The sequence below is a fragment of the Anabrus simplex genome, chromosome 4 (genome assembly GCF_040414725.1).
Source record: "Anabrus simplex isolate iqAnaSimp1 chromosome 4, ASM4041472v1, whole genome shotgun sequence".
Classification (NCBI taxonomy): domain Eukaryota; kingdom Metazoa; phylum Arthropoda; class Insecta; order Orthoptera; family Tettigoniidae; genus Anabrus; species Anabrus simplex.
Genome location: NC_090268.1, coordinates 273,762,665 through 273,906,843, shown reverse-complemented (window position 1 = coordinate 273,906,843; position 144,179 = coordinate 273,762,665). Strand labels below are relative to the sequence as shown.

Below are 144,179 nucleotides of genomic sequence, written 5' to 3'. Positions count from 1 at the left end.
TATTCTTCGTCTGCGTCCCCCACCCACAGGGGGTAGTGTGCTTGGTCCGCGAGTGGTATTTTATTTCCGCCAAGTCCGCCGACAAGCCGGTTAAGACCCCCCCCCCCCACCTATCCGCCACCTGGGACGCGCCACGTGGGAGTATCACCTCTCCTCCTGCTACGCCAGCGTAGCAGGTTCGTGGTACAATAGATAAAACGGACCACTATCTTTCAAAGAAATTCATGACGAAATCTTCCGACTACTCGTTATCTCCCAGAATGAGGTTTATACTGCCAGGTAGTTTAGACTACGGTGGAGACAGGCCAGATCTACGCACAATGAGAGAACATCCTTTACGGTCGTAATGTGACTATCAGCCTCAAATATTCGACGGTCGGTTAAATAAGAAGTTTCGCTCTCTTAACGATTTATTCCCGATATATAGCTCTAAAGGTTCTCACTTTATACTACAAATACAAGTACATCATCTACAGCACATGAATTAATAATAATAATAGTAATAATCTATGTCTTCCAGGGCCTTTCTCACACCCTGGTAGAGCCACAGAGCCACGGGTGCGAAGTGTGTCGCACAAATAGGCTTGGCCATGTTTCTACGTCGGTTACCCTCCTGACGCCTTCTGCAGAAGTCCTCAACTTGAGTCCGTTGATTGGTGACCACAGGGTCCCTAGCTAAGTCTGGCATATATTCCATTTACTTGTATCATGCTCTTCACTTTCGTATTTCCTATCTGATCTACCTTTGTATGATGATGATGATGATGATGATGATGATGCTTGTTGTTTTAAGGGGCCTAACATCAAAGGTCATCGGCCCCTAATGGTACGAAATGAAAGAACGAAAATTGCAAAGGCATCCACTGACCAAAATAAAAATAAAATATGGCATGAAGAATGAATGGATGGACAGGAACTCAACAAAACACAAAACAAACAAACAAAAACCAGTCGATCGGACTCAATACAGATCGAAAATTACATTACCGACCAAGGAACCACTTATAAAGCACAATGATGCTTGGTGTCTAAAGGGGGTGCAAAATCCACGTCTAAGGCCCCACAGAATGGTACATGTCGCGAGTAAAATAGAACCATGGTATGTGTCAAGTTTGGGTATTAATCAGAAGTAGCGAAGACTCACGGTGTTCCACAAAAGATGGTACTACTCACAAGTATTGCAATACGTACAAGTAACGCAGACCTATGGTGTGTCTCACACAATGGCCCAACTCAAAGTCAACGCAAACCGAGAAGGTTCCCCACCTAGGTGTACTAAACACGGGCGCCGGTATTCCCGTGGTGTTCCTCACATAGTGGGTACTAATCACAGGCAACGCAGACCCACGGTGCTGCTCATATAGTGGTACAACTCACAGGCTACGCCCAGACCCGCGGTGTTGCACACATGGGTACGACGCACGGATACTGGAATCCACCAGGCCAGGCTTTTACTGCTACTAATCACAAACCTATTTCGTACCGAATTTAGTGGTACTACTCGCAAGTACAGGCAGCCTATGGTGTTCCCCGCGTGATGGTTCGATTCAAAATTAGTTTCATGGTTCTAATTCAGTCAGCCCTTGGTCGCCCCTTTTAGTCGCCTCTGACGACAGGCAGGGGATACCGCGGGTGTATTCTACATGTGCGTCCCCCACCCGCAGGGGGTAGTGTGTTTGGTCCGCGAGAGGTATTTTATTTCCCTCAAGTCCGCCGGCAAGCCGGTTAGGAACCCCCTATCCGCCACCTGGGACGCGCCACGTGGGAGTATCACCTCTCCCCCTGTTACGCCTGCGTAGCAGGTTCGTGGACCTTTGTATGTTCAAGTTGTCTGCATATCCCGACGTTATTAGATTTGCAAGGCCCAAAATGTCTTTAATTTTCAGGCATTTCACGGTTCTTACCTCCCTTTTTCGGATACCTTATTACATCGAAGGATAGCACAAGTTTCATTTTACGCCTAAATAGAGGTGCTAGAGGATGGTTACCCAGTTGCACTTCTTCATAAAAAATAATAATCACCGCCACACGTACCAGCTTCCCGACGCTAACATTTTGTGGTTGAAAGTGCGTGTTGCTTTGGCAGATGGTAGAGTGCTGTGCTGTATCAATATAATTATAATATAAAATAGGATTTTTTTATGTATATTACTCAGAATTTAAACAATAATGGTATCTTTATATCAGTCGTGATCACATTAAAGAGGAATTTTTACTTTTTTAATTTCCGTCATGTCTGTCTGTCCGCCCATCATGAGAAAATAGCTCAACAGAATTGAATAAAAATCGGTATGTAAAGTCTGGAAATAAGGCACTACAATCTAGGCTATAAATAATTTCATTCACACTTAGTTATATGGTAGTTTAGGAGAAGACCTGAAATTTAATTCTCAAATATCTATGTTGATGATTCTTGTTGTTTAAAGGGGCATAACATTTAGGTCATCGGCCCCTAATGGTACGAAATGTAAAGACAATATAAAAGTCGAAAATTTGTCCACTGACTATAATTTAAAACGTAATGATGCAGATTGAAAGAAAAAAGTATCAATTTAATATAATCAGCGAAGACAACTAACAATACTGAAAGTTAAAAATAATTCAAATATTGATCAACTGGCTAGAATTCAAAAATATTAAGATGAACAATGATTATGAACTTAAAACAATAAGTGGAACCGACCCGCAATGCCCCACCTTCCCAGACACTGTATTGAAAATCCAGTATTACTCACCAAGGGACTGCTTACAAAGCACAATTCTGAATCGATGATTCATTTTGTCCAATAGGGTCCAAAATACAGCTCAATGGCCCCTCATGATGGTACTTATCGCTAGTAAAGTAGAACCATGGTTTTTTCCCAAGTTGCGGTACTAATCAAGAGTAGTGTAGACTCACGGTGTTCTAACAGTTTTGGTACTACTCACAAGTATTGTACGTCACACAGGTAACGCAGACCCACGGTTGTTCTCACATAATGGCGCCACTCGCAGGCAACGCAAACCCATGGTGTTCCTCACATGGGTGTACTAATCACGGGGACTCTTACTATCCCGTGGTGTTCCTCACATAGTGGGTACAAATCAGAGGCAACGCAGACCCACAGTGTCGCTCATATAGTGCTACTAATCACAGGCAACGCCCAGACCCATGGTCATTTTCACAATGGTACTGATCACAGGCAACGCAAGTCCTTGGTGTTCTGCATATTGTTGTATTAATCACGGATACTGTAAACCCATAGTGACCCACCCACTATTGCTTCCAAACACAAACTTATTGTGTACCTACCATAGTGCAACTACATGCAAGTAAAGGCAACCCCCGCGTGATGGTACTATTAACATGTAGTTTCATGGTTCTAATTTTATCATCCCTTGGTCGCCCCTTTTAGACGCATCTTACGGCAGGCTGGGGATACCGTGGGTGTATTCTTCGTGTGCGTCCCCCACCCACAGGGGGTTGTGTGTTTGGTCCGCGAGAGGTATTTCATTTCCCTCAAGTCCGCCGGCAAGTCGGTTAGAACCCCCTATCCGCCACCTGGGATGCGCCACTTGAGAGCATCACCTACACACACCCCCCCGCCTCTACGCCAGCGTAGTAGGTTCGTGGAATGAAATAAATTACTAAGGAATTTCCTGTAGTGTGGATTCAGCCGTGCGTCCACTATTTATAATAATAATAATAATATTCTTCCAACTTTCCCTTTTCCCTTATGCACATGGCAGACTACACCCGGCCATTAAATTGATCATTTAGATTCAGCCTGCTGTATGTGATAAATGTTACGTTGATAAAATTGCAACTCATTGTCAAAGTTCAGAATGAAACAATCACTAAAAATTGCTGTCACTTCTCTGTCATCACTTTGCTTTATTGTACTATTTACCGCTGGCAAGTAGATAGCACATTTCCCTCTGCATCCATAACATATTCGCTGACTTCATTAATCATTGTGTGTGGCCTGTGCTATCAGAAATGAACTCCACAGACCATTAGTAGTGAAACATTCGACTATCACGAAATGAGTAGCGATTCCTACAGATAATTGTGGTCGGTTACCGAATACAAATTGCAACACCATATTTCTAACTCGAAATTTTAATGGGCATCTGGTGATAAAACCAAAACAGAGACGGGTAACTGATGAGTTGATAGATCTACGTATTAAAACCTCATGTTCATTAGTAGCTGTCTTCCTCCTCATTAGTAACATTACGAATGATTACGTTCATATCACTACAGTGAGAGGGGAGACAGTTTTAAATAATAGTGAAGTGCTTTGGAATTTGTTACTGAAATACAGCATTCCCCCCCCCACAACCACAGTCGGAATAAATCATGAATAATGATCTATTCTCAGCGGTACTATCGTTTAACAGTTGAAAATATGTTCTCATGCAGGTGGGTTCCATCCCAGGTGTGGTACGTGGCATTAGAGGGTGTGAAACTGTGATAACTCGTGGCTTCATGTTATCCCGGGTGATAACATTTTTATACTGCAGTGTCCTTTAAAATGTTTAGTAATTGGCAGATTATTAATCAATGTCATTATCATGATTTGTAATTGTACCGGGCGGTACACCTCTACACCGTTTATTTAAAAGTTGCGCCAGTTGAAACTCCTCTTCTGGAGGAAGGTTGAACTTTATCTATTCTATTAATTCTCTACTTTCTCAGAAGATGTCACCACTTGGAAATTTTTGAGTTTGTGAACTGTGTCATTTTGATGTGTCTTTGTTTCGCTTGAAGTAAGAAGTGTGAACTTTCTCTTCTAGAGGACACTACTGAAGAATTACAATAGTGCAACCTAGTGCGAAATCAAAGAACTATGGTGTTGGAGAAATTTTTATTTCAAGAGTTTGTTCTTTGTTAAATTTCTTTCTGTCATGGTTTAAGTTGGCTGTATACCCCTCTTTTTCCCCTTCTTTTGGATCTAGCCAATCCCGAATTTCCTTAATTAATTTTCCACCAATAATGTGTTTCTTCTTCCTCTATGTAGGGGTTTCTTTTCCCTAGCCAATAAAAACTTTGAGGGAGGGTGTTTTATTTCCCCTAACGCCTAGAATCTTCCGCGAGAGGATATAAACTGCTGATTTTGGGGTCTCCGGGCCACTTCTGTTCCATCTTTCAGTGTATTAAGTACATAGCAGGAGGCGGGAAGCGCCTCTTTCTTCTTCAGCCGTTCAACACCAGGTAATGGCCTATTAATAACTTCTTTTCTTGCTAGGTCGGCAGTTTAACACTCGCGGCGGGTTCGAAGCATTTCCATCATGTAACCTTTTCCTAAAATGTAATTACTTTTTTCATCTTTTTCTTGTAAAGCTACATATTGGGATAGAGAGTGCTAACCCTCTCGAGCTCCCACTCACATTTGTTTTGAGGTGAACTTATTTTCTCAAACTATTCTTCGTTTATGTAATGTAAAGTGTTCTTCTCTAAGTCACCTCTGTAGTATGGGATTAGCCCTTGCGTTAGTGGCCCAGAGCCAGATTAGGTTTTAAAAAACAAAGTGTATTAGGAGTGCAAGATCGCCTCCCCTCAAATTGTTATTTTAGAGGTCATGTAATCAACCTTCTTTTCATGTAATAGACCTCTGTAGGTTGGGTATTGTACCCCTGTGAATACGTCCTTAGAGGACAGCTTGAAGGTAGAGTTTGGTGTGGCCTTTGAGAGGCTTAAATTTTAAGAGCGGATCGCTCTTTTGAAAATGGAGTGTCATATGCCTCGTGGAGGCTTTGCTGTGTAATTCGGAGCCAGGGGCTCCTAGGGATGAATGGGGTTTTCTGCCCCTCTGTTAAAACTTGTGTTTGTGGTAAAACTGAGCTGATCGCAGAAGTCAGGGCGTGAAGCCCAAAACCTGTAAATATTGTATCTCCCCTTGTTTTGCTACATTGTACCTGCCATGTCTGTTATTGCTTTGTTTTTGAAAAGAAAATATAACCTAGTTAAATTTTAAATTACTTTTACATTAACTTTGATTCCGTAGTTTGAAACCCATTCACGCCCGCACCTTCTTACGCCTCTACCTACCACGGATATCTCCGTAACAAGTGGTAGCAGAGCGTGGTTGAATGGGTCTCAATTTAGCCCCTTTTGACGGCTAAACATTGCTTTAATTCGAACTCTAACAATTTTCTCAGTTGCTGGAATTTTTTGAGTTTTTCAAAATTGTTCTGTCAACATGCCCGGCCCTCGCGATGTTCTCCTCCTTAACTACTTGCGCAAAGAGGAGTTGATATACGAGTTAACTATCAGAAACGTTCAATCTGGAGGCACGGTTGCAATAGACACTAACAAGCTTAGAGAGTCCCTTGATTTGCCCATTTCCATCCCCAATTTGGGAGAGAAAGAAATTGACGACTCTCTTTCCACGATCGTCGAGAATATTACTGGGCTAGCATCTGTAGTCAGCTTTTTTGATGAAAACGATCCGTCTCCTAATCAAATTAAGCGTGTGCAAGGCAGGCTGTATCACTTTGCAAATAGAGTTAATGATCTGTTGTCTCTAAAGGTGAATGACGTTCAGAGGAAGGACGCTAATACGCTCCTTGAAACTATTTCTGAATTGTCTAATAAGGTCACTCAATTGCTAACCGGCGAAGTTCCTCCCAAAACTGATCAACCCGCCACGGTGAATGTAGGTAACGAGGAAGAGCCTCCTCAGGGAGAAGTCAATAGGATAACCGTTGCTGCTCAAACTATCTCTGCCCCATCGAACAACGAATCTGAACGCCGTGCGTCATTGGGTAACATCCGCTCTGAATTAACTTCTTTGCCATTGAAACCTTTAACGACTATGTCACCTGGGTTCAGTAGCTTGCCTCATCCATTGGCAATGTTGCTCAGAGGTATATCCAAGTTTTCCGTCAACACCACCAGTGATGTAATTTCATTTTTAAGATTTCTAGTGGAATTTCAGGATCATGCTCTTGTTTTTTCTCTTTCGCCATGTCAAATTTTGCAAATTATCTATCCGTATGCTATTGGTATTCTCTCTGATAAAATCGTAAGAGCCATTGCCGAGCAATCATCTATTGAGGATTTCCATGCCCATTTGCTAGCTAACTTCATCCCGGCTAGGGCCAGGTCCTCCCTGATTCAGAAGTACTATTACCGTGTACAGCGCTTGGATGAAAACTTGGCTGATTTCATACAAGATATCAAATTCTACACTAGGGTGTTTGCTCTGCACTTTCCTGAAGATCAGATTGTGCAGGCTATTGTAGAAGGTATTTCGCCATCCTACAGGTCATATTTGTGTTTCGCGGCGTGTCCGCAAACCTTCTCTGAACTTGAAGCATTGGCCGTCTCAGCGGAAGGAGTTAGATACGCCGATTCTTTGCGTGTCGCGAAAGAACCCCCGCCTTCCTTTAGTAACACTCGGCCTCCACCTCGCCGACCAGTCAATCCCCGTAAATGCTATGCTTGCGGGTCGCCTGAACATCTGCGGAATAAGTGTCCTCTGATCAAGTCAAGTGGGACAAGGAATGGAGCAGGGTCATCACAAGGCTGTTTTAAGTGTGGGGCCTTCTCACATATCGCCAAGAACTGCCCAAACTCAAATAGCACCCCCTCCTGCTCAACTTCTGGTGCAAATTCCAGCTATTCCAATAATAAAAAGTGACTAGTGGCGTCGGCTGAGCCGACTAATCCATCTTCCCGAGACTTAGCCCCTAGTAAACAGGTTGTAAATGCAGAGAACGACCAGCCTTCAAATTTATCTTTTGAATGCCCTAAAGAGTGTCTTAGGATCGCGGCGGATACCCCCGCACCTGTTCCTTTTCTTAAGATTGAGTTAAATAATGAGCCTATAACAGCTCTCTTAGATTCAGGCAGTGTTTGTTCCATTATTTCGGCTGATTGGTATTCTAAATTGAAATCTGTTTGTAAACTCCCTGACTATGACTCATCTCCTGTTAAATATATTTCGGCTAATTCCTCTCCATTAGAAATTCTAGGTTCCTTACATGTCAAAATTCGTGTTTTTAAGTTTACATGGAAAATCAAATTGTTTGTGGCCAAGCATTTGTCTTGCCCCATCATACTGGGAGCGGACTTCATGTCTCATACTGGTCTGGTGCTCGATCTTCAGAGTAAGTCGTGCACATTCAAATTTGCCTCTAATTGTAAAATCCCTCTATTAAAGTGTAATTCTGCATCATGTTCATCTATTTCGCCTACCCAGGATGAGATGTTATTAGACCTTAGACATCTACCTGAGGAGCAGGCTGATAGTATTCGCAAATTGTGTCAGTCGTTTCCCGAGGTGTTCTCTGATACTCTTGGTGTTACTGACCTTATTGAATACAAAGTTGAGGTCACGGATTCAATTCCTGTCCGTTTTCCACCGTATAGGCTATCTCCACCTAAAATGAAGGCTCTGAAAGAAATCATCGATCAGATGTTGAAAGATGGTATTATTAGGCCCTCTAAGTCAGCGTATTCTTCGCCTATTTTTCTAGTCCCGAAACCCCAAGGAGGCTTCAGGCCTGTCATTGATTACAGGGCTCTCAATCGGAAGGTGGTGTTGCAATCTGTGCCCCTTCCCGACCTTCATTCTTGCTTTTCATGGTTTCGTAAGGCCAAGTTCTTCACCATCTTGGACTTGAATCAGGCCTATAATCAAATTCCCCTTGCCGAAGAGTCTAAACATCTTACAGCGTTTGCCACGGACTGGAATTTATATGAATACAACCGCGTGCCTTTCGGGCTCCCCACGGGGGCAGCTGTGCTCACTAGGCTACTAGATAGGGTCTTTTCCGACATCAAATTTGAGTACTTATATCACTACTTGGATGATGTCGTCGTATTTTCCGAAACCTTTGAAGAACATCTAGATCATTTGCGAGAAGTTCTCAATCGCCTTCGTAAGGCTGGGTTAACTGTTAAGTTGTCCAAGGTTGCCTTTGCTAAGCCCTCGATGTCATTCCTAGGGCATATTGTGTCACCTGATGGTGTAGCTGTCGATCATTCTAGAACACAGGCCATCCGTGATTTTAAACCTCCCAAGGACATTAAAGGTATCGCCAGGTTCATTGGCATGGTGAATTTCTTCAGGAAGTTCATTCCTAATTTTCCTAATAGAGCGGCGCCCTTAAACCTTCTTCGTAGGAAAGGCATCAAATTCGAGTGGGGACCTTCTCAACAAGCCGCTTTTGAAGATCTGAAATTAGCTCTCTGTAATGCCCCTGTACTTGCTATGCCTGATTTCTCGAAGAAATTCATCGTCCAAACCGACGCATCGTCGTCAGCAGTAGCTGCAGTTCTTCTTCAAGAGACTGAACTAGGGAGGCGACCCATCGCCTATGCGTCTAGGACATTGTCAGCTCAAGAAGCAAAGTACTCCATATATGAGCTTGAAGGTTTGGCAGTCTTATTCGCCTTAGAAAAGTTCCGTCTCTATCTGGAACACGTCAAATTCGACTTGGAGACAGATAATCAAGCCTTAAGCTGGGTCTTAGGTAGGCCGCGTCGTACAGGTCGTATAGCCCGTTGGGCCATCCGTATTTCTGCCTTCCAATTCGATGTACGGCATATCAGAGGTACTGAAAATTTTGTTGCCGATGGACTCAGCCGTATGTTTCATAACGACGTAGAGACCCACGAACCGGTCGACAGTTCATCACCTTCCGAGTCCATACTATCTGGTGTTAATGCCATCTTAACAGATGCTCCCATACTTTTTAGGGATATTGAGAAATACCAACGTGAAGATCCGACGCTGGCTCCGATAATGGAAACCCTTTCTTCTGGGGAACATGCTGTCCCTTATGTTCTGAGGAATGGTGTTCTATGTTGCCCTTCGAGGCATGATAAGTTGATGAAAGTTGTTGTTCCAGCGGTTCTTGTACCTATGATCTTCAAATACTATCATGAGACCCCATTGGGGGGGCATCTTGGAATCTTTAAAACTCGTGAAAAGATTCGTGAAATGTTCATATGGAAAGGTATGGACGGTGAAATTCGGGAACTTGTAAAAGCTTGTAAATCTTGTTTGATCAGTAAACCCACCATGTCCACTAAAGTAGGCCTTTTGTCTTCTCATCAAGCGTCGCGCCCCATGGAACGCCTGTATATCGATTATGTGGGACCCTTCCCCCAGTCAAAGGGTAATGCCAACAAGTTCATCTTTGTGTGTGTAGATGGTTTTACAAGATTTTCCTGGTTATTTCCGACTAAGCTGGCTACCGCTCAGTCCACCATTACTTGCCTAAATTCTATTTTTGCTTCTTTTGGTCCGTGCCAATACATTGTATCTGATAATGCTAAAGCTTTTACATCAAATCTGTTTCGTAAATTCTGTTTTGACTTGTCCATCTCTCATGTAACTACATCTGCTTATTACCCTCAACCATCTCTGGCTGAACGGGTTAACCGTAATCTCAGGTCCGCACTTATTGCCTATCATCATGAAGATCATTCTAGGTGGGACACGTCCCTGCATTGGTTAGCTTTTGCTTTGAATTCGGCGGTTCATGAATCACACAAATTTACTCCAGCTTCTTTGATGTTTAAGTTCGTTCCCAACACGCCGCTCTCTAACCTCTGGTCTCTGAATGACATTCTGCCCGAGACAATAGATCCGGACAACATTAAAGATCTTTGGAAGAAGGCTAAAGCTAATCTTAAAGTATCTCATGAAAAGGTTAGGGAAAGGTATGATCGTGGACGGAGACCCACCACCTTGAAGGTAGGTGACCAGGTTATGGTCAAAAATTTTGTTCCCGCGGGCAAGCTTGCCCCCAGATTTCATGGGCCTTGTATCATTCTCGATTTTCTTACGCCGGTTTCCTTATTGCTAAGTAATCCAGCCACCGAGAGGATATTTAGAGTTCACCTGTCCCAGGTGAAACCGGTGTAATTTCTGTGTTAACTTGCTTCATATTATTTTGAAAGGATATGAAGGTTATATTTTTTTTTTGAGTTTCACTTTAAGGCATTCTGCCCCTTCTGTAATATTTTGGTTTTAGATGTAAGCCTTGTGTAAAACCTGCCCCGACCCGTTAAACTGCCATCCTGTTCTTGCCACGGCCATTACCACGCTCCCGTCTCCTGCTCCACCTTACACTGTGGCTTCATAATAGTAAATGCCATGGATATCTACACGCCGCTGGCCCCTCAACCTCTCCACAAGCCTGTACCCTCAAAGAAAATGATTGTCCAACACAATTCTGCCGCCTAGCTTTAATGTTTCAGCGCCCCCGCAGCCGCGCAGCGCCGTGCAGCGACTGGGGAGGGGGATGGGCCCCCTCCTCTCCAGCGAGGACGACATGTGCACGGCGAGCCGGAGCTCACCTCCCGGCCAAGGCTGATGTGCGGCGCACGACCTGCTACATGCCCGCAGCCTGTATCTGTTCACCGCGGGCGCGGCGTACTTCAACACCTCTGCTCCCCTCATAGTGCGGGCGAGCGGTATCTCAGGGTACTTGAGGGGTCCGAGCGGCCTCCGTTGGACGCAAGCTGCAACGGCCGGTCCGGCCATTCGACTCAATCTACATCAACTACATGGACAGTCACCATAAGCAATAACTACATTTGGGAATTCAACAGCAATATTTGGTGGACCGTGCAAAAAATTTTTCTTCACCTTTAAGTATTAAAAGTTTATCTTCAGAAATTCAAATTCTACAAACATAAAGACTTTCATTCACCTGCAACAACAACATTTTGAAACTGAATTAAGAAATCTTGCAAATGCTTCTGCTATCTATCTTCGTATCAACATCATTACTTGGACTTTGTTTCAAACTGATTTCATGTGTCACCCCTGGAGGAACTTTTGGGGGGGGAGGTCTGTACCGGGCGGTACACCTCTACACCGTTTATTTAAAAGTTGCGCCAGTTGAAACTCCTCTTCTGGAGGAAGGTTGAACTTTATCTATTCTATTAATTCTCTACTTTCTCAGAAGATGTCACCACTTGGAAATTTTTGAGTTTGTGAACTGTGTCATTTTGATGTGTCTTTGTTTCGCTTGAAGTAAGAAGTGTGAACTTTCTCTTCTAGAGGACACTACTGAAGAATTACAATAGTGCAACCTAGTGCGAAATCAAAGAACTATGGTGTTGGAGAAATTTTTATTTCAAGAGTTTGTTCTTTGTTAAATTTCTTTCTGTCATGGTTTAAGTTGGCTGTATACCCCTCTTTTTCCCCTTCTTTTGGATCTAGCCAATCCCGAATTTCCTTAATTAATTTTCTACCAATAATGTGTTTCTTCTTCCTCTATGTAGGGGTTTCTTTTCCCTAGCCAATAAAAACTTTGAGGGAGGGTGTTTTATTTCCCCTAACGCCTAGAATCTTCCGCGAGAGGATATAAACTGCTGATTTTGGGGTCTCCGGGCCACTTCTGTTCCATCTTTCAGTGTATTAAGTACATAGCAGGAGGCGGGAAGCGCCTCTTTCTTCTTCAGCCGTTCAACACCAGGTAATGGCCTATTAATAACTTCTTTTCTTGCTAGGTCGGCAGTTTAACACTCGCGGGGGGTTCGAAGCATTTCCATCATGTAACCTTTTCCTAAAATGTAATTACTTTTTTCATCTTTTTCTTGTAAAGCTACATATTGGGATAGAGAGTGCTAACCCTCTCGAGCTCCCACTCACATTTGTTTTGAGGTGAACTTATTTTCTCAAACTATTCTTCGTTTATGTAATGTAAAGTGTTCTTCTCTAAGTCACCTCTGTAGTATGGGATTAGCCCTTGCGTTAGTGGCCCAGAGCCAGATTAGGTTTTAAAAAACAAAGTGTATTAGGAGTGCAAGATCGCCTCCCCTCAAATTGTTATTTTAGAGGTCATGTAATCAACCTTCTTTTCATGTAATAGACCTCTGTAGGTTGGGTATTGTACCCCTGTGAATACGTCCTTAGAGGACAGCTTGAAGGTAGAGTTTGGTGTGGCCTTTGAGAGGCTTAAATTTTAAGAGCGGATCGCTCTTTTGAAAATGGAGTGTCATATGCCTCGTGGAGGCTTTTCTGTGTAATTCGGAGCCAGGGGCTCCTAGGGATGAATGGGGTTTTCTGCCCCTCTGTTAAAACTTGTGTTTGTGGTAAAACTGAGCTGATCGCAGAAGTCAGGGCGTGAAGCCCAAAACCTGTAAATATTGTATCTCCCCTTGTTTTGCTACATTGTACCTGCCATGTCTGTTATTGCTTTGTTTTTGAAAAGAAAATATAACCTAGTTAAATTTTAAATTACTTTTACATTAACTTTGATTCCGTAGTTTGAAACCCATTCACGCCCGCACCTTCTTACGCCTCTACCTACCACGGATATCTCCGTAACAGTAATGAACAGTGATTTTCTTCAAGAGCAATAATAACAATGAGAACGGCAATGTTTTCAACTCATTTTGTTTTAATATTACAAAATCCGAAAACAAAATCCCATAGAACTACCGTCTTGACTTGCATTGGCCTACCAGACGACCGCTGCTAAGCCCGAAGACTCGTCCAGAATGATCTGGAAGCGGGAATTACTACAGTTATTTGCGGGACTATATAGAGAGCTGAAGTGGCTCACTCCATTCATTCTCGAGTTGGTCAGTCTTGATTTATCTCAATCAAAGTGATCGCGAGTCTGTGACGAACCGTACATCGGGAATGAGTCCGTTAGACGGCTACGCTGAGTTCAACGAGGCTTGCTAGTTGCTAACTGTTCTGGAACGACGTTATGCAATGAGAATTCGTGTGGAGAATCGTAGGATTTCGAATAGCCGGTGATCGCCCGGGCGAGAGAGAGAGTAATGAAAAACTGAAACATGAGTGAACTCTTAATTACGTGTAAAAATATCTTCAGTATATTAAAGTCAAATGGAAAACCTTTGGCAAGTTGTCCAAATCATAAATATGTGACATTTTGATGGCAGTAGGTCATTTAATTTTTAATTTCGTGTGGCTATTTCTAGCCGAGTGCAGCCCTTGTAAGGCAGACCCTCCAATGAGGGTGGGCGGCATCTGCCATTTGTAGGTAACTGTGTGTTATTGTGGTGGAGGATAGTGTTATGTGTGGTGTTTGAGTTGCAGGAATGTTGAGGACAGCACAAACACCCAGCCCCCGGGCCATTAGAATTAACCAATTAAGGCTAAAATCCCCGACCCGGCCGGGAATCGAACCCGGGACCCTATGAACCGAAGGCCAGTACGCTGACCATTCAGCCAACGAGTCGGACAGTAGGTCATGAAACTGGTATTATTACTAGCACTAAGAGAAAAAATATTCGTAGATGGGATAGGTAGAATTTACCGTTAATTTGCCCAACCTGCGCTGTCAGCCCGGATGAATTTAAGCCTATCTCACGAAGTCAGTCCACTTACCCTGATCCCCTGTCCGATTCTACCAACCGTGCACCTCGGCCTAAGGGATAAGAAAGGAATATAGCTACATCAGCAGCTGGAACATTCAGGTTAATAATAATCCAAAAATATTCTATTTCATCTCTCTTGTGGAAACATCACACTTAAGTTCAGACAAATGTCACAAGAAGTTCACTCCATTGTAGTACGAATTTTTAAGATGAAAATCAAGCATAGAGATAATTATGGACATACTGTAGATGGAAATAAGCAGAGATAAACAATATCTGACACGTGAGGTAGTGCCTCGACAGGAAACGCAAATAAAGAGAGTACTCACGTTCCTCTCCGTAGCCAAAATATTCAGCTCTAGTGCTAATGCGTCGCTGGGGCTACTTTAATACAACGGGACACTAGCAACCTGCTAATTCCTAAATATACTACTAAGGGCTGTCGAGGACTCATACAATTCGCGGAAGATTATTCACCCTACTCTATCTGATGACTGAACTATTCTTTAAACAATGGTACGAAGACTTACACACCCTATATTACATTTCCATTCAAGCATTTACTACTAAAATTTGTATCTATTCTTAGCACGAGAATTTTCAGTGGATTATATGTTTCCTTCAGGGATTTATGCGAAGTAACGTTGTTCTATTCACACGTTTAATGTGCCATGTTAAAATGATATTTTCTTACGAACGCGGGTGGCAGTAACGTGATATGATGAAGCGGAACATAGTCGAGAGAGAATGAGGACAATTTCCGAATTTGTTGTACGGTACAGTTTCTGGTTCGAATTTGTGTGAGATTCTCAGTGGATCTCTGTCGATAATACCTCCCTTAATCTGCCCTATAGAAAGGAGTAAAATACTCTTTAGTTTCCCCGCTACCCACCGTGAAGTGACATGCACGACATGTCCAAAGAGACTTGGACAAACAATCTAGTTTTGTAATTATCTGCGTCATTATCCGTTGTAGGACACATAAAGGAACGTAATAACATATTCATAAACGTTTGTTATATAGAGTCTTTTGATAGACCTAATGTTAACGAAAATATTTGAGAATAATCTCCCTATAAAAACCAATTCCATGTGATTACCATACACCACATGCACCGGATAAGACAATGCTGAGTGAGTAGATTCCAAATAAATAGTTTTGTTGAAATAAGTCAAGCAGTTTTGCACTTTTAGGAATATACAAACAGATAGATAACAAGATAGTTAGCAAAAGGAAAAGTTCTGTCTCATGGTTTCTTGATGTTCAGTTACATTAGGTGGAGTTAATTTTCAAGCATAGCGAAATAGTTTGCATCCTCCTATTTTCTCCTGTTATGCATCCTTCAAATAACTGTAAGTCTGCGAGGGTGTCCGTCACTGGCTGCAGAGCATGAAGCCCGTTGAAAATATAAACTTTCTCAACCATCTGAAGAGTAAGAGGAACCATGTACATAACAAAAATTTTAAAAGAAGGGGCGTTTCACATATAGCCCACAGATTTTACATATAATCGATTGTATAAGAGAAAATAGAGCAAGAAAAGAAACTCTTCTGGTCTTCCTACAAATCCCCACTCTGTTGAGCGATTTTTAAAAGATATGCGTATAGAAACCGCCCCTTAATGAGTAGACTCTAAATATGTTTGGTCAAGATATACTGAATAGTATAGAATACAATTTTTCCTATAAACCCCCACTCTGCTAGGTGATTTTTAAATGACATGATTATTAAAACCTGGTCCTAGACGATTAAGTTCTAAATAGGAAATTTGGTAGAGATATAATCAATAGTGTAAGAGAAAATTGAAAAAAGGCCTCTTCCTGTCTTTGTATAACCCCAGTCTTTTCAGTGATTCGTCAATGATATGCATATCAAAATCTTCTCCTGGATGAGTAGACTCTAAATAAGAAGTGTGGTTGAGATATAATCAATACTGCAACATAAAATTGAAAAAAAATCACTTCTGGTTTTCCTGTAATCACCCAGTCTTTTTAGTGATTTGCGAATAATATGTACATCGTAACCTGCTCCTGAATGAGTAATCTCTAAATATGACGTTTGGTCGAGATCTATTCAGCCGTTTCCCCGTGATGGTGGAGCGAACGAACGAACGAACAAAACAAACAAACAAACAAACAAACAAACAAACAAACAAACAAACAAACAAACAAACAAACAAACAAACAAACAAGAAAGCTAGAAGCAACCGATACGGTCTTGAGTTAACCCAAAACGGATTTAATCAAAATAAGGCAAAATAAATGAAATTAAAGACAGTGGAACCCCTATAATCTTATATATAAGACATATTCTATCCAAAAGTAATCCTACCGAAATGACATTACCTCTACAATATACGATCTCACGAAAAAACTTCGATTTACCACAAAAACGCGCATAAGATTATCCCAGCTTGCGATGGTAAATCACGAATTTAAATACAAATTCTCTGAATAATCCCACCATGGAATACATTTGAATCGATGATTGCAGAATGGACATGAGCCACTTTAATATAGTATTGAATTATTGACATAAAACTATTTAAAACTTATAATTATAATTTTTATTTAGTTAATTTCTCTGGAAAGAATACCCCCAACAAACACGTTTTAACTGTATTTCTAAAACAAACTCCTTAAATATAGAAATGTGAATGCACTTCATAATTGATGGATCCAGGTCCTTTGCAATCATCACGACCATAACTTGAAATGTAATAGCAAATATTCTCAAATCACAGCGAATATTAAAGGAAACAAATTCAAGTAACCCACAGACCACTGTTACGACAAATATATTAATGTTCGTATTATTCCACTACTAACAAATATACTTCCGCTTCGCTACGGTATTCTACCTTCTATACGGATTTCAACGTAAATTTCTGTACACGCAGCGAGTAAGGTTATATTAAATTGCATATCTTTTAGCGCTACCCGAGCAACAAAACGTGGATGACCCCATACGTTGTTTCCGATGTACGGTGCGCGTTGGGAAGTTTTGATGATAATGGCAGGCTGCATTTCCTACTGCCATTCACAATCGTGTTCGGGAGCTAATACTATAACGGCAGGCTCACTTGTCAACTACCATTCACAATAGAAATGGAGAGTTTTTATTACATAGACAAGCCCCTTTACCTAATTCCAGTCAAAATCGAGTTGGAGAGATTTGATTAAAATCGAGAAATGCAGCTCTATCTAACGTATACAGAATAGAGATACGGAAAAAAGTCATAGGACCAATGTTGTAGTTCTCTCCAAATTGAGCGGCGATTGTGCTATCCGTTTTGAGATATGACTTACCGTTTAGCCAGTAATTACCCAGAAACTAAGATATACACCGTCATTAAAATTGCCAGGAAGGTCTTCGGTTGGTGAATGCCTCTGACATGAATACCTACATGTCTCATAATGGTGCTAGCACAATAAATCTGGTGTTTATAAACTCCAAGTTTGTGCTGATCAAGCAGGAGGTTATTCTCGAGGCGCAACGGAAACACCTACCAGTTGCAACTTCCTTACAGCTGGAGAATAGGCCTAGTACGCTTGATTCAGTTAAAGAACGTACAAAAATAAGTAGAAAAAGTAATCCGTTTCTTATCTGTGGTGAAGATTATCAAACGATACTTAACCTATTACGAGAGGTTAATGAGGCTGCATTATATCTAGAAGTGCTGCTCCAGAATGCTACTCTACCATCAATACCTGTGGTCAGGAAATCTCAACCCTGGTTCACTAAGGAATGCTATAAATGTCGTAGAGATGTACTGGAAGCATTACATACAGCCAGAAGAGAGAAAGCAAAAGAATTTCTTGAAATATATGCCAGTAAAAGGAGAGCATACAAACTAATACTAAAAGAAGCCAAAAATCATTATAGAGAGGAAGAAGAAAAGAAACTTATAGAACGTGCCAGCCTAGATCCTTACCTCCCCCTGAAGCCTAGAGAACCGAAGTTCTCCAGGAACTTACCAATGGAAGTGTGGGAAAGCACTCGAGTGCAGTGCTTCATAAGAGAAACACACGACCTACTAATTATTTCGTGCCAGTTTTTCAAATAGTCCCTGAAATTGACGAATTTTCAATTAGTGAGATTTTATCACCTATTACAGCATCGAAAGATAATAAACCATGTGGCCCAGATCACGTTTTCAATGAACATCTTAAAACTGCTCTCCCAAAATTGGGTGAATCCATCGCTCACCTAATGAATGAATACTTGAGGCAAGGTAGGATACCGGACAACTGGAGAATATCTACTATTAAAATGCTATATAAAGACAACGGTGACACCGCAGATTCCAACTCATATAGAGGAATAGCGCTAGAATGTACTCTAATAAATACTTTAACTTCACTAGTAGGTAAACGTCTCATTAAACTGGTGGAAAATAACCTACCGGAGTCGCAATTTGGATTTAGAAAAGGAAAATCAACGACTTTAGCTATCCGCTGTCTCCAGACTCACATAGAAGCAGCCTTAAAGAAACCAGGGGGTAAATTGCATGCCATCTTCATAGATAATTCGAAAGCTTTTGACACCATAAGCAGAACCATACTGTTAGAAAAATTGGAGAATATCATTGGTAGTACGAACTACCTTATACCGCTGATTGGGAACCTACTGATCAACAATTCAATAGAAGTAGATGATGGCATTACCAAATCCATTATTTTGGAACAAACAACCGGGGTATTACAGGGAGACCCATTAAGTCCACTACTATTCATCATTGCGACAGCAGACATAGTGGATTTGGTGAACCAGGAAAGCGTCAAACTATTAATGTACGCTGATGATATGGTCTTAACATCAACGTCAGAGAAGGAACTCCAGGAATCATTCAACCAAATAGTAGGTTAGATAAATAAAAAGGAGCTCAAGCTGAATGTAGAAAAAACAGTGTCCATGACGTTTAGAAGAGGGGAGGGGCACATGGAATCTTCTTTTATGGAGACCAAGAACTTAAGTCCGTAAAGCATTTCAAATACTTGGGTGTAATTTTTCAAACCCAAGGTAATGTTTTCACCCTCCAAATTATGGACCGTCTAAATGCATCTATGAAAGCAATACCTGACATTAAGCATCTGAGAAACTTGTCTTTAGAAACTGCCATAAAACTCTTTCATTTAAAAATAAGCCCTATAGCAACATATGGCTTGGAAAACATTTGGGAATATTTGAGTATGAAACAGTTAAATAAAATTGAGAAGTTGAAGGCAAACTATTTGAAACGGGCTCTGTGCCTCTCCAAATATTCCCCTTCCCATCTCGTGTATGAGCTATGCAGAGAGGGATTTTATGTGGAAGAGCTAAAGCTACAGTTGTTACTTCCAGCAACAACACCCTATATACATCTGCTTCGAGACCTACGATCGAAGAAAGCTGCCGACTGGGAAGATTTCTACTCTACAGATGCCATGCTAAATCGCGAGTGGGTTCAAGGTGGATATGAACTGCGACACTTGCTGACAAGGTTCTCCGTTCATGGGTTTCATTATAAACTACGTAATATAAAGCATTATCATGAACCAGGTTTGAACTGTGTATGCTCAAGATGTGGTGCACACTGTACTAGGTACCATGTTTTAAGTTGTAAACAGCGATCGGAATCACTGGTAAAATTTTGTAACGAAGATTAATATTTTGTATATCAATTCTTTGCACATTGTGCGCATTAAATAAATTATTATTAAGACCTTTTGATGGTCCTGCCACCGAGGGCTTGCACTGTGTCCGAATTACTTCGACATCCCTATCATGGAAAATAAAACACTCGTTAAGTAATTATGATGTTGATGACTGTTGTTGCACAATATTTCAAAATGGCCTTGTCTTCAAGAAACGGTTTATTTTAATATAGAGTCTCGCGACTCGCTTTGTTTATATACTTTTACTAATCAACTATTCAGAACTCTTTGTTAACAAATCCCAGTAATTGCTCTCCGCTCGGAAATATTATGGCGAAACAATTCTTTCTTTAGCTTCTGCTGATTAAAAACTAAAAGTATTTTATCTTGATACGTGAATTATTATTGATGTGCGATATCATGCGATCGTTTCTTTAGCAATACGGTCACAATACACAAGGCAAATTAAGAGGCTGTTCTTTATTTAAAAACGCTCGTTATTCTTCCTGTCATAACCCGCCTGGTGGCCATCATCGTAAGGTGCCAAGCCTATGTGGCTTGATACATTGGCTAGCTGGTTTGAGTCCCGTTGGTGGAAAAGTTCATACATTCTTGAAAGATAATTCCTTTTCGCTTACTATTAAAATCATCATCATCATCATCATCATCGTATTACTACAGTAAAACTATGCATTACTATCATTCAGTGTTTTGCATGAACTATTCTCTATCATACTGTACACATAATTGAGAACCAAGAAGATATGCCTAAGGCACAAGGCACTAAGACTCCTGGACAATATGGAATTAAGCCAGCCTATTTTTTATTTATGATGCAAAGTCCATAGAGAGAGTGTCAAACAAAACTGTACTCTTTGTACTTACAATTTGATATTCACATACAGTGAGTGTCATTAATAATTCCCTTTAATGACCTCATTATGTAAGCGATGTGATCTGCTTGTGTACAGTATCATGTGTATGCATTATTCCTCATAAATTCGCCGATTTGTACATTCCTCTACAAAGTAGCATCAGTGGAATTACTCAATGATTTACGAACAAAAAGCGATTCGTCCAAACTTGGGTCTGGTGCTCTTTTTTGCAATACGATTATTTGGTGTGGGAAAGCACAAGGGACGTTCAATGCAATTTCATTAAATATAGGTGACAGCATTAAAATATTCGTGAACCTATCAGGTAAATGAGGAACCTTAAAGATTGACCTATGTGATGCAGTCGATTAGTCGGTGTCCTTTATTTCTCAAGGCACCGGACTCGATATCAACTGATATCTATGATATTTGAAGGTTCCTTACTATGTCATTAAGGTACTAATTCAGGACGGAATTCATAAACCATGACGTGTCTTAAAAGTGCCTGTACGCTGTAAAAATTATTTTCATTGCTAAATATTCACCAAAGGGGTCTTAATTGCCAGGGCAAAGAAATGAATCGTTCGACACAGTGAGTGAAATCGACCCTTTGGAGCAGGTATGACGTGAATGATATACAAGCTGAGCCATCAACAATATTCACGTCAAATAATTTTTGAACAGTTAAAGTGTTGAAAATATGTTCTTGACTTCATTAATGTTACCAAGGGGACTCATAATTGATCTTCCTTTTTTACAATTTGCTTTACGTCGCACCGGCACAGATAGGTCGTATGGCAAAGATGGGATAGGAAAGGGTAAGGAGTGGGAAGAAAGTGAACGCGGCCGTAATGAAAGTACAGCCCCAGCATTTGCCTGGTGTTAAAATGGGAAACCACGGAAAACGATCTTCAGGGCTGCCGACATTGGAGCTCGAACCCAATATCTTCCAAATGCAAGGTGTTCAAACCACGCGGTCACTTACTCGGTTAAAGTACTTCTTCACGGTGTCATGTGGATAGATAACTGTACTGACTTTATTGTATAAAAATGAATCTACACTCGTTCACAATATGGATATTGTGCCAGGAAATGCCCGTGCATTTTCGCTAGTTTTAAGAGCACAAGATATGGACTCTGGGCGTTACGGTGCATTAATTGGAAAGGCTGCAGAGAGAGAGAGGATTTCAGTTCGGTAACTTGTACTACTTTAAAAGTTTTGGTTTTTACTCTCAAGTTAAATTTCATATCACCTTTGCAAGGAATGATGTCCTGATGTGTTGTTATCCTCATAGAACTATGTCCTCGGGCCGCCCTCACCACTGATCTCGTATCTGCACCATTGAACCATGTCCTGGCAGCCTCGATGGAAACTCTAGACTTTCTAGGGATTCTAGTAGATCTCGACGCGGGGTTTACACACACTTGTGATTAACTGAACGAGTTTCGAAGAACAATTTCCCCAAATATCACCAGAACAGATGTATTATTTACTAGCGAATGTACCCGTGCTTCGCTACGGTATTCTACATTGTATTCGAATATCGAAGTAAATAGTGTACATGCAGTAAATAAGATAGTTTTAAAATTGCATGTCTCTTAGCGTTATCCGAGAAAGAGCATGGGGAGGTCCCCGTACGTTTCCAATGTAAAGTGTTTGTTACGGATTTGTGATATAACGGCAGGCTCACTTGCCTACTGGCATTCACAATCAGGTTGGGAAGTTTACATTATAATTGCAGGCCCCATTGCCTACTATGCGGACAGAATCGATTTGGGGAGTTTTCGTTAAAATGGCAGCCCCCCTTTCCTACCTCCAGACAGATTACAGTTTTTATTATAATGGCAGGCAATTACCCTACTATCACTCGAAATTGAGTTGTGCAGTTATCATTATAATGACAGGCCCCTTTTCCTACTGCCAGCCAGCGTACTGCCAGTCACACCAAGTTGGTGAGTTTCCATCAAAATAGCAGGCCACTATGCCTAATGCCAGTCACATTTTAGATGAGTACATTTCTTTATAATGGCGGGCACCCTTGCCTACTGCCAAACACAATCGGGTAGGGGAGTTTTAAACAAAACTGCATGCTCACTTACCTTCTGCAAGTCAAATCGAGAAGGGAACTATTCATTACAATTGTAGGCCTTCCTTACTAATGACAGTTACACAGGAGTTGGAGAAGGAACCCTTTCCTACTGCCAGTCAAAGTCGGTGTGGGGAGTACTGATTACAATAGCAGACCGACCCTTTCTCGATCGCTAAATCGACATCAGTGAATATATATAGATCGACATACGAAAGTATATGCGTGTTTACAATATTGAAGACCTTCATTTACAGATTAACTGCTACTAAACGTACGTCATATCGACAAAGGATTATACCATAAGACACGCCGGATTTAGTAGCCTAAATGGCTGGTCCAATGATATGTCATCTATTCTTGGGTCAGATTTAGAAACGTGGAACAGGGTAAAGGTTTTGTAAGATCATCTCACATTACATTACTTTTCGGATAATAATGTGACAGCTACATACGTAGCATTTGGCTCACATATGGCTACTGAGTGGGCCAATTTTCGTGAAGAGTTTGATGATTCTGTATTTCATATAAGTAATTGAAAGTATGAATAATGCATGTGAAAATTCCAAATTGACTTAACATCGATTAATAGAGAAAAATCAAACGTAAAAGGGATACAGATACGGCATAAAGTCATAAGACCAAGGTTGTAGATGATTCCAAATTGAACGGAGATTGTGCAATCCGTTACGTGATAGGAATTTCCGAAGGTCTGCACCATCATTAAAATTGCCTGCATATTTCGATATTCTTCGGGGATAAAAAATGAAAAATTTAATGATATAGGATTTTTCATTCGTTACAGGCTAAAACGTATAATTTTGTCAAATTTCAATTATCTTCTTATTCTTCTGGCAGATTATGCCACAATGTGGATTTTGGGCGAGGCGGGTAAAAATTAGGACTTTCAGGAAATCAAAAATTATGGAGATTGTTATTATTACCCCTTAAACGGAAAGCTGTACGAAAATTTCGCCAAAATAGTCAGTGTAGAGGTACACAGTCGTTACGATTTGATTTATATAGATAAGGAATCTGCTCCATGTAAAACACCTTTTGGGCTATGTCCGCTGGACTTAACCTGCAAAAGTGACCATTCATGATATCTCCCTTATTAATCCTCCTGACGAAAAAATGCACATGAAAAAAAAGGTTTAGAGGTGGAATTCCATCAGGTTTGGTCGATTTCCAGTCAGGTTGGTCTTGTTCTGTATATATTGTGGAAGAGTAAAATCACCATTTCGGTTCCTTATAAACCGCCAGTCCATTCCGGAACATGAAATGTTATTTACGTTTAAAACCTACCTTTGGACAGGTGGATGCTAAATATAAATTTTGTTTCGAATGTCTTCAGTAGTTTTCAAGTTGTAAGGAATACGCTTTACACGCACCCGCTCGTGAGTTAAGTCCGATGGGACTTGTACAGAAAAACGGTCCTTTAATGATATCTCCCTTATTGATCCTCGTATCGAAATGATGCACATGAGAAAAAAAGGTTTAGACATTAATTTCTACCAAGGTAGGTAGACTTCCATAAACTTTTGTTGTGTATATTTTTTGGAAGTGCAAAATCACTGTTTCGGTTTCGTATAAACCCCCAGTTAGTTCAGGGATTTAGAAACAATATTTGCCCTGAAACCTATCAAGGACAGGTGTATTCTAAATACGAATCTTGGTGGAAATGCATCCAGTAGTTTCTAGCATTCACGTACATACGGCGTAATTAAGATGATGATGATGATGATGCTTGTTGTTTAAAGGGGCCTAACATCGAAGGTCATCGGCCCCTAATGGAATGTGATAAACGACATGAGAGATGATGTTAAAATTTTAAAAACATATCCACTGACTAGAGTTTAAAAATGATGGAGAAAAATGAGGGTGAGATTAAAACAATCAGTGGATCTAATACGCAATGCCTTATTTTCTAATAAAATAAGAGAAATTAGAGGAAAACAAAAGAATAAGGCATTGCCTGGTAGTACATAATTTACGAGAGACGTTAAAATAACACATTAAAATACGCAAAACAAACTAAAATTAAGTCAATAGGATAAAAGCGAAAGTGACACAAAACACACTAGGACAAAGGACAGCATTACACACGAGAAAACAGTCCACTATCCCTCATAAAGCGGATGACGAGGTCTGCTGACTGCTCGTCATCACGCAAGATAAGGGAGATAGTACTCGGAAGGTTAAGACTACGGCGCAGATCGACCAGGTCCACACACTCCGTAAGGATGTGCACCACGGTAAGGTGGTCGCCGCAGGTACACACCGGAGGGGGTTCTCCTTTCAAAAGATGCGAGTGAGTCAAGATACCGTGGCCGATCCGAAGACGACATAATACCACGGCATCCCTCCGCGAAGCCCGAAGGGAAGTCCCCCATACCTTCGTTGTTCCTTTTATCGCTCTCAGCTTATTGGGAAGTGGAATGGCCTGCCACTCCATCTCCCAATGGGACATAACAAGATGTCTCAGCTGGGAGCGAATATCACTTACTGGAACCTGGAAAGGCAACGTGGGCAGTGTAACTGCCTCCTTGGCAGCCTGATCTACTAACTCGTTTCCCTCTATGCCCATGTGGCTTGGGAGCCACAGAAATGTGATTCTGGTGCCAGCATCCCAACACCCGGCCAGCAGGTCCTGGATTAGCTGCACCAGAGGGTGCCGAGGGAAACAGGTATCTATAGACTGGAGCGAACTCAAGGAGTCGGTACACAGAAGAAAGTGTCGGCGCTCATTGTACAGTGCGTACCGCAGAGCCTCATAGATAGCATAGAGCTCTGCTGTGTACACACTACAGGTTGCCGGAAGAGCAAAAAGGAACCTATCATTGTTAACAACGAACGCACAGCCCACCTTCGTATCTGACCTTGAACCATCCGTGTAGACGACGACTGAACCTGGATAGCGGCCAACAACGGACAGGAAGAGCCTCCGATAAATCGAAGGGTCCGTGTTTTCCTTTGGACCAGTGTGCAGATCCAGGATTACTTCAGGTCGTCGTACGACCCACGGAGGTACCCCACTTGGTTGTCTGACAAGGCAAGGAACCGAACGTACGTCAAACAATTCGGAAATGTTATCCAAGCGTATCCCAACCGGCCGCGTCGCTCGAGGACGAGCAGCGTACAGCAAACGGTTGCCATTGTTGAACACGCAAGGATAGCTGGGATGAAGTGGCATCTGTCGCAAATTTGCAGCGTATGTAAGTAGAAGTTGCTGGCGCCTCAGGTGTAAAGGCGGCACACCAGACTCAGCGAGCAGGCTAGCGATGGGGCTTGTACGAAAAGCTCCCGTCGCCAACCTAACCCCGCTGTGGTGGATACTGTTCAGCTTCTCAAGAACGCTTGGTCTTGCGGAGCCATATGCTGCACTGCCGTAGTCTAACCGGGATAAAATGTGTGCCCGATAGAATCGCAGGAGCACCGCGCGGTCAGCCCCCCAAGAAGTGCTGCTAAGAAACTTAAGGATATTAAGCTTCCTAGTGCATTGCACTTTTAACTGCCGCACGTGTGGCTCCCACGATAATTTACTGTCAAAAAGGAGCCCAAGAAATCGGTAGGTGTCAACAACTGGAAGAACGACATTACCTAGATAAAGCTCAGGATGAGGGTGAAGTGTACGTTGACGACAAAAGTGGACAACGGAGGTCTTTGCGGCAGAAAACCGAAAGCCATGTTCTAAGGTCCACTTCTCCACCCTCCTAATAGCTTGCTGTAACTGTCGCTCTGCGACTGCCATACTGCACGAGCTATAGTGCAGAGCAAAATCATCCACATATAGGGACGGTATGACGGCTGGACCAGCAGCCGCGACAATACCGTTTATGGCAATCGCGAACAGAGTGACACTAAGAACCGATCCCTGTGGTACTCCATTTTCTTGAACGTGGTATTGCGAATATGTCCTCCCTACTCGGACACGGAATAGACGGAGGGACAAAAAATTCGCAATAAATACCGGCAAGTTACCTCGGAATCTCCATTGATGCAGGACTGAAAGGATGCCATATCGCCAGGTGGTGTCGTAGGCCTTCTCCAAGTCAAAGAAGACAGCTACCAAGTGCTGTTTGCGGAGAAACGCATCTTGGATAGAGCTCTCCAGGCGTACCAAGTGGTCTGTGGTGGATCGAGCGGCTCGAAAGCCACATTGGTACTCGGACAAGAGTCCTTGTTTCTCCAGACACCACACGAGTCTGCGATTTACCATCCTCTCAAAGAGCTTACACAGGCAATTTGTAAGACAAATCGGTCTGTAACTTCCTGCATACTTAGGATCTTTGTCAGGCTTGAGGACAGGGATGACTATGCCCTCTCGCCACTGAGACGGAAAATCACCCTCTGTCCAGATTCGGTTGAACACACGAAGGAGATATAGTAAACTATCATCACTAAGGTGTTTCAACATCTGGTTATGGATGTTGTCCGGTCCAGGAGACGTGTCCTTGCAAAGCGCTAATGCGCTGCGGAGTTCCCACTCCGTAAAGGGCACGTTGTAGTCCTCTGAAGCTTGGGTGGCAAAACTAAGGTGATGACGTTCAGCCTCCCGCTTCAGAGGGAGGAAATCAGGATTGTAATTCCCGGAGCCAGAGACATCCGCGAAATGACTAGCGAGATGATTAGCAATCGCGAGGGGATCAGTGGCGACACTGCCTGCAATGGAAATTCCCGGTACAGCAGATGATCCTTGAATACCCGAAAGTCGTCGAAGTTTCGTCCACACTTGAGATGATGGAGTATGCGACGTCATGGACGACACATATCTCTCCCATGAAGCCTTCTTACTTTGTCGAATAAGAACTCGCGCCTTAGCGCGGAGTTTCTTAAATGTTACCAAGTTGGCCACAGTAGGCTGTCGACGGTAACGTTTATGAGCGCGACGGCGTTCTTTGATGGCTGCTGCTATTTCATCGTTCCACCAAGGAACGAGTTTTCGGCGAGGAGCCCCCGAGAAAAACGGAATGGACTCCTCAGCAGCAGCAAGAATAACTTGGGTGACGTAAGTTATTTCCTCGCCGACGGTCCGCCTGACATCATCGTGAAAGACAGCTAGTGATGTGTACTTTGGCCAATCAGCATGTTTAAGAATCCATCGAGGGGGAGCCTCGACGGGTTTATGTTTCAACAAAGTAAGAATAATGGGAAATTGGTCACTGTCACAGAGATCATCGTGTGCATTCCACCGAAACAGTGGAACCAACGTTCGGCTGCATAGATTAACGTCTATGCGAGAGTATGTGCCGTAACGTACACTAAAGTGAGTTGGTTCCCCTGTGTTCAAAATACATAAATCCAGATCTGTTATAAGTGTTTCCAACTCTCTTCCTCGGGGACAAGGCGTCTCAGAGCCCCATATGGGGTGATGGGCGTTAAAATCTCCCAATAAGAGGAAGGGTGGTGGAAGCTGATCTATAAGATCAGCGACATCATTGATGTTCAGATGCTGGCCGGGTGGAAGATAAACATTACACACTGTTGCTATGACAGGCAGCGAGACGCGAACAGCTACAGCCTCTAGAGGGGTTCGTAATGGAACCTCTTCGCTGTAGCTATCAGAACGTACAAAAATGCCAACGCCTCCGGAAGCCCGGTGAGCATAGTATCGTTCTGTCGAGTATAGTTTGAAATTCCTCAAGACCGTATGATGACCAGGTCTGAAATTGGTCTCCTGAATACAGACTATACTCGCTGCGTACTCACTAATAAGCTGACGTAACTCAGCAAGATGCCTGTCATAACCATTACAATTCCACTGTAACAGTGTCATAGTGTGGACTGTAAAAGGAGTGTTAGGTTATGAGCGAAAAATGCTCGTTAGCCTAAACACTATCTAATTCTACATCCGTAGATGTAGAGGACAGCGCGATATCCATCCCGTCATCAAAAGATGGCAGGGGTGCCGCCCAGAACTTCGACAAATTTCGGGCGCGAGGGGGTCCCCTACGAGGAGAGCGCGCAGGTTTGGGAGCAGGAGTGCCTCCTGGCGCAGACTCATACCCTCCAGATGGGGGGCATGACTTCTCCTTCGCAGGGGAAGGCCGAGAGCGCTCAGAACGGGCGCTCTTCTTCCCCTTCTTTTTTTCAGGTTTAGACGGGCTGGGAGATGGTTTCCCAGCCCTGGTCAACGAAGCCGCCTCCGCCGGCTGGGGCACGACTTTCGTCGACCTCCTAGGGGGGGGAGACTTAGTCTTCCCCCCTTGCTGTGCCGGCTGGGAGTTCCCAGCCGGCACAGACTTCTGGTTGGTCGAAGGTGGGGTGGTCCCCCCCTTCGAGCTTTGACTATTTGCGACGTTGCTGGGAGCAGCAACAGTCGCCTTGGGCGCAGCGGTCTGGACAGGTGTCTTGGTCGTAAATGACGAACCTGGAAGACTCTGAGCTATCAAGCTATAGTCGAGTGTACGGGCAGGTGTATTCATAGAATGAAACTTACGGCGCGCTTCCTGGTAGGAAAGACCATCCAGGGTCTTGATCTCCTGGATCTTCTTCTCACTCAGGTATGTCGGACAATTCCGATCTCGAGGAGAATGAAAACCGGAGCAGTTAGTGCACTTGTATGGAGTTGTGCACTCCTCCGCGCTGTGAGCTACTCGTCCACATGTACCACATACAGCCTGATTCGAACAGCGAGATACCATATGTCCGAATCGCTGGCATTGATAGCATCGCATAGGAGGCGGGATATACGGCCTCACATCGCAACGATAAGTGGTTACCTTGACTTTCTCTGGTAACACTGACAACTTGAAAGAGACAATGAAGGCACCAGTGGCAACGTCTTCACCGTTGACCTTGCGCGTAATGCGCCGGACGTGTGTCACGCCACGGTTCTTCATGTCTTCCATCAACTCGTCGTCAGTGTTCAAAATAAGGTCGCGGTGAAAGATGACTCCGCGAACCAGGTTCAAGGACTTATGCTCCTCCACTTTGACGGGGATTTCGCCAAAGTGCTCGCACTTAAGCAACTGATCAGCTTGCAGTGCTGTACGAGTCTTGAGAAGCAAACTACCGTTGCGCATTTTCTTAAGTTCCTCCAGTTCGCCATAGACGCCTTCGATGTGCCGACTAAAAAGGACCGACTTCACCAGCTTAAAATCGTTCCCATCGGTTCTGGTAGCGACCAGAAACCTAGGGAAGCTGGATCCCATTCCTTCACGCTGCGCATGTTCCCAGGGAGTTGAACCTCTCAGGGAAGCAAAAGTTAAAGACTTAGGTGGGCGACCACCTTGAGAGAGCAGACTTCGTTTGGAAGCCATGCCCGATAGCATCCTCCCCGAATGCCACCCACTCCGATCAGGGGTCTCTGTAGCCGAACCAAGCAGCCAAGGCAATACCCACCTGGTCATAGCAGGTACTGCCCGGGGTCCGATGTTGGACGATGCCTAATACGGCATGACTGAGGCAATGAGCACTAGGACTCCCTTCCTCCAGTCACCCGCAATACCATGTACCCCATAGCGTGTACAGAGCACTAACAATAGGAAAAATAAATAAAAATAATTAATAATAATATGTCCTTCTGGCATTCGGCTGTGCGGGGACCTGCGTTGTCAGGCGGATACCACTGCCCGGGTACATGATACTCCCACCCGCCGCGTCCTGGATGGTTGCTGGCACGGGCTTTCGAGCGTAGTCGCACACATAGGAGCTCCATCGCCGGGCAGCACGCACATCAAATTTTGAATGGTCTACATCTGACCCTAGGAAAAATAATAAAAAAATAAAGAGGGGACCATGGCCACATGACCCTTTAAGTCGCCTTCTACGACAGGCAGGGATTACCTATGGATGTATTCAGCCTCTCCCATCCACAGGAGGTCCATCACATTATACCAAACCGCAATCCATGTCCGCGCCAAGGTCGCCCCTTTTTGTCGCCTCTTACGACAGGCAGGGGATACCGCGGGTGTATTCTGCATGTGTGTCCCCCACCCGCAGGGGGTAGTGTGTTTGGTCCGCGAGAGGTATTTTATTTCCTTCAAGTCCGCCGGCAAGCCGGTTAGGACCCCCCTATCCGCCACCTGAGACGCGCCACGTGGGAGTATCACCTCTCCCCCTGCTACGCCATCGTAGTAGGTTCGTGGGCGTAATTAAGGAAGAAAATAATACAGTTAAGAATGTTGAAACTAATAGAAAATGGATTATAACTGAGGACAGCCGGATAACGACAAATAAATAAATGCCGTGAGTTATGGATATAATAAAGCGCTAACAGAGGAGAAATTTAGGTTCAGTGATTCTTAGGTAAACAAGTATGAAGATGACTAATGGTGTTATTACTTAATCTATTCGAGGGCGGTTATAACCTCCAACGATATTCCGCCAATATCCCGCAGATGAGCCGATTGATGCCTCTCTTGCCATCTACCCAAGGAACAACCACGAATTTAAAAGCATGATGAGGAAAATGGCAATACGTTACTTCCCTACTGGCATGCAGTCAGAGACGTTGCCATGGTAACCTGTAGGTTCGTTGTCGGTCTGTCGGTCACTAAATGCAGAGCATGATACCAGCAGAAAATTGTAAATTTCTCCGTCATGTGAAGAGTAAGGTAAATTATGAACATAACGAAAGTTGTTTATAATGAAGAGACGTTTCACGTACGGTAAACGAAGTTTACAGAAAATCAATAGTATAAGAGAAAATAGAGGAAAACCACTGTGGTTTTCCTATAAACACCCCGTCTATTCAAAGATTTTAAAATTATATGCATATCGGAACCTTTCCTGGGATGAGTATACTCTAAATATGAAGTTTGGCTGAGATCTATCCAGCCGTTTCGACGTGATGGTGGGAAAACCACTCTGGTTTTCCTATAAACCCCCCGTCTATTCAAGGATTTTAAAATGATATGCATATCTAAACCTTCCCCGGGATTAGTATACTCTAAATACAATGTTTGGTTGAGATCCATCCAGCCGTTTCGACGTGATGGTGGAAAAACCATTCTGATTTTCCTATAAACCCCCCATATATTCAAATATTTTAAAATGATATGCATATGGAAAACTTCCCCGCGATGAGTATCCTCTAAATATGAAGTTTGGTTGAGATCTATCCAGCCGTTTCGACGTGATGGTGGAAAAACCATTCTGGTTTTCCTATAAACCCCCTGTCTATTCAAGGATTTTAAAATGATATGCATATCAAAACCTTCTCCGGGATGAGTATACCCTAAATATGAAGTTTGGTTGAGATCTATCCAGCCGTTTCGACGTGATGGTGGAACAGACAAACAGACAGACAAACAGAAACAATTTTATTTATATAGATTTTTACACTCGTTCTTCACCCCCTTTCTATCCCCGCCCAAAGGAGTCCTATGAGTGCCTTACACAACAGTATATTTTTTTCCCAGATATTAAGTCTTATTTGTACCTATTTTGGTCCCTAACCGACGGAAAAATTCCAAGATGTTCAAATTTTTCACTTTTTACCCCCCAAAGATATCGAAATATGGAGGCAATTTTAATGACTGTGCAGACATTCCTTTTGAGCTATTTTTTGGCTAAACGGTAAGTCGTATCACAAAACGGATGGCACAATGTCCCTTCAATTCGGAGTCAAGACCTCAAGAATATACGAAGTTAGAAATTCCAGTCATAGTCGAATTGGGAAGGATTTTTATAGTAGCAAGCCCCTTACCTACTGCAATTCACAATCGAGTTGAGGAGTTTTAATTATAATAGCACTCCCCCTTGCCTACCACCAGTGTCAATCAAGCTCGAGAGTTTTCATTTTAAGGGCAGACCCCCTTACCTAGGGCCAATCGCAGTCAATTCGGAGAATTCCCATTTTAACGTAGGTCTTCTTCCCTATTTCCAGTCAGTGTCGATTTGGCCAGTTTTCATTATGTTGGCATGCCCCCATTTCTACTTCCAGATAATCAACAGTGTGCTTGGAAAAATTAAGTAACACTGATGATCTTCCCATAATTAGGAGTCTATTCGTTTATGGGATCAATTTCATTTAATTTGTCACCAGTACACGTACTGAAGCGAAGGAAGAACAGAGTCATTGAAGAACCTCTTGATAAACAATGTTTCGTGTTTTATTTTCTGGTGCACATATAAACAGGGACTTGCTGCTGCTGACTCGGGAACATGCGACGTACAGTTGCCCGTGGGAAAAGCAGGGTGATCTGAGGTCAAGTCCAGCAATACTCAACGTCTGGCCCTGGGATTTATTAATAGTCATCGCAAAGCAGAGGCTGACTGGAAACTGCAGACGCTTGAACTCAAACGGGTAGTTGGTTGGGATTAGTGGTATCCGCGGGATAAGAACTGACTCTCCTTCACCGCATCCAGTCATAATAGTTGCCTCTATCACATGTTTGTGGAGGGCGTTTACCTGAAGTCTTGTCCCATTGCACAAATTAGGTGGGCTGAGATTGCGCATGAGTATGATTGGTGCGCCGATCTTTAAGGTAATTTTGTGCGATGGAAGCCCCGGAGCCGTTATAGAATTCAGGAACTCAGGAGGATAGTGAACTGCGTCGTCAGAGTTGATTACTTCATTGACAGACGTATAAACTGTCTCCTCGCCGTGGAACATTGTGAGGATAGTCGAATTAATGTACGCCGCTTGTTCATTAGTTTGAGTTTAGATCGCTCTGCAGCAGAGCCATGAGATGGGTTTGCTCCTAATATTTTCTACGTCCGGGTACACCGATGAAATGAGAGCTTCAAGGTTAGAAAGCGACAAACAAAATTCATCAGAAAGAGTAATGATCCCGTTACTGTCTCCCATTGAGCCGTTCCCAATCGACAACAATATTTCAGTGAATGTATGTATGTTTTCATCACCACCTAGATGTACCCTCATATTCTGTGTCAGAGACAGTTTTTTGATATTTGGCCAAAGTGATGATCTCCTTAATGAAGCGTTCACTTCATCTGCTCTGCTCCCTCTTGGAACAACCGGTAACGTTTGACGAAAATCACCAGAAAAGAGGATAGGGACACCTCCAAAGAAGTTATCACTGTTTCGGATGTCCCGCAGCGTTCGGTCAACTGCTTCAATCGCCTTTCTGTGAGCCATAGTGCATTCATCCCAAATTATAAGACTGCAGTCTTGCAGAACCTTGGATATGTTACTTTGTTTTGTGATGTTACATATCGGTGACTCTGTGCAGTCAAGATCTATAGGCACTTTAAACATCGAGTGAGCAGTTTTGCCACCGGGTAAAAGAGTGGCTGCGATCCCCGAAGAGGCTACTGCTACAGCAATCTTACTATCCTGTCTGATCTTAGACAACAGTAAGTTAATCAGGAATGTTTTTCCAGTTCCGCCCGGAGCGTCTAAGAAAAACATTCTACTTTCCTTATTTCTAACACAGTTTAATATTTCCCGATATACTACAGTCTGTTCATCTGTAAGTTTTGGTTCATTTAATAGAACAAAAGACCTTAACGCTTCTTTATTGTAATTTGTTTCCCTGAGATAGTCAGCATTTAACGTTTGTAAGATCTGAGGGGAAGGAAGGCCGTAAATGTTCAAAGGCTGACCGCCAATCGATAGAACGTATTCTTCGAGGTCTTGAAGACATCTGTCTTCCACATGGGCGATCATTTCATGAGCAGTACCGTCGTTACAGGGGGAAAGTTGTCGTAAGAAATCTTCTGCTAGGCTCTCCTTATATTTGTTCCACAGATCCAACGGATCAGAGAGACTGCAAAAGACTAACAATATGCCAAAAAGCCGGCGAAGTTTTGCTGGGCTTTGTGAAACTATCGCCTCCTTCAGTGTCTCTTCCCATTGAGAGTCATCCAGGAGTAATCCATGGGCTTTGCATGCACTCCGATATGTAGGGTGAAGTATGCCATTGACGGTGCGAAGGTCAGTGAAGGATGTTGGTCCCCTGACAGTGAACAGAAGCATGCGTAAATAGAAGCACTCGGAATTATTAGGATGGACTGCATACACTCGGCTAATTACGTGCTGCTTTCTAACGCCCGAAAATGCTACCACAGGTACTCCTTTCTTTCTTCTTACAAATGTACCTTGCTGTTTGTTATACGTATAGTAAGAGGGAACGTCTTCATACAACAGTGTCTTAGCAAAATCATCTGTCTGACATAAGTTAAAGAATGCCATTAAGGTGGTGTTACGTGGATTTTCTACTATGTCATGAGCCGTTTCTGCAGTAAAGACAATTCTTTGAAAATTTTGTAGATGAACATCTAAATGCATTACTGGAGGATACCTTTCATGGATAGGAAATGAAAGAATTCGCCAAACTGCTTCTGAGCTGGATATGTACCTTCCGCTCTGATACTGGCACACTTCATCATTTTTGTCTTGCAAACCTAAGACTGCCTGATCGCTTCCTTTGTTGATGTACTTACAGATGTATTTGATGGACTTAACACTGCTACAGTATTCAACATTGATGTGTGTTTTGAATACCCTAGACAAAACAGGACAGTATGGCACTATCCATCTATTATCCACTTCCATATCCTGTCCATTTATCATAAGGCGTGCAGTGAAGCCACCCATAGAAGGAATCCTGCGCTTGTAGGATGGGTACCCATCGTTCCCTGTGACAGTTTCATTGACGAATGCTCGTGGGTATCGTTTTCAGCATCGTCCACCTTTCATACATGGTGAGCCTACGTTGAAAGATCCGCATGGTCCATGGACCATGTGACATTTAACTATGTTAAAAAGCTGTGGATCTTTATCAGGATCTGGAAATTCAGCACTAATAACCTTATCAATATCGACGGGTCGTATCTTGTCCTCAAGCCATAATAATATGTGGGCGTGAGGCAAGCCACGCTTTTGCCATTCAACAGAGTACATAAAACAAAGAGTTGGCCCAAATATTTGTTCGCTGGTTAGTAAGTCCATGAGAGATTTTAATTTCATGTGAAATACACGTGTAATAATGTCGTGACGATCATTCGCTGACTGACCATTATATACGGCATTACCAATTTCTTCCCATTTTGGATTAGTTGTAGCTGTAATAAAAAGATCTGGACATGAGTATTTTCGCACATAACAGAGTGCATCTTGAGATCGCTCGTGCATATATCGGGGTCCTCCAGTGAAAGTGGACGGTAAAATGACTAACCGTCCCAAATCTGCCATGTTACCCTCGTCCTTCCTCAGGGCGTCTTTAAGGTGAATGTAGCTCTCAGCCCTTAATTCCCTTTGGTGTGTTCTGATATAGACTAACCTTTCAGTCTCTATTTTAGCATACATGTCTACCCAGAACTGATTGGACAGTTGACGGTAACAATGTAAGTAGTTTACCTCGCCTTGTCTTATCATTATACGATAAGAATAAAACTGAAGAGAAGATGTTTTCTTGAGAGGGGTCTTTAGTTCTCCGGTTCGTGGGTCTACGTGGTACAGTAGGAAGTGGTAGCCATCATCTCCACGAGGGAACATCAGGGGATATTGAAGAGCGTCGTATGATCGGTGGGTTTCAGATATTCGTCTCAGGCCCTGGTCTCTTGTCCGAAGCACGATGTCTCGCTTATCACATTCGTGTCCAACCAATATGACAGCTATCTCGTTTGTTGTCGGCTGATTATAACAGCCTCTGTGCTCACCAGCAGGAACTCGGTCGGCGTGGATCACAATCTTGTGGGTGTCACCGTCCGGCATTGTCTCTAGAGTTGTCTTCAGTTCCTTGACATACGGGTTCACATCATGTAACATGCCCTGCAAATCATTAACTAAATGGGTTTTTAAATTTGGTATTATTGCTGTTCTTTGATCTACCTGTGCTTTGTGGTCTGCAATGAAATATATTTGAAGATATTTAGAATTTTCATTGTTTGCAGGGAGAAGTGAACCTATTAAGTGGTATACTTGTCCTTGAATTTTGAATGTTGGCATAAAATTTCCTTCCACTACTTTAGTAGCTCCGAAGCTTGTCATTTGGAATGCGCTGTTGTAGGCTTGCACAAATTGAAGAAAATGGCGAGAGTCAGTATGCGTCCCATTTAACAGAGAAATAAGAAGTTCCGGTAGAGGAGTTAGATGATTTAATTTAATTTTTCCGGAAGAGCAGCACATTCCCTCTGGCTCTTGCTTCCATTTGAGAGCCCTACAGAAAGGGCACACTTTACTCAAAGACCCTATATGGGCTCTTGGATGGTAGTCGATAAGAGGGTTATAAGCAAATGCACTTCGCTGCTTTTCATGCCATGGAATCATATTAGTACACCTAGATTCAATTGACGTTGAATGTAATTCTCTAACATTGGCATGTCTCACTCTATCTTCATCTAACCGTCTGAGATATTCATCAGTGGTCTCTGATGAACGTCTTTCTGCTGCACGTTGTCTTTTCTCTTCCTGCTGGACATTTTGCATTTCGTTTAACGATGCGTAGGTACTTCGTCGTTGTGTTAACGCCTGAGAATATTCCTCCGCAGCTAGGTTTTCGCGTGTGAGGGAATGGTGCTCTCTGTCATGCTCCATTCGAGCCATCCGCTGATCCTCTGATTCTGTTTCTCTTAAACGCATCTGTCTAAATCTTTGCGATCTGAGTATTGCCTCGCGGTCTGAAGCAGTCTCAGAAGCCCTAGATGTGGATTGGCGTGTTCTCTGTGAGCTAAGCCTGGCCTCGCGCTCAGAAGCACTCTCCGAATCACGGTGAGTGCTCTTCCTCAGTCTGTCTGCACTGAGTCTGGCCTCGCGGTCTGAAGCACTCTCAGACGCCCTAGATGTGGACTGGCGTGTTCTCTGTGAGCTAAGCCTGGCCTCGCGCTCAGAAGCACTCTCCGAATCACGGTGAGTGCTCTTCCTCAGTCTGTCTGCACTGAGTCTGGCCTCGCGGTCTGAAGCACTCTCAGACGCCCTAGATGTGGACTGGCGTGTTCTCTGTGAGCTAAGCCTGGCCTCGCGCTCAGAAGCAGTCTCCGAATCACGGTGAGTGATCTTCCTCAGTCTGTCTGCATTGAGTCTGGCCTCGCGCTCAGAAGCACTCTCCGAATCACGGTGAGTGCTCTTCCTCAGTCTGTCTGCACTGAGTCTGGCCTCGCGGTCTGAAGCAGTCTCAGACGCCCTAGATGTGGACTGGTGTGCTCTCTGTGAGCTAAGCCTGGCCTCGCGCTCAGAAGCACTCTCCGAATCACGGTGAGTGCTCTTCCTCAGTCTGTCTGCATTGAGTCTGGCCTCGCGGTCTGAAGCAGTCTCGGAAGCCCTCAATATCTTAACTTTTTTAGCTTTTGATATGGACCGTCCAATGTTAATTCGCTTCCTAGCAGGCATGGTCAAAGGAACAGTCACAAAAGTGTCGAAACCCAATCAGTAACTCTGTAATGGGCAGCAAAGTGCATGTGGTGGTGATTATTTTCTGTTGGTGACGGTGGTGTTGGTGATTATTGTTTTAACAGGACGTACAACGGGGCAACTATCCTCTATTAACACTAATCAGAAGAAAACTGAAAGAGATCCGATACTTCGAAGAATGAAGTTATCGGCAAAATAAAGGGAAGGGCCGCAATGAGCTCGAAAATATCAAAAACAGAAACCCCTCCCAGAGCAGAAACTGGGAAGGCAGGAAGTACTAAGGGGTAATAGTCAACAAAATAGAGGTAGTTGTGATTATTGTTTCGAGAGGTAGTACAAATGCGCAACAATCTTCTGTTAACACTAATCAGAACGAAATATGAAGAGATGCGATACTTCGAAGAATGAAGATATCGGAAAAGGAAGATAAAGTCCACAAAGGGGTTAAAAATCGCAATCAGCAACAGAATTGAAATGGCCGTATTGGTGATTGTTTCAAAAGGAAGGACAACTCCTCAACAATCCTGCCTTATCACTAATCAGAACGAAATTGAAAGAGATCCGATACTTCGAAGAATGAAGATATCGGCAAAAGAAAGGGAAAGGCCGCAAAATGCTTCCAAATAACAACCACAAACCCCGCCCAGAAAAGAATTTCAGATGTAGTGGTTCCCAATGAAATTAGAGTATCCGAAAATTTCTAAAGTGGAAATAAATTAACGTACCGTCGCAACACTTCTGAAACAGGAAACAATATTTCAGATATTTTTAAACGCAATAACTGACATGAACACTCACATAGATATGTTAACAATCTCAGTTAGAAAGTAACAATGTAATACAGAGAAGAACTAAGCGCCACCAGTGTGAATACCATTAAGCAGTCAAGTTCCTTTTGCTCAGAGCAATATTGATTTCGGTTACGCTTATCGACATGGATGATACAGACTGCTGAAGCTGACCGAAGTAGCTGTTGCCTGTGACTCACGGGTGGCCCAGATTGGTTGCGCAGTAGTGTCGTAGGACAGGTATCCTAATTAGGATAAAACCTTCAATACTGGTATTTTGAAGGTTTATGATGAGCCGAAATTATTATGTTATTATATTTATGTTTCGTGTCCATGGACGTATAACGTGCGGACGTACGGCACACAGATTTCCAATATGGCGTCAAGGAACAGCACCATTAGATCTCTGATGTAAAACATGTATAAATTCTATGTAGATTGTTTTAGAGAGCGATTGTTTTCTTTTTTGTATTCCGAGAGAGGCACTGAATGTTTTCTTCTATCCGACAGGATAAGTTCGTAGCGATAATAAAGTTGCTTTTAGAATACGTAAAAGTGTTCTCGTGTGATATTTTTATTGCGTAAAATAGAAAATCGCATATAGAGAACGACAGTAGATGTTGGTTTTCCCCACAGGAGTACCGTGACTGTGTAGCACACAACCGCACGTGTATCTTATTTCTTTGTTTATAGCTGTCTCTCTTATAAAGGAAAGATTTCCATGTAACATCTGTACGTAATTTCTTTCCTTATATTGCTGTTGGTGTATATAGTGACCTACTGTATTTTGCGTAGCGTGCGCATCGTAGTTCGTTTCTGTGAACCGCCTGTTGCGTGGTGAAGGTGGGAGGGGGGGGGGAGGAATACATCCGGGTTATTCCCTGCCTGTCGTAACAGGTGACTGAAATCGCCCCAGGGGTCCTTAACTTGGCAGGGTGGGCTCGCGACCACGGACCCTTTTAGGTGCACTTACTTATGCCACGCTCCTCACTTTAGCTATATTATCCGAACTTCCGTGGTCTATTCTTGTTCTTTGCAGACTCCGACGGCATAAGAACATTCGAGGCCTCATTTCCACGCCCTTCGCGGATAACTTAATTTCGGAAGAGTCGGATTCCTCCATTTTTGTCACTGATTACTGTTAATATAGGATGGTTGCCCCGTTGTAGTTCCTCTTGAAACAAAAATCAGCACCATCACCACTCTCTTCTCTCATCCGACTTGTGTTCTTATGTTTGAGAGATCTCGGGAGTTGGCCCAATTTTAAGATCGTATGCCGTTCCTGAGGCCAACCGAATGTGGAGGATTGTATTGAACAATTACGCCTTTCTGCTGGGATTTAATCAATCAATCAATCGATCAATCAATCAATCAATCAATCAATCAATCAATCAATCAACATACATACGGAGTAATTAAGGAAGAAAATAATAGTTAAGAAATCTGACATTAATGGAAAATAGATTATAATAACTGAGGAGAGCCGGATGACGACAAATATGTAAATACCAAGTGAATGTATTGCTCTTACTTATGCCCCTCAATAAATTATGCTGGTGTGAGTTATGGATATAAGAAATCCGTAACAGAGGAGCAAATTAGGCGCAGGGATTCTTAGGTAAACATATAAGATGACTAATGGTGTTATTACTGAAGCTGTTCGAGAACGGTTATAGGCCTAACCTCTAACGATATTCCGCCATTATCCCGCAGAATGGCCGATTGACACCTCTCTTGTTATTCTACCGCCCCCACCCACAGGGGGACGTTGTCGGTCTGTCGGTCACTCAATGCAGAGCATGGTACCAGCAGAAAATTGTAAATTTCTCCGTCATGTGAAGAGTAAGGTAAATTATGAACATAACGAAAGTTGTTTATAATGAAGAGACGTTTCACGTACGGTAAACGAAGTTTACAGAAAATCAATAGTATAAGAGAAAAAGGAGGAAAACCATTCTGGTTTTCCTATAAACCCCCCATCTATTGTAATATTTTAAAATGATATGCACATAGAAACCTTCCCCGGGATGAGCATACTCTAAATATGAAGTTTGGTTGAGATCTATTTAGCCGTTTCGACGTGATGGCTTTCGTATAAACACCCCGTGTATTCAAAGATTTTAAAATGATATGCATATCGAAACCTTCCCCGGGATAAGTATACTGTAAATATGAAGTTTGGTTGAACAGACAGACAAACAGACAAACAGACAAACAGACAAACAGACAAACAAACAAACAGACACGAAACGTAAAAACCACCGATTCGGTCTTGAGTTGACCTAAAACGGATAAATAACTGAAAAATTGGCAAAACAAAAGAAATTACAGACAGCGGACCCCCTACAATTTTATTTATATAGATAATTTCGCTGCTGTAGAATCCTGGAGCTGACGTTGCCATGGTACGGTATTCTACATTGTATTCGAATATCGAAGTAAATAGTGTACATGCAGTAAATAAGATAGTTTTAAAATTGCATGTCTCTTAGCGTTATCCGAGAAAGAGCATGGGGAGGTCCCCGTACGTTTCCAATGTAAAGTGTTTGTTACGGATTTGTGATATAACGGCAGGCTCACTTGCCTACTGGCATTCACAATCAGCTTGGGAAGTTTACATTATAATTGCAGGCCCCATTGCCTACTATGCGGACAGAATCGATTTGGGGAGTTTTCGTTAAAATGGCAGCCCCCCTTTCCTACCTCCAGACAGATTACAGTTTTTATTATAATGGCAGGCAATTACCCTACTATCACTCGAAATTGAGTTGTGCAGTTATCATTATAATGACAGGCCCCTTTTCCTACTGCCAGCCAGCGTACTGCCAGTCACACCAAGTTGGTGAGTTTCCATCAAAATAGCAGGCCACTATGCCTAATGCCAGTCACATTTTAGATGAGTACATTTCTTTATAATGGCGGGCACCCTTGCCTACTGCCAAACACAATCGGGTAGGGGAGTTTTAAACAAAACTGCATGCTCACTTACCTTCTGCAAGTCAAATCGAGAAGGGAACTATTCATTACAATTGTAGGCCTTCCTTACTAATGACAGTTACACAGGAGTTGGAGAAGGAACCCTTTCCTACTGCCAGTCAAAGTCGGTGTGGGGAGTACTGATTACAATAGCAGACCGACCCTTTCTCGATCGCTAAATCGACATCAGTGAATATATATAGATCGACATACGAAAGTATATGCGTGTTTACAATATTGAAGACCTTCATTTACAGATTAACTGCTACTAAACGTACGTCATATCGACAAAGGATTATACCATAAGACACGCCGGATTTAGTGGCCTAAATGGCTGGTCCAATGATATGTCATCTATTCTTGGGTCAGATTTAGAAACGTGGAACAGGGTAAAGGTTTTGTAAGATCATCTCACATTACATTACTTTTCGGATAATAATGTGACAGCTACGTACGTAGCATTTGGCTGACATATGGCTACTGAGTGGGCCAATTTTCGTGAAGAGTTTGATGATTCTGTATTTCATATAAGTAATTGAAAGTATGAATAATGCATGTGAAAATTCCAAATTGACTTAACATCGATTAATAGAGAAAAATCAAACGTAAAAGGGATACAGATACGGCATAAAGTCATAAGACCAAGGTTGTAGATCATTCCAAATTGAACGGAGATTGTGCAATCCGTTACGTGATAGGAATTTCCGAAGGTCTGCACCATCATTAAAATTGCCTGCATATTTCGATATTCTTCGGGGATAAAAAATGAAAAATTTAATGATATAGGATTTTTCATTCGTACGGGCTAAAACGTATAATTTTGTCAAATTTCAATTATCTTCTTATTCTTCTGGCAGATTATGCCACAATGTGGATTTTGGGCGAGGCGGGTAAAAATTAGGACTTTCAGGAAATCAAAAATTATGGAGATTGTTATTATTACCCCTTAAACGGAAAGCTGTACGAAAATTTCGCCAAAATAGTCAGTGTAGAGGTACACAGTCGTTACGATTTGATTTATATAGATAAGGAATCTGCTCCATGTAAAACACCTTTTGGGCTATGTCCGCTGGACTTAACCTGCAAAAGTGACCATTCATGATATCTCCCTTATTAATCCTCCTGACGAAAAAATGCACATGAAAAAAAAGGTTTAGAGGTGGAATTCCATCAGGTTTGGTCGATTTCCAGTCAGGTTGGTCTTGTTCTGTATATATTGTGGAAGAGTAAAATCACCATTTCGGTTCCTTATAAACCGCCAGTCCATTCCGGAACATGAAATGTTATTTACGTTTAAAACCTACCTTTGGACAGGTGGATGCTAAATATAAATTTTGTTTCGAATGTCTTCAGTAGTTTTCAAGTTGTAAGGAATACGCTTTACACGCACCTGCTCGTGAGTTAAGTCCGATGGGACTTGTACAGAAAAACGGTCCTTTAATGATATCTCCCTTATTGATCCTCGTATCGAAATGATGCACATGAGAAAAAAATTTTTAGACATTAATTTCTACCAAGGTAGGTAGACTTCCATAAACTTTTGTTGTGTATATTTTTTGGAAGTGCAAAATCACTGTTTCGGTTTCGTATAAACCCCCAGTTAGTTCAGGGATTTAGAAACAATATTTGCCCTGAAACCTATCAAGGACAGGTGTATTCTAAATACGAATCTTGGTGGAAATGCATCCAGTAGTTTCTAGCATTCACGTACATACGGCGTAATTAAGGAAGAAAATAATACAGTTAAGAATGTTGAAACTAATAGAAAATGGATTATAACTGAGGACAGCCGGATAACGACAAATAAATAAATGCCGTGAGTTATGGATATAATAAAGCGCTAACAGAGGAGAAATTTAGGTTCAGTGATTCTTAGGTAAACAAATATGAAGATGACTAATGGTGTTATTACTTAATCTATTCGAGGGCGGTTATAACCTCCAACGATATTCCGCCAATATCCCGCAGATGAGCCGATTGATGCCTCTCTTGCCATCTACCCAAGGAACAACCACGAATTTAAAAGCATGATGAGGAAAATGGCAATACGTTACTTCCCTACTGGCATGCAGTCAGAGACGTTGCCATGGTAACCTGTAGGTTCGTTGTCGGTCTGTCGGTCACTAAATGCAGAGCATGATACCAGCAGAAAATTGTAAATTTCTCCGTCATGTGAAGAGTAAGGTAAATTATGAACATAACGAAAGTTGTTTATAATGAAGAGACGTTTCACGTACGGTAAACGAAGTTTACAGAAAATCAATAGTATAAGAGAAAATAGAGGAAAACCACTGTGGTTTTCCTATAAACACCCCGTCTATTCAAAGATTTTAAAATTATATGCATATCGGAACCTTTCCTGGGATGAGTATACTCTAAATATGAAGTTTGGCTGAGATCTATCCAGCCGTTTCGACGTGATGGTGGGAAAACCACTCTGGTTTTCCTATAAACCCCCCGTCTATTCAAGGATTTTAAAATGATATGCATATCTAAACCTTCCCCGGGATTAGTATACTCTAAATACAATGTTTGGTTGAGATCCATCCAGCCGTTTCGACGTAATGGTGGAAAAACCATTCTGATTTTCCTATAAACCCCCCATATATTCAAATATTTTAAAATGATATGCATATGGAAAACTTCCCCGCGATGAGTATCCTCTAAATATGAAGTTTGGTTGAGATCTATCCAGCCGTTTCGACGTGTTGGTGGAAAAACCATTCTGGTTTTCCTATAAACCCCCTGTCTATTCAAGGATTTTAAAATGATATGCATATCAAAACCTTCTCCGGGATGAGTATACCCTAAATATGAAGTTTGGTTGAGATCTATCCAGCCGTTTCGACGTGATGGTGGAACAGACAAACAGACAGACAAACAGAAACAATTTTACTTATCCCCGCCCAAAGGAGTCCTACGAGTGCCTTACACAACAGTATATTTTTTTCCCAGATATTAACTCTTATTTGTACCTATTTTGGTTGACAGCTATGCCCAAACGTACGTGCATAATCTCACTGCTCTAGAATCCTGGAGCTGACGTTGCCATGGTTACGGCAGTTCATTTCTTTATCCGATTCCTAGAGCAGGGGTAGTGTGGTGCCAATATCTCCGTAACGGTTGGTTTTAGGGCCTTAAAACATGGTTTTCGGGCCCGTAGGGCTTACCGAGTTTTGTTCTTTGCGTCAAGAGGATTAAATTGAGCTTTGTCTCGTCCTTATACGACAAATTCGATATTTTGCCTATAATAGTATAAGAGAAAATGGAGGAAAACCGTTTTTCCTATAAAACCCCCGTCTTTTCAAAGATTTTAAAATGATATGCATATCGAAACCTTCCCCGGGGTCAGTATACTCTAAATATGAAGTTTGGTTGAGATCTATCCAGCCGTTTCGACGTGATGGTGGAACAGACAAACAGACAGACAAACAGACAAACAGAAACAATTTTATTTATATAGATTACTAGCGAATGTACCCGTGCTTCGCTACGGTATTCTACATTGTATTCGAATATCGAAGTAAATAGTGTACATGCAGTAAATAAGATAGTTTTAAAATTGCATGTCTCTTAGCGTTATCCGAGAAAGAGCATGGGGAGGTCCCCGTACGTTTCCAATGTAAAGTGTTTGTTACGGATTTGTGATATAACGGCAGGCTCACTTGCCTACTGGCATTCACAATCAGCTTGGGAAGTTTACATTATAATTGCAGGCCCCATTGCCTACTATGCGGACAGAATCGATTTGGGGAGTTTTCGTTAAAATGGCAGCCCCCCTTTCCTACCTCCAGACAGATTACAGTTTTTATTATAATGGCAGGCAATTACCCTACTATCACTCGAAATTGAGTTGTGCAGTTATCATTATAATGACAGGCCCATTTTCCTACTGCCAGCTAGCGTACTGCCAGTCACACCAAGTTGGTGAGTTTCCATCAAAATAGCAGGCCACTATGCCTAATGCCAGTCACATTTTAGATGAGTACATTTCTTTATAATGGCGGGCACCCTTGCCTACTGCCAAACACAATCGGGTAGGGGAGTTTTAAACAAAACTGCATGCTCACTTACCTTCTGCAAGTCAAATCGAGAAGGGAACTATTCATTACAATTGTAGGCCTTCCTTACTAATGACAGTTACACAGGAGTTGGAGAAGGAACCCTTTCCTACTGCCAGTCAAAGTCGGTGTGGGGAGTACTGATTACAATAGCAGACCGACCCTTTCTCGATCGCTAAATCGACATCAGTGAATATATATAGATCGACATACGAAAGTATATGCGTGTTTACAATATTGAAGACCTTCATTTACAGATTAACTGCTACTAAACGTACGTCATATCGACAAAGGATTATACCATAAGACACGCCGGATTTAGTGGCCTAAATGGCTGGTCCAATGATATGTCATCTATTCTTGGGTCAGATTTAGAAACGTGGAACAGGGTAAAGGTTTTGTAAGATCATCTCACATTACATTACTTTTCGGATAATAATGTGACAGCTACGTACGTAGCATTTGGCTGACATATGGCTACTGAGTGGGCCAATTTTCGTGAAGAGTTTGATGATTCTGTATTTCATATAAGTAATTGAAAGTATGAATAATGCATGTGAAAATTCCAAATTGACTTAACATCGATTAATAGAGAAAAATCAAACGTAAAAGGGATACAGATACGGCATAAAGTCATAAGACCAAGGTTGTAGATGATTCCAAATTGAACGGAGATTGTGCAATCCGTTACGTGATAGGAATTTCCGAAGGTCTGCACCATCATTAAAATTGCCTGCATATTTCGATATTCTTCGGGGATAAAAAATGAAAAATTTAATGATATAGGATTTTTCATTCGTTACAGGCTAAAACGTATAATTTTGTCAAATTTCAATTATCTTCTTATTCTTCTGGCAGATTATGCCACAATGTGGATTTTGGGCGAGGCGGGTAAAAATTAGGACTTTCAGGAAATCAAAAATTATGGAGATTGTTATTATTACCCCTTAAACGGAAAGCTGTACGAAAATTTCGCCAAAATAGTCAGTGTAGAGGTACACAGTCGTTACGATTTGATTTATATAGATAAGGAATCTGCTCCATGTAAAACACCTTTTGGGCTATGTCCGCTGGACTTAACCTGCAAAAGTGACCATTCATGATATCTCCCTTATTAATCCTCCTGACGAAAAAATGCACATGAAAAAAAAGGTTTAGAGGTGGAATTCCATCAGGTTTGGTCGATTTCCAGTCAGGTTGGTCTTGTTCTGTATATATTGTGGAAGAGTAAAATCACCATTTCGGTTCCTTATAAACCGCCAGTCCATTCCGGAACATGAAATGTTATTTACGTTTAAAACCTACCTTTGGACAGGTGGATGCTAAATATAAATTTTGTTTCGAATGTCTTCAGTAGTTTTCAAGTTGTAAGGAATACGCTTTACACGCACCCGCTCGTGAGTTAAGTCCGATGGGACTTGTACAGAAAAACGGTCCTTTAATGATATCTCCCTTATTGATCCTCGTATCGAAATGATGCACATGAGAAAAAAAGGTTTAGACATTAATTTCTACCAAGGTAGGTAGACTTCCATAAACTTTTGTTGTGTATATTTTTTGGAAGTGCAAAATCACTGTTTCGGTTTCGTATAAACCCCCAGTTAGTTCAGGGATTTAGAAACAATATTTGCCCTGAAACCTATCAAGGACAGGTGTATTCTAAATACGAATCTTGGTGGAAATGCATCCAGTAGTTTCTAGCATTCACGTACATACGGCGTAATTAAGGAAGAAAATAATACAGTTAAGAATGTTGAAACTAATAGAAAATGGATTATAACTGAGGACAGCCGGATAACGACAAATAAATAAATGCCGTGAGTTATGGATATAATAAAGCGCTAACAGAGGAGAAATTTAGGTTCAGTGATTCTTAGGTAAACAAATATGAAGATGACTAATGGTGTTATTACTTAATCTATTCGAGGGCGGTTATAACCTCCAACGATATTCCGCCAATATCCCGCAGATGAGCCGATTGATGCCTCTCTTGCCATCTACCCAAGGAACAACCACGAATTTAAAAGCATGATGAGGAAAATGGCAATACGTTACTTCCCTACTGGCATGCAGTCAGAGACGTTGCCATGGTAACCTGTAGGTTCGTTGTCGGTCTGTCGGTCACTAAATGCAGAGCATGATACCAGCAGAAAATTGTAAATTTCTCCGTCATGTGAAGAGTAAGGTAAATTATGAACATAACGAAAGTTGTTTATAATGAAGAGACGTTTCACGTACGGTAAACGACGTTTACAGAAAATCAATAGTATAAGAGAAAATAGAGGAAAACCACTGTGGTTTTCCTATAAACACCCCGTCTATTCAAAGATTTTAAAATTATATGCATATCGGAACCTTTCCTGGGATGAGTATACTCTAAATATGAAGTTTGGCTGAGATCTATCCAGCCGTTTCGACGTGATGGTGGGAAAACCACTCTGGTTTTCCTATAAACCCCCCGTCTATTCAAGGATTTTAAAATGATATGCATATCTAAACCTTCCCCGGATTAGTATACTCTAAATACAATGTTTGGTTGAGATCCATCCAGCCGTTTCGACGTGATGGTGGAAAAACCATTCTGATTTTCCTATAAACCCCCCATATATTCAAATATTTTAAAATGATATGCATATGGAAAACTTCCCCGCGATGAGTATCCTCTAAATATGAAGTTTGGTTGAGATCTATCCAGCCGTTTCGACGTGATGGTGGAAAAACCATTCTGGTTTTCCTATAAACCCCCTGTCTATTCAAGGATTTTAAAATGATATGCATATCAAAACCTTCTCCGGGATGAGTATACCCTAAATATGAAGTTTGGTTGAGATCTATCCAGCCGTTTCGACGTGATGGTGGAACAGACAAACAGACAGACAAACAGAAACAATTTTATTTATATAGATTTTTACACTCGTTCTTCACCCCCTTTCCATCCCCGCCCAAAGGAGTCCTATGAGTGCCTTACACAACAGTATATTTTTTTCCCAGATATTAAGTCTTATTTGTACCTATTTTGGTTGACAGCTATGCCCAAACGTACATGCATAATCTCACTGCTCTAGAATCCTGGAGCTGACGTTGCCATGGTTACGGCAGTTCATTTCTTTATCCGATTCCTAGAGCAGGGGTAGTGTGGTGCCAATATCTCCGTAACGGTTGGTTTTAGGGCCTTAAAACATGGTTTTCGGGCCCGTAGGGCTTACCGAGTTTTGTTCTTTGCGTCAAGAGGATTAAATTGAGCTTTGTCTCGTCCTTATACGACAAATTCGATATTTTGCCTATAATAGTATAAGAGAAAATGGAGGAAAACCGTTTTTCCTATAAAACCCCCGTCTTTTCAAAGATTTTAAAATGATATGCATATCGAAACCTTCCCCGGGGTCAGTATACTCTAAATATGAAGTTTGGTTGAGATCTATCCAGCCGTTTCGACGTGATGGTGGAACAGACAAACAGACAGACAAACAGACAAACAGAAACAATTTTATTTATATAGATATGAATTCTAAGTTCTCTCGCGTGAAGGAAATTGATTTTCACTAGTATTGTCACTGAAGATAACTGAGGATGAGGAATAACAAAATGAATTACGTCCGAATGTCAATGAAATCGAACTTACGACTACTTGTTGCGTAAGAAAGTCTTCAATTATTTGTGGTTATTTACAACAATAAAGAGTTTATTCACGTATGTCAGCCCTGCTGTAGCTTACGAAGAAATATAAGTTCGTCAGAGTTATACTATACAAAGTATCTTTCATACTCTGTCCTACTGTATCTCTAATAACACTGGCACTTTGAGCTGAGTGTCGAAACGAAATGAAGAGTAAGTACTCTCGATTCTACCCGAGATTAGAGTGATGATGGGAAAGTTAAAATTTGTTTTCCTAACAACCTCTGTTTAACACGAATTCGCAATTTTAAACATTCACTTATACTGTGAAAGGTGAATTTACCTTCGCTAAAGAAAATGTAAATGTTTGTTACGCTGTAGCGTAGACGAAGTATGAATTTATTGAACATTACAGGCTGTTCGCCCAGATATATGTTCACAATGCCAGATTACATAACAACAGAAAGAACCATTACAACCAACGAAACTGAACAATTATAAAACAGAACTAAAACACACAACTGAATATAATAAGCGGCCCCTTACATGGGCGGATGACCAGTCCAAATGTAAGGGCCAACCCTACAACCCCATAATCTAATAACTAACTAGGTGGGCCCCCACACGGGCGGGATACCAGTCTCCATGCAAGGCACCACCCTTAACTACTGTAGCGTAGACGAAGTCAAAGTCTAGTTCTTACGAATAAATGTTCTAATTTCGTGACACATTCAAGTAGAAATTCAAGTCTTATTTCAACAAAAAGTATTATAAGTTCGCAATACTGTGTCGCTCAAAAAGTAAAAATATCACTTTCGCTGCTATAGCTTCTAAGTCCGTAACACCTCGTAATCCTTGGCCTAAGACATAACGTTGAAACGGTATAACATTCAACAACCAATCGACTAGGTATAAATTTAGATCACGATGATGGTGATGATGCTTGTTGCTTAAACGGGCCTAACATCGAGGTCATCGGCCCCCAATGGTACGAATGAAATCACAAAAAGTTCCAAATTCATCCACTGACCAAAATAAAATAAAAAAAGGCATGAAGAATGAATGGATGGACATGAAACCAACAAAAAACAAAAGAAACAAACAAAAAAACAGCGGATCAGACTCAATAAAAAGATCGTAAATAATAGTATTACTGACCAAGGGACCACTTATAAAGCACAATGATGCTTGATGTCTAAAGGGGTGCAAAATCCACGTCTAAGGCCCCACAGAATGATACATGTCGCGAGTAAAGTAGAACCATTGTATTTGTCATGTTGGGGTACTAATCAAAAGTAGCGAAGACTCACGGTGTTCCACACAAGATGGTACTACTCACAAGTATTGTACTTCGTACAGGTAACGCAGACCTATCGTGTTTCTCACACAATGGTGCCACTCGCAGGCAACGCAAACCGACCAGGCTCCTCACCTAGGTGTACTAATCACGGGCGCTGGTATTCCCGTGGTGTTCCTCACATAGTGGGTACCAATCACGGGCAACGCAGACACACGGTGTCGCCCATATATCGGTACAACTCACAGGCTACGCCCAGACCCGCGGTGTTGCTCACATGGGTACGACGCACGGGTACTGGAAACCCCCAGGCCACGCTCATGACTGCTACTAATCACATACCCATTTCGTACCGAATATAGTGGTACAACACGCAAGTACAGGCAACCCATGGTGTTCCCCGCGTGATGGTAGGAATCAAAAATAGTTTCATGGTTATAATTCAGTCATCCCTTGGTCGCCCCTTTTAGTCGCCTCTCACGACAGGCAGGGGATACCGCGGGTGTATTCTACATGTGCGTCCCCCACCCGCAGGGAGTAATTTAGATCACGACTGGATAATTTGAGCAAATTTTGGCCTTCTTATACACTGAAAACTTGTAGCTAGCGGGATACGTCACATTTGTTGCATTAATTTCTAGTCCTTTAAATTTTCTCTGTTAATAGGATAGGGGTTGCTGGCGGTGGTAGTTATTGATTTAAGAACTAAAACTAGGCAACCATCCTCTATTGACACTAATCAGAGGGGAAAATTGAACGGATCTGACGCTTCGATTATGATGATGATGTTTGTCGTTTAAAGGGGGCTAAGATCGAGGTGATCGGCCCCTAATGGTACGAAATGAAAAAAAAAGAAAAAGGTCAAATTCATCCACTGACCAAAATAAAATTTTAAAAATGTCATGAAGAATGATTGGATGGACATGAACCCAACAAGAAACAAAAAACAAACAAACATAGCTGAGTTATATTACAGGACTTTTCATGGAGATAACCATGGTTCGAATACCAGTCAATATGTGGGAATTGTCTAAATGATGCAATGTCTCCATGGTTGAGGCTCCACTTAAAACGGGAGATCCCGTAACTATGATCACAGTCAAGTAAAACATTCTCTAAAGTTAAACTAATGCCTACGATTCAATTGATAGAGAAACGCTTAACGAAGTACTCCAGGAACTGGGGCTAGACAACAAAACTCGCAGACTCATCCTAGAAACCTTGACCAACACCCATTCCAAGGTTAAATTTAGAGACAAGATCTCAGAAAGCTTCGAGATAAAAACTGGACTGAGACAATGCGATGGACTTTCCCCACTTCTCCCTCAACTTTGTCCTTGAGAATGTTGTGAGAGAATGGCGCAAGGAACTGATCAACTTGGGTGTTCAGAGTGGTGTCTACTTGGGCCGTAAGAACGATGGACTGGTTGTAGATTGCCTGCCCTTTGCAGATGACATGGCACTGGTTGCTGACCTCTTGAAATGGCAACAATGCAGGTAAGTTGCATCAGAAAACAGGTTGCCAAAGTGGGTCTTCAAGCGTCACTGGAGAAAACAGAATTCTTAGCCAAGGTCAAAGAATCTATCAGAGAGATATTACTGGAGCAGGGAAACATCAAGAAGACTGAGAAATTTAAATATCTCGGCGAATGGATTGAACCTAACTTATCAGAAAGAACATCATTATCCATGAGTGTCAACAAGTTGGAACTAGCGTATCGACTGACAAAAAACACCTATAACAAGAGATGCTTGCCACGCAACCTGAAACTTAAACACTACACATCAGTCATACGACCAGAAGCCCTGTATGCCATGGAGTGTCTTTCCTTGAACCAAGAGGTCTGATAGAGAAATAGGAAGTCAGAGAGAGGAGAATCCTCAGAAAGATCCCAGGTCAGGTAAAGGAAAATGGGGAATTCCGAAAGTGACATAACTCTGAGCTCTACGAATATTTGAGATGCTCTCTGACTGTGCAAGGAAAAGAAGGGTAGCTTTCTATATCCACACGCAAGATTTCATCCAAACCGATTGACCAACCGTCTGTTCACTTTCTGGCAAAACAAGAATGTTCGTACAACTTGGCTGACAGAAACCAAGAAGGATATTAAAGAACTTGGAATAACAGAGCTTCAAAACGGTCTGTGAGACGCACCCTGAGGGAAGTCCGTGGATTTCAGGAAAACCTCTCAAGGAAAGGTACCCCCTAGACAGAAGAGAGAACGGAGTTACACCAGCAGAAGATGCGACAATACCGGGCAAAATCAAAGCCCAACAGTTGAACAAGCGTGGTTCAAAGTAGGTCCGTTCGAAAGTAGAAGATGACGTTTTTCTCACCGCTTTCAGGTTTTTTAAATGGAACAATGTGTCAGATGGTTACATTATAATGTGCCTTAGACTTCCGTCATTCTCAATTGAGGTTTGGGCTTCACCGATAGCCTTGGTAGCCCTCAGTATACGCCACTGGTGGTAGTATGGAAATGGAAATTCACAGCCTGTTTCCAGTTTTAACCGGGTCAGTCTAGCGGCGAGGATAGGAACTGTGCTGGTCACATTCCTCTGGGGCAATGATTAATGAGATAATGACTGACAGATGAAATGAAATTATATTAGAGAATGTTGCTGGAATAAAAGATGACAAGGAAACCAGGAATACCCGGAGAAAAACCTGTCCCGTCTCCGTTTTGTCCAATAAAAATCTCACAATGAGTGGCAGGAATTTGAACCACGGAACCCACAGGTGAGAGTTTGGTTGGCAGCGTAGTATACTGTGTGTAAATGTAAAGCACTACACCTATCACAAATAATGAAAACTAATCCTTTAGCCATAGGAATATTAATAATTTTATCGTTTATATGTCCCACTAACTACTTTTCGACGGTCCCGCAGGAGTTCCTTTGACCGGGCGAGTTGGCCGTGCGCGTAGAGGCGCGCGGCTGTGAGCTTGCATCCGGGAGAGAGTAGGTTCGAATCCTACTATCGGCAGCCCTGAAGATGGTTTTCCGTGGTTTCCCATTTTCACATCAGGCAAATGCTGGGGCTGTACCTTAATTAAGGCCACGGCCGCTTCCTTCCAACTCCTAGGTCCTTTCCTATCCCATCGTCGCCATAAGACCTATCTGTGTGGGTGCGACGTAAAGCCCCTAGCAAACAAAAAAAAAGGCGTTCCTTTATGTGCTAGTAAATCTACCGACACGGGGTTGACGTATATGAGCACCTTCCAATACCACCAGACTGAGCCAGGATCGAACCTGCCAAGTTGGGGTCAGAAGGCCAGCGTCTCAACCGTCCGAGCCACTCAGCCCTGCCATAGGTATTAACAGGACGCGAACTCAGGATCATCTTAACTTACTTTTCCACCTACTAGCTCACCAGCAGCAGGGAACGAGGCAGAAGAATAACAATAGGTTGAAGAAGAATAAGGACAACAACAGCAATAACAACAGTTATCATCACAGTTGCAGCGCGAGCCACCTACACTTCGTAGACAGCTGGCAATCAATTTATCGTGCCGAAAGCAGACTGCTTCAACGTTCATTCAACTGTGAACAAAAATGATTATGGCACAATCAATGGGGACTAATACAAGATACTTAACGAGCGAGAGAGAGAGTGAGGGGTGGGGGGAATTTACCAGTCCACGGAGGGAGCAGAAGAAGAGGAATAAAATTTGGTAACAAATATTCGTGGGAAACCAGTTAAAGTTTTAAATCCTTGAATATTCACAAACAATGCGTATTAATACACTTAGCCCGGGTATGTATGTGTGTCTACACCAGGGCCTCTCAGGATGCATGCACTGGTGCATGCACTGTGCAAAAGACGACTTCGCTTGGTTGACCAGAGTGCAGACCGCCACTCCTCGATTTGGAGCAATAGCGCTGTCTCTCTCTTTCCCCACGCCTGTCTCACTCGCTCCGCCTGTCTCCCTCTTCCTCCCTTGCTCCGTAGCGCTCCAAATCCGAGCCGAGTTGAGCCGAGCTTAGCCGAACAGCCCAGAGACGAAGCGTTGGTCCGAGTCGAGCCGAGTGGGACCGATGCACTGTGCACAGGAACTCTGCGCCGTAGTTTGCACGCGTGAAAGTTTGGGCGTTTGAGAGGCCCTGGTCTACACCTTAGTCCCAATCCCTGATAGGGCTCGGGGATGAAGGGAGATGTATGTATATGGTATGTTTTACGGCCGGACGCCCTTCATGACGCCAACCGCAGTCGAGGAGCTAATAAAGATGGAATGAATGGTTGTCAATGAAATAAAGTGAGGAATTGTAAGGAATCGGCTGTGGCCTATGAATGGTGACGTTTCTGGCATTTGGCTGGAAGTGAAAATAGAAAACCACAAAAAGCACGGGACAGCTGACGGTAGGGCTCATACCGACGCGAATCCCGAATACAGAAATTAGCTTGATAACCGTAGAGCGTTAACACGTGCGGCCACTCTGCTCAGTTCCGATTTAGCCTCGGTAATGAAGTAAATAACCTGGCATATGCTGGACGTCAACCTCAGATAACATCTTGTCTGCGTACATTCTGTGGCCGGTGTGATAAAGCTGAAGTAAAGACATCCCCTTCCTATGGCCGTGATTAATGATCTCAAAAACTGACGTCTGTTAGCAACACGTTCACATGCAGCTTTGTCCTAGTACAAACAGTACCCACTGCGCAATATTCAGAAGAAGAAAATATATTTCATCAGATTTCTTCTCTTACTATTATTATTATTATTATTATTATTATTATTATTATTATTATTATTATTATTATTATTATTATTATTATTATTATTATTAATGCCTTTATCGGTAATTAATAGTGCGATGATTGCTTTCATCGGTAATTAATAGTGCGATGGTATCCCATAAACTTAGAACGGCTATGTTACAGTGTATCTTGAAAATCTGTGACTGTTGACTGTTAATAGTGACAGTTGACATTCACTGTGACGAGTAACGAAAGTTCATTTCCTAGCGTACATTGACATGCACTAACACGCCTCATTGAAGGTGATTTTTATTCAGCCTCAAAATTTTATTCAACTGAAATTACACCATTTCGTACGTTATCAAATTAATTATTTTAGAATTGTAATAAAGCTTTTTATAGGCCCCAACCCTCCATTTCATAAAAGCAGAATTATTACTGAAACTCATAATGTCACAGCATTTGACTACAGATGGTAAGGGTTACTATATATAAAAGAAAGTAGTTTGTAATTCTAAATGCCATAGTTACCTTTAGCCCTACAACAAATTTGATGATGATGCTTGTTGTTTAATGGGGCCTAACATCTAGATAATCGGCCCCTAATGGTACGAAATGAGACGAAATGTAATGATTATTTATTATTTTTAAAAAAATTATCTTTAGCATGAATAGATTAAAGCATTTATAATACTGTGAGGACACGGTTCTCAATGCCTTATTTTTTCCAAAAAATAAAGAAAATGGGAATTAAAAGTAATCAAATTCAATAATGCATTGCTATAAAAACTAAAACTCGTAGCACTATAAAAGAAAATTGAATGTTAAAATCAAAGTTAAAACAAATCAAGTAGAGAGAAAACATAGTTAAAAGATAATAGACTAAACATAAAATTTAGATTAACATTCTAACATGAAGTTATTTCACAATACAAGAAAAGTTAAAAATAACTAGAATAACATTTTACTGATAAAAATGGCAAAGAGACTTCTATCCCTCATGCGACGGATGTCAAGTTCTTCTGCCTGCTCCTCATCCCATAGAATGAGGGGCATGGTTCTCTCAAGTTCAAGACTACGGTGGATATCGGTCAGGTCCCAGCATTCCATACTACGGTCAGATGGGCGCCGCAAGTACACACCGAGGGGTCTTCTCACCGTAGTATGTGGGATTGAGTCGTTATGCCAGGTTCGATCCGAAGACTGCACAATAAACCTTATCTCAGATAATGCCAAATGGCGTTTTTCCATACCTACGTAGACTAGTTCCTTTCATAATTCTCAACCGAGCTCGATAGCTGCAGTCGCTTAAGTGCGGCCAGTATCCAGTAATCGGGAGATAGGGGGTTCGAGCCCCACTGTCGGCAGCCCTGAAGATGGTTTTCCGTGGTTTCCCATTTTCACACCAGGCAAATGCCGGCGCTGTACCTTAATTAAGCACACGGCTGCTTCCTTCCAATTCCTAGGCCTATCCTATCCCATCGTCGCCATAAGACCTATCTGTGTCGGTGCGACGTAAAGCAAATAGCAGACAGCATAATTCTCAACAAATTGGAAAGTGGGACGGCCTTCCAATCCTCCTCCCAGTGAGAAGTTAGAACATCTCTCGGCTGATAAATGTCACAAGCAGGGAACTTGTAAGGCAACGGCAGCAGTGTGACTGCGTCCTTGGCAGCCTTGTGTGTCAGCTAACTAGTTCCCTAGAACGGTCCACAAAATCCTCCGACGAATTGAGGGATTCTTGTTACTTTTTAGACCGGAGTTCAGATCCAGGAGGATGTCAGGTCGTTCACTCTCCACGGAGACACTTTATTAGACAATTTACAAGGCACTCTCACAATTCACGGACCCGAAGGTACAATGAACTTTTTTTACAATTTGCTTCATGTCACACCGTCCGGCTCCATGGCTAAATGGTTAGCGTGCTGGCCTTTGGTCTCAGGGGTCACAGGTTCGACTCCCGGCATGGTCGGGAATTTTAACCATAATTGGTTAATTCCCCTGGCACTAGGACTGGTTGTATGTATCGTCTTCATCATCATCATCATCATCATCACGACGCACAGGTCACCTAAGGACGTCAAATCAAAAGACCTGCACCTGGCGAACCGAAGTCCTCGGTCACATCTCGGCACTAAAAGCCATACGCCATTGTATGTCACGCCGACACAGATAGGTCTTGCGGCGACGTTGGGGTAGGAGAGGCCTAGGAGTGTGAAGGAAGCGGCCTCGGCCGTAAGATACAGCCCTAGCATTTGCCTGGTGTGAAAATAGGAAACCACGGAAAACCATATTCAGGACTGCCGACAGTGGGGTTCAAACACACTGTCTCCCAGATGCAAGCTCAAGCTCATAGCTGCGTGGCCCTAACCGCACAGCCAACTCGCCCGGTATGTACATTTAAAAAAAAATTTATCCAGACGTATTGGAACCGTCTGTATAGCTCGAGAATGTCCACCGTAAAGCTGGTGAATCTGATTACGGAATACGCAAGGGTAGTTTGCCGAAGGTTTTCAGCATACCACAGCAGAATCAGCTTGCATCTCAGATGGTTTCAGCGAGCGGGCTATCGACAGGACATGGGGAAAGCTCCCGTTGCCAGTCTAACTACGCTAGGATGGACGCTATTCACTCTATCATAAACGAATTATTGAGCTGATCCATATGCTGCCCGATATAAACGCAGGAGTTTGATTCATAGATACCCCATTAGGCCTATAGGCTGTTGAGTTTCTTAGCGCAGTGGGCTTTCAGTTGACGCACATGGTGCTCCAGCGATAAACGCTTCCCATTCCTAATAATAATGAAAATAATAATGTTACTTGCTTTACATCCCACCAATTACTTTTGCGGTTTTCGGAGACGCCGAGGTGCAGGAATTTAGTCCTGCACGATTTATTTTGCATGCCAGTAAATCTACCGACACGAGGCTGACGTATTTGAGCACCGTCAAATACCACCGGACTGAGCCAGGATCGAACCTGCCGAGTAGGGGTCAGAAGGCCAATGCCCCAACCGTCTGAGCCACTCAGCCCGGATTTCCCATTCCTATTAGCTTCCATATATTTCCTGTATTTTCCTATCATCTTATCATATCCTTCCGTTCTATTTCCAGTTCTCGCATTCAAACCGTCCATTAGCACCATCCTATCCTTGGCGTTGACCCAGATTGTTCTCCTTTTTAAACACTTGTATGATATCTACCTGCTCATGGAAATAAATTTTGGACACTTTCAAGGAATGCTTTCCAATCCTAACAGTTATATAGTGGCACTAGCAAATGTACCCGTGCTTCGCTACGGTATTCTGCATTGTATACGAATATTGAGGTAAATACTGTACATGCAGTAAATAAGATTGTTTTAAAATAGCATGTCTCTTAGCGTTATCCGAGAAATAGCATGGAGAGGTCCCCATACGTTGTTTCCAATGTAAAGTGCTTGTTACGGATTTGTGATGATAACGACAGGCTCACTTGCCAACTGCCATTCACAATCGAGTTGGGAAGTTTACATTATAATTGCAGGCCCCGTTGCCTACTACAATCGATTTGGGGAGTTTCCGTTAAAATGGCAGCCCCCCTTTCCTACTTCCAGACATATTACAAATTGAGGAGTTTTTATTATAATGGCAGGAAACTTACCTACAACCAGTCAAAATTGAGTTGTGCAGTTATCATTATAATGACAGGCCCCTTTTTCAACTGCCAGCCAGCGTACTGCCAGTCACACCAAGTTGGTGAGTTTCCATCAAAATAGCAGGCCAGTATGCCTAATGCCAGTCATATTTTAGATGGGTACATCTGTTTATAACTGCGGGAACGCTTGCCTACAGCCAAACACAATCGGGTAAGGGGAGTTTTGAACAAAACTGCATGTTCCCTTGCCTTCTGCAAGTCAAATCGAGAAGTGAATTATTCATTACAATGGTAGGCCTGCCTTATTAATGCCAGTTACACAGGAATTGGTGAAGGACCCCATTCCTACTGCCAGTCAAAGTCGGTGTGGGGAGTACTGATTACAATAGCAGACACACCCTTTCTCGATCGCTACAAAATCGACATCAGTGAATATACAATAGTTCGACATACGAAAGAATGTGCTTGTTTACAATATTGCAGACCATCATTTACAGATTAACTGTCGATATGATGCACCGTTTAGCAGCAAAGGATTGTACCATAAGACGCCGGATTTAGCGGCCTAAATTGTTGGTCATATGATATCTCATCTATTCATGGGTCAGATTGAGTTAGAAACGTGGAATAGGATAAAATTTGTGTAAGGTTATCTCACATCGCATTGCTTTTCGGATAATTAAGTGACAGCTACATACATAGCATTTGGCTCACATATGGCTACTGTGTGGACCAATTTTCGTGTAGAGTTTGATGATTCTATCTTTCCTATAACTGATGGAAGGTATGAATTATATATGTGAAAAGTCCAAATTTACTTAACATCGAGAAATAGAGAAAAATCAAAGGTAAAAGGGATAGAAATACGACAAAAAGTCGTAAGACCAAGGATGTAGATCACTCCAAATTGAACGGGGATTGTGCCATCCGTTATGTGATAATACTTCCCGAAGGTCTGCACAATCATTAAAATTGCCTCCATATTTCGATATTCTTCGGGATAAAAAGGGAAAAATTTAAAGATCTTGGAAGTTTTCAGCCCGTTAAGGCTAAAACGTATAATTTTGCCAAATTTCAATATCCTTCCTCGACTTGCAGATTATGCCGCAATCTGGGTTTTCGGTGAGGAGTGTAAAGTTAGGACTTTCAAAAAGCTAAACCAAAAAAATATGCAGATGGTCATTATTACCCCTTCAACGTGTATCTGTACGAAAATGTCGCCAAAATAGTCAATGTACAGGCACACGGTCATTACGATTTTATTTATATAGATAGATAAGGAACCTGCTCCAAGTACAACACCTTTTGGGCTATATCCCCTGGACTTAACCTAAAAAACGGGATAGAAATACGACGAAAAGTCATACGGCAAAAGTTGTAGATCTCTCCAAAATGAAACGCCATTTGCTTTCTGACTTGTGATACGACTTACTGATTAGCCACCAATTACCCCGAAACGAACGTCTGCACCGTCGTTAAAATTGCATCCATATGTCGGAATTTTCCTGGGCCAAAAGTTATACATTTGCATAGCTTAGAATATTTCCTCAAAGAAAAGAGTGTCCAGCATTCGGGATTAGCACTCGCATACATACGTAGTAATTAAGGAAGAAAATAATACAGTTTAGTAAGTTGAAATTAATAGCAAATGGATTATAACTGAGAACATCCGGATGACGACAAATATGTAAATACCAAGTGAATGTATCAAATGCTCCTCAATAAATTATGCCAGTGTGAGTTATGGATATAAGAAAGCGGTAATCGGAGAGAAATTTAGGCGTAGGGATTCTTAGGTAATCAGATAAGAAAATAAATATTTGTGTTATTACTTAAGCTATTCGAGGACGGTTATAACCTCCAATGATATTCCGCCAATATCACGCAGAATGGCTGATTGACGATTTTCTTGCTTTCTACCCAAGGAACAACCAAGAATTTAAAGGAATGATGAGGAAAATGGCAATGCGTTACTTCCCTGCTGGCAAGCAGTCAGAGACGTTGCCATGGTAACCCATATATTCGTTGTCGGTCTGTCGGTCACTCAATGCAGAGCATGGTATCGGCAGAAAGTAGTAAATTTCTCCGTCATTTGAAGAGTAAGGTAAATTATGAACATAACGAAAGTTGTTAATAATGAAGAGACCTTTCACATACGGTCCACAGAGTTTACATAAAATCAATAGTATAAGAGTAAATGGAGGAAAACCGTTGTGGTTTTCCTATAAACCCCCGTCTTTTCAAAGATTTCAAAATGATATGCATATCGAAACCTTCCCCGGGATGAGTATGCTCTAAATATGAAGTTTGGTTGAGATCTATCCAGCCGTTTGGACGTGATGGTGGAACAAACAAACAAACAAACAAACACACAAATAAACAAACAGACACGAAAAGTAAAAACCACTGATTCGGTCTTGAGTTGACCTAAAACGGATAAATATTTGAAAATTTGGCAAAACAAAAGGAATTACGGGCAGCAGACCCCCTACAACTTTATTTATAAGATAGAGAACCTGTTTAATTAAGTTCCAGATTTTAAAAAACTGAAGCCAGATAACATGGTTAGCGTGCTGGACTTTGGTCACAGGGATCCCGGGTTAGATTCCCGCAGGGACGAGAATTTTAAACATAAATGGTTAATTCCGCTGGCACGGGGGCTTGGTGAATGTGTCGTCTTCGTTATCATTTCATCCTCACCATGACGCACACGTCGGCTACGGGTGTCAAATCAGAAGACCTGCATCTGATGAGCCGAACTTGTCCTCGGACACTCCCGGCACTAAACGCCATACGCCATTTTTAACAGAGACGGAAACTGGTTTAAGTTGATGAAATAAAATGAATAGTAAAAGTCATCCACAGTGATTAGCGATTAAAGACAATACATAGATTGAAACAGAAGTAGTAAAATACCAAACACTGATGCACAAGATGCATAGATTTCCACGAAGTACAGTAAGTACATAATAGATCGCCCTGAAGTGTTCAGGTTTCGTTGGCATTTGATGGAGTATAATGGAATATCGGAATCGACCCACAGGCAACCTAAGCGGAGTTAAATATAAATGCCCGCACACTGTACCTGAAACCATAAAGATCTTTCTTACTAATAGCATTTATTATAACTGGACGTAAATATCATACATACGACATCAAACAAGGCAAGAAACGATACACATTAAACCAAGAACTGTCGAAGAACTGCGTTTAGCTCATTTATTGACGAGATGTAATGCCATATGTTTGCATTACTAGGGACTGGAAGAAATTTCAGAATGACCTCTATTTTCCAGTGAACAGATATTCTTGAACGTGCTAGTAAATCTACAAACACGTGACTTGTACATTCACGAATACACCATATGACCTCGCCAATATTCGATTGCGCAACACTGAGCATAGAAAGTAACAGTCTAGGTACTACGTAGCCAGTCGGTAAGCAATTCATTTTATTTATTTATTTATTTATTTATTTATTTATTTATTTATTTATTTATTTATTTATTTATTTATTTATTTATTTGCTAGTGGTTTAACGCCGCACTAACACATCGAAGGTTTTTAGCGATGCAAGTATGAGAAAGCGCTAGTATAGGGAAGGTAGTGGTCGTGGCATTAATTAAGGTACATTCCAAACATTTGTCTGGTGCGAAAATGTGAAACCAGGGGATATCATCTTCTGGGCTGTCGACGGTGGTATTCGAACCTAAGTTACCATCTCCCGAATACAAACTCACAGCTACGTGACCCTAAACGCACGCCACCTCGATCAGTGGCAAGCAATTCTGTTGGCATTGCAAACAGAAGAAGGCACACGTTGGGTCTCTCTCGCCAGTCGTTCCACTCATTACTGAGTATCGTGACCCAAGGACCTTGTTGTTTCTTTTATAACCTGATACCATTCTGTACGTACTTGCATTTTCCGGACAGTAACTCTCCATGGTAAGTTCATGATCTCTCTTACTTGATCAACCCATCTTTTTGCGACCCGTCCTCGTGTCCCTGTGCCAGAAACTGTTCCTTCGACAGTTAATTTTTCCGGGTTGCCATCCTCTCTTCTCATAATGTGACCAAATAATTGCAGGATTGTCTGGTACATAACTTGGCATAAACTTTCTTGTATTCCAACTTTCCGGATGACAGAATCATTTGTTCGCCTTGCTGTCCACGGTATTCGCAACATCCTTCTCCAACACGACATTTCAATGGCGTTGATTCGGTTCCTGTCTTTAGCTTTTGTGGTCCAAGTTTCGCATCCATACAGGAAGATCGAGAACACAAGCGAATGGACTAATCTTTTCTACGCAACACGTTGGGTAAAGATAAATAAATACGAAAATCATTGCGCTTTACGTCTGTAAATTGGCTGTATCAGACTTTTACGAATACGCCAAGTAACAAGGAAAATTCTGGCTGAAATAAATGTTGATGTTTACTTTATTCCATGTAGACTATATATTTTGCTAGTGGCTTTACGTCGCACCGGCACATATAAGTCTTATGGCGACGATGGGAGAGGATGATGATAATGATGATGATGATGATGATGATGTTTGTTGTTTTAAGGGGCCTAACATCTAGGCCATCGGCCCCTCATGGTACGAAATGAGACGAAATGCAATGACAAAATAAAAATCCCAAATCCTCCACTGACCAGAATTCAAAGCGTGAGGACGAAAAATGAACTGATGGATATGAAGTTAAAACAATCAGTGGAGCCGACTCGGAATGCCTCAGTGTCAGAAACTGACGGAAAACAATAGTAATACTGACCAAGGGACTGCTTCTAGAGCTCAATACTGAATTGATGATGCCTGCAAACTAAAGGGGTCCAAAATATAGGTCATCGGCTTCTCATAATGGTACTTATCGCTTGGAAAGTAGAACCATGGTATATGACATGGTGCGGTACTAATCAAAAGTATCGTAGACTCGCGGTATTCCACACATTAAGGTACTACTCACAGGTAATGAAATTCGCACAGGTAATACAGACCTATGGTGTTTCACACATAGCGGTGCCGTTTACAGGCAACGCAAACCTATGGTTTTCTTCACATAAGCGTACTAACCACAGGGACTCGTACTATCCCATGGTGTTCCTTATATAGTGGGTACTAATCATAGGCAAGCCAGAACCCTGGTGTCGCTCATAGAGTGCTACTAATCACAGGTACCGTAAAAGCCTGACCGCACGGTGTTCCTGATTGCTGCTAATCAGACATCTATTTGGTACCTAACTTAGTGGTACTACGCGCAAGTAACGGCGATCAATGGTGTTCCCCGCGTGGTGGTACTAATCACAAGTAGTTTCATGGTTCTAAAACAATCATCCCTTGTCGCCCCTTTTAGTCGCGTCTTATGACAGGCAGGGGATGTCGTGGGTGTATTCTTCGTCTGCGTATCCCACCCACAGGAGGTTGTGTGTTTAGTCCGCGAGAGGTATTTTATTTCCCTCAAGTCCGCCGGCAAGCCGGTTAGGACCCCTCTATCCGCCACCTGGGACGTGCCACGTGGGAGTATCACCTCTCCCCCTGCTACGCCAGCGTAGTAGGTTCGTGGCGATGGGTGAGGAAAGGACTAGGAGTTGGAAGGAAGCGGCCGTGGCATTCATTGAGGTACAGCTATATTTATTTCAGCCACATCAGGTTGCCGTGAATGGCATGTACATTTTACAACTCACCTACTTGAACAGGCCACTTTTAATGTTTTTCCAATGCCTATACCCCTGTAAGAATTGAATTAAAATATCAAAAACAATTAAACTGATTGTCACATCGCTTGCAATGCCCGCAGAGCACCATTCCAATTTCAAGGTTGCTGGGAGAATTCTGGCAAGCAGGCAATCTTTTCCAAAGTGCGCATGCGTCATACATCCGACGATAGCGAGCTCTGGTTGTAGCTTTCGGCCTACGTTAAGTGGCATTTGGCTGACTTTCGTGCATGTGGCTATGCGTGTGGCGTTAAGAGTGGATTCTGTTTGTACTACAGTGTGTGTTTCGGAAATTAAAGATTAATAATTTGATGACTGCATTTGTAATCGATCGCGATAAGGCAGGAGATATGCGTGCTTTTGAAATGACTGGTTAACGCATTGGTAAACTGTCAGAATGGTACTGTAATGTACTTAGTTTAGAATATGCCTGTATTTATACAGACATTTTATGTTACACCGATGAGCAGACGTATTTCACCAGTATTATCTGGTTAGAGAATGTAATTCATTATCTCGTATCAAATTCGTGTGCGGTGCGTGACTCTGATTCATTCTTAAAATGAATTTTCCAGAAATTGTCCTATTTCCTCAATGAGTCATGTAATCTTAATTACAACTCCGAATACGTTCATAATTTTAGTCAATACAAACTAGAACCAAAAATGAGGAAGTAAGCTTGCAGATATTGTACCTTTTGATTTACAGTATATGTGTGTCGATTTATGAATGATCAATAAGTATTCCCATGCTTATGCTCTGTTAGTTCAGTGATAGCAACGCCATCCGTTTAGTCGCACCAAGCCTACGGTGTTTTTTTTCCATTTCGCCCATTATGAAAAATGTCTTCCTCATGACCATATGACCACGTGGAAACCCTTAGAAAAGAATGTCACTTGTCATTTCAAAGCTCCACATGTATTGGTCGGTAATCGAACGGGGTTCATCTTGATATGAACACAGCAATGACACCAACCGGTTATCGCATCGCAAGCCACAACAACTAGTATAAGATACGGAATGTAGAGTTATCTGATATCAATCACCAACCGTTTTTCCCGAACATAGTGTGGTAGTTCGTACAGACTTCGTTAACCTTACTTTGCACCTGCAGTGGTGCTGAACTGGACGAACCAAGGTCGGTTACACTCCTCCATGTTACGTGAGATTGTGTGTTCTCCTTTGCCCTCTGTTACTTGCCTGGCGGCAAGCTTAATCCTCGAAGCTTCCCCTTTAGAATAGTGACGGCCATGGCTAGGTTTTTCTAAATATTATTACCGTCTGTTATGTTATTTTTGTGATTCACAGCATGTGTGTAAGGTTTAAGAATAATAAATAAGTATTTCCATGCTTATACTCTGTTAGTTCAGTGATAGCAATGCCATCCGTTTAATCGCGTCAGAGCTACGGCGAATTCTTTCCATTTCGCCCGTTCTGAATAAATGTGTTTTTAGTTTCTTTATCCTTTGGTCCGCGAGAGGTATTTTATTTCCCTCAAGTCCGCCAGCAAGCCGGTTAGGACCCCCCTATCCGCCACCTAGGACGTGCCACGTGGGAGTATCACCTCTCCCCCTGCTACGCCAGCATAGTAGGTTCGTGGCGATGGGAGAGGAAAGGACTAGGAGTTGGAAGGAAGCGCCGTGGCATTCAATCTCTTTTGATTGAATGCAACCCACGTGAAATCTGGTACCTTGTCTTGTTTCACTGAACACTCCACATAGCTTCCTTTTCACGCAAAACCTGCCTACATAATATGACCAGATTATGTTAGACGTATTCTCTCGAATGCTTTTTACGCTTATATACTTCCCATGATGGGTTTCAGAACTTCTTCGTTGGAAAGGTTTCTAACCAATGTCATACACCTACCCAGATTTACTCTGGCGAAATGGGGTGTGTCTTCTGGTGCCGGACTGCATAGCTAGCTCAGGTTGACGGATTCGATCCCTGCTCATCACGGTCGTATTTCGAGATTCACAAATACGTCAGACTCGTGTCGATAGATCTACTGGTAGGTTAAATAACTCCTGTGGGACAACATTCCGGCATCTCTAGTTTTGAAAAAATAGTAAAAATATTTAGAGGTATTTCAAACCTGTAACATAATTGTCTCCTCGTGTGTGCTAGATCAAGGTGGTTAAAGTCATATTTCTGTGTTAGTCTAATTCTTGAATTTGATAATGTAAAAGTGACTGAAGTATTAGTATTAACAGTAATGCCAACCCTTATGCTACCAGTCCCTTTGATGAATGGCGAGGAAGTGTTGCTCTCAGCGTCAGTTGGTGTATGAATTCTAGTGGGCTTGGCAGACTGATAAACAGAAAATTCTGGCTCGGTGACGAAAGCAGAGGGAAACTACCTCATTCTTAATTTCGCTAGTACAACTGCTCAGTGACGCCTAGGCATCCTACGAAAAATGGAGGATCTGTTGAGGATCAGGATAGATGCTCATCATTCTGAAATTCAACAGTTTATAACTGAACTGCAGTGTCAATTCAGACTGATTTACCCCTGTGGATGAAGGACACCCACGGTATCCCCTGCCTGTCGTAGGAGGCGACCTAAAGGGGCATAAGGGGCTCTCAACTTCGGAGAGAGTGTTGGCGATCACGGGGGCCCTTAGCTGACTGCTGGCATTGCTTCCACTTACTTGTGCTACACTCCTCACTTTCATCTATCCTGTCCGACCTCCCTTCGTCAACTCTTATTTTCAGACCCCGACTGTATGAGGACATTCGAGGCTTAATGAGTCTTTCATTTTCACGCCCTTCGTGGCCCTTGCCTTCCTTCATCCGTTACTTCATTTTTCGAAGTGACGGACACTTCTGTTTGCTGTTTTCCTTTCTCTACCCTCCGTGGGTGAGGGATGCCGGCGAAGAATACACCCATGGTGTCCTCTGCCTGTTGTAAGAGGCAGCTAAAAGGAGCGGCGAAGGGATGATTGAATTAGAACCATGAAACTAGTTGTGATTAGTACCATCACACGGGGAACACCATGGGTCGTATTTATTTGCGAGTAGTACCACTTTTAGGTACAAAGTAGGTTTGTGGTAAGTAACAGCAGAGAGTGGTTCACTCTGGGTTTACAGTACCTGTGATCAATACCACTATATGCGGAACACCACGAATTTACGTTGCCTGTGATCAGCACCATTGTGAGAAACACCATTGGCATGAGTTACCTGTGCGACGGACATTCCTTGCGAGTAGCGCCATAATGTGTGGAAAACCGTGAGTCTACGTTATTTTTGATCAGTACCGCAACAGGACAGATACCATCGGTAGACCTTAATAGGGAGGAGAGTACCACTTTTAGGGGCCATTGACCTAAATTTTTGGACCCCTTATCAACAAGCATCATCGGTTCAGGATTGTGCTTGAGAAACAGTCCTTCGGTTAGTAATAGAGTTGTCTTAAGATAGTTTCTGGGAAGGTGAGGCATTGCGGGTCGGATCCACTGATTGTTTAAAACTCATATTAATCCATGAGTTCTTCATCACGTTTTGAATTCTTATCAGTGGATGATTTTCAGCTTTTAAATTGTCATTACGTTACGTCTCATTATGTATCATCTTCATCAAAGAGGGAAATGGGTGTAAGAAATTATTGCATAGGTTATCATGGAAATCCCCATAGGATCGATTCGCGTCAAGAGTTTTCAGTGGTTGAAACAAAGCAATAAAACCCTCAAACCTCTCCAAACTTTACGATTGTCAAGGGGGAATGAGATACTCGTCTGCCTAGTCATCAAATGGTACTCATTTTAGTTATTTTATGAGTGTACCTCAAGACCAAGTTCTCGAAGAGGTGAAAAATCGTTTCTAAAACTTCACGACTACCGATCGAGAATCGAACATACGTTCTTTCTGGTAAGAGTGTGTTTTATCCGCTTCAGCTGGACAACCTCCGATAATAATTACAAGATCGAATATAACTGAACGAAATATGATAAAAAACTTGATGAATGGAACAACTACGTGGTGTTTGACTATAGACTATCCAACTCTAAGGAAGTAAAATCCGCTAGCATTATATAAGACTAAAATCTTCACTGGTGACAGTTCCTTCAACGAACTCGTAAATCTATGAGCAGGAGTCTGTCGGATTTAACATTACCAATGCCAACTGTAATCTACAGGGAGACGTCTCCAAAAGCTGGTGGGACGTAAAGCAATAATATTACCATTTTATTACTATAATTAATCCATGCAAAAACACGGTGAAGAATCAAACTTATGTGATGAATTTGGGAACTACTATTACACCAACCTGGATTTATGTTGGATTGTAGCTAAAATGCCCGCTAGAAAGGCGAATCCTACTTAGTATCTATAACGTCGTTAAAGACATCAGCGTGAAATAATATTACATCTGAAAATTGAGTGAACGTCAGTAAAATATGTCAATCTCTTGAATTTCAGTTTTTAGGATCATTGACGAAGTATTTTAATCGCACGAAGCCAACACCCATTGATAATCATTATATACCCCCTGTGGGTGGCGGATGCAGACGAAGAATACACCCACGGTATCCCCTGCCTGTCGTTATAGGCGACTAAAAGGGGCGAAAAAGGGATGATTGTCTTAGAACCATGAAACTACTTTTGATTAGTACTATCACGCGGGGAACACCATGGGTCGCCTTTACTTGCGAGTAGTACCACTATATTAGGTACACCAGAGGTTTGTGATTAGTAGCAACAGAGAGTGGGTCACTGTGGGTTTTCCAATACCCGTGATTAGTTTTATTGTGAGAAACACCACGGGTCTGGGCGTTGCCCCTAATTCGTACCACCATATGAGCGTCACCGTGGGTCTGCGTTGCCTGTGCTTAGTACACACTGTGTGAGGAACACTACGGGAATAGCGGCGCTCGTGATAAATACACCTAGGTGAGGAACACCATCAGTTTGCGTTGCCTGTGTGTGGCGCCATAATGTTAAAAAAACAATAGGACTGCGTTACCTGTACGATGTCCAATACTTGCGAGTAGTATCATCATGTGTGGAACACCGTGAATCTGCGCTACTTTTTATTAGTATCCTAACAAGACAAATACCATGCCTCTCATTTACTAGCGATAAGTACCATTATGCGGGGCCGTTGACGAGTATTTTGGACCCCTTTAGACAAGAAGCATCCTCGATTCGGGATTGTGCTTTAGAAGTGGTATCTTTGTCAGTAATACTATTTTTTATCGTAGTTTTGGGTAGGGTCCACTGATTGTTTCAAATTCATATCAGTCCATTTATCCTTCATGCCATTTTTTTCTTTGGTCAGTGGGTGATTTAAAACTTTTAGAGTGTCATTTCATTTCGTACCATCAGGTGCCGATGACCTAGATGTTAGTCCCCTAAAAACAGTGAACATCATTATCAATCGTTGTATACATAACCATGTTAGTTAGCAGGTGTGTAAAGAATCTTGTATATCTAGCAGCTTTAACTAAACACAACACGATGTGTTCGCTGACGGTATTAAATGAAATGTTCCGCGCCGTTACTGCTTTTACTGGCTCAGCGCATTCATAGAGCTATCCATCTGTCTAACCTAAATGGAGTTTCGTCGCTTTTAAAGTCAGGTAACAGCTCCCCCAGGTGCAATGTGACTCAAGGCTGCGATTTCAAATCTGTCGTGATGTGCCTTCAGGGAGTTAAATACGTGCGCACTCTCTCCCTAAATACCTCCAAAGACAATAAAATCCCTCGAGTCAACTGCTGTGTTTTATGCTCAAGTTCACCTATTGAATAACTCACTTGAGTAATCATTATGGCTGACGTCATCATATTAAGTGTTTCGCGATGCCATGGCTCGCAGTTCGCAACCCTTTCCTTGTGTGATCTGCCATTTGAAAGTTACTCTATTTCATATCCTCTTATTTTTCATTTTCATATCTTATTAATGGAAGGAATCAAGCAAAATCTTGTAGGCCTTCAGTTCAATTCAAACTCCGGAGTTGCAAAACCACAATATAATTTATGTTAAGAGTACGTAAATGAGTGGCTTGAATGATAGAGCGCCATTATTTATTTCAAGGTTTTGACTACGAACGTGTCTTTCCAGTGGTATTTAGAGGTACCCAAATACGCCAAACCTTGTTTCAGTAGATTTCATCAGCATGTAAAGGGACTCTTGTGAGACAAAATCTCGGCCACATCGGTGTTTCCTAAATAAAAATTACTTAGTGGGATGTAGAAACCCTGATATAAATGCTTTAAATAGTGGGTTCATATCGATTAGAAAACAGGACAACAATTAAATCATAGAATAATTTAGAACTTGATTTTCCACTAAGAAATAGAGTATAGATCGTCAGATGGATAGATTTGAAGTTCACTGCAGCCTGTACGTCAATACGTTCATCGCATCGAGTACCCCTATCTTCAACATACTACCAGAAATTCGACTGTGTACTAATATTCTACTATACCACAGTGAATAGACAACATGAGGTATTAAACTATCCCCCATGGGTGAGGGCAAGGAATACTGCAAGGTATCACCTGCTATGTCGTAAGAGGCGACGTAAAGAAGCAATCCCCCTTTGAGCGGCGGAGATAGAATTCACCCACAATATCCTTTCTTCCCGTGGGATATGACTAATAGGAACGACGTTGCAAAGGCACTGGACTGCGCTGCTAGATTTGCGAATTTGACCCCCTGTAGGTAGGAGGGTGTGAATATTTACACAGGTCTGTAAAAGAAAGCGAACGCACTCATTACCACCACCACAATCATCACCGCCATCACTTGAGGGTTTGACTGATTCAAAACACAATGTGCGTGTTGCTTGGGGAAGAGCCTCCTACGTGTGCATCTACGCTCAAATGCCCAGACTATTCGATAAAAACGTTGAAAACTCACCTCCATCCCCCACGAACCTACTACGCTGGCGTAGCAGGGCAAGAGGCGATACTCCCAAGTGGCGCGTCCCAGGTGGCGGATAGGGGGGTCCTAACCGGCTTGCCGGCGGACTAGAGGGAAATAAAATACCTCTCGCGGACCAAACACACTACCCCAGGCGGGTGGGGGACGCACATGCAGAATACACCCGCGGTATCCCCTGCCTGTCTTAAGAGGCGACCTAAAGGGCCCTAAGGGGCTCCCAACATGGGAGCGTGGATTAGCGACCGGGGGCCCTTAGCTGAGTCTTGGCATTGCTTCCGCTTACTTGTGCCAGGCACTTCACTTTCGTCTATATTGGACCTGCTGGCTGGGTGTTCGGATGCCGGCACCAGAATCACGTTTCTGTGGGTCCCAAGCCACATGGGCATAGAGGGAAACGAGTTAGCAGATCAGGCTGCCAAGGAGGCAGTTACACTGCCCCCGTTGCCTTTCAAGATTCCAGCAAGCGATATTCGCTCTCAGCTGAGACATCTGGTTATGTCCTATTGGGAGATGGAGTGGCAGGTCATTCCACTTCCCAATAAGCTGGGAGCGATAAAAGGAACAACGAAGGCGTGGAAGACTTCCCTTCGGGCTTCGCGGAAGGAAGCCATGGTATTATGTCGTCTTCGGATCGGCCATGGTATCGTGTCTCACTCGCATCTCTTGAAAGGAGAACTCCCTCCAGTGTGTGCCTGCAGCGACCATCTTACCGAGGTACACATCCTTACGGAGTGTATGGACAGGATCGATCTTCGCCGTAGTCTCAATCTCCCTGGTACCATATCCCTTATCTTGCGAGATGACGAGCAGTCAGCAGACCTCGTCATCCGCTTTATGAGGGATAGTGGTCTATTTTATCGTATGTAATGATGTCCTTTGTGCTCGTGTCTTTGTGCCAATTGCGCTTTTAACCTCTTGACTTCATTTTAGTTTGTGTTGCGTATTTTCATGTGTTATTTTAACGTCTAATGTAAAGTATGTATATAACTTATATCTGTACCAGCAGGCAATGCCTTATTCCTTTGTCTCCTGTATTTTCTCTTATTACAAAAAAAGGCATTGCGAATTAGATCCACTGATTGTTTTTGTTACGGAGTTATCAGTGGAAGTCAGAGGTGAAAGAAGGTGCGGGCTGGAATGGGTCTAACTACAAGTTCGAAAGATGAATTAAAATTTCAACAAGGTTATGTTTTCAAAACTTAACAATGGTGATACAGAATTTTGAGCGTACAACAAATAACAAGTTAAATCAGGTACACAACCAAGAGAAAAAAAAATAAACAGTTTCCACTAGGGGGAAATAACAAAGAAAATCAGGTACAATGCCGCTTTACAAGAAAGCACCAGTTAAGTAGTCTTTGCAAATTCTGGGCTACGGGCCCAAATTCATCAATCCTTGAGCTCTCAGCTCACAATCATAAAACTCCAAAGGGCAGAAAATCCTTAATTACCTAGAGCATTAGCCCCCAACCTTACATTTCAAGCCTCTCTAAGGCACTTTTACCACAATTCCATAAAGAGTTGAACCGCTCTCGATCTTTCAAGCCTATTAAGGCAATAACAAACTTTTACACAAACTGCCATCAATGCATAATAAAGAAACAGGGGTATCTGGTACCCAATCTACTGGGCCTTAGTGTGCAAAACCAGGTTAATTTAAATGGCCCAAAACAAAAAGGATGGACGCGTGAATTTTCACTCCTAAATCGACATTTTAAAACCTAAGTGGCGCTAGGCCGATACACAGGGGATAGTCCCAAGTTAGGGAGGTGACTCGTATAAAAAAACCTTAATACATTAAGGAAGAGAAGAAACAGTTATGAAAACGTAGTCACCTCAATTTCAAAATGAAGGGGAGCTCGAGAGGGTGAAGCACTCTCTATCCCCGCTTTACGGTAAAAGAGATTTGTAGTTTTTACATAGACAGAAAAGGAATTTAAATTTTAAAGAGATGGGTTACATATTAAAGGTTTCGAACCCTCCCCGAGAGTTAGACTGCTGAGCTAGCAAGAAATAAACATGTTAAAAGGCCATTACCTTGTTGAAGATCTGCTGTCTGAAGAACGAGGCGCTTCCGCCCCTGCTACATATTCACACACTGAGTTAGTTGTTATACTAGTGGCTCCGAAACAAGAAAATCAGCAGTTTTTATACCCTCGTGGAAAATTCGAGACCTTTCAAGAATGAGTAGACACACCCCCTCAATTTTTATTGGTAGATAAAGAATTACACATGGAAATTTGAAGAAGAAACCAATGACTGGAGGAAAATTAATTACAGAAATTACTGATTGGACAAATTCAAAACAGGCGGAAAGAAAGGATTAATATGCCAACCCACAAACCACAGAATAAAATTTAGTAAAGACAAAACTTATGAATACAAAATTTCTTCAAGAGAGTTCATTCCATTGCGCCAGAGTGTATTACCATAGTTTTTGGTAGAGACATCTGTTATAGAATGTCCACGCTTCTTGATCTATGAAAAACAAAATCAAATCAAAAACACTCAGTGACATCTTCTGATAACTAGTAGAGTTAATTCGGTGGTTAAATTTCCGGGTTTCTCCAATAGAGGAGTTTCAATTGGCGCAAGGTTTGAACTTGCTTCGCGTAGAGGTGTACCGCCCGGTACAGTTTTAATCTCATACACATTTTTCGTCACCATTTCTTAACTCTAGTCAGTGGATACGTTTTAAAATGAACTGTTATATAATATGTCGTCCATCTCGTTCCATTAAGGGCCGATGACCTTCGATGTTAGGCCCCTTAAAACAACAAGCATCATCATCATCAACTTTCGTCTATCCTGCCGACCTCCCTTGGTGAACTCTTGTTCTTATCCGACCCCGACGATATTAGAGCATTTGAGGCCTAGGTAGTCTTTCATTTTCACGCCAATCGTGGCCCTTGCCTTTCATCGTCCGTTACTTCATTTTTCGAGGTGACATCCCTTCTTTCTTCTTCCTTTTCTCTCTCTCTACCCCCCCGTGGGTGGAAGACGCAGACGAAAAATACACCCACAGAATGCCCTGCCTGTCGTGAGAGGCGACTAAAAGGGCTGACCAAGGGATGATTGTCTTAGAACCATGAAAGTACTCTTGATTCGTACCATCACGTGGGGAACACCATCGGTCGCCTTAACTTGCGAGTAGTACCACTAAATTAGGTACGAAATAGGTTTGTGATTAGTAGCAGCAAAGAGTGTGTCACTGTGGGTTTCCAATACCTGTGCGTCGTACCCATGTGGGCTGTGGGCGACACCGCGGGTCTGGGCGTTGCCTGTGTGTTGTACCACTATATGAGCGAAACCGTGGTTCTGCGTCGACTTTGATTAGTACTCACTATGTGAGGAACACCACAGGATAGTAAGAGTCCCTGTGCTTAGTACACGTAGGTGAGGAACTTGATCGGTTTGCGTTAGCTGATGATGATGATGCTTGTTGTTTAAAGGGGCCTAACATCGAAGGTCATCGGCCCCTAATGGAACGAGATAAACGACATGAGAGATGAAGTTAAAATTTTTAAAAACATATCCACTGACTCGAGTAAAAAAAATGGTGATGGAGAAAAATGAGGGTGAGATTAAAACAATCAGTGGATCTAATACGCAATGCCTTATTGTCTAATAAAATAAGAGAATATACAGGAAAACTAAGGAATAAGGCATTGCCTGGTAGTACATAATTTACGCGAGACGTTAAAATAACACATTAAAATACGCAACACAAACTAAAATGAAGTCAATGGGATAAAAGCGCGAGTGACACAAAACACACTAGGACAAAGAACAGCATCACACACGGTAAAACAGTCCACTATCCCTCATAAAGCGGACGACGAGGTCTGCTGACTGCTCGTCATCACGCAAGGTAAGGGAGATAGTACTCGCAAAAGTTAAGACTACGGCGCAGATCGACCAGGTCCACACACTCCGTAAGGATGTGCACCACGGTAAGACGGTCGCCGCAGGTAAACACCGGAGGGGGTTCTCCTTTCAGTAGATGGGAGTGCGTCAAGATACCGTGGCCGATCCGAAGGCGACATAATACCACGGCTTCCCTCCGCGAAGCCCGAAGGGAAGTCCTCAATACCTTCGTTGTTCCTTTTATCTCCCTCAGCTTATTGGCAAGTGGAATGGCCTGCCACTCCATCTCCCAATGTGACATGACCAGATGTCTCAGCTGAGAGCGAATATCACTTGCTGCAACCTTGAAAGGCAACGGGGGCAGTGTAACTGCCTCCTTGGCAGCCTGATCCGCTAACTCGTTTCACCTTTATGCCCATGTGGCTCGGGAGCCACACAAACGTGATTCTGGTGCCGGCATCCGAACACCCGGCCACCAGGTCCTGGATCCGCTGCACCAGAGGGTGCCGAGGGAAACAGGTAGCAATAGACAGAAGCGAGCTCAAGGAGTCAGTACACACAAGAAAGTGTCGGCGCTCATTGTACAGTGCGTACCGCAGAGCTTCACAGATAGCATAAAGCTCTGCTGTGTACACACTACAGGTTTCCGGGAGAGCAAAAGGAAACCGATCATTTCCGACAACGAACGCACAGCCCACCTTCGTATCTGTCCTTGAACCATCCGTGTAGACGACGACTGAACCTGGATAGCGGCCAACAACGGACTGGTAGAGCCTCCGATAAATCGAAGGGTCCGTGTCTCCTTTCGGGCCAGTTTGCAAATCCAGGATGATTTCAGGTCGTCGTACAATCCACGGAGGTACACCACTCGGTTGTCTGACAAGGCAAGGAATAGAAGGTACGTCAAACAATTCATAACAGCTATCCAAGCCTATCCCAACCGTCTTCACCGTTGACCTTGCGCGTAATGCGCCGGACGTGTGTCACGCCACGGTTCTTCATGACTTCCATCAACTTGTCGTCAGTGTTCAAAATAAGGTCGCGGTGAAAGATGACTCCGCGAACCAGGTTCAAGGACTTATGCTCCTCCACTTTGACGGGGATTTCGCCAAAGTGCTCGCAATTAAGCAACTGATCAGCTTGCAGTGCTGTACGAGTCTTTAGAAGCAAACTACCATTGCGCATTTTCTTAAGATCCTCCAGTTCGCCATAGACGCCTTCGATGTGCCGACTAAACAGGATCGACTTTACCAGCTTAAAATCGTGCCCATCGGTTCTGGTAGCGACCAGAAACCTAGGGAAGCTGGATCCCATTCCTTCACGCTGCGCATGTTCCCAGGGAGTTGAACCTCTCAGGGAAGCAAAAGTTAAAGACTTAGGTGGGGGACCACCTTGAGAAAGCCGACTTCTTTTTGAAGCCATGCCCGATAGCTTCCTCCACGAATGCCACCCACTCCGATCAGGGGTCTCTGTAGCCGAACCCAGCAGCCAAGGCAATACCCACCTGGTCGAAGCAGGTACTGCCCGGGGTCCGATGTTGGACGATGCCAAATACGGGATAACCGAGGCAATGAGCACTAGGACTCCCTTCCTCCAGTCACCCGCAATAGCATGTACCCCATAGCGTGTACAGAGCACTAAAAATAAGAAAAATCAATGAAAATAATAAATAATAATATGTCCTTGTGGCATTCGGCTGTGCGGGGACCTGCGTTGTCAGGCGGATACTACCGCCCGGGTACATGGCACTCCCACCCGCCGCGTCCTGGGTGGTTGCTGGCACGGGCTTTCGAGCGTAGTCGCACACATAGGAGCTCCATCGCCGAGCAGCACGCACATCTAAATTTTGAATGGTCTCTCGGAAAAATAATAAAAAATAAAGAGGGGACCATGGCCACATAACCCTTTAAGTCGGCTTCTACGACAGGCAGGGATTACCTATGGAGTTATTCAGCCTCTCCCATCCACAGGAGGCCCATCACATTATACCAAACCGCAATCCATGTCCGCGCCAAGGTCGCCCCTTTTAGTCGACTCATACGACAGGCAGGGGTACCGCGTGTGTATTCTACATGTGCGTCCCCCACTTGCAGGGGGTAGTGTGTTTGGTCCGCGAGAGGTATTTTATTTCCCTCAAGTCCGCCGGCAAGCCGGTTAGGACCCCCCTATCCGCCACCTGGAACGTGCCACTTGGGAGTATCACCTCTCCCCCTACTACGCCTTCGTAGCTGGTTCGTGGTTTGCGTTAGCTATGAGTGGCGCCATTGTGTGAGAAACACCATAGGTCTGCGTTACCTGTACGACGTACAATACTTAGTAGTACCATCATGTGTGAAACACCGTGAGTCTTCGCTACATTTAATTAGTACCCCAACATGAGAAATACCATGATTATACTTTACTAGCCGTAAGCACCAATCTGAGGGTGCTTTGATCTGGATTTTAGACTCCTTTAGGCATCAAGCATCCTCGATTCAGCATTGTTCTTTTTAAGTGGTCCTTTGGTCAGTAATACTATTATTTATGATCTTTTTTAATCGGATCCACTGTTTTTTTGGTTCATATCCATCCATTCATTCATTCTTCATGACATTTTTTTTTATTTTGGTGAGTGGATGATTTTGAACTTTTGTTGTCATTTCATTTCGTACCATTAGGGCCGATGACCTCGATGTTAGGTCCCTTAAAATAACATGCATCATCGTCAGCTAATCTCATACTGATTTTTCTTCATAACTGTTTTCTTTATCTCTTGTCGCAGGATACATTTTAAAATTTTAACTACCAGATATCGTGTCGTCCATCTCGTTTCATTAGGGGCCGATGAACTTCGACGTTAGGCTCCTTTAAACAACTGTCATCATCATCATCATCATCATCATCATCATCATCATCATCAGCCACCTCCCGTCCACTTGTTGGAGATTTTAACGCCAATCACAACATATGCGGCTCTGAGCCGCCTTGCCCGCGGGGAAAAGAGCTACATACATTAATTTAAGAGCTGGGTTTATGTAGTTTCAACGTACGGGAAGCAACTCACTTTAGTGTACGTTACGGCAAATATTTTCGCATAGACGTAAGTCTAGGCAACCGTTCGTTGGTTCCGCTGTTTCGGTAGAATGCACACGATTATCTCTTGTTGCTAGGGGCTTTACGTCGCACCGACACAGATAGGTCTTATGGCGACGATGGGATAGGAAAGGCCTAGGAGTTGGAAGGAAGCGGCCGTGGCCTTAATTAAGGTACAGCCCCAGCATTTGCCTGGTGTGAAAATGGGAAACCACGGAAAACCATTTTCAGGGCTGCCGACAGTGTGATTCGAACCTACTATCTCCCGAATACTGGATATTGACCGCACTTAAGCGACTGCAGCTATCGAGCTCGGTACGATTATCTCTGACATTGACCACTTTCCCATTATCCTTACTCGGTTGAAACAAAAATCCCAGTAGGGGCCGATGACTTCGATATTAGACCCCTTTAAACAACAAGCATCATCATCATCTTCATCCTGAGGTCTATTTAGGAAATGTCTCTGTTCCTGTAGTTGACACTTACCGATTTCTTGTCCTCCTTTTCAAAAGTGCGTTATCGTGGGAGCCACGCGTGCGGCAGCTGAAAGTGCAATGCACCAAGAGGCTTAGTCGCTTGAAATTTCTTTGATTCACTAATTGGGGAGCTGACCGCACGGTGGTCCTACGATTCAATGGGACACATATTTTATCCACGTTAGACTACGCCAGCGCAGCATATGGCTCAGCAAGACAAAGCGTTCTTGCGAGACTGAACATCATTCACCACAGCGGGGTTAGGTTGGCAACGTGAGTTTTCCGTACAAACTCCCACGAACCTGCTACGTAGGCGTAGCAGGGGGAGAGGTGATACTCCCACGTGGCGCGGGGTCCTCACCGGCTTGCCGGCGACTTGAGGGAAATAAAATACCTTTCGCGGACCAAACACACACCCCCTGTGGGTGGGGGAGGCAGACGAATAATACACCCACGGTATTCCCTGCCTGTCGTGAGAGTCGACTATATGGGGTGACCAAGGGTTGATTGTATTAGAACTATGAAACTACTTTTTATTAATACCATCAATCGCGGAACACCCTGGGTCGTTTTTGTTGCGAGTAGTACCACTCTGTTGGGTACTGAATAGTTGTGTGATTTGTAGCACTCAAGCGGGGTTCAGTGTGGGTTTCCAGTGCACGTGAGTCGTACCCATGTGAGCAACACCACGGGTCTGGGCGTTGTCTGTGTGTTGTACCACTATATGAGCGAAACTGTGGGTCTGTGTTGCCAGTGATTAGTACCCACTATGTGAGGAACACCACGGGATTGCCGGCGCCCGTGATTAGTACACCTAAGTGAGGAACCTCATTGATTTGCGTTGGCTATGAGTGGCGCCATTGTGTGAGAAACACCATAGGTCTGCGTTACCTTTACGACGTACAATACTTGCGAGTAATACCTTAATGTTTGGAATACCGTGAGTTTACACTACCTTTGATTAATACCGCAGCTTGAGAAATATCATGGTTCTACTTTACTCGCGACATGTAACATCCTGAGGGGCCTTAGACTTGGTTTTTGGACCCCTTTAGACATCTAGCATACTCGATTCAGGACTGTGCTTTATAAGTGGGCTCTTGGTCAGTAATACTAATATTTATGACCTTTTTTGTGTCGGATCGACTGTTTTTTTGTTTTTTTGGATTCATGTCCATCCATTCATTTTCATGACATTTTTATTTATTTTGGTTAGTGGATTTTTTAACTTTTTGTTGTCATTTCATTTCGTACCATTAGGGGCCGATGACCTCGATGTTAGGCCCCTTTAAACAACAAGCATCATCATCATCGTACAAACCCCGTAGCTAGCATGCTCGCTGAATCTGGTGTGCCACCTTCACACCTGAGGCGCCAGCAGCTGCTTCTGTCGTATGCTACAAATTTGCGATAGATGCCACTTCACCCAAGCTATATTTGCGTGTTCAACAATGGGAACCGTCGGCTGTACGCTGCTTGTCCTTGAGCAACGCGGCCGGTAGGAATACGCTTGGATAGCAGTCACAGATTGTTTCACGTACATTCTGTTCCTTGACTTGTCAGACAAGCAAGTTTGGTACCTCCGGGGGTAGTTCGACGTCCTGAAATAATCCTAGATTTGCACACTCGCCCGAAGGAAAACATGGACCCTTCGATTTATGGGAGGCTCTTTCTGTCCGCTGTTGGGCGGTATCCATGTTCAGTCGTCGTCTACACGGATAGTTCAAGGACAGATACGTTTGTTTTCGACACTTACGTAGGTTTCTTTTGCTCTCCCGGAAACCTGTAGTGTGTACACAGAACACCCCTAAGCTATCTGTGAAGCTCTGCGTTACGCCCTGCCCGATGAGCGCCGACACTTTCTTCTGTGTACTGAATTCTTGAGCTCACTAGCGTCTATTCATACCTGTTTCCCTCGTCACCCTCTGGTGAAGCTAGTCCAGGACCTGCTGGTCGGGTGTTCGGATGCCGGCACCAGAATCACGTTTATGTGGCTCCCAAACCCCATGGGTGTAGGGGGCAATGAATTAGCAGATAAGGCTGCCAAGCAGGCATTTACACTGCCACCGTTGCCTTACAAGGTTCCAGCAAGTGATATTCGCATACAGCTGAGACATCTGGTTATGCCCCATTGGGAGATGGAGTGGCTGGCCATTCCACTTCCAAATAATGTGAGGGCGATAAAATGAACGAAGAAGATATGGAGGACTCCCTTCGCGCTTCGTGGAGTGAAGCTGTGGTATTATGTCGTTTTCGTATCAGCCATGGTGTCCTGACTCACTCTCATGTATTGAAAGAATCCTCTCCGGTGTGTACTTGCGGCGATCATCTTACTGTGGTACACATCCTTACGGAGTGTGTGGACCTGGTCGACCTGCGCCGTAGTCTTTACCTCCCGAGTACAATCTCCCTTATCCCGAGAGATGACGAGCAGTCAGCAGATCTCGTCATCCGCTTTATGAGGGATGGTGGTCTTTTTTATCTAGTTTAATGATGTACTTTGTCCTTGAAGAAAACGAGGAATGGAAAGGGATTCCAATTTTTTCGGGAAATAAGAAATAAGGGATCAGCAGTTACAACATTTATTATATTAATAATGTAAAGATGACAAAGACTAGAGGGACTATGACAATAATTATTGAATAGTCGTTTATTATATTGAGTACATGACCTTGAGCAGAAAGGTAGCCACCAGCCGTGCATATAAAAGAAGGGTTAATATAAGTAAGACTCTTGTCTTAAGACACCTGATAAATTCTAATATCTGAGTGAATACATTAATGTGAAGGCTGGTCAAAACCAGACCGATAATTGAAGCTAAATAATATGAATAAGTCGAATAATATTAAAGTTACCAAACTAATAACAAAGTTGAATGTACTAAATTTCGATAGCAAAAGTTTACACACTAAATTTTCAGTTTGGACCAGAAAATCTTGAGTGGGATCTTGCAGCACTCAATTCTCCGCCAGAAGTTCAGAGAAAATTTTTAAAGACCTTAGTCCAGCAGTTTCATTATCCGGTGGTGAGCTGTAATTAATAACCTTCATAAACGAACCAGCCGATATATAAAATAAATGTGTCCTTTGCAAGTATTAGACACGACTGGTTAAAATAGTCAATAAAATCTTAATAGATTAGCGCATATCTTGCTACGAAGAAAACCAAAACCTAGGCTGGCGTTCGTTTCATATTTCAAGTAAAGGTACACAGGTCAGCCATGCCAACAACGAATGCTACAAGGCTGAATGACGAGTCATGCTGTAGCGCTCAACACATGAGCGAAAGGCGAGGTGATTAACCTCGAGCAGAAAGTAGTGAAGTACATGTTGGCGAGATGCCGCTATTGCCAATGCGTGGGGACAAGTATCTTGTCAGGATGAATGTGCAGCATAGGAGCTGTCGTGGAGTACTGGCGACGATTCCGGTAAGACCCGGAGAGTGAGGGCAGTATCCCTGTAGACTGATCCTTAAATAGCGCTGTAGAAGGTTCCAGATAGGAGGCAATATAGTGCTGTAAGACTAAAAGAAATAATTGCACAAGGGTACATGAATATTTTAACAAAGAAATACAAAAGGTAGTCCAGAAAGAATATTTAAAATTTCCAATTAATTAAGTAATGTAACAAAGGCTAAAGGCAAATAACAGAAATTACCAATGAAAAAATAGAAAAGCGCGGAAGAATACGTTCTCGGTACCAATTAGAAAGGAAGTTGCCGGTGACGCAAACAGTCATGTCAAGGTGATGCAACCAATCTGCAAGTAAGAAAAAATGACGTAAGGCAGCGAAGAAGAGAAAGAAACAGGCAAGCAGTGTTCGCATGACCTGTGACATGACTGCACATCGAAGGGAACTTATAATGAATAAACAAAAAGTAACCAAACCGAAACAATTAAGGTAAGAACAACATATAACATAAATTCGGACAAATATGAGAGGTACGGAAAATAGTGAAAATTACCAACCAATTGTACGTTCTTGAACGCATGAACCAGTCTTAGTGTATTTGTGTTAAATGCGCTTTTATCCCATTGCCCTCATTTTAGTTTGTGTTGCGTATTTTAATGTGTTATTTTATAGCAATAATAATATTTGTTTTACGTCCCAGTAACTACTCTTTTGATGTTTTCGGAGACGCCGAGGTGCAGGAGTTTAGCCCCGCAGGAGTTCTTTTACGTTCCAGTAAACCTACCGACAAGAGGCTGACGTATTTGAGCACCTTCAACTACCACCGGACTGAGTCAGGATCGAACCTGCCAAGTTGGGGTCAGAAGGCCAGCACCTTAACCGTCTGAGCCACTCAGCCCGGCAATGTGTTATTTTAAATCATAACTTGATTATATATATATATATATATATATATATATATATATATATATATATATATATATATCTGAATGTCCAGGCAATGATTTAATTCCATTATCACCTCTATTCTCTACTCTTTTATTAGAAAATAAGGCATTGCGAATTAGATCCACTGATAGTTTTAATCCCATAATCATTTTTTGCATCACCATTTATTTTAAACTGTAGTCAGTGGATGCATTTTAATATTTTAAGTATCATCTCTTGTGTCCATTTCGTACCATTAGTGGCCAATGATCTTAGATGTTAGGCCCCTTTAAACAACAAGCATAATCATCATCATCATCATCATCGATATCTTCTCTTTGCCACACGTAGATAATGTTCACATCGTAAGGTGGTAGGTGTGCCTTACCTTATGCTGCCATCTTTAACGCTTAAGCCAGCTCGAACCTTATCATCTGGCCTCCAAAAGACGACCTCAATAATTAGCGTTACGTTCCGATGAAAATTTACACTTTTAAGTTGACTCTCGAGCCTATAGATACGGGGATGGGCGATTGTTATAGAAAATATCAAAATTAATCCGAGATTAGCGTAATTTCCTGGCAAGATATCTAATCAAATATATCACGGCTTGGTTTCGAAGGATTTCTCTTGTAAGAATCGTATATTTTAAACCACTTAACCGGGCGAGTTGGTCGTGCGCGTAGAGGCACGCGGCTATGAGCTTGCATCCGGGAGATAGTAGGTTCGAATCCCACTATCGGCAGCCCTGAAAATGGTTTTCCGTGGTTTCCCATTTTCACACCAGGCAAATGCTGGGGCTGTACCTTAATTAAGGCCACGGCCGCTTCCTTCCAACTCCTAGGTCTTTCCTATCCCATCGTCGCCATAAGACCTATCTGTGTCGGCGCGACGTAAAGCCCCTAGCAAAAAAAAAAAAAAAAAAAAAAAAACACTTGAACTATACGAGTTCCCATTTTGGCACCTTAGTGAGAGCATAGAGAAATGCAGTTAAATTATTACCTTCAGTGTACCCGTTTGAGGTTCTTAGCCGCTCAAATAACAATTTTAAGGGCACTAATTTTTCCTTCTCCTTAACATTTTCCCTACTCTCCTACTCACCTTCAGTATTAAAATCAATTACCTAATGCAAGTCTTTCTTTTTGCTAGTGGCTTTACGTCGCACCGACACAGATAGGTCTTATGGCGACGATGGGATGGGAAAGGCCTAGGAGTTGAATAGAAGCCCACGAACCTACTACGATGGCGTAGCAGAGGGAGAGGTGAAACTCCCACGTGGCGCGTCCCAGGTGGCGGATAGGGGGGTCCTAACCGGCTTGCCGGCGGACTTGAGGGGAAATAAAATACCTCTCGCGGACCAAACACATTACCCCCTGCGGGTGGAGGACGAACATGTAGAATACACCCGCGGTATCCCCTGCCTGTCGTAAGAGGCGACTAAAAGGGGCGACCATGGGCAGACTGAATTAGAACCATGCAACTAATTTTGAATCGTACCATCACGCGGGGAACACCATAGGTTGCCTGTACTTGCGAGTAGTACCACTAAATTCGGTACGAAATAGGTTTGTGATTAGTAGCAGTAAAAGCCTGGCCTGGTGGATTCCAGTACCCGTGCGTCGTACCCATGTGAGCAACACCGCGGGTCTGGGCGTAGCCTGTGCGTTGTACCACTATATGGGCAGCACCGCGGGTCAGCGTTGCCTGTGATTGGTACCCACTATGTGAGGAACACCACGGGAATACCGGCGCCCGTGTTTAGTACACCTAGGTGGGGAACCTTCTCGGTTTGCGTTGACTCTGAGTTGGGCCATTGTGTGAGACACACCATAGGTCTGCGTTACTTGTACGTATTGCAATACTTGTGAGTAGTACCATCTTTTGTGGAACACCGTGAGTCTTCGCTACTTCTGATTAATACCCCAACATGACACATACCATGGTTCTATTTTACTCGCGACATGTACTATTCTGTGGGGCCTTAGACGTGGAATTTGCACCCCCTTCAGACACCAAGCATCATTGTGCTTTATAAGTGGTTCCTTGGTCGGTAATAATGTTATTTTCGATCTGTATTGAGTCCGATCCACTGGTTTTTGTTTGTTTGTTTTGTGTTTTGTTGAGTTCCTGTCCATCCATTCATTCTTCATGCCATATTTTATTTTTATTTTGGTCAGTGGATGCCTTTGCAATTTTTGTTCTTTCACTTCGTACCATTAGGGGCCGATGACCTCGATGTTAGGCCCCTTAAAACAACAAGCATCAGCATGAATAGAAGCGGCCTTGGCTTTAATTAAGGTACAGCACCAGCATCTGCCTGGTGTGAAAATGGGAAACCAAGGGAAACCATCTTCAGGGCTGCCGAGAGTGGGATTCGAACCCACTATCTCCCGGTTGCAAGCTCACAGCAGCACGCCTCTAACCGCACCGCCATCTCTCCCGGTATATGTAAGTCTAGTTTACCTGTTATGCCCAATAATATAATTATATAATAACCGTTTATAGTCTAAACTAGATAACTCAATTCATTTTTATCGTAATAATAGCCGTGTGTTCTCAGCTACCGTGCGCATGTTTTTTTTTAACCTGACACCATCTAGGCTGAATTTCCATCCTATGGCAACATTTAGTGAGAAACCTTGAAACCACAGCTGCGTCAAATCTGAAGTAATTATCTGGATAAAAAAAAACCTGTGGGTGGGGGACGCTCATGCAGAATACACCCACGGTATCTCCTGCCTGCCACCGCCTGTGGGTGGTGGACGAACATGTAGAAAACAACATCAGTATCCCCTGCCTGTCGTAAGAGGCGACTAACAGGGGCCCAAGGGGCTCTCAACTTGGGAGTGTGGATTGGCGACCACGGGGCCCTTAGCTGAGTCCTGGCATTGCTTCCACTTACTTGTGCCAGGCTCCTCACTTTCGTCTATCCTGTCCGACCTCCCTTGGTCAACTCTTGTTCTTTTCCAACCCCGACCGTATTAGAGCATTCGAGGCCTAGGGGGTCTTTCATTTCACGCCCTTCGTGGCCCTTGCCTTTCTGCGTCCGTTACTTCATTTTTCGAAGTGACGGATCCCTCCTTTCTTCTCCTTTTCTCCCTCTCTCTTTACGCCCTGTGGTTGGGGGACGCAGACGAACACACCCACGGTATCCCCTGCCTGTCGTGACAGGTAACTAAAAGGGGCGACCAAGGGACGATTGAAATAGAACCATGAAACTACCCTTGGTTCGTACCATCACGCGGGGAACACCATATTGCCTGTACTTGCTAGTAGTATCACTACATTTAGTACACAAAAGTTTTGTGATTAGTAGCAGCAGAGAGTGGTTCCCCTGTGGGTTTCCAGTACCCGTGATTAGTACCATTGTGACAAACACCACGGGTCTGGACGTTGCCTGTGAGTTGTACCACTATATGAGCGACACCGTGGGTCTGTGTTGCCTGTGATTAGTACCCACTATGTGAGGAACACCACGGGATAGTGCGAGTCCCTGTGGTTAGTACACCTAGGTGAGGAAACTCATCGGTTTGCGTTGGCTATGAGTGGCGCCATTGTGTGCGAAACACCATAGGTCTGCGTTACCTGTACGAAGTACAGTACTTGTGAGTAGTACCATCTTTTGTGGAACACCGTGAGTCTTCGCTACTTCTGATTAATACCCCAAAATGACACATACCATGGTTCTGTTTTACTCGCGACATGTACCATTCTGTGGGGCCTTAGACGTGGATTTTGCACCCCCTTTAGACACCAAGCATCTTTGTGCTTTATAAGTGGTTCCTTGGTCGGTAATAATGTTATTTTCGATCTGTGTTGCGTCCGATCCACTGGTTTTGGTTTGTTTGTTTTGTTGAGTTCCTGTCCATCCATTCATTCTTCATGCCATATTTTATTTTTATTTTGGTCAGTGGATGCCTTTGCAATTTTTGTTCTTTCATTTCGTACCATTAGGGGCCGATGACCTTCGAAGTTAGGCCCCTTAAAACAACAAGCATCATCATCATCATCGGTTCTATTTTACTCGCGACATGTACCATTCTGTGGGGCCTTAGACATGGATTTTGCACCCCCTTTAGACACCAAGCATCTTTGTGCTTTATAAGTGGTTCCTTGGTCGGTAATAATGTTATTTTCGTTCTGTATTGAATCCGATCCACTGGTTTTTGTTTTTGTCTGTTTGTTTTGTGTTTTCTTGGGTTCCTGTCCATCCATTCATTCTTCATGACATTTTATTTTATTTTTATTTTGGTCAGTGGATGCCTTTGTAATTTTTGTTCTTTCATTTCGTACCATTAGGGGCCGATGACCTTCGATGTTAGGCCCCTTAAAACAACAAGCATCATCATCATCATTTCCTTTCGTACCATTAGGGGCCGATGACCCCGATGTTAGGCCCCTTTCAACAACAAGAAACATCATCATCATCATCATCATCATCATCATCCCCTGCCTGCCGTAAGAAGCGACTAACAGGGGTCCAAGGGGCTCTCAACTTGGGAGTGTGGATTGGCGACCACGGAGCCCTAAGCTGAGTTTTGGCATTGCTTCCACTTACTTGTGCCAGGCTCCTCACTTTCGTCTATCTTGTTCGACCTTCCTTGGTCAACTGTTGTTCTTTCCCGACCCCGACGGTATAAGAGCATTCAAGGCCTAGGGAGTTTTTCATTTTCACGCCCTTCGTGGCCCTTGACTTTCTTCGTCCTTTACTTAAGTTTTCGAAGTGACGGATCCCTTCTTTCTCCTTTTTTCTCTTTTTTTACCCCTGTGGGTGGGGGACGCGGACGAATAATACACCCACGGTATCCCCTGCCTGTCGTGAGAAGCGACTAAAAGGGGCGACCAAGGAATGATTGAATTAGAACCATGAAACTACTTTTGATTCGTACCTTCACACGGGTAACACTACGAGTTGCCTGTACTTGCCAGTAGTACCACTATATTAGGTATGAAATATGTTTTTGATTAGTAGCAGTAGAGGGGGTTCTCCAGTGGGTTTCCAGTACCCGTGCGTCGTACCCATGTGCGCAACACCGCGGGTCTTGGGCGTTGCCTGTGAGTTGTACCACTATATGAGCGACACCGTGGGTCTGCGTTGCCTGTGATTAGTACCCACTATGTGAGGAACACCACGGGATAGTGCGAGTCCCTGTGGTTAGTACACCTAGGTGAGGAAAGTCATCGGTTTGCGTTGGCTATGAGTGGCGCCATTGTGAGAGAAACACCATAGGTTTGCGTTACCTATACGAAGTACAATACTTGTGATTAGTACCATCTTGTGTGGAACACTGAGTCTTCGCTACTTTCGATTATTACCCCAACGTGACAAATACCATGGTTCTACTTTACTGGCGACATGTACCATTCTGAGGGGCCTTAGACCTGGCTTTTGGACCCCTTTAGACATCAAGCACCCTCGATTCAGGACTGTGCTTTTTAAGTGGTCCGTTGCTCAGTAATAGTGTTATTTATGACCTTTCATGAATTTTTATTTTTTTCAGTGGATTTTTTGAACTTTTTGTTATTTCATTTCGTACCATTAGGGGGCGATGACCTCGATGTTAGGCCCCTTTAAACAACAAGCATCATCTAAACAACAAGCATCATCATCATCATCATCATCTGGATAAAAACTAATGTTAATAGGTATGATACAATAATTTATAGTTCATCAAGATTTCTTGGTAGTTGAAGCAATTGATCCTAGCAGAAGCAATTGTTTAAGCATGCTATTTCACTGTCCGATGGATACGTTTCAAGCCAGTTATTTTCAACTGAACAGAAAAAGGCTTTGTATTTTATTTGACGTTGAAGCTTTATAACCTTTCATGAGCAGATAGCTATTCTGTCATTCATGTGTCATAATTCTAGGCGTGGTGGTAAAAAGAGAAGCCTGTTTAAAGGTGAAACGTTAATTGATCGTGACATCATTGCTACCATTAAAGCTTTTCAGTGTCAAAACACATCCATAAGGAGTCAGTATGCGGTAATGAACTTCACATTTTTCAATGGGGCAATTACGTTTCTGGCAGTGTCCTTTCACTTCTAATCTAGAATTCGTGTACCTCTCTTTCATCTGTTTGAATCGTTATCATATTTTAGATCCATATGGCAAATCTAATATTTCCTTATTCCTCTTACCTTGCCATGGGTTCGCTGCGTGGATTTTTATTATATCGTAATGGTTTCTGACTCATGGCATACTTCTGAGAGATTTAGTAAATTTGCCTGAGAAGTGTTATAGATGTTACAGATGTTTACCATTTTCCTAATAATCCATTTTGTTTGGTTGAAGATAAGGGTTCATTTTTCATGAAGTTCCAGATGTCTAAAAATAATATCCTGGGGGTGTGGGACGCAGGTGAAAAATGCACCCACAGTATCTACTGCCTCTCGTAATAGGCGACTAAAAGGTGCCCCAGGGCCTCTCAACTTGGGTAGGTTGTTTGGCGACCACGGCCCCTTAGCTGAGTCCTAGCATTAGTTCCACTTACTTGTGCCCGGCTCCTCACTTTAATCTATCCTCTCTGATCTCCCTTGGTCAACTCTTGTCCATTTCCGACCCCGCCGGTATTAGAGTATTCGAGGTGAAAGGAATCTTTCATTTTCGCGCCGTTCCTGGCCGTTGCGTTTCTTTGTCCGTTACTTCATTTTTCGAAGTGACGGATCCCTTCTTTTTCTTTTTCTTCTTTCTCCCTGTCTACCCCTTGTGGGTGGGGGACGCAGACGAAGAATACACCCACGGTATCTCCAGCCTGTCGTAAGAGGCGACTACAAGGGGCGACCAAGGTTTGATTGAATTAGGACCATGAAACTACTTTTGATTCGTATCATCATGCGGGTAACACCATGGGTTGCCTGTACTTGCGAGTAGTACCATTCTGTTAACCATGAAACTACTTGTGCTTAATACCATTACGTGAGGAACACCACGGATCTACGTTACCAATTAAAAGTGCTTTTATGTGAGGAACACCACGGTTCTGTGGTTAGAAGGGTCTACCGTCTACCGAAGCGGAGGCGCGTCTTGCGGCCGTGTGCCGTGTGCCGTTAAGTTGTGCTGGAATGTGTCGGTTCCCCTGGGTTCAGAATAGAAACACCATGGGCGTAGTTTGCCTGTGATTCGTACCACTATGTGAGGAAAATCACGGGTTTAGCTGGCGCCCGTTATAAGTACCACTATGTGCGAAAACCATGGGTGTGAATTGCCTGACAGTAGTTAAATTATGTGACGAAACCATGGGTTTGTGTTATCAGTGGTTGTTACCATAATACGTCATACACCGTCGGTGTACATTGCATATGGTTTGTAGCATTATGTGAGCAACACCATGAATATACGTTGTCTGTGAATAGTTTCACTTAGTGAGGAACATCACGTGATAAACCGTGAATAGGTCCACTATGTGCGGAGAACGATGGGTCTGCGTTGCTAGTGAGTAGAATTCGTATGTATGAAACACGATGGGTTTCTGTTACATGTGAGTGATGCCATTGTGTGCACAATGCGACAGGTCTACATTTCCTGTGATTAGAACCACCATTAGAGAAACGCCATGAGTCTACGTTACCTGCGATTAGTACCACAGTAAGAAGAACACCATGGTTTTACCTCCCAGTGAATAGTAACATTATGAGGGGCCGGCAGTCTGGATTTCGGAAGCCTTTAGATAATAATGCACCATCCTAATAATTCGGGCTTTGTGAATTGGATTCACTGATTGCTTTTGTTTCACTATCATATTTCCATCATCATTCGCTTTAGATTTTGAAGTTAGAAATTTCGTTTCGTTCACCTCTTACCATTAGGGCCGATGAGCTAGCTGTTAGGCCCCTTTAAACTACAATCATCATCATATCTAAAAAAGAACAAAACTTGTTACGGACGCCAAATAAGAAATTTAGATTTTCCTTTTAAAAAGTCCACGCACCTGCTACGCTGGCGTAGCAGGGGGAGAAGTGATACACCCTCGTGGCGCTTCCCAGATGATGGATCCCTTTTTTCTTCTTTCTTCTCTCCCTACCTCTTGTAGGTAGGGGACGCGGACGAAAAATACACCCACGGAATTCCCTGCCTGTCGTGAGAGGCGACTAAAAGGGGCGACCAAGGGATGATTATCTTAGAACCATGAAACTACTTTTGAACAGTACCATCACGCGGGGAACATCATAGGTCGCCTTTACTTGCGAGTAGTACCAGTATATTAGGTACGAAATAGGTTTGTGATCAGCAGCAGAGGTTTGGTCCCCTGTGTGATTCTAGTACCCGTGCGACGTACCCATGTGACCAACACAGCGGGTCTGAGCGTTGCCTGCGAGTTGTAACACTATATGAGCGACGCCGTGGGTCTGCGTTGCCTGTGATTAGTACCCACTATGTAAGGAACACCACGGGATAGTACGGGTCCCTGTGGTTAGTAAACCTAGGTGAGGAACCTCATCGGTTTGAGTTGGCTATGATTGGCACCAATGTGTGAGAAACACCATAGGTCAGCGTTACCTGTACGACGTCCAATAATTGTGAGTAGTACCATCATGTGTGGAACACCGTGAGTCTTCGCTACTTTCGATTAGTACCCCAACAACCCCCTGCGGGTGGGGGGCGCACATGTAGAATACACCCGCAGTATCCCCTGCCTATCGTAAGATGCGACTAAAAGGGGCGACCAAGGTTTGATTGAATTAGGACCATGAAACTACTTTTGATTCGTATCATCATGCGGGTAACAACACGCGTTGCCTGTACTTGCGAGTAGTACCATTCTGTTAACTACTGAATAGTTTTGTGGTTCGTAGCACTCAAGCGGTGTTCAGTGTGGTTTTCCAGTACCCCTGAGTCGTACCCATGTGAGCAACACCACGGGTCTGGGCGTTGCCTGTGAGTTGTACCACTATATGTGCGACACCGTGGGTCTGCGTTGCCAGCGATTAGTACCCACTATGTGAGGAACACCACGGGAATGATGGCGCCCGTACTTAGTACACCTAGGTGAGGAACCTCATCGATTTGCGTTGGATATGAGTGGCGCCATTTTGTGAGAAACACCATAGGTCTGCGTTACCTTTACGACGTACAATACTTGTGAGTAGTACCTTAATGTTTGGAACACCGTGAGTTTACGCTACCTTTGATTAGTACCGCAGCTTGGGAAATATCATGATTCTACTTTACCACGAACCTGCCACGCAAGCGTAGCAGGGGGAGAGGTGATACTCCCACGTGGCGCGTCTCAGGTGGCGGATAGGGGGCTCCTAACCGGCTTGCCGGCGGACTTGAGGGAAATAAAATACCTCTCGCAGATCAAACTCACACCCCCTCTGGGTGGGGGAGGCTGACGAATAATACACCCACGGTATCCCCTGCCTGTCGTGAGAGGCGACTAAAAGGGGCGACCAAGGGATGCTTGGATTAGAACCATGAAACTACTTTTGATTAGTACCGTCACGCGCGGAACTCCATCGGTCGCTTTTACTTGCGAGTAGTACCACTCTGTTAGGTACTCCATATTTTTGTGATTCGTAGCACTCGAGGGGGGTTCAGTGTGGGTTTCCAGTACCCGTCAGTCGTGCCCGTGTGTGTAACACCACAGGCCTGGGCGTTGCCTGTGAGTTGTACCCGTGTGAGCGACACCACGCGTCTGGGCGTGGCCTGTGAGTTGTACCACTATATGAGCGACACCGCGGGTCTGCGTTGCCAGTGATTAGTACCCACTATGTGAGGAACACCACGGGAATGCCGGCGCCCGTGCTTAGTACACCTAGGTGAGGAACCTCATCGGTTTGCGTTGGCTATGAGTGGCGCCATTGTGTGCGAAACACCATAGGTCTGCGTTCCCTGTACGAATTGCAATACTTGTGTGTAGTACCATCTTGTGTGGACCACCGTGAGTCTTGGCTACTTTTGATCAGTACCCCAAAATGACAAATACCATGGTTCTACTTTACTCGCGACATGCACCATTCTGTGGGGCCTTAGCTGTGAATTTAGCACCCCTTCCGACATCAAGCATCATTCTGCTTTATAAATGGTCCCTTGGTCAGTAATACTCTAATTAACTACCTTCTTTTTGAGTCTGATCCACTGTTTTTGTTTCTTTTAGGGTTCATGTCCATCCATTCATTCTTCATGACAATTTTTATTTTATTTTGATCAGTGGATGAATTTGAATTTTTTGTTATTTCATTTCGTACCATTAGTGTCCGATGACCTCGATGTTAGGCCCCTTTAAACAACAAGCATCATCATCATCATCATCATCATCATCAGGATTGTACTTTAGAAGTGGTCCCTTGGTCGGTAAAGCAGTTTCTTTTTGGTAGTTTTTGGGTAGGATCTATAGTTTGTTTTGGATACATGTCCATCCATTCATTCTTCATGTCATTTGTTTTCTTTTGGTCAGTGGATGATTTAAAACGTTTTGTCATTTCATTCGTACCATCAGGGGTCGATGACATAGATGTTAGGCCCATTAAAGTGACAAGCATCATCATCATCATCATCATCATGTAATGGTAGATTTACAGCACTAATTCTTCCTTCGCATCGTATATATTTACAAGAATCTGACTGTAATATTTGTTTTACATTCCAGGTGGTGAGGATGTTGCTGGTTGTGGTGATAGTGTTTATTACACTGTGGCTACCGTACCGAGGGTTACTGGTATACAACAGCTTTGCCACGCTGTTGAACAAGAAGAAATTCATGGATCTCTGGTTCCTTATGTTCGCTAAGACGTGCATCTACATAAACAGGTATTTCCGACTTTCTTATAGTCACAATTAGTTCCCTTTCGTGTTATTTTATTAAATAGCTTTATTTCAAGTGGAGTCTGAACTATAGTGGCTTCAAACTGCACTGTACTTCCACATTACTGGAAAGAAATTTCGCGAATAAATTCAGGGATGTGGTAGACCTAGATTTATTTTAACGTGAGGTACGAGTTATAACAATTTGTAAAGGAAGCAGACGAGGCTGAATGTGTTAGTCCTATGCAATTATTATACTGAGTCTGTTGGTATTTGAAGGACTAAATACACCGGCTGATTTACCGGCACGTAAAAGAACGCCTCCGGAGCAAATTTCAGGCACCTCAGCTGCTCCAAAATCTATAAAACAAAAAGTAGAACCTATAACATTTTTCCCACACATTTTCGGCATTATTGGAAGATTTTTGTGTATCTTGTCCTGAGAGGCATATTACCTGTGAGGTTGGATTCCGGAGATGGTGCGTTAGAATCCCACCGTCGGCAGCTCTGAAGATTGTTTTCTGTGGTTTCCAATTTTCATGCCAGACAAATGCTAGAGCTGTATCTTAATTAAGGCCACCACCGTTACCATCACAATCCTACATTTTCCCACCCGTGCTTCGCCGAGAAATTTCGATGTGTGAGTGTGAGCTAGGGAGGTGACTCGTATATGTTGTTACCATGTTTTGGTGGATCAGCAGAGGTGAAAGAAGGTGCGGGCTGGAATGGGTCTAACTACAAGGCCGAAAGATTAATTAAAATTTAAATAAAGGTTATATTTTCAATAGACAACAAGTTTTAACAATTTTCACTAGGTGAAGTAACAAAGAAAAGTCAGGTACAATGTAACTTTACAAACGAAAGAACAAGTTAAGGGGGCTTTACAAATTCTGGGCTACGAGCCCCAAAGTTTAACAATTTCTGAGCTCTCAGCTCACAACCGCAAATTACCAAAGAGCAGAAAACCCCTCATAACATGGTGCACTTGCTCCCACCTCGAAATGTCAAGCCCCCTAGAGGCACCTTTTAAAATAACGGGAAGAGCTGACCCGCTCTCAATCTTTCAAGCCTATTAAATGAAATACCAGACTTTACAGTGACTTGCCATCGAGACACAAAATACAAGAATTAAACAGGGGTATCTCGTACCCACCCTACAGGGCCTTAAAGGAAAAATAAAAGGCCCAAAATACCAATGTGAATGGAGGTGTTAGTTGCGCTCCTATATGAAAACTTATATAAAACCTAAGGGGCATTAGACCCTGACACAGGGGCAATTCCCAAGCTAGGGAGGTGACTCGTATAAGAAAATATTAAGACATTAAGAGTAGAAAATCGGTTTTGAAAACGTACTCATCTCAAATCAAGATGAATGGCAGCTCGAGAGGATAAGGCACTCTCTATCCCCGATTTACATTCAAAGATATATGAAGTTTTACAAAGATGGAAAAAGATTTACATGTTTTTTAAGTTAAAGGTTACGTATTAAAGGTTTCGGACCTGCCCCGCGGGTTATACTGCTGAGCTAGCAAGGAGAAAAGAAAGATGTTAAATGGCCATTACCTTGTTGAAGAGCTGCTGCCCGAAGGAAGAGGCGCTACACGCCCCCTGCTATGTTTCTATACACTAAGCAAGATGTTGTTGAAATGGCCGGGAGACAAGAAAATCAGCAGTTTTTATACCCTCGTGGAAGATTCGAGATCTTACATGAATGATTAAGACACACCCACAGACGTTTATTGGTCGTCTAAAAGTTACAGATCAAAAATTGAGGAAGAAGGACCCGATTGGTCCAAAATTAATTAAAAACATTCGGGATTGGCTAAGTTCAAAACTGGCGGACAGAAAAATTAACATTGCCAACCCACAGATAAAAGAACAAAATTTAGTAAAGACCAAAATTTAAGAATACAAAATTCATTCAAAAAAGCCACGAACCTGCTACGAAAGCGTAGCAGGGGAAGAGGTGATACTCCCACGTGGCGCGTCCCAGGTGGCGGATAGGGAGGTCCTAACCGGCTTGCCGGCGGACTTGAGGGAAATAAAATACCTCTCGCGGACCAAACACACTACCCCCTGCGGGTGGAGGACGCACATGTAGAATACACCCGCGGTACCTCCTGCCTGTCGTATGAATCGACTAAAAGGGCCGACCTAGGCGCGGACATGGATTGCGGTTTGGTATAATGTGTTGGACCTCCTGTGGATGGGAGGGGTCTAGTACATTCACAGGTAATCCCTGCCTGTCGTAGAAGGCGACTTAAAGGGTCATGTGGCCATGATCCCCTCTTTATTTTATTATTATTTTTCCGAGGGTCAGATGTAGAAAAATCAAAATTTTGATGTACGTGCTGCCCGGAGATGGGCCTCTTACGTGTGCGATTATGCCCAAAAGCCCGGGACCATTGCGTGGTGGGAGCGCCATGTACCTTGGCAGTGGTATCCGCCTGACAACACAGGTCCCCGCACAGCCGAATGCCAGAAGGACATATTATTATTAATTATTTTTATTTTTTCTCTATATTTAGTGCTCTGTACACGCTATGGGGTACATGATATTGCGGGTGATTGGAGGAAGGGAGTCTTAGTGCTCATTGCCTCAGTCATCCCGTATTAGGCATCGTTCAATATCGGACCCCGGGCAGAACCTGCTATGACCAGGTGGGTATTGCCTTGGCTGCTTGGTTCGGCTACAGAGACCCCTGATCGGAGTGGGTAGCATTCGGGGAGGATTACTGATCTCTATGCATGGATCGCTGATGGCAGCTCTCCGCTGCAGGAGAATGTACGCCAAGTTGAGCGCGCGGTTCGCCATGTTGGCGTACCCACCCTAGAGCTCTCCTTATGGGGAAGCAATGATAATATAGTCAATTTTAAGTCTCAATTAATGGCGCATTGGAATAATTAAAAATATAGAGACATGTTCACTCAAAGCATAAGGACATTGGGATCACTGACATGTCATTCCGAAGTCAGAAAATCTCCGGAATAGCAATAAAAATGAGTGTATAATAACGGCCGAAAAAAATTACTACTGCCTGAAAATGACGTGAAACTAGGGGTGTAACAATGAAAGGGTGGGGAAATGTGATCAAAACGCCCTCGCCACTTGCAAGCCTATGCCATTGAATAGAGTAAATTAAGGTTATGGTTTTATGACTTCGTTCCAGCTCATAAATTGTTATTGTTACCGCGTTTTTGTGGTAGTTAAGCATGAAAGAAGGTGCTGGGTGGTGAATAGGTCTCAAGCTACTAAAGAGAAATTAAATTTTAAAATTTAACAAGGTTATATTTTCTTTTCAAGATTAGGTAACAACGAATAGAACAGGTACATAGTAGCCGAAATACAACTTGAAATGTACAATTACAGGGATTAAAGAATTTGGGCTTCGAGCCCTGAAAACACAATTCTTGAGCAACTAGCTCAACGTTACGATATACCAATTTCAACAAAAGGGGCAGAAGACCCCACTCAAACCCTGGAGCCCTTGCTCCAAATTACACAGCAAAGCCTCCTCGAGGCATACAACTCTCAATTTTAGAAAAGAGCCACTCGCTCTTAAAGTTAAGCCTCTCCCAGGCCACACCAAACTCAACTTTCAAGTTGTCCTCAAAGGACATATACACAGGGGTAAAATACCCAACCTACTGAGGTCTATTAGGTGAGAAAAGATTAATACATGACCTCTAAAATACAACTTGAGAGGAGGCGAACTTGCACTCCTAATACACTTTGCTTAAGACCTACTTGGCACTAGGCCGTTAATACAAGGGCTAATCCCATACTACGGAGGTGACTTAAAGGCAATTTACATTACATTACGGGAGAATTGGTTGAGAAAAATAAGTTCACCTCAAGACGATGTGAGTGGGAACTCGAGAGGGTTAGCACTCTCTATCCCATAATGTAGCTTTACAAGAGAATAGAAGAAAAGAGTAGTTACATTTTAGGAAAAGGTTACATGATGGAAAACGCTTCGAACCCGCCGCGAGAGTTAAACTGCCGCCCTAGCAAGAAAAGAAGTTATTAATAGGCCATTACCTGGTGGTAGATCGCTGCCGAGGAAAGAGGCGCTTCCCGCCTCCTGCTATGTACTTAATACACTGAACGATGGAACAGAAGTGGCCCGGAGACCCCAAAATCAGCAGTTTATATCCTCTCGCGGAAGATTCTAGGCGTTAGGGGAAATAAAACACCCTCCCTCAAAGTTTTTATTGGTTCGGGAAAAGAAACCCCTACATAGAGGAAAAAGAAACACATTATTGGTGGAAAATTAATTAAAGAAATTCGGGATTGGCTAGATCCAAAATAAGGGGAAAAAGAGGGGTATACAGCCAACTTAAACCATGACAGAAAGAAATTTAACAAAGAACAAACTCTTGAAATAAAAATTTCTCCAACAAAATAGTTCTTTGACTCCGCACTAGGTCGCACTATTGTTGATCTTCAGTAGTGTCCTCTAGAAGAGAAAGTTCACACTTCTTACTTCAAGCGAAACAAAAACACATCAAAAGTGACACAGTTCAAAAACTCAAAATTTTCCACGTGGTGACATCTTCTGAGAAAGTAGAGAATTAATAGAATAGATAAAGTTCAACCTTCCTCCAGAAGAGGAGTTTCAACTGGCGCAACTTTTAAATAAACAGAGTAGAGGTGTACCGCCCGGTACAGACCTCCCCCCCCAAAAGTTCCTCCAAGGGGTAACACAGAAGAACATAAGCTTTGTTTCCAAAATAAGGTCCAAGTTTAGACGTTGATATTAAGATTAATTGCGGAAGCATTTATAAGATTTTAGTAATTTGGTTGGTTGCAATTTCAAAATTTTGTTGTTGCCGGTGCAGTAAAGTTTTTCTGTTGTAGTAGTTGAATTTCTGAAGATAAACATTTAATGCTTAAAAGTGAAGAAAAGTTTTGCAATGTTCACCAAATATTGTTGTTAAATTCCCAACTGTAATTATTGCTTATGGTGACTGTCCATGTAGTTGATGTAGATTGAGTCGGATGGCCAGACCGGCCGTTGCAGCTTGCGTCCAACGGAGGCCGCTCGGACCCCTCAAGTACCCTGAGATACCGCTCGCCCGCACTATGAGGGGAGCAGAGGTGTTGAAGTACGCCGCGCCCGCGGTGAACAGATACAGGCTGCGGGCATGTAGCAGGTCGTGCGCCGCACATCAGCCTTGGCCGGGAGGTGAGCTCCGGCTCGCCCTGCACATGTCGTCTCCGCTGGAGAGGAGGGGGCCCATCCCCCTCCCCAGTCGCTGCACGGCGCTGCGCGGCTGCGGGGGCGCTGAAACATTAAAGCTAGGCGGCAGAATTGTGTTGGACAATCATCTTCTTTGAGGGTACAGGCTTGTGGAGAGGTTGAGGGGCCAGCGGCGTGTAGATATCCATGACATTTACTATTATGAAGCCACAGTGTAAGGTGGAGCAGGAGACGGGAGCGTGGTAATGGCCGTGGCAAGAACAGGATGGCAGTTTAATGGGTCGGGGCAGGTTTCACAAACATGCTTACATCTAAAACCAAAATATTACAGAAGGGGCAGAATGCCTTAAAAGTGAAACTCAAAAAAAAGAACAAATATAACCTTCATATCCGTTCAAAATACTATGGAGCAAGTTAACACAGAAATTACACCGGTTTCACCTGGGACAGGTGAACTCTAAATATCCTCTCGGTGGCTGGATTACTTAGCAATAAGGTAACCGGCGTAAGAAAATCGAGAATGATACAAGGCCCATGAAATCTGGGGGCAAGCTTGCCCGCGGGAACAAAATTTTTGACCATAACCTGGTCACCTACCTTCAAAGTGGTGGGTCTCCGTCCACGATCATACCTTTCCCTAACCTTTTCATGAGATACTTTAAGATTAGCTTTAGCCTTTTTCCAAAGATCTTTAATGTTTTCCGGATCTATTGTCTCGGGTAGAATGTCATTCAGAGACCAGAGGTTAGAGAGCGGCGAGTTGGGAACAAACTTGAACATTAACGAAGCTGGAGTAAACTTGTGAGATTCATGAACCGCCGAATTCAAAGCAAAAGCTATCCAATGCAGGGACGTGTCCCACCTGGAAGGATCTTCATGATGATAGGCAATGAGTGCGGACCTGAGATTACGGTTAACCCGTTCAGCCAGAGATGGTTGAGGGTAATAAGCAGATGTAGTTACATGAGAGATGGACAAGTCAAAACAGAATTTACGAAACAGATTAGATGTAAAAGCCTTAGCATTATCAGATACAATATATTGGCACGGACCAAAAGAAGCAAAAATAGAATTTAGGCAAGTAATGGTGGACTGAGCGGTAGCCAGCTTAGTCGGAAATAACCAAGAAAATCTTGTAAAACCATCTACACACACAAAGATGAACTTGTTGGCATTACCCTTTGACTGGGGGAAGGGTCCCACATAATCGATATACAGGCGTTCCATGGGGCGCGACGCTTGATGAGAAGACAAAAGGCCTACTTTAGTGGACATGGTGGGTTTACTGATCAAACAAGATTTACAAGCTTTTACAAGTTCCCGAATTTCACCGTCCATACCTTTCCATATGAACATTTCACGAATCTTTTCACGAGTTTTAAAGATACCAAGATGCCCTCCTAATGGGGACTCATGATAATACTTGAAGATCATAGGCACAAGAACTGCTGGAACGACAACTTTCATCATCTTGTCATGCCTCGAAGGGCAACATAAAACACCATTCCTCAGAACATAAGGGACAACATGTTCCCCAGAAGGAAGGGTTTCCATTATCGGAGCCAGCGTCGGATCTTCACGTTGGTACTTCTCAATATCCCTAAAAAGCATGGGAGCATCTGTTAAGATGGCATTAACATCAGATAGCATGGACTCGGGAGGTGATGAACTGTCTACCGGTTCATGGGTCTCGACGTCGTTAGAAAACATACGGCTGAGTCCATCAGCAACAACATTTTCAGTACCTCTGATATGCCTGACATCGAATTGGAAGGCAGAAATACGGATGGCCCAACGGGCTATACGACCAGTACGACGCGGCCTACCTAAGACCCAGCTTAAGGCTTGATTATCTGTCTCCAGGTCGAATTTGACGTGTTCCAGATAGAGACGGAACTTTTCTAAGGCGAATAAGACTGCCAAACCTTCAAGCTCATATATGGAGTACTTTGCTTCTTGAGCTGACAATGTCCTAGACGCATAGGCGATTGGTCGCCTCCCTAGTTCAGTCTCTTGAAGAAGAACTGCAGCTACTGCTGACGACGATGCGTCGGTTTGGACGATGAATTTCTTCGAGAAATCAGGCATAGCAAGTACAGGGGCATTACAGAGAGCTAATTTCAGATCTTCAAAAGCGGCTTGTTGAGAAGGTCCCCACTCGAATTTGATGCCTTTCCTACGAAGAAGGTTTAAGGGCGCCGCTCTATTAGCAAAGTTAGGAATGAACTTCCTGAAGAAATTCACCATACCAATGAATCTAGCGATACCTTTGATGTCCTTAGGAGGTTTAAAATCCCGGATGGCCTGTGTTCTAGAATGATCGACTGCTACACCATCGGGTGACACAATATGCCCTAGGAATGACATAGAGGGCTTAGCAAAGGCAACCTTGGACAACTTAACAGTTAACCCAGCCTTACGAAGGCGATTCAGAACTTCTCGCAGATGATCTAGATGTTCTTCAAAAGTCTCGGAAAATACGACGACATCATCCAAGTAGTGATATAAGTACTCAAATTTGATGTCGGAGAAGACCCTATCTAGTAGCCTAGTGAGCACAGCTGCCCCCGTGGGGAGCCCGAAAGGCACGCGGTTGTATTCGTATAAATTCCAGTCCGTGGCAAACGCTGTAAGGTGTTTAGACTCTTCGGCAAGGGGAATTTGATTATAGGCCTGATTCAAGTCCAAGATGGTGAAGAACTTGGCCTTGCGAAACCATGAAAAGCAAGAATGAAGGTCGGGAAGGGGCACAGATTGCAACACCACCTTCCGATTGAGAGCCCTGTAATCAATGACAGGCCTGAAGCCTCCTTGGGGTTTCGGGACTAGAAAAATAGGCGAAGAATACGCTGACTTAGAGGGCCTAATAATACCATCCTTCAACATCTGATCGATGATTTCTTTCAGAGCTTTCATTTTAGGAGGAGACAACCTATAAGGTGGAAAGCGAACAGGAATCGAATCCGTGACCTCAATTTTGTATTCAATAAGGTCAGTGACACCAAGAGTATCAGAGAACACCTCGGGAAACGACTGACACAGTTGCCGAATACTATCAGCCTGCTCCTCAGGTAGATGTCTAAGGTCTAACAACCTCTCATCCTGGGTAGGCGAAATAGATGAACATGATGCAGAATTACACTTTAATAGAGGGATTTTACAATTAGAGGCAAATTTGAATGTGCACGACTTACTCTGAAGATCGAGCACCAGACCAGTGTGAGAAATAAAGTCAGCTCCCAATATAATGGGGCAAGACAATTGCTTGGCCACAAACAATTTAACTTTCCATGTAAACTTAAAAACACGAATTTTGACCAGTAAGGAACCTAGAATTTCTAATGGAGATGAATTAGCCGAAACGTATTGAACAGGAGAAGAGACATAGTCAGGGAGTTTACAAACAGATTTCAATTTAGAATACCAATCAGCCGAAATAATGGAACAAACACTGCCTGAATCTAAGAGAGCTGTTATAGGCTCGTTATTTAACTCAATCTTAAGAAAAGGAACAGGTGCGGGGGTATCCGCCGCAATCCTAAGACACTCTTTAGGGCATTCAAAAGATGAATTTGAAGGCTGGTCGATCTCTGCATTTACAACCTGTTTACTAGGGGCTGAGTCTCGGGAAGATGGATTAGTCGGCTCAGCCGACGCCACTAGTCACTTTTTATTATTGGCATAGCTGGAATTTGCACCAGAAGTTGAGCAGGAGGGGGTGCTATTTGAGTTTGGGCAATTCTTGGCGATATGTGAGAAGGCCCCACACTTAAAACAGCCTTGTGATGACCCTACTCCATTCCTTGTCCCACTTGACTTGATCAGAGGACACTTATTCCGCAGATGGTCAGGCGACCCACAAGCATAACATTTACGGGGATTGACTGGTCGGCGAGGTGGAGGCCGAGTGTTACTAAAGGAAGGCGGGGGTTCTTTCGCGACACGCAAAGAATCGGCGTATCTAACTCCTTCCGCTGAGACGGCCAATGCTTCAAGTTCAGAGAAGGTTTGCGGACACGCCGCGAAACACAAATATGACCTGTAGGATGGCGAAATACCTTCTACAATAGCCTGCACAATCTGATCCTCAGGGAAGTGGAGAGCAAACACCCTAGTATAAAACTTAATATCTTGGATGAAGTCTGCCAGGTTTTCATCCAAGCGCTGTACCCGATAATAGTATTTCTGAATGAGGGAGGACCTGGCCCTAGCCGGGATGAAGTTAGCTAGCAAATGGGCATGGAAATCCTCAATAGAAGATTGCTCGGCAATGGCTCTAACTATTTTGTCAGATAGAACACCAATAGCATAAGGATAGATAATTTGCAAAATTTGACATGGGGAAAGAGAAAACACAAGGGCATGATCCTGAAATTCCACTAGAAATCTTAAAAATGAAATTACGTCACTGGTGGTGTTGACGGAAAACTTAGAGATAGCTCTAAGCAACATTGCCAATGGATGAGGCAAGCTGCTGAACCCAGGTGACATGGTCGTTAAAGGTTTCAAAGGCAAAGAAGTTAATTCAGAGCGGATGTTACTCAATGACGCACGGCGTTCAGATTCGTTGTTCGATGGGGCAGAGATAGTTTGAGCAGCAACGGTTATCCTATTGACTTCTCCCTGAGGAGGCTCTTCCTCGTTACCTACATTCACCGTGGCGGGTTGATCAGTTTTGGGAGGAACTTCGCCGGTTAGCAATTGAGTGACCTTATTAGACAATTCAGAAATAGTTTCAAGGAGCGTATTAGCTTGCTTCCTCTGAACGTCATTCACCTTTAGAGACAATAGATCATTAACTCTATTTGCAAAGTGATACAGCCTGCCTTGCACACGCTTAATTTGATTAGGAGATGGATCGTTTTCATCAAAAAAGCTGACTACCGATGCTAGCCCAGTAATATTCTCGACGATCGTGGAAAGAGAGTCATCAATTTCTTTCTCTCCCAAATTGGGGATGGAAATGGGCAAATCAAGGGACTCTCTAAGCTTGTTAGTGTCTATTGCAACCGTGCCTCCAGATTGAACGTTTCTGATAGTTAACTCATATATCAACTCCTCTTTGCGCAAGTAGTTAAGGAGGAGAACATCGCGAGGGCCGGGCATGATGACAGAACAATTTTGAAAAACTCAAAAATTCCAGCAACTGAGAAAATTGTTAGAGTTCGAATTAAAGCAATGTTTAACCGTCAAAAGGGGCTAAATTGAGACCCATTCACCCACGCTCTGCTACCACTTGTTACCGCGTTTTTGTGGTAGTTAAGCATGAAAGAAGGTGCTGGGTGGTGAATAGGTCTCAAGCTACTAAAGAGAAATTAAATTTTAAAATTTAACAAGGTTATATTTTCTTTTCAAGATTAGGTAACAACGAATAGAACAGGTACATAGTAGCCGAAATACAACTTGAAATGTACAATTACAGGGATTAAAGAATTTGGGCTTCGAGCCCTGAAAACACAATTCTTGAGCAACTAGCTCAACGTTACGATATACCAATTTCAACAAAAGGGGCAGAAGACCCCACTCAAACCCTGGAGCCCTTGCTCCAAATTACACAGCAAAGCCTCCTCGAGGCATACAACTCTCAATTTTAGAAAAGAGCCACTCGCTCTTAAAGTTAAGCCTCTCCCAGGCCACACCAAACTCAACTTTCAAGTTGTCCTCAAAGGACATATACACAGGGGTAAAATACCCAACCTACTGAGGTCTATTAGGTGAGAAAAGATTAATACATGACCTCTAAAATACAACTTGAGAGGAGGCGAACTTGCACTCCTAATACACTTTGCTTAAGACCTACTTGGCACTAGGCCGTTAATACAAGGGCTAATCCCATACTACGGAGGTGACTTAAAGGCAATTTACATTACATTACGGGAGAATTGGTTGAGAAAAATAAGTTCACCTCAAGACGATGTGAGTGGGAACTCGAGAGGGTTAGCACTCTCTATCCCATAATGTAGCTTTACAAGAGAATAGAAGAAAAGAGTAGTTACATTTTAGGAAAAGGTTACATGATGGAAAACGCTTCGAACCCGCCGCGAGAGTTAAACTGCCGCCCTAGCAAGAAAAGAAGTTATTAATAGGCCATTACCTGGTGGTAGATCGCTGCCGAGGAAAGAGGCGCTTCCCGCCTCCTGCTATGTACTTAATACACTGAACGATGGAACAGAAGTGGCCCGGAGACCCCAAAATCAGCAGTTTATATCCTCTCGCGGAAGATTCTAGGCGTTAGGGGAAATAAAACACCCTCCCTCAAAGTTTTTATTGGTTCGGGAAAAGAAACCCCTACATAGAGGAAAAAGAAACACATTATTGGTGGAAAATTAATTAAAGAAATTCGGGATTGGCTAGATCCAAAATAAGGGGAAAAAGAGGGGTATACAGCCAACTTAAACCATGACAGAAAGAAATTTAACAAAGAACAAACTCTTGAAATAAAAATTTCTCCAACAAAATAGTTCTTTGACTCCGCACTAGGTCGCACTATTGTTGATCTTCAGTAGTGTCCTCTAGAAGAGAAAGTTCACACTTCTTACTTCAAGCGAAACAAAAACACATCAAAAGTGACACAGTTCAAAAACTCAAAATTTTCCACGTGGTGACATCTTCTGAGAAAGTAGAGAATTAATAGAATAGATAAAGTTCAACCTTCCTCCAGAAGAGGAGTTTCAACTGGCGCAACTTTTAAATAAACAGAGTAGAGGTGTACCGCCCGGTACAGTTATAATAGAGTAAAATAATATATTATTATTGGTCCACCTTTTCAATACAAAATGAAAATTACATAGGGACTAGTTTCGACCTAGTAATAGGTCATCATCAGCCTGAAGTAAGTCGTAGATCGAAGAAAACATAAACAATGTAAACACAAGTACAGTCTCTTTAAAGGTACATACCAAGTGGGAAGTTGAGTAGAGATATATGAAAAATAATAACTCATCCAAATTGACGAAGCACTGAGCGGAATTTATGTGAAGTTCGGTGCGCCGTATATTATGAAAGACCACTGTGCACTAAATGATGCAATAAAGAAGAATAGTAGGTTGAATGCTGGCTTCTTCTTAGCTGTTGTATAATCGAAGAAATTTACGTCGTGTTTTATAAGGTATTGATAGACGTCAAAGTGTATTTTGACGTCTATCAATACCTTATAAAACACGACGTAAATTTCTTCGATTATACAACAGCTAAGAAGAAGCCAGCATTCAACCTACTATTCTTCTTTATTGCATCATTTAGTGCACAGTGGTCTTTTATAATATACGGCGCACCGAACTTTACATAAATTCCGCTCAGTGCTTCGTCAATTTGGATGAGTTATTATTTTTCATATATCTCTACTCAACTTCCCACTTGGTATGTACCTTTAAAGAGACTGTACTTGTGTTTACATTGTTTATGTTTTCTTCGATCTATGACTTACTTCAGGCTGATGATGACCTATTACTAGGTCGAAACTAGTCCCTATGTAATTTTCATTTTGTATTGAAAAGGTGGACCAATAATAATATATTATTTTACTCTATTATAATCACAGTTCAATACGGACCTATCATTATGAAACTTATTTCTCATAAATTGTTACTCTAAATAACTATTATAGACCTCTTTAATTAAATTCAGCTAGCAAAGCAACATTGATGGCCATCATCATAAAAATGTTACACCCCTTAAAAGAGCCCCAAATACCACAAACATTATAATGGGATAGCCTTAAACACCCACCACAATTTAACTTCTCCCACTACTCCAGTGTCTGAAACCCATAATTATTACTGATGTAATAAGGCCTAGAACTCCTCCATATTTCATTCTCTAAGATTGTTATCACGTCAATTATTTCAGCTAAACCGTCAGATTAATGACAAATAAATAAAAATATGAGTAAATCCTTACTTGCAGTAAATGTTCACGAAAATTGAAAACAGTTGGCTGTGCATCACTTCTAAGGCGTACAGTTTGTCTAGTTCTATCAAAAACAGTCTTCCTCAGAGTGATCCGACCAGAGAACAGCTGTTTTAGAAGGCTCCCAGTTCTCCCGCCTGATACTCCTAATCCATGATCTTAGAAGTTTGGGTCTCGAGAAAGGAAACCTACAAAAATTAATTGCCATTTTGCTCCCAGAATATGGGAAATGAGATACAATAAACCTAAAACTCAAAACACTACCCTAGGAAGATTATTATGTATAGTATAAAAGTCACCATCCGTGGTGTAGTGGTTAGTGTGATTAGCTGCCACCCCCGGAGGCCTGGGTTCGATTCCCGGCTCTGCCACGAAATTTGAAAAGTGGTACGAGGGCTGGAATGGGGTCCACTCGGCCTCAGGAGGTCAACTGAGTAGAGATGGGTTCGATTCCCACCTCAGCCATCCTGGAAGGGGTTTTCCGTGGTTTCGCACTTTTCCAGGCAAATATCGGGATGGTACCTAACTGAAGGCCACGGCAGCTTCCTTGTCTATCCCTTCTAATGTTCCCATTCCCCCGCACGGCCCCTGTTCAGCATAGCAGGTGAGGCCACCTGGCCGAGATACTCGTCATCCTCCCCGGTTGTATGCCCCGTCCCAGAGTGTGAGGCCCCAGGACACTGCCCTTGAGGCGGTAGAGGTGGGATCCCTCGCGGAGTTCGAGGAAAAACCGACCCCGGAGGGTAAACAGATAAAGAAGGAGATAAAACGCACCGATGAAATGATTTCTCCCTCTGCTGATCGGTTCTGTTTGTACATCCATAACCTGAATACTGCGGCATGTTAATAACCCGTACTCTTCATTCAGATTTCACATGAACACATACACATTGAAATTGAATCTTGTAATTTACAGGCATACTACAAGGCAACGAACCTAAATTCGTAAAGTACACCATTATTTCCTTTGCAATAACACAGCACAAAACACCCGTGGAACTACAATCAAGAGGCCTGGCGTCCCTGAACTAAGCATAAACAAAGCAAGCGCGCTCCTCGTGGTCTACTGCACCGTGCGCTCGCTGCCATCTTACCACGCCTGTCATTTTCTATTCGGCTTACTGCTACCCAAGCTACCAGCCATCCAGGTATAGAGATCAGTGGGGAGGATGCTATCGGGCATGGCTCCCAAACGAAGTCGGCTCTCTCAAGGTGGTCCCCCACCTAAGTCTTTAACTTTTGCTTCCCTGAGAGGTTCAACTCCCTGGCAACATGCGGAACGCGAAGGAATGGGATCCAGGATGATTTCAGGTCGTCGTACAACCCACGGAGGTACCCCACTTGGTTGTCTGACAAGGCAAGGAAACGAAGGTACGTCAAACAATTCATAACTGCTATCCAAGCGTATCCCAACCGGCCGCGTCGCACGAGGATGAGCAGCGTACAACAAACGGCTGTCATTGTTGAACACGCAGGGATAGCTCGGATGAAGTGGCATCTGTCGCAAATTTGCAGCATACGTAAGTAGGAGTTGCTGGCGCCTCAGGTGTAAAGGCGGCACACCAGACTCAGCGAGCAGGCTAGCGATGGGGCTAGTACGAAAAGCTCCCGTCGCCAACCTAACCCAGCTGTGGTGGATACTGTTCAGCTTCGCAAGAACGCTTGGTCTTGCGGAGCCATATGCTGCACTGCCGTAGTCAAACCGGGATAAAATGTGTGCCCGATAGAATCGCACGAGCACCACGCGGTCAGCTCTCCAATTAGTGCTGCTAAGAAACTTCAAGAGGTTAAGCCTCTTGGTGCATTGCACTTCTGGCTCCCGCACGTGTGGCTCCCACGATAATTTACTGTCAAAGAGGAGCCCAAGAAACAGGTAGGTGTCAACAACTGGAAGAAGGACATTTCCTAGATAAAGCTCATGATGAGGGTGAAGAGTACGTTGACGACAAAAGTGGACAACGGAGGTCTTTGCGGCAGAAAACCGAAAGCCATGTTCTAAGGTCCACTTCTTCACCCTCCTAATAGCTTGCTGTAATTGTCGCTCTGCGACTGCCATACTGCACGAGCTATAGTGCAGAGCAAAATCGTCCACATATAGGGACGGTATTACTGCTGGACCAGCAGCAGCAACAATACCGTTTACGGCAATCGCGAACTGAGTGACACTAAGGACCGATCACTGTGGGACTCCATTTTCCTGAACGTGATATTGCGAATATGTCCTCCCTACTCGGACACGGAATAGACGGAGGGACAAAAAATTCGCAATAAATACCGGCAAGTTACCTCGGAATCTCCATTGATGCAGGACTGAAAGGGTACCATATCGCCATGTGGTGTCGTAGGCCTTCTCTAAATCAAAGAAAACAGCTACCAAGTGCTGTTTACGGAGAAACGCATCCTGGATAGAGCTCTCCAGGCGGACCAAGTGGTCAGTGGTGGATCGAGCGGCTCGAAAACCACACTGGTATTCGGATAAGAGTCCTTGTTTCCCCAGACACCACAAGAGTCGGCGATTTACCATCCTCTCAAATAGCTTACACAGGCAGTTGGTAAGACAAATCGGCCTGTAACAACCTGCATACTTAGGATCTTTGTCAGGCTTGAGGACAGGAATGACTATACTCTCTCGCCACTGAGAGGGATAATCACCCTCCATCCAGATACGGTTGAACACACGAAGGAGATAGAGTAGACTATCATCACTAAGGTGTTTCAACATCTGGTTGTGGATGTTGTCCGGTCCAGGAGACGTGTCCTTGCAAAGCGCTAGGGCGCTGCGGAGTTCCCACTCCGTAAAGGGCACGTTGTAGTCCTCTGAAGCTTGAGAGGCAAAACTTTATCGGAGGCTCTACCTGTCCGTTGTTGGCCGCTATCCAGGTTCAGTCGTCGTTTACAGGGATGGTTCAAGGACAGATACGAAGGTGGGCTGTGCGTTCGTTGTCGGAAATGATCGGTTTCTTTTTGCTCTCCCGGAAACCTGTAGTGTGTACACAGCGGAGCTTTATGCTATCTGTGGAGCTCTGCTGTACGCACTGTACAATGAACGCCGACACTTTCTCGTGTGTACTGACTCCTTGAGCTCGCTCCAGTCTATTGATACCTGTTACCCTCGGCACCCTCTGGTGCAGCGGATCCAGGACCTGCTGGCCGGGTGTTCGGATGCCGGCACCAGAATCACGTTTGTGTGGCTCCCCAACCATATGGGCATCGATGGAAACGAGTTAGCAGATCAGGCTGCCAAGAAGGCAGTTACACTACCCCCGTTGCCTTTCAAGGTTCCAGAAAGTGATATTCGCTCTCAGCTGAGACATCTGGTTATGTCCTATTGGGAAATGGAGTGGCAGGCCATGCTACTTCCCAATAAGCTGAGAGAGAGAAAAGGAACAACGAAGGTATGGAAGACCTCCCTTCGGGCTTCGCGGAGGGAAGCCGTGGTATTATGTCGCCTTCGGATCGGCCACGGTATCTTGACGCACTCCCATCTACTGAAAGGTGAACCCCCTCCAGCGTGTACCTGCGGCGACCATCTTACCGTCGTACACATCCTATCGGAGTGTGTGGACCTGGTCGATCTGCGCTGTAGTCTTAACCTTCCGAGTACAACCCCCCTTACTTGCGAGATGACGAGCAGTCAGCAGACCTCGTCGTCCGCTTTATGAGGGATAGTGGTCTGTTTTTTAGTGTTTGAATATGTCCTTTGTCCTAGTGTTTTTTGTGTCAGTTGCGCTTTTATCCCATTGACTTCATTTTAGTGTGTGTTGCGCATTTGAATATGTTATTTTAACGTCTAACGTCAATTATGTGTTAATATCTGTACTACTGGGCAATGCCTTATTCCTTCGTTTTCCTGTATTTTCTCTTATTTTATTTGAAAATAAGGCATTGCGTATAGATCCACTGAATGTTTTAATCTCACCCTCATTTTTCTTCATATCCATGTTTTTACATCTAGTCAGTGGATACTTTTTAAAATTTTAACTTCACATCTCCTGTCGTTCATTTATTTCCATTAGGGTCCGATGACCTTTGATGTTAGGCCCCTTAAAACAACAAGCATCATCATCATCACTTTACTCGCGACATGTACCATTCTGCGGGGCCTTAGGCGTGAATTTAGCACCCATTTAGACATCAAGCATCATTGTGCTTTATGAATGGTCCCTTGGTCAGTAATACTCTAATTGACTACCTTCTTTTTGAGTCTGATCCACTGTTTTTGTTTGTTTGTTTGTTTGTTTGGTTTTTTGTAGGGTTCATGAACATCCGTTCATTGTCCTTGACAATTTTTTTTAAATTTTTATCAGTGGATGAATTTGAATTTTTGTTATTTCTTTTCGTTCCATTAGGTGCCGATGACCTCGATGTTAGTCCCCTTTAAACAACAAGCATCATCATCATATTTGTGTCAATTGCGCTTTTATCACATTGACTTCATTTTAGTTTGTGTTGCTTATTTTAATGTGTTATTTTAACATCTAATGTAAATTATATATATATATATATATCTGCACTACCAGGCAATGCCTTACTCCCTTTCTCCCTGTATTTTGTCTTAATTTGATAGAAAATAACTCATTGCGAATTAAATCCACTGCTGTTTTAATCTGATAATTTCTCATCGCCTTTTTTAAAACTCTTGTCAGTGGATACATTTTAAAATTTTAAATATCATATATCATGTCCATCTCGTTCCATTAGTGGCCGATGACCTTCGATGTTAGGCTTGTTAAAGCAACAAGCATCATCATATTTACGAATTGAAATTATATTAAAGTGTTCTACTAAATGGCAAAGTAAATATTAAATTTAGAAACGAAGAAACATTTTATTCTTTTAAATGTGAATCAGGACGTAAAATTAACATATAGTGATTAATTTAATAGATTTTACATTTTATGATTTGATAATTCTGGTTTAAAATCTGTAACAAATGACATAGTAAGTAAGTGAAAGGTGAAACACAGAGAAATATTGTAGCAATTTCAAGATTTATATATAATTGTTCTATTTGTACCAATGCACCAAGTCCAAAGATTAATTAATGTTTGGCACCGTTGAAGAAGAGCGTAGTTGGCTCTCGAAACATGTACGGCAATTAAATATAATAAAATATGTAAAGTATTGACAAGAGGGGAAAGTGTTCTGTAAGGATTTGAATATAAGTCAATACGGACCAACTTGGTGAAAATAATCAATTGTGGGCGCAATGTGAGAAACACGATAGGCGTCCGTTACGTGTGCATATAACATTACCTCTAGTAGTACCATAATGTGTGGAATACTGCGAGTCTACGCTTTTTTTATTAGTACTCCAACAGGACATATACCACGATTCTACTTTACTAGCTGTAAGTAGTATTATGATACGCCTATGACCTGGATTGTGGACCCCTCTAGAGAACAGGCATCATCAATTCGGGATTGTGGTTTAGAAGCAGTCACTTGATCAGTAACAGTATTGTTTTACGATAGTTTCTGTGGATGTGGGTCATTGCGGGTCGGATCCGCTGATTGTTTTAAATTCATCTATTCATTCTTCGTCGTCCATAGATATTGACCCATTCAGACAAGCATCATCGATTCAGCCTTGGGCTTTGGAAGCAGTCCCATGGTCAGTAACATATTTTTCTGGGAATATGAGGCATTGCTTGTGTTATCCACTGCTTGTCTTAAACTCATATTCATCAATTCATTCCTCATCGTCACGTTTTGAATTCGGGTCAGTGGATGAATTTTGTACTTTTAAATTGTAATTCAATTTCGTCTCATTTCGTACCATAGGGGCCGATGACCTAGATGCTAGGCCCCTCTAAACAACAAGCATCATCATCATCATCATCATCATCATTCTTCGTCATCACGTTTTGAATTCTGGTCAGTGGATGATTTTGGTCTTTTAATTGTCATTACAGATCGTCCCATCTTCTACCATTAGGGGCCGATGACCTAGATGTTAGGCCCCCTTAAACAACAAGCATCATCATCATCATCATCAAGTTTCGTGAAGTGGTAAAGTTTGATTTCGAAGTATTCGGCTTATTTTCTCTCAGTCGAATGAGTGTGTGCTAGTTCCAAAATTGTTCTGCTTTTCCGTTTGCATTCTTTGGTCCTGAATTTCTTGCTATCTGCTTAATGTCGCAGATGGGATTTTAGTGACGTTGGGATATGTGTGGGACGGTCTTTGGATTCATTAAATACAGCTCTGGCATACATCTGGATGAAAATTAGGACTTAAAAGAGCCATCTTCAGCAACGCTGTCAGAAGGATATGAATCCACCAACTTTATGCTGCATGACCATGTCTCTACCACATGAGCAATTCGTTCTGTTGTAGGTCCTGATTCTTTCATTTTCTCCCAACATCACTCTTTCTTAGTGGTTTAATTTTATTACCATCATCGTTGCAGAAATCATGTTAAATCTATCAGTACTATCATTAATTAATTAGCTTTCTCCAACTCTCCGCAGTATGAAGTAGCTCCTAGCATTGCTCATTAGTGGTGTAATCACTCCTGCCATTATCAGTTCCCAGGTGATATTCGCTGACAATAAATTAAAATTTCCTGTGGTTTAAAGTGAACTTTTTAATATTTATCCATAGGATTGTTCATTTTGCAATTTGCTTTACGTCGCGCCGACACAGAGGGGTCTTATGGTGACGACGTAAAAGAAAGGGCTTAACTAAGGTACATCCCCAGCATTTGCCTGGTGGAGAAATGGAAAACCACGGAAAACCGTTTTTCTGATTGTTTTACATTCATATCCATCCCTTCATTCTTCGTCCTCGCGTTTTGAATTCTGCTCAGTGGGGGATTTGGGGCTTTTCATTTGTCATTTCATTTAGCCTCATTTCGTACCATTAGGGGATGATGACCTAGATGTTAGGCCCCTTTAAACAACAAGAATCATCATCATCATCATCATCATCATCATCATCATCTAAACCGTTTTGATGGCGGCCAACATTGGGGTTCGAACCCACTTTCTCCCCAATACTGGATTACCAAAGGAGTGTAGTTGGGGCTATAATTCTAAGTTGATTGTATTGTTCTCTAATGCCGTATTATCGCTACCCATTGTCCCTTTGGACCACGCATTACATATTTCTGGTCAGCACAGCTTCTATTCTGCCCATGGCTCACTGGCGCGTCGTTTGCAATGTTAGACAGTTGAGCGCTTTCGCTTTGTCAGCACGTCGCCTTGATCAAGGCCCCTCCAGTGGTTGACTTCCTATTGACTTGTTTCTTGTTAGTGTGATTGGGACGAAATCCCTTCACCTCTTGGTAACTTGAACTTTACTGGAAAATACTGTTCTCTTCCTTTGGACTTCCCGCACAGTATACCGTATATTTCCTGTACCACATTTTGTGTTGTTTCTTCATTAAATTGAGAACAACGTATAAAATAATAAGATATAATGTTTTGTGCATATTGCCGAGATTGTACAAAAGAATAACTCACAGCTGAAATAGTTTACTTTTTTAATATGTTTTAACGTCACCCTAACATATCGAAGATTTTCGTCAACGCAGGGGCGGGAAAGGACTAGGAACAGGAAGAAATAATAATGATACTTGCTTAACGCTCCCTTAACTACTTTTACTGTTTCCGGAGACGCATAGGTGCCGGATTTTACTCCCACAGGAGATATTATACGTGCCAATAAATCTACCTGCCAAATTGGGTTCAGATGGCCAGCACCCCCTGCGGGTGGGGGACGCACATGAAGAAATTACCCGCGGTATCCTCTGCCTGTCGTATGAGTCGACTAAAAGGGGGCGACCTAGGCGCGGAAATGGATTGCGGTTTGCTACAATATGTTGGGCTTCCTGTAGATGGGAGGGGTTGAATAGATTCACAAGTAATCCCTACCAGTCGTAGAAGGCGACTTAAAGGGTCATGTGGCCATGGTCCCCTTTTATTATTTTTCCGAGGGTCAGATGTAGACCAATTCCTAATTTTGATGTTCTTGCTGCCCGGAGATGGGCCTTTTACGTGTGCGATTACGCCCAAAAGCCCGCAATTAACCACCCAGGACCATTGCGCGGTGGGAGCGCCATGTACCTTGGCAGTAGTATCCGCCTGACAACACAGGTCCACGCACAGTCGAATGCCAGAAGGACATAATATTATTATTATAAATTATATTTTATTTTTTTCTCTATATTTAGTGCTCTGTACACGCTATGGGGTACATGCTATTGAGGGTGACCGGAGGAAGGGAGTCCTAGTGCTCATTGCCTCAGTCATCCCGTATTAGGCATCGTCTAACATCGGACCCCGGACAGTACCTGCTATGACCAGGTGGGTATTGCCTTGGCTGCTTGGTTCGGCTACAGAGACCCCTGATCGGAGTGGGTGGCATTCGGGGAGGAAGTTTTCGGGCATGAGTTCCAAACGAAGTCGCCCCCCTCAAGGTGGTCTCCCACCAAAGTATTTAAATTTTGCTTCCCTGAGAGGTTCAATTCCCCGGGAACATGCGCAGCGTGAAGGAATGGGATCCAGCTTCCCTAGGTCTCTGGTCGCTACCAGAACGGATGGGCATGATTTTAAGCTGGTAAAGTCGATCCTGTTTAGTGGACACATTGAAGGCGTCTACGGTGAACTTGAGGACCTCAAGAAAATGTGCAACGGTAGTTTGCTTATGAAGACTCGTACAGCACTGAAAGCTGACCAGTTGCTTAAGTGCGACCACTTTGGCGAAATCCCCGTCAGAGTGGAGGAGCATAAGTCCATGAATCTGGTTCGCGGAGTCATCTTTCACCGCGACCTTATTTTGAAAACTGACGATGATTTGATGGAAGACATGAATAACCGTGGCGTGACACACGTCCGGCGCATTACGCGCAAGCTCAACGGTGAAGACGTTGCCACTGGTCTCTTCCAAGTTGTCAGTGTTAACAGAGAAAGTCAAGGTAACAATTCACCGTTGCGATGTTAGCCGTACATCCCGCCTCCTATGAGATGCTATCAATGCCAGCCACGAACCTGCTACGCTGGCGCAGCAGGGGGAGAGGTGATACTCCCACGTGGCGCGTCCCAGGTGGCTGATAGTGGGGTCCTAACCGGCTTGCCGGCGGACTTGAGGGAAATAAAATACCTCTCGAGGAACAAACACACTACCCCTTGTGGGTGGGGGACGCCGCCGAAGAATACACCCACGGTATCCCCTGCCTGTTGTGAGAGGCGACTAAAAGGGGCGACCAATGGATGATTGTATGAGAAACATGACACTACTTTTGATTAGTATCATCACGCGGGGAAACCATGGGACGCCTTTACTTGCGAGTAGTACCACTATGTTAGGTACACAATAGGTTTGTGCTTAGTGGCAGTTGTGAGAAATGTCACTGTGGGTTTCCAGTACCCGCGAGTCGTACCCATGTGGGCAACACAGCGGGTCTGGGCGTTGCCTGTGTTTAGTACCGTTATATGAGCGACACCGTGGGTCTGCGTTGCCTCTGATTGGTACCCACAATGTGAGGAACACCACGGGATGTGTGGTGAGTACAACTAGGTGAGGAGCCTCATCGGTTTGCGTTGGATATGAGTGGCGCCATTGTGTGAGAAACACCATAGGTCTACGTTACCTGTACGGCGTACAATACTTGTGAGTAGTACCATCATGTGTGGAACACCGTGAGTCTTCGCTACTTTTGATCAGTACCCCAACATGACAAATACCATGGTTCTACTTTACTAGCCATAAGCACCATTTTGAGGGGCATTAGTCCTGGATTGTGAACCCCTTTAGACATCAAGCATACTCGATTCAGGATTATGCTTTGTAAGTGGTCCCTTGATCAGTAATACTACTATATATGACCTTTCGTGAGTCGAATCCACTGTTTTTGTTTGTTTTTTGGTTTTTGGTTTTTTGGTCTCATGTCCATCCATTCATTCTTCATGACTTTTTTTAATTTGGTCAGTGTATGATTTTATACTTTTTGTAGTAAATTCATTTCATACCTGGCCTGGTGGATTCCAGTACCCGTGCGTTGTACCCATGTGGGCAACACCGTGGGTCTGGGCGTAGCCTGTGAATTGTACCGCTATATGAGCGGCACCGTGGGAATACCGGCGTCCGTGACTAGTACACCTAGGTAAGGAACCTTACCGGTTTCCGTTGGCTATGAGTGGCGCCATTGTGTGAGAAACACCATAGGTCTGCGTTTTCTGTACGTATTGCAACACTTGTGAATAGTATCATCTTGTGTGGACCACCGTGAGTCTTCGCTACTTTTGATCAGTACCCCAAAATGACAAATAACATGGTTCTACTTTACTCGCGACATGTACCATTCTGTGGGGCCTTAGACGTGAATTTAGCACCCTTTCAGACATCAAGCATCATTGTGCTTTATAAGTGGTCCCTTGGTCAGTAATACTCTAATTAACTACCTTCTTTTTGAGTCTGATCCACTGTTTTAGTTTGTTTGTTCGTTTGTTTGTTTTTTGTTTTTTCTTGTAGGGTTCATGTCCATCCAATCATTATTCATGACTTTTTTATTTTATTTTGGTCAGTGGATGAATTTGAATTTTTTGTTATTTCATTTCGTACCATCAGGGGCCGATGACCTTGATGTTAGGCCCCTTTAAATAACATGCATCGTAATCATCATCATCTACTTTTGATTAGTACCGCAACATGACAAATATCATGGTTCTACTTTCTTAGCGATAAATACCATTATGAAGGGCCGATAACTTGGATTTTGGACCCCCTTTAGACTGCAAACAGCCTCGTTTCAGTACTATGGTCTAGCAACAGTCCCTTGGTCAGTAATCCTATTGTTTTTCCGTCAGTTTCTATGAATATAAGATATTGCGGGTGGCATCCACTGCTTGTTTTAAATTCATATCCATCCTTTCATTCTTCGTCCTCATTTTTGAATTGTGGTCAGTGGAGAGTTTTGGGCTTTTGATTTGTCATTCCATTTCATCTCATTTCGTACCATTAGGGGCCGATGACCTCGATGTTAGGCCCCTTTAAACAAGCATCATCATTGTTATGGGGCTACCCGTGGAACAGCAGAGGTGAAGGAAAGTGCGGGCTGGAATGGGTCTAACCACAAAGCTGAGATATTGATTAAAATTGCATTAGCGGTTATATTTTCAAAAAATCAAAACTTAATAATTTTCACCTCGAATTTGAACATTCAACAAATAACAAGAAGTCAACAAATAATCAGGTACAAACCAAGACATTCATTCATTCATTCATTCATTCATTCTTCATGACATTTTTTATTTTGTTCAGTGGATGATTTTGAACTTTTACTTTGTCCTTTCATTTCGTACCATTAGGGGCCGATGACCTCGATGTTAGGCCCCTTTAAACAACAGGCATCATCATCATCAAACCAAGACAGACAAATTAACGATCTGGTCTTCGAGCCCCACTTTTTACAATTCCTTAGCTCTCAGCTCACAACCATATATTTACCAAAGGGCAGAAAACCCCTAATAACATGGAGCACTTGCTCCCACGTAGCAATGTGGGGCCTCCTAGAGGCACATATCCAGATACTAGAAAGAGCTGACCCGCTCTCAATTTTTCAAGCCTATTAAAGGCAATACCAGACTTTTACACAAGATTGCCATCAAGGCACCACTTACTATGTAACAGGGGTATCTTGTACACAACCTATTGGGCCTTAGTAGGAAAGTAATAGGTTAAGTTAACGGCCCAAAATGCAAAACTGAACGGAGGCGTGAATCTGCACTCCTACATGAAACTTCTTAAAACCTAAGAGGCACTCGGCCGATGAATCGGGGGCTATTCCCAAACTATGGTGGTGACTCGTATACAGAATAAATTTAACACATTAAGGAAGAGTAAAAAAACGGTTACGAAAACGTAGTCACCTGAAATCCAACATGAAGGGGAGCTCGAGAGGGTAAAGCACTCTCTATCCCCGATTTACAGTTAAAGATATGTGAAGTTTTACAAAAGTGACGGCAAATTACATGTTTCAAGATAGGTTACATAATAAACGTTTCGTATCTTCCCCGCGGATTAAACTGCTGAGCTAGCAAGAAATAAAGATGTTAAGTGGCCATTACCTTGTTGAAAAGCTGCTGCCGGATGAAAGAGGCGCTTTTCGCCTCCTGCTACACTTCCATACACTATGCTAGATGTTGTTCGAGTGGCCCAGAGGCAAAAAAAGTCAGCAGTTTTGTACCCTCGTGGAAGATTCGAGACCTTTCATGAATAATCAAGCCACACCCTCTTTCTTTATTGGTCCGTCTTGAAAATACACTCAAAGTCGAAGAAGAAATACATGATTGGTCAAAAATTAATTACAGAAATTCTGGATTGGTTCAATTCAAAACATGCGGAAAAGAAAGATTAATATTGCCAACCCACAAATGAAAGAACGAAATTTAGTAAAGATAAAACTTATAAATACAAAATTTCTTTAAAACGTTCCGTAACTTCGCACCAGGGGGCATAATCATAGTTTTTTTAGTAGAGACATCTACAAGAGAATGTCCACACTTCTTGATCAATGGAAAACAACACAAGTTGAAATCCACACAGTATTGACAACTTCGTAATCACAAAATTTACTGTAGTGACATCTGAGAAACTAATGAGTTGATCCAGTTTTGTAAAGTTCAGAGTTTCTCCTGTAGAGGAGTACTTATTGGCGCAATATTTCAACTTTCGGCGTAGAGGTTTACCTCCCGGTACATTCATCATCATCATCATCACGCTCTCCTTCTGATTGGGTGGGAGCGCTATATACTCAACAGTAGTATCCGCCTGGCAACGCAGGTCCTCACACAGCAGAACATCAGAAGAACACATAAAATATTACTTTTTCATCTATAGTAATAACTCCTTACACGTTATGGGGTACATGCTATTATGGAAGATATGAGGAGGTGAAACCTGGTGGTCATTGCCTCAGTCAGTCCATATTAGGCATTACCCAACATCAGATCCTGAGCAATACCGATTACGCCCAGATGGGTATTGCCTTGGTTGCTTAGATTTGCTAGAGATGCCCCTGATTGGTGTGGGTGACATTCGAGAAGAATGTTTCCCGGCGTGTATGGAAAGAATCGTCAAAAGTCTGTCCATTGTGGTCCGCCACCCAAGTCTTTAACCCTCTTGCCGTACACGTATATTTTTGAATCACCAATCATACACTGGGGCACTGGGTACCCCAAAAACAAAATTCATTTTATACATTATGTAACTGTTCGACCCCTCATCAAAACACTTGGGGAGATGGAAGTTATTATCTTGGGACACATGAATATCAAATAAACTATTTGTGGCTTGCCCGCAAATTGCCACGCAAATAGAAACAATTAACATTTCATGGTTTCCCATTTCTCTATGTGATGTTTGGGCGCCAGGGTTACAGTTTTAAACAAAACTGTAAACCAAAAGTTATATTTACTAGCATAGAGACTTATACTTAAATCACAGGGGTAGGATTTTAAATAATTAACCATTAAGTATCGCTTAAGAAAGAAAATTAACGCAATATAAAATATAAATGAATTTATTATACAAAAAAATGAGATGAATCGGAAAAGTTCTTTAAAGCATGGAGGAATTTATAATTTACTTTACTGAATTTAATATTGCTTGCTTTATCTAATTGAAGCTCACCAATTGCAGCTTCCGTTGAAGTCATCTGGTTTCCGTGGTTACTCGTTCTCTCCTTCTCGATGTAGAATTTGCTCCATGGACATCCTTCCTTCCTTCTCTGATATGGTACGGGCTATCTGGACTAGCACTCCCTACTTGCCTAGTCTCTAAATTAGACATTGGCCCTATACTTGTAAAAACTGATCAGCTTTGATCGTATGAGGAGAAAATTCAGAGATATGAATTTTTCCATATTAGTAGAAATCTCTTTCCAACTGAGCTATACTATTTATACGGTACAGAGTTGTACCAAATTCCGTAGACTTGAACTAAACATAGTTCTTCGTCCAGAAGATTTACTGAAAATAACACAAGCCGTAAGCTAGTTTCGTCTCACGCAGATCCGACAACATTACCGCACCTAAGTACTGTATTGAAGCGACAACACAATGTACAAAAATAACTATGTCGCGGAGCGACCACACACTGTTTGAAAAACAAATCACGTCGTTCAAAGTAGTTCACAGTAGAAGTAGTAGTGGTGGAGTATCCGTAAGTATCTCGCTCCGCACTTGATAATATCACCGGGCTCCCCCACTCTAGGTAACAGCATAATCTCAGATCTCTATATAACGAAACTTCTGATTCGTAGATCGCATTATCATCTCCCCTTCTCTTCTTCCTTGCCGAGTCCAGTAGGCGTGGTGATGATGTACTCTGACCAGCTTGCAAGACTCGCGCGCGGGTCGCTGTTTACTGCCTTCGCCAAACCCACGAGTCACGCAAAATCCCCAGCTTCAAGGATAACCCTCCGTATACACAAATATGAGATGAAATGAAAACAACTATGTCTCAACATATTGACCGTATTTACAACATAATGAATTTCTATCCTACATAATACAATAATTTAAATAATAAAACAATGTTATCATATATAGAATACGATTCCAAAAGGCCTTGATTACAAGTGTTTGACGTTGAATAAATACGTTATTACAAATAATTGCCGATGGCGGATAAACTATATATCAAATGATATCGCGTAAAATGATGTTATATTAAATTAGTAGGGCTGGAGAAGCCTGGACGGTTACAATTATGATTAAAAATTTATTTAAAAAATGCTCAAAACAGAAGAAATAGATCCCTTTGAATACATTATCACCCATTTTCAAATCAGAAAAGTACTACAATCGATAAAAAGGTACAGAAAAAAAGATGTTAACAATTTTTTCAAAGTTTCGAAATCCTTTCAAATTTTTTTCGCACTTTTTGTGATTTTACTTAGCACAGTTTGGACACATCACCACTATATGGTTTCTGCACACAAACACCTTACATTCCTCGCAGACAATTGTTATTTTTGTGTCTTTAGATCTTGGACGGAAGTTGCATCTTCCAGCTTCCGAATATCTACAGCTGCCTGAGATCAAAATTCAACTCCCAGTTGCTCAGCGATGGAAAGCCGTATTCCTCTGCGGAGTAATGGTATTTCCAGCCGTTGCAACATCCAGCGTCACATTAGCTCTTCTGCGAATGTAAAAACGAATTTCACACTTGGTTTTGCGTTGTGGTTTGCAGAAAGAGTATTACCTCTGTAGATGATATAGGCATTCATACATGCATTGTTCAAAATACCATAAAATAGGCAAAGTGGCCATCGCCTTGTTTTTAGACTGCAGGTGTATGTTGCAAGCATTTGATCTAGAATATCAACTCCCGCTTTATAGTGCAATATTATAGAATTGGATGCCCTCTGACAGTTTTTTTAGTCTTTAATCATGCAACGACCCTGATGCATATTTGAAGGCAGAAGTACATTCCTATTTCTATTTGGCACATAAGAAAGTAATGTGAGTACCTTGGAGAAAACAAATGTAGTCGATCTTGGTTTACGTCGTTTGGTCTGAAGAATCTCCTGTGCGATATGTGGCTCATTTTTCTTCAATGTCCCCACCATCGTCAGCTTATGCTCTTGGAGCATGTCATTGAACAAGGGAACTGACGAAAACCAGTCATCTACTGTGATATTACGATTACTGCCACAAATGGTTTCAGGAAACTTCAAAAAATAAAGTTGCTTCAGGTTTGCCTCCAGTATCCACTTATCCTCCAGCATTTGGTATAGCATTGATCATATGCCCCTTTGAAGTATTGCACATCATAACTATCTTAAGCCTATATTTCGCGGGCCATGACCTACTACGCTGGCGTAGCAGGAAGAGAAGTGATACTTCCACGTGGCGCGTCCCAGGTCGCGGATAGGGGGGTCCTAACCGGCTTGCCGGCGGAATTGAGAGAAATAAAAATACCTCTCGCAGACCAAACATACTACCCCATGCGAGTGGGGGACGCACATGAAGAATACAACTGCGGTACCCCTGCCTGTCGTATGAGTCGACTAAAAGGGGCAACTTAGGCGCGAATATGGATTTCGGTTTGGTATAATGTGTTGGAAATCCTGTGGATGGTAGGGGTTGAATACATTCACAGGTAATCCTTGCCTGTTGTAGAAGGCGACTTAAAGGGTCATACGGCCATGGTCCCCTCCTTATTTTTTATTACTTCCCGAGGGTCAGATGTAGGCAATTTACAAATTTTGATGTGCGTGCTGCTCGGAGATGGGCCTCATACGTGTGCGAGTACGCCCAAAAGCCAGCAATGAACCACCCAGGACTCTTGCGGGTGGGAGCGCCATATACCTTGGCAGTAGTATCCACCTGACAACACAGGTCCCCGCACAGCCGAATGCTAGAAGGACATGTTATTATTAAATACTTTTTAATTTTTTCTCTATTTAAAGTGCCCTGTACACGCTATGGGGTACATGCTATAGCGGGTGACTGGAGGAAGGGAGTCCTAGTGCTCATTGCCTCAGTCATCCCGTATTAGGTATCGTCTAACATCGGACTCCTGGCAGTACCTGCTATGACCAGGTGGGTATTGCCTTGGCTGCTTGGTTCGGCTACAGAGACGCCTGATCGGAGTAGGTGGCATTCAGGGAGGAAGCCTTCGGGCATGGCTTCCAAACGAAGTCGGCTCTCTCAAGGTGGTCCCCCACCTAAGCCTTTAACGTTTGCTTTCCTGAGAGGTTCAACTCCCTGAGAACATGCGCAGCGTGAAGGAATGGGATCCAGCTGCCCTAGGTCTCTAGTCGCAACCAGAAACGATGGGCATGATTTTAAGCTGGTGAATCGACCCATTTTAGTAGACACGTCAAAGGCGTCTACGGCGAACTTGAGTACCTCAAGAAAATGCGCAACGGTTGTTCGCTAATGAAGACTCGTACAGCACTGCAAGCTGATCATTTGCTTAAGTGCGACCACATTGGCGAAATCGCCGTCAAAGTGGAGGAGCATAAGTCCCTGAATCTGGTTCGCGGAGTCTTTCACCGCGACCTTATTTTGAACACTGACGACGAGTTGATGGAAGACATGAAGAACCGTGGCGTGGCACACGTCGGCGCATTACGCGCAAGGTCAACGGTGAAGACGTTGCCACTGGTGCCTTCATTGTCTCTTTCAAGTTGTCAGTGTTACCAGAGAAAGTCAAGGTAACAACTTATCGTTGCGATGTGAGGCCGTACTACCCGCCTCCTATGCGATGCTATCAATGCCAGCGATTCGGACATATGGTATCTCGCTGTTCGAATCCGTCTGTATGCGATCCATTTGGGGGAGTAGCTCACAGCGCGGAGGAGTGCATAACTCCGTACAAGTGCACTAACTGCTCGGTTTTCATTTTCCTCGGTATCGGAACTGTCCGACATACCTGAGTGAGAAGAAGATCGAGAAGATCAAGACCCTGGATGGTCTTTCCTACCAGGAAGCGCGCCGTAAGTTTAATTCCACGAATACACCTGCCCGTATACACGACGATAACAGGATAGCTCAGAGTATTCCAGGTTCGCCATTTTCAACATCGTCACCTGTGCTGATCGCTGCGCCCAAGCCGACTGTTGCTGCTCCCAGCAACGTCGCAAGGAGTCAAAGCTCGTAGGGGGGTCCACCCCACCTTCGACCAACCAGCAGTCTGTGGCGGCTGGCAATTCCCAGCCGGCAGAGCAAGAGGGGAAGGCTAAGTGTCCCCTCCTTAAGGGGTTGGCGAAAGCCGTGCCCCAGCCGGTGGAGGTGGCATCGTCGACCAGGGCTGGTAGACCATCTTCCCGCCCGTCTAATCTCGAAGGAGAAGTAATGCCCGCCATCTGGGGGTATGAGTCTGCGCCAGGAGGTACTCCTGCCCCCAAACCTGCGCGCTCTCCTCGTACGGGACCTACTCGCCCCCGAAGAGCGTCGAAGTTCTGGGCGGCATCCCCGCCTCCTGTTGATGACGGGATGGATGTCGCGCTGTCCTCTACATCTACGGATGTAGATGATGATAGTGTTTAGGCTTGCGAGCATTTTGTCGCTTAAAACCTAACACTCCTTATGTCGTCCACACTATGGCACTGTTACATTGGAATTGTAACGGTTATGACAGGCATCTTGCTGACTTACGTCAGCTCATTAGTGAGTCCGCAGCGAGTATAGTCTGTATTCACGAGACCAACTTCAGATCTGGTCATCGTACGGTCTTGAGAAATTTCAGACTATACTCTACAGAACGATACTATGCTCACCGGGCTTCCGGTGGTGTTGGCATTTTTGTACGTTCTGATACCTACAGCGAAGGGGTTCCATTAAGAACCCCGCTTGAGTCTGTATCTCTTCGCGTTCCGCTGCCTGTCATAGCAACAGTGTGTAATGATTATTTTCCACCAGGCCAGCATCTTAACATAACTGATGTCGCAGATCTTATAGATCAGTTTCCACCTCTCTTCCTCTTATTGGGCGATTTTAATAGTAATAGTTCGATTTTCCTATGAAGGATTGGAGCTGTTTGATGTTCTGCGGTGCGGGCATGTTGACAATGGCAGAGACGTTCCGTTCGCTAGGTCGAATGCCATTCTTATCAAGGATATGACCTAAGTAGGGAACTTTAGGTTGAAAAAATGTTCACTTAGTGAGATTAGCACGTAGGCCATTTTCTTTCAATTTGATGAGGAGGAGGCCCAGGTTACGCAGGTGTTCTTGATGATCTTTGCCGGTCACAAGAATGTCATCAAGGTAATTAGCACAACCAGGAATGATAAATAATTATGCTTTTGCTTTACGTTCCGCTAACTACTTTTACGGTCTTCGGAGACGCCCAGGTGCCGAAATTTAGTCCCGCAAGAGTTCTTTTCGTGCCAGTAAATCTACCGACACGAGGCTGTCGTATTTGAGCACCTTGAAATACCACCAGACTGAGCCAGGATCGATCTTGCCAAGTTGGGGTTAGAGGGCCAACGCCTTAACCGTCTGAGCCACTCAGCCCGGCCAACCAGGAATGGGGGCGGTAAGCTGTGCTAAATAGCGCTGGAAAAGCGCAGCGGAGTAAGACAGACCGAAAGGTAGGCGCTGGAGCTGTAGAAGTCCAAGAGAGGTATTCATTGTGAGGCACTGCTTGGATTCTTCGTCTAAAAGTAGCTGGATATAAGCTTCTTTGTGATCCACTTTTAGAGAAGAACTGTCCACCGGCTAAACGGCGAAATAAGTCTTCAGGACGGGAAATCGGTAAAACATCGGTTTCAATCTGTGAGTTGATTGTAGAGCGAAAATCACCACAAATGCGGATATTGCCATTAGCTTTTTAACTACGACGAGTGGAGTAGCCCATTTACTGGAAGTGACGGGAACTACTATATCGTCTGCTATCCATCTCTGTAATTCTTGAGTAACTGGATCTTGAAGTGAAAGTGGGACTGGACGTGCTTTGAAAAAGCGAGGCTTGGTTCCTGATTTCAGTTGTATATGAGCTGTGTAGTCTTTGGCTGTGCCTAAGGTAGAGTCGAAGACTTCTGGAGATCGCTCTAGGAGATCGGTGACACCAGAGGTGGGTTGTAAGGCGGAGACTACATTGACGTTGTCATGTATTTGAAAACCGAATAAATTGAAGAGATCCATGCCTAGGATATTATATGCAGTGTAGTTACTGACCACTAGTAAGGTGACGACCTTGTGAATATCTTTATATCTTGCTGGAATAGTCATTTGTCCCTTAATATCAATTTTCTTCTTGTTAAAAGTAACAAGTTGGACATCAGCAGGAGAGAAAGGTGGCGAACCTAAGTTGTGATATGTAGCCAGATTGATGATGGAGACAGGCGAACCAGTATCTAACTGAAAATCAGTAGAGTGATCTGGGTAAACGATCGGAATGATGATCTTACGAGAATTTCTTGTAGGAAGAATGAGGTTGATTTGATCAACTTCCATGTCCTGTCGTGTCGTATGAAGAGGTTTCTTCGGAGGATGAGTACTGGCAGGGCGGGACGTACTTTGACAGACAGTCTTGATGTGTCCTACTTTATGACAGCGATCACAAGTGGACTTGAAGAAACGGCGGTCACGGTGGTCGTGATGCTTAAAACATCCTCTGCAGGAAGGTAGGAGCTGAGGAGTTTTCTGAGAAATGCGTGTCTTCTGAATAGCTTTCTTCGTAGAAGAGTGCGGGTGAACTTGTCGCGAACGCTTGGCAGGGAGCGAGCCGACCTGGCGGTTCGAAGGAGCAGAATGCTGGCGGGCCGTATGAGATACGTGAGTGACTTAATGTTTGGTAGCTATTTCACCTGCAGTCTTGGTAGTCACCTCATAGACTGTGGCAAGACGCTGGACTTCTTCCAAAGAAGGGTTACTACTCTTGACAGCGTCGAAACGAATTTTGTCTTGGGGAGTATGGAGAATAACCATACCCCGAATGAGTGAATCAGAGTAGGGCGTGTTACAACCATCCTTAGAACAAATAAATTTGCAATGCTTGGCGAGACCACGTAGTTCCGCAATCCATTCTGTGCGAGTCTGGTGCGGTTCATTCTACATTGAAATAACTTGTAGCGAGCTGCAACGATGTGAGGATCTTTAGCATAATGTGCATTTATGCGAGCTAGGAGCTGTGCGAAAGGAACTTCCAAGATCTGTTCTTCGGGGCTTAATTTCTGCAGTAATTCGCAGGTAGTATTTCCTAAAGAACTGAGAAAAAGAGCTCGTTGGCGCTTCTCATCCGTAATGGCGTGGTAGATAAAATGCTGTTGAAGTCGAGCTAAATATACTGACCATTCTTCTTTCACTGGGTCGAAGGCAGAAAATGGAGGAACGGTGGTGTTTGGTGCGGAGGAAGAGAGAGCCTGTATGGCTGTAAGCAATCCGGACTGCTGCTGTTGTATGAATTGCTATTGTTGTTGCTGTAAAGCCTGTAATATAGCCGTCAATTGCTCGGTACTAGCCAGGTTGACAGATGAGACAGTGAGCACAACTTACGAGACAGCGTGTAGGGGGACCAGCTGGAAGCGTGACTTGCAACGATCGCCTGGAAGTAAGAGAGAAAGAGAGCGCGCAGCTAGAAGGCAGTGGAGAATGGGTGCTGCGTGCGCCGTGAAAGGTTGGCTTGATGTCCTCAGTTCGAACGGGGCGTACACTGGGAGGATCACGTTCCATTAGGGGCCGATGACCTTCGCTGTTAGGCCCCTTTAAACAACAAGCATCATCATCATCAAGTTGCTCTCGTCGCCAATATTCTTGACGATACACACTAATAACGTTTTCCAGTCGCCAATTTTCTTGGCGAGACCGACTACGAAGATTTCCTCGTCGCCAATATTGTTGGGTTGTATATAAGAAACTTGGTATACAAGGCACAACATAAAAGTTTATTGCTTCAAGACATTTATACAATATATACATGAAATAGAATGAAACTTTTCTTGAAGCTTGTTGAGTTGCACACGTTTGATGTTAATATAAGGTAGTAGGCTGAGGGCCTGAGTAATATTTACATTTGAGATTCCTATATATATTCAATCTTGTATTGATGAGACAGTCTGTTCAAATGAGAGAATGTTCTTGATAGTCGGAAACTGTCGGTCATGTATAATAACAAGTGGAACTTGTAGAGAGTGTTCGTATTAGCAGAATGCTAACAGGAGGTGTATAACTTGCAAGGAACATGCGTATAATGTTCATATAAAGCAGAATGCTATGAATGGAGTCGGAACACTGTAGAGGACTTCAGTGAGTAGCAAAATACTTTGATGGGTGATCGACATGGCTACGGGATGCAGGATGAATGAGGCAATGTCCAGAGGTGAAATCTCACGACCAGGAATCAGTCGACCTGTTCATGAAACATTTTTAAGAGGGTACCTCCGTGTCTGACTTGCGGTGTAGTCTGGTCGTTGGACACGGTAGGAGTCCTGGAGATGTGAGAAACGTTGCTCCTTTTATAGCGCTGGCTGACGTCACCAACGATCACGTCAGTGCACTGCAGGCTGCCTCGTGGTCTGTGGAAACATCCATGTATCGGGCGGGCTGCGGAGATTGTAGGCGCGGAGGAAAAACACAATAGATACGAAGGTGGGCTGTGCGATCGTTGTCGACAATGATACGTTTGTTTTTGCTCTCTCGGAAACCTGTTGTGTGTACACAGCAGAGCTCTATGCTATTTCTGCAGCTCTGCGGTACGCACTGTACAATGAGCGCCGACACATTCTTGTGTGTACTGACTCCTTGAGTTCGCTTCAGTCTATTGATACCTGTTTCCCTCGGCACCCTCTGGTGCAGCGGATTCAGGACCTGCTGGCTGGGTGTTTGTATGCCGGCACCAGAATCACGTTTCTGTGGCTCCCAAGCCATATGGGCATAGAGGGAAACGTGTTAGCAGATCAGGCTGCCAAGGACGCAGTTATACTGCCCCCGTTGCCTTTCAAGGTTCCAGCAAGTGATATTCGCTCCCAGCTGCGACATCTAGTTATGTCGCATTGAGAGATGGAGTGGCAGGCCATTCCACTTCCCAATAAGCTGAGAGCAATAAAAGGAACAACGAAGGTATGGAAGACTTCCCTTCGGGCTTCGCGGAGGGAAGCCGTGGTATTATGTCGCCTTCGGATCGGCCATGGTGTCGTGACTCACTCGCATCTTTAGAAAGGAGAACCTCCTCCGGTATGTACCTGCGGTGACCATCGTAACGTGGTACATATCCTTACGGAGTGTACGGACCTGGTCGATCTTCGCCGTAATCTTAACCTCCCGAGTACCATCTCCCTTATCCTGCGTGATGACGAGGTCTGCTGACTGCTCGTCATCCGCTTTGTGAGGGATAGTGGTCTGTTTTATCGTGTGTAATGTGCTTTGTGCTAGTGTATTTGTGTCAATTGCGCTTTTATTCTACTGACTTAATTTTAGTTTGTGTTGCGCATTTTAATGTGTTATTTTAACGTCTAACGTAAATTATGTATTTACATTTGAACTACCAGACAATACTTATTCCTTTGTCTCCTATATTTTCTCTTATTATATTCCAAAATAAGGCATAGCGAATTAGATCCACTGATTGTTTTAATCTCATACTCATTTTTCATCTTGTTTTAAACTCTAGTCGGTGGTCGGTGGATATGTTTTAAAATTTTAACTGCCACATATTATGTCGTCCATCTCGTTTCATTAGGGGCCGATGACCTTCGATGTTAGGACCCTTTAAACAACAAGCATCATCATCATGAACACCATGAGTCGCCTTTACTTGCGAGTTGTACCACTGTATTACGTACGAAATAGGTTTGTGTTTAGCAGCAACAGGGGGTGAATCAGTATGGGTTTTCCAGTACCCATGAGTCGTACCCATGTGTGCAACACCGCGGGTCTGGGCGTTGCTTTTGAGTTGTACCGCTATATGAGCGGAACCGTGGGTGTGCGTTGCCTGTGATTCGTACCCAGTATGTGGGAAACACCACGGGATAGTGCGAGTCCCTGTTGTTAGTACACCTCCGTGGGGAATCTTATCTTTTTGCCCTGGCTATGGGTGGCGCCATTGTGCGAGGAACACCTTAGGTCTGCGTTCCCTATACGAAGTGCAATACTTGTAGTAGTACCATCTTGTGTGGAACACCGTGAGTCTTCGCTACTTTTGATTAGTACCCCAACATGACATATACCATGGTTCTACTTTACTCGCGACATGTACCATTCTGAGGGATCCTAGACATGGATTTTGGACCCCTTTAGACATCAAGCATCCTAAATTCAGGGTTGTGCTTTATAAGTGGTCCCTTGGTCAGTAATACTATTTTAGGCTCTTTTTTGAGTCGAATCCACTGTTTTTTGATAGCTTGTTTCTTGTGTTTTTTGTTCATGTCCATCCATTCATTCTTCATGACTTTTTTATTTTTTATTTTAGTCAGTGGATGATTTTGAACTTTTTGTATTTCATTTCGTACTATTAGGGGCCGATGACATCATCATCATCACCACCATCATATTTCGCGGGCTTGTTAGGTATATACATCCTAAATGAACACTTGCCACGGAATGCTAAGTGCTGCTCATCAATAGTGCAATAGGCACCTGGTGTGTAATATAATATGCCTTACAATTCTTGATATGTTCTACCCATAAATCACTGAATGGAGCAAGAGGGTCAATTTCCTTTCTAGCAGCCTGTGTCGTTTTGTCATGAAAAAGTAATGCACTCTCGATTCAGCTCGAAATAAAGTATGAAAGAATAATGCTTTTATCCTTTTATTTGAATAGCAACATCAACATTCATATCGTAGTGCAATTTAGCTCATTTATAAGTTCCTGCTTCTTTTTGTTTCAGCCTGTATTTGTCATTGGTATTGCTAGGTTAAAATTCAAACCATAGAACTTTGAATGTATCTTCCACAAGTTATTGACAAGTTTTACAGGTTAAAATAATTCTGACATATTATGAGCAAAACTATAAATTAATTTACATTGTATAATGTATAATGCTGTAAAAGTAAATTCAGTGCTTTTGTATTTTCGTTTCAGTGCCATCAAGCCGATTCTGTACAACGTGATGTCCGGAAAGTTCCGTCGCGCCTTCCACAAGTTGCTCAGATGTCCTCGTACTGCAGCTATTGGCAATTCGGGCAGTGTCACTGCTTCCACTACTTCAGGAATATTTTCGAGCCTCAGAAAATCACTTAAGAAATCAACACCTGAAGAACCCGATTTAAAAACTGACCCTGGGAGCAGTAATGATATGAATATATCCTCGTTCAAAGAACCAGTTCAAGAGGACAGTTATGGACAAACAGAGTTATAAATATTCATGAAATACTTGTAATGTTAAAATTTATGAACATTGTGAATAAAATACCGTCTCAAATACTCGGAATGATTTAATACATAATTTACCCTGTACATCCTGATTTCCTATCATGAAGGAAGTGCCTCATCTTTTAAACTTTATAATAAGACAGATTAAAATGCCCTCTGTTAATGTCTTCTTTATTTGATGAAGATGCTTTCATGTACTTTTTATTACAATAAAACCTTCCAAGACAGATACGCGCACTTAAATTGTCAGTATTTTTGTTCTACCTTATACAAAGTGTAGTTAAGTGTATCTGGTACAAAATTTTGTTAAATTTTAGTTCATTGCGCTTTGCTTTCTCAAATAACCTGAAATATGCACATTACGAACTATACTTTTCTTTACTGCGTATTATGATGCCGTAAAGTAAGAGATAAGGTTTACATGCGTTCACTTTTCTCAATGCAGTGTTAAAGGAGTAGAGGTGTAAACACTGTAAGCTCTGTGACGTTCTGTTGCCAATGTAACGGTGACGATGTTAGGTTGAAAAATAGTCTAATAATAATAATAAAGTAGATAATTAATTAGCAGTTGATTAATGAACAGCAAACTTATAGAATGGGCTAAATTAATATTTACCCCCCCTGTGGGTGGGGGACGCAGATGATTACACGCACGGTATCCCCTGCCTGTCGTGAGAGGCGACTAAAAGGGGCGACCAAGGGACGTAAGTCAAGTAGAATGGATGCTGTTAGAAGGGAAAACAAGCCGTGGATGACAAAAAAAATCCTGAAGCTGATGGACCAGAGAATGTCTTTTAAAAACAAAGATCCTGTAAAGTACAAAAGTTTGCAAAATTTAATACGACAAAGAATAAGGAATGCGAAAGAACAACAACTCTCTGAGGAATGCAACGAAATAGAATTAATGAAATCAAAACATGGTTTTTTTCAACATGTACAAGAAAGGGAAACAAGCAACCGGTGCACATTACAAGAAAGGGTAGTGGAGTCCTCCTTAATAAGAATGGTGACATCTTAGCGAGCACAGAAGAGAAACTGAAGGAACGGATGGAATATGTACAAAATCTCTTCTTCGATCGCAGAAATGTGGATCATGGTGCTTGGGAAGACGATGGTGTGGATATCACACGTTCAGAAGCAGAAAATGCCATAAGAACAGCGAAGAATGGGAAGGCTCCACGCCCTGATGAGATGTATGCTGAGATACTGAAACTGCTTCAGAAAGAAAAATCCCTTTTCATTATTAGTTGACCTATTCAACAATATTAAACGCAGTGGAACCATTCCTCGAGACTGGCTCAAATCGACTTTCGTAATATTGCCTAAGAGAGCCACTGTAAAATTCTGCATTGATTATAGAACAATTAGTTTGATGAGCCACGTTCTGAAAGTATTCCCAAAAGTCTTGCATGAGAGAAATTATCATAAATGTGAGGAGAATATCGGAACCTCACAGTTTGGCTTCAAACATGGTTTTGGTACTAGAGAGGCATTATTCAGCCTGCAGGCATTAGTCCAACGGTGCCGAGATGTCAATGTTCATGTTTTTGCTTGTTTCATCGATTACGAAAAGGCCTTCGATACCGTCCGCCACGATAAACTTATGAACATTCTTCGAAAATTAGGTCTTGATGGACGGGACATTCGTATTATTGGTAATCTCTACTGGAACCAGTGTGCTGGCATAAGAGTTTATGGTCGTGTCTCGGAAGAAGTCTCAATTATGAAAGGAGTTCGCCAAGGCTGCACTATTTTCCCCATGCTTTTCAACATCCATTCAGAAAATATTTTTCGAGATGCTCTTTACGGAAAGGCTCAAGGAGTTCTGGTTAATGTTTTCATCATAAATAACATCAGGTACGCCGATGACACTGTGCTACTTGCAAACACTCTCCAGGATCCACAGGAACTACTTAATGCTGTCACTGAAGTCAGCAGCGCAATGGGCTTGAGGCTTAATATAAAGAAGACCAAGTGGATGGTTATAAGTAGGAAAGACGATGGCATTCGAGGCAATCTCACAGCAGCAAAGGAACAGATCGCGAGAATGACAACATTTAAATACCTAGGATGTCACATCAGTGATGACTGGGACCTTACTCACGAGATCCGATGCAGAACTGAGCAGGTCAGAATTTCTTTTCAGAGACTTGGAAAGGTCACGGCTTGCCAAATTTTTATATTTCACGACGGACACGACTAATCCGGTGCTACGTTTTCAGCATTCTGTTATACGGCGTTGAGGCATGGACACTGAGACCATGTGCAAGAAGTTGCAAGCATTTGAAATGTGGACGTACCGAAGGATGCTGAAGATACCTTGGACAGCTAAAATGACCAATATAGACGTTTTGGACCGTATGAACAAAGAACCAGAAATTCTCACTACCATCAATAGAAGGAAGTTAGAATACTTTGGTCATATGATGCGGAACTGTAAATACCACATTCTGCAAGTAATACTCCAAGGGAAAATTAATGGAAAAAGTGGTCCGAGGAGAAATAGAACATCATGGCTCGGCAACTTGAGCCAGTGGTTTGGAGTGACAACGCTTACTCTGTTCAGAACAGGAATGAACAAACAACAGATCATGCTACTGATCGCCAACGTTCTGCGAGGACATGGCACATGGCGAATAAGAAGAAGAAGAAGAAGAAGAAGGAGCAGGGATGATTGCCTTAGAACCATGAAACTACTTTTGATTAGTACCATCTCGCGGGGAACACCATGGGTCGCCTTTACTTGCTAGTAGTACCACTATCCTTCTCTGCGAACCATGTGACCTTGCCGCGGTGGGGAGGCTTGCGTGTCGCAATGATGCAGATAGCCGAGCCGTAGGTGCAAACATATCGGACGGGTATCTGTTGAGAGACCAGACTAACGAATGGTTCATCGAAAGGGGGGTAGCAGCCTTTCGGTAGTTGCAAGGGCGGCAGTCTAGATGATTGACTGATACGGCCTTGTAATAATACTCAACATGTCTAAGCTGTGTTGATACTGCTACACGGCTGAAAGCAACGGGAAACTACAGCCGTAACAACCCCCCGAGGACATGCAGCTCTCTCTGTATGAATGATGTACTGATGATGGCTTCCTCCCGGGTAAAATATTCCGGAGGTAAACTAGTCCCCCATTCGGATCTCCGGGTGGGGACTATACGAGAGGGGGCGATCATCAGGAAGATGGATACTGACATTCTGCGAGTCGGAGCGTGGGATGTTAGAAGTTTGAATCGTTGTGGTAGGTTAGAGAATCTGAAAAGGGAGATGGATAGGCTAAAGTTAGATGTAGTTGGTATAAGTGAAGTACGTTGGCAGGAAGAACAAGATTTTTGGTCAGGCGACTACCGAATAATCAACACAAAATCAAACAGGGGAAATGCAGGAGTTGGTTTAATAATGAATAAGAAAATAGGGCAGCGGGTAAGCTACTACGGCCAGCATAGTAAAATAATGATTGTCATCAAGATAGACACCAAACCAATGCCCACCACAATAGTGCAGGTCTATATGCCTACTAGTTCAGCGGATGATGAAGAAATCGAAAGAATATATGAAGAGATAGATTTAATAAAATATGTAAAAGGTGACGAGAATATAATTGTGATGGGAGACTGGAATGCAGTGGTAGGCCAAGGAAGAGAAGATAGTACCGTAGGAGAACTTGGATTGGGACAAATGAACGAAAAAGGAAGTCAGCTGGTCGAATTCTGCACTGATCATAATTTAGTCCTTGCCAATACTTGGTTCAAACACCACAAACGACGGCTGTATACGTGGACGAGACCTGGAGACACTGGAAGGTATCAAATAGACTTCATTATGATTAGGCAGAGATTCAGAAACCAGGTGCTGGATTGCAAAATTTTCCAGGAGCAGACGTGGACTCTGACCACAACTTGTTGGTCATGAAATGCCATATGAAGTTGAAGAAATTGAAGAAAGGAAAGAATGCAAAAAGATGGGATCTAGACAAGTTGAAAGGAAAGAGTGTGAGGGATTGTTGCAAGGAACATGTTGCACAAGGTCTAAATGAAAAGGCTGAAGGAAGCACAATAGAGGAAGAGTGGATAGTCATGAAAAATGAAGTCAGTAGGGCTGCTGAAGAAATGTTAGGAAGGAAGAAAAGATCAACTAAGAATCAGTGGATAACTCAGGAGATACTAGACCTGATTGATGAACGACGAAAATACAAGAATGCTAGAAATGAAGAGGGCAGAAAAGAATGCAGGCGATTAAAGAATCAAGTGGATAGAAAGTGCAAGGTAGCTAAGAAAGAATGGCTGAAGGAGAAGTGCAAGGATGTCGAAGGCTGTATGGTACTGGGAAAGGTAGGTGCTGCATACAGGAAAATCAAGGAAACATTTGGAGACAGGAAATATAGGTGTATGAATATTAAGAGCTCAGATGGAAAGCCACTACTAGGGAAAGAAGGCAAAGCAGAAAGATGGCAGGAGCATATCCAACATTTGTATCAAGGTAAAGATGTAGATAATTTGGTTCTGGAACATGAAGAGGCTGTTGATGCTGATGAAATGGGAGACCCAATTTTGAGGTCAGAGTTTGACAGAGCTGTGAGTGACCTAAATAGGAACAAGGCACCTGGAATTGATGACATTCCCTCTGAATTACTGACTGCCTTAGGAGAAACCAGCATGGCAAGGTTATTTCATTTAGTGTGCAAGATGTATGAGACAGGAGAAGTCCCATCTGATTTTCGGAAGAATGTTGTTATACCTATTCGTAAGAAAGCCGGTGCTGACAGGTGTGAAAACTACCGCACCATTAGTTTAGTATCACATGCCTGCAAAATCTTAACACGTATTATTTACAGAAGAATGGAAAAACAAGTTGAAGATGAGTTGGGAGAAGATCAATTTGGCTTCAGATGAAATGTAGGAACACGTGAAGCAATCCCGACTTTACGTCTGATCTTAGAGGATCGAATCAAGAAGGACAAGCCCACGTACATGGCATTTGTAGATCTAGAAAAGGCATTCGAAAATGTTGATTGGACCAAGCTATTTATGATTCTGAAGATGATAGGGATCAGATACCGAGATCGAAGAATTATGTACAATCTGTATAAAAATCAGTCTGCAGTGATAATAATAGAGGGCTTTGAAAAAGAAGCAGCAGTGCAGAAAGGAGTGAGGCAAGGCTGCAGTGTGTCCCCTCTCCTTTTCAATGTTTACATAGAACAGACAGTAAAGGAAATCAAAGAGAAATTTGCAAAGGAAATCACAGTCCAAGGAGAGGAAATCAAAACCTTGAGATTTGCCGATGATATTGTTATTTTATCTGAGACTGCAGATGATCTCGAGAAGTTGCTGAATGGTATTGATGAAGTCTTGGGTAAGGAGTACAAGATGAAAATAAATAAGTCCAAAACAAAAGTAATGGAGTGCAGTCGAACGAAGGCAGGTGATGTAGTATATATTAGATTAGGAAATAAAGTCTTAAAGGAAGTAGATGAATATCGTTACTTGGGTAGTAAAATAACTAATGATGGCAGAAATAAGGAGGGCGTAAAATGCAGACTAGCACAAGTAAGGAAGAGCTTTCTTACGAAAAGAAATTTGCTCACTTCAAACATTGATAACAGAATTAGAAAAATATTTTTGAAGACTTTTGTGTGGAGCGTAGCATTGTATGGAAGTGAAACATGGACGATAACTATCTCAGAAAGAGAATATAAGCTTTTGAAATGTGGTGTTGCAGAAGAATGCTGAAGGTGAGATGGATTGATCACGAATGACGAGATACTGAATCGAATTGGTGAGAGGAGATCGATTTGGCTAAATTTGACAAGAAGAAGAGATAGAATGATAGGACAAATTTTAAGACACCCAGGACTTGTTCACTTGGTTTTTGAAGGAAGTGTAGGTGGCAAGAACGGTAGGGGTAGACCAAGGCATGAATATGACAAACAGATTAGAGCAGATGTATGATGCAATAGTTACGTAGAAATGAAAATGTTAGCGCAGGATAGGGTGGCATGGAGGGCTGCATCAAACCAGTATATGGACTGATGACTCGAACAAGTACCTCTATATTAGGTACAGCAGAGGTTTGTGGTAGTAGCAACAGAGAGGGATTCACTGTGGGTTACCAGTACCCGTGACTGGTACCTATCATTGTGAGAAACACCACGGGTCTTGGCGTTGCCTCTGATTAGTAACTCTATATGAGCGACACCGTAGGTCTGCGTTGCCTGTGATTAGCACCCACCATATGACGAACACCACGGGAAAACCGGTGTCCGTGATTGGTACACGTAGGTGAGGAACACCATCGGCCACGAACCTGCTACGCAGGCGTAGCAGGGGGAGAGGTGATACTCCCACGTGGCGCGTCCCAGGTGGCGGATAGGGGGGTCCTAACCGGCTTGCCGGCGGACTTGAGGGAAATAAAATACCTCTCGCGGACCAAACACACACCCCCTGTGGGTGGGGGAGGCTGACGAATAATACACCCACGGTATCCCCTGCCTGTCGTGAGAGGCGACTAAAAGGGGCGACCAAGGGTTGATTGTATTAGAACCATGAAACTACTTGTGATTAGTACCACCACGCGGAGAACACCAAGGGTTGCTTTTACTTGTGCGTAGTACCACTACATTGGGTACGAAATTGTTTTGTGATCAGTAGCACACAGGAGCACCGCGCGGTCGGCTTTTGCAGTACTTGTGATTAGTACCACCATATGAGCAGGACCATGGGATGATAGCTACCATGTTTCTGCCTTGCCTATGATTAGTACCCACTATATGAGGAACACCGCGGGATAGGGAGAGGTCCCTGTGGTTAGTACTCTTATGTGATGAACACCATAGGTTTGCGTTGCGTGTAAATGGCGCCGCAAAGTGAGAAAAGCATAGGTCTGTATTATATGTCGAATTTCATAAGCTCTGAGTAGTACAATAATGTGTGGAATGCCGCAAGTCTCTGCTACTTTTGATTAGTACCGCAACATGACAAATACCATGGTTCTATTCTGATAGCGATCAGTACCGTTATAAAGGGCGGATAACTGCGATTTAGGACCCCCTTTTGACTGCACGCATAATCGAATCCATGTTATGCTATAGCAGTAGTCCCTTGGTCAGTAATACGATATTGTCACGTCTGTTTATGTGAATGTGAGACATTGCGGGTCGCAACCACTGATTGTTTTAAATTCATGTCCATCCATTCATTCTTCGTTCTCACGTTTTTGAATTCTGGTCAGTGGAGAATTTTAGACTTTTAATATGTCATTCCATTTCGTCTTATTTCGTACCATTAGGGGCCGATGACCTAGATGTTAGGCCCCTTTAAACAACAATCATCAATCATCATCAATCATCGAACACCATCGGTTTGCGTTGCCTATGATTTGCGCCATTATGTGAGAAACACCATAGGTCTGCGTTACCTCTGCAACGTACAATACTTGAGTAGTAGCATAATGTGTGGAACACCGTGAGTATACGCTACATTTGATTAGTATCCCAACATGACAAATTCCATGGTTCTACTTGTACTGGCGATAAGTACCATTAGGCCCTATGAGGGGCCGTTGACCTGGAATTTGGACCCCTTTGGACAACAACCATCCTCGATTCAGGATTGTGCTTTAGAAGTAGTCCCTTGGTCAGTAATACTATTATTTATGATAGTCTTTCTGTCGGATCCACTGATTGTTTAAAATTCATATACATCCATTCATTCTTCATGACATTTTTAATTTGGTCAGTGGATGATTTAGAATTTTTAATTTGCTATTACATTTCGTACCATTAGGGGCCGATGACCTAGATGTTAGGCCCCTTTAAACAACAAGCATAATCATCATCATCGAATTAATATTTTGTTGGTTGGAACCCCACTCTCGGCAGCCCTGAGAATATTTCTCCGTTGTGTCCCATCTTCACACTTGGAAAATGCGTGGGGGTGTAGCTTAAGGCCACGGCCGCTTCCTTACCACTCATTGTACTCGTAAGACCTATCTGTGTCGGTGCAAAATCAAGCAGCTAGCAAAAAATACATAATTGTGTTGCACAGGTAAGATTTATTTATAATAATCACTTCAGGTATCTCTTCTACCACACCATAATTGAATTTCGGTTGGAAGCTGCCGGGCAATTAAAGTTTGTCCCCACGAACCTACTACGCTGGCGTAGGACGGGGAGAGGTGATACTCCTACGTGGCGCGTCACAGGTGGCGGATAGAGGGGTCCTAACCAGCTTGCCGGCGGACTTGAGGGAAATAAAATACCTCTCGCGGACCAAACACACTACCCCCTACGGGTGGGGGACGCACATGTAGAATACACTCGTGGTATCCCCTGCCTGTCGTGACAGGCGACTAAAAGGGGCGACCAAGGGAAGATTGAATTAGAACCATGAAACTACTTTTGATTCGTACCATCACGTGGGGAACACCATGGGTTGCCTGTACTTGCGAGTAGTACCACTATATTAGGTATGAAATTGGTTTGTGATTAGTAGCAGCAAGAGGGGGTTCTCCTGTGGGTTTCCAGTACTCGTGCGTCGTACCCATGTGAGCAACACCGCGGGTCTGTGCGTTGCCTGTGAGTTGTACCACTACATGAGCGACACCGTGGATCTGCGTTGCCTGTGATTAGTACCCACTATGTGAGGAACACCACGGGATGTGTGGTTAGTACACCTACGTGAGGAACCTCTTCGGTTTGCGTTGGCTATGAGTGGCGCCATTCTGTGAGAAACACCATAGGTCTGCGTTCCCTGTACGAAGTACAGTACTTGTGATTAGTACCAACTTGTATGGAACACCATGAGTCTTCGCTACTTTTGATTAGTACCCCGACATGACAAATACCATGGCTCTACTTTATTCGCGACATGTACCATTCTGTGGGGCCTTAGACGTAGATTTTGCACCCCTTTAGACATCAAGCATCATTGTGCTTTATATGTGGTCCCTTGGTCAGTAAAACTATTCTTTACGATCTTCTTTTGAGTCTGATCCACTGTTTTTCCGTTTCTTTGTTTGGGTGTATTTTTGTTTTTTGTCCGGTTCATGTCCATCCCATCATTCTTCACGACATTTTTTAATTTTGATCAGTGGATGAATTTGACCTTTTTGTTCATTTCGTACCATAGGGGCCGATGACCTAGATGTTAGGCCCCTCTAAACAACAAGCATCATCATCATTAAAGATTGTCCGTGGTTAGTACAAATGAAGGAAAGGGGCAGGATAAAGCAAAATAAAGCTACATCAGTATTCAGATACTAATATAGATTACAAATAAACAAAAGGTTTTTTTTTTTTTTTTGCTATTTGCTTTACGTCGCACCTACACAGATATGTCATAAGGCGACGGTGGGACGGGAAAGGCTTAGGAATGGGAAGAAAGCGGCCGTGGCGTTAATTAAGGTACAGCATCAGCATTTGCCTGGTGTGAAAATGGGAAACCACGGAAAACCATCTTCAGAGCTGCCGACAGTGTGGTTCGAACCCACTAACTCCCGATTACTGGATGCTGGCCGCACCTAAGCGACTGCAGCTATCGAACAACATAGTGAATGAACAACAGAGGGTACGACTTAAAAGGATAAGTTACAAATAAACAAACAATGGGATTTTAAGAAATCGTTAACACAGTTTGATGATTAAAGATACAGCGTGATCCAGCTACAGTACAAATATGTCACAGATATCGAAATGTATTCGTCACCGAAGACCGCCACAATTAAAGATTAAACTGCAGTTTATACTCTAATGGGTGTGTTAAATGACACATAAATTAGTAAGTATATAGTGGACATTTCGAATCCTATTAAAACGAGAGGGAGTGAGCAAAATCAGGTGTACAATAGGAGGAAGCGTCCTGCATCTTAAATTTTTACTGTTTTCCAAGGATAGTCCATAGAGTTATTTGCATTAGCCTTAAATGAATGCCTGAGAATTATTAACACGCAACATCTTGCATCCAGTTGCTTGTTACAGTCCAATTCTCCGCAGCAAAAATGAGGAATGAGAGCTTTCTGTACTTGTAAGTCGCTAGTGCACAAAGACCCAGCAAGAGAATCACTGAAGTGTGGAGCCTGAAGGGCTCTGGGAAACATTTTCTAGATGAAAGCAAGTATACTTCTCTTCGCTGATCTAATATCACGTAGAATCCCTAAAAGGCGGGAATTACGTTACGCCCGCGGCGCTTCCCTCCAAACCTACCCGGAGTCATAAATGGACTGATTCACCGGTGGATTTGGTGGATCATATATAGTAGATAGTTCAGTTAGCACAATAATAAGATGGAGTCTTGAATTTCTTCTAGAATAGTGACGTCAAGGTGACGTAGAGACAAGCTGGCCGCCAGTTGTATGGTGGCGGAGTAAGCTGGCTGACGCGGGAGCGGTGAGACTGGAGCTGAGAGGAGAGCGTAAATGCTAGCAAGGAAGAGTTTTTTCTTTATCTTAGTAAGCGAGCGCTACAGCAGGTGTTAATGTAGTAGGGTGAGTATTTTAGCATGTAGCAGGTGGCCTCGTACTATCGTGCATAAATCATGACAACCACGAAACTGCTACGCAGGCGTAGCAGGGGGAGAGGTGATACTCCCACGTGGCGCGTCCCAGGTGGCGGATAGGGGGGTCCTAACCGGCTTGCCGGCGGACTTGAGGGAAATAAAATACCTCTCGCGGACCAAACACACACCCCCTGTGGGTGGGGGAGGCTGACGAATAATACACCCACGGTATCCCCTGCCTGTCGTGCGAGGCGACTAAAAGGGGCGACCAAGGGATGAATGAATTAGAACCATGAAACTACTCTTGATTCGTACCATCATACGGGGAACACCATGGGTTGCATGTACTTGCGAGTAGTATCACTAACATGGTACGAAATATGTTTGTGATTCGTTGCAGTAAAAAGCCTGGCCTGGTGGATTCCAGTACCCGTGCGTTGTACCCATGTGGGCAACACCGCGGGTCTGGGCGTAGCCTGTGAGTTGTACCACTATATGAGCGACACCGTGGATCTGCGTTGCCTGTGATTAGTACTCACTATGTGCGGAACACCTTGGGGCCCTTGGGACCGGCACCCGTGGCTAGTACCCTAGGTGAGGAAACTCATCGGTTTGCGTTGGCTGTAGGTGGCGCCATTGTGTGCGAAACACCATAGGTCTGCGTTACCTGTACGAAGTACAGTACTTGTGAGTAGTACCGTCTTTTGTGGAACACCGTGAGTCTTCGCTACTTCTGATTAATACCCCAACATGACACATACCATGGTTCTATTTTACTCGCGACATGTAACATTCTGTGGGGCCTTAGACGTGGATCTTGCACCCCCTTTAGACACCAAGCATCTTTGTGCTTTATAAGTGGTTCCTTGGTCTGTAATAATGTTATTTTCGTTCTCTATTGAATCCGATCCACTGGTTTTTGTTTTTGTTTGTTTGTTTTGTGTTTTCTTGGGTTCCTGTCCATCCATTCATTCTTCATGACATTTTTTATTTTTATTTTGGTCAGTGGATGCCTTTGTAATTTTTGTTCTTTCATTTCGTACCATTAGGGGCCGATGACCTTCGATGTTAGGCCCCTTAAAACAACAAGCATCATCATCATCATCATCATCAAATCATGACAAGGGAAAGTTTAAGAATATTTTAATCACATGTGTTCTGTCTACGGTGGAAGACCATTTCGGTTATGATTAGATTTGGCATAAATGTGAAAAATCACTCCTCCGGATGGGATGGTTTTTCAATATTCTACCTCTTTCTTAAGCGTAGAATATTAGTTTCAAGAATTGTACCTTTTATTATATATAATGTCTTTCAACATATAAACACTCCAGTCATCATTCTTGTATTACACAATCCAAAAAATTGGGGGAAAATGTTTTTGAACGTATAACTCACAACGGGTATATTACCAACTGAACCTTTATTGTATACCGTTGAAGTACACAGAATATCGATGGATTTG

General features: G+C 43.0%; 1 protein-coding gene across 1 annotated transcript; it reads left to right on the top strand.

The window, feature by feature from the left end:
- Positions 1-65,304: 65,304 nt before the first annotated feature.
- On the top strand, positions 65,305-132,207 carry LOC137500487 (thyrotropin-releasing hormone receptor-like). Its single transcript, XM_068227387.1, has 3 exons — positions 65,305-65,351; positions 94,187-94,347; positions 131,931-132,207. Exons 1-3 carry the CDS (start codon positions 65,349-65,351, stop codon positions 132,205-132,207), a joined length of 441 nt encoding a protein of 146 aa, XP_068083488.1. The 5' UTR covers positions 65,305-65,348.
- Positions 132,208-144,179: the final 11,972 nt, after the last annotated feature.

Bases quoted from the DNA above. Each gene is read 5' to 3' on its own strand.
- LOC137500487 (XM_068227387.1), top strand. The intron at 94,348-131,930 runs GTATTTCCGACT...TTTTCGTTTCAG, and splicing joins ACGTGCATCTACATAAACAG to TGCCATCAAGCCGATTCTGT.